The sequence below is a fragment of the Cyprinus carpio genome, chromosome B21 (assembly GCF_018340385.1).
Source record: "Cyprinus carpio isolate SPL01 chromosome B21, ASM1834038v1, whole genome shotgun sequence".
In the NCBI taxonomy this organism is placed as follows: domain Eukaryota; kingdom Metazoa; phylum Chordata; class Actinopteri; order Cypriniformes; family Cyprinidae; genus Cyprinus; species Cyprinus carpio.
In genome coordinates this window covers 203,172-347,350 of record NC_056617.1, presented here as the reverse complement: position 1 = coordinate 347,350, position 144,179 = coordinate 203,172, and the positions used below count along the sequence as shown (strand labels likewise).

The 144,179-nt window shown below is 35.8% G+C and overlaps 3 protein-coding genes and 1 pseudogene across 3 annotated transcripts; 2 read left to right on the top strand and 2 right to left on the bottom strand.

Annotated features, from left to right (window-relative positions):
* Positions 1 to 24,016: 24,016 nt before the first annotated feature.
* Positions 24,017 to 25,832, bottom strand: LOC109067861 (annotated as a pseudogene).
* An 18,492-nt stretch (positions 25,833 to 44,324) lies between these two features.
* LOC109045605 (angiogenic factor with G patch and FHA domains 1-like) lies at positions 44,325 to 54,037 on the top strand. Its single transcript, XM_042747806.1, is given in 17 exon segments — positions 44,325 to 44,536; positions 45,103 to 45,326; positions 45,458 to 45,557; positions 45,648 to 45,814; positions 46,898 to 46,907; positions 46,974 to 47,083; positions 48,721 to 48,921; positions 49,826 to 50,330; positions 50,475 to 50,574; positions 50,652 to 50,703; positions 51,516 to 51,530; positions 51,532 to 51,618; positions 51,719 to 51,884; positions 52,007 to 52,086; positions 53,243 to 53,370; positions 53,510 to 53,609; positions 53,705 to 54,037. Coding segments are annotated over 16 exon segments (2,214 nt in total). The 5' UTR covers positions 44,325 to 44,536; positions 45,103 to 45,119; the 3' UTR covers positions 53,891 to 54,037.
* A 5,359-nt stretch (positions 54,038 to 59,396) lies between these two features.
* Positions 59,397 to 110,605, top strand: LOC109045606 (high affinity cAMP-specific and IBMX-insensitive 3',5'-cyclic phosphodiesterase 8B-like). The gene is given in 22 exon segments (XM_042747819.1): positions 59,397 to 60,178; positions 81,558 to 81,614; positions 84,569 to 84,739; positions 85,982 to 86,085; positions 86,172 to 86,229; positions 86,683 to 86,771; positions 86,857 to 86,935; positions 88,610 to 88,750; positions 88,887 to 88,975; positions 89,279 to 89,333; positions 92,570 to 92,621; positions 94,095 to 94,172; positions 94,476 to 94,552; positions 96,924 to 97,088; positions 101,986 to 102,043; positions 104,123 to 104,252; positions 104,436 to 104,634; positions 105,584 to 105,801; positions 105,883 to 106,021; positions 106,096 to 106,263; positions 106,878 to 107,007; positions 108,917 to 110,605. Coding segments are annotated over 22 exon segments (2,649 nt in total). The 5' UTR covers positions 59,397 to 59,896; the 3' UTR covers positions 109,027 to 110,605.
* A 3,719-nt stretch (positions 110,606 to 114,324) lies between these two features.
* LOC109045343 (WD repeat-containing protein 41-like) lies at positions 114,325 to 123,037 on the bottom strand. The gene is made up of 13 exons (XM_042747869.1): positions 122,807 to 123,037; positions 122,199 to 122,312; positions 121,489 to 121,537; positions 120,046 to 120,174; positions 119,904 to 119,966; positions 119,693 to 119,804; positions 119,057 to 119,119; positions 118,738 to 118,839; positions 118,462 to 118,637; positions 117,575 to 117,696; positions 117,405 to 117,490; positions 116,915 to 117,051; positions 114,325 to 115,381 (listed from the first exon to the last, which is right to left on the bottom strand). Exons 1-13 carry the CDS (start codon positions 122,824 to 122,826, stop codon positions 115,241 to 115,243), a joined length of 1,314 nt encoding a protein of 437 aa, XP_042603803.1. The 5' UTR covers positions 122,827 to 123,037; the 3' UTR covers positions 114,325 to 115,240.
* Positions 123,038 to 144,179: the final 21,142 nt, after the last annotated feature.

Sequence of the window (144,179 nt, the reverse complement as noted above, 5' to 3'; positions counted from 1 at the left end):
AGATTGTCTTTGTAGATGAACAGACTTTATGTACTTGATAATGGTTTGTTTCTTGAGCAGCAAATCAGCACATTTCTGAAAGATCATTGTGGACACTGGAGTAATGATGCTGAAAATTCAGCTTGCATCACAGGAATAAATTACATTTAAAAATACATTTTAAATTGTAATAATATCGTTCCGTACAGTATTACTGTTTGTACTGTACGTATTTGATCAAATAAAGCAGCCTTTAGTGAGGCATAAGAGACTTCTTTTAAAAACATATTTTTTTAAATCTCATGGCCACAAACTTTGAATGGTACAGTGTCAGTTGTTTTCAATTCAAAATTTGAATACAAATTTCCAGAGTGTATCAAGGATACTGAAGTATCATGGTATTACCAAAGCTGAGCCACTAGAGGTCAGAAACACATTGCCATTAAACAGCAGATTGCAAGGAGACTGCCTGTTGTCTCAAGATGTGATGACACTACCATGCTGTTACTTTAATGGTGTTTAGACAGCTGCAGTAGTATGAATACTGAGATATTATATGAACAAATTACAGATTTGTGTGTGACTATAAGGGTCATTGGCCTCCAAGCACAGTAAATTCAATAGGTTTCTCTCACTCTAATACACACAGTAGCCTACTTAGAAAGGGAAAACGTTTCCAATCATCTAATGAACGGAAAAAACACTTTTTGCTTGCAGGGTTGGGGTGAAACACACTGCAGCCTCGTCCTGACACACCCTGCTCTCCCGTGAGATCAGGAGTTAAAATAGACTTAACTTCATCCTTGGAGAGAAAGAGAGATCTCGAAAACACTATTATCATTTACGGGGGTTTAAAAAACTGTCTTGAAACGCAATATTAAATAATTAAATATTGATTTTAACAAATTAATAGTCTTAGGTTTGAAGTTCTTTTAGACCTAAGAGTAACTCTGTGGGATTAATAGTGTAGTTTTAGGAAAACAAGAACACTGCGTACGTCATCAAGTCCTGTTCCTTCGAGCAATAATAGTCATGACGTAAACCCCTTTGCTTGGAGGATGTTACTGGATTTTCCAATCGAAGCACTGAAGCTTTCTGAACAAGCTGAACCAGACAATTCATTGCAGAAAGAACAGAACAAAAACAGTCCGTTCCACACTGACTGTGAATAACAACCCTGTTCACACTATGATAACTAGCTAGGCCTTTAAAATTTACCAAGAGGGAAGCCCCAATCGTAATAACGGTATAGCCACCCCTTACAAAAAATAACCGTATTTTACTACAATAAAGCATTGGTTACCATGGTAGTTAAACAATGGCAATCACAACTTAACCATGTTTTTGCTACACTATAGCCATGTTTAACCATGGTAAAAATGTGGTTATACAAATGGTGATCAATATGCCAAAAAAACATGGGTACTACACTTTTCTTATAGGCCTAATAAAACCATGGTTAATTTTCGTAAGGGACAGTCGGAATAATTTTTAGAATGATTTTCCGGCCTGATTAATAATAAATACACTCCGGTATCCAAACACAGTCACTTTAAAGAGCTCAAGCATCTCAAGGTAATTTTTTACAGTTTCAGAATAGTACAGTAAATCTATGGCGAATGGCTTTTATTTCTTTCCAGCGTTCTCCCCAAACAATTGTTTTAGACAAAATGTTGAGCAGGTACGGAATTCCAGAAAAGTGCAGGTTGCTTTAGAGCCACAACAAAGCACGTGTACAGCTATCCACTGTGATAATTTACGACAGTGAATTCCACTCGCTTAACTGCTAGGGGCTTCAAAGTCACAAAAATACACTTTTAAAGTGGCAGACATCGAACTGAGTCGCAAACTTATACTAAACCACAATGCTATCATAGTTGAAGTTAATATCGTAATGATTTTAGCAATTGTTCTTTGTGTGAACGGGCCTTAAGAATTAAGTCACATATACCCAACCATATAGGGAGAATTCAGGTAAATTGGGATGTTTTTGCCCATGAGGTGACTGAGGGGGGAAATGGCACAGTTCTCCTTAATTAACCATATATATATCACAACTGAAAGTACAACCATAAAAGCATAATCCTTCTCTCTGCATCAGATATGTGTACTGGTCTTCTAGGTACTATGAATTCAATAATTATCACATGATTAAATAATGAGCTCCAGTCAGTGATAAGCAAGTACAGAATTTTAATAATTAGTCTCTTATCCCTCTCTTGCTCACTCTTCATTTCCCCAGGCCAGAGGTAATAGGCCTTGTTATTTGATCAGTTGCAATGACTAATGACCAGAATTAGAGCTCTTTTATCACATCTACAGCAGAGATGCTTATTAAATGCTTTTAGAGGGAACTTAGGATAAGGAAAGGCTTCCTCAAATTATATTTAATTAAACCTGTACATTTGTGCTGTGGGCATGAAGAAACTCAAATTCATGTGAGATGTCAGATTCCACGACTCCATAAAGTATTGACACATAGGGGTGGGCCTTTGACTCATTTTGAGGCCCCATGTGGGGTCCCAGAGATGGCCTGGGGCCCTCTGCCATTCCGAATTGCCAAAATGTCAGGCCATCTCCATCAACATAATCACAAAGGGCATTTCCTATAAATAAGTTCTGTTTAAAAATTACATTGTCTGTTCCTTCTCTTTAATGCTTTGACATTTTTCTAGCTTCTGTTCTAATTTAGTCAGTCTTCAAACGCATGAATTTCTTGGTTTGTTTGCTATAGTTAGTTTGGTGCTGTCAACCAGCGTGATATTTCTGATGAAGCAGATTTGACCAAGAATATCTTGCTGGTTAAGCTAGAAATCCAGCCTAGTAAATGTTTGGGGTCGGTACATCTTTTATGGTTTTTGACCTGAGTGTGCATTTGAACACCAATGCGGCATTAAGTTGATCAGAAATGCTGTACCAAAAACAGTAAAATTGTGAAATATATATTATTTAAAATACTATTTCCTATTTGAATATATTGTAAAATGTAATTTATTCTTATGATGCAAATCTCATATTTTCAGCATCATTACTCCAGTCTTTAGTTATGTCACATTGATCCTTCAGAAATCATTGTAATGTGCTCATTTGCTGTGCAAAGAAACATTTCTTATTATTATCAATGTTGTAAACAGTGTGCTGCTTCATATTGTTCTGTGGAGGCAGTGTGATACATGTATTTCAGGAAAAGAGCAGTTCAAAAAGACAGCAGTTCATTTATTTTACACTAAACGTTTTGTTTTAACATTTCTAAAAGTTTCTGTTAATGTCAATTATTCTTTAAATAAGACCCCAAACTTCTGAATGATAGTGATATATATGTCATACCTTATATAATAGATTTATGGGTCATTTATTCTAAGGGTAAATGGCACCTTTGGTATCTGTTTCACAATTCCAAAATGTTGAATGAAGAACAAGTGAGAGCAGAGAAAGGTTTGTGTTTTGTGACGCACAGACGAGCAGTTCGACTCCACCCCAAAAATTTCACCTTAACCCCATGTTCGTTCCAGCGAGAACATTATAAGCTGCGTGGCGTCTTGGAAGAAAAAATTACAAAGATATTTTGGATGAAAAAAGGGAGGCTGTGACTGGTCCATAGACATGCCAAATAAATAACAGTTGTCAAGGTCAGAAATAAGTGATGAAAGGACATCATCCAGAATTGGTCCATCTGCCATCAGTGCTCAAACCGTAAACGGTTATGAACGCCACCAGGACTACTTTTGTATATGCGCCGCAAAACACAAATAATGACTTTATTCAACAAATTTAGTCATCTCCTATGTGTCTGGTCCTGCATCCCCGTAGCACCCATTTGGAGATATTCTGCTAAACGGCAAACTGTGTATTGTTTATATGTGTATTGACGCTTTGATTTGAACGAAAAAAGCAGCGCATACGTTACGGGTTTGGAAACAACATCGGGCAGTAAAGTGTTTACTGGACAAAATTTTCATTTTGGGGTGGCGTATCCCGTTAATGGATCATGGTTCAGTTAATGCGATGACACACTGTACATCTGAATCAATCGCATCTACCCTTAAAACAAACCCATCTAAATCACCCCCCAAAAACAACAGTAGGTTTAAAAGACCTCATAAAAAAGGCTCATAAGTAAAAGTCTGCATATGCTTTGTGTGTGTGTGTGGGTGTAGGTGTGATGTGGAGGGGCTGACTTGGGAAGGCCGCTTGCTCTTTTATTTGGAATGTGTTTTCAGTGAAGGTGTATGTAAGGGTGCGGACTGGAGATCCCGGGGGTACTAGTGGTTGCAACACATCTGAGATAGTCATTACATTCGTTCACGAAAACAGAGGAGGGTTCCCTACCATGCACAGGTTACTCAAACAAACAATTTCATTCCACTCCTAAAAAAACAGTTGTTCACCAACCCACAGAACTTCAGCTTCTCAGCTCTCCCGATGGAGGTTATAGACCCATTTTTTCTCTTTGCCGGCAAAACTTTAGACCTCTTTAGGATGATTTGGAACACTGAAAACTTGGTCACTGGGCTGTGGGAGTACCATTGGAGAGTGATTGCACTTGTGATTTACTGACTGATTATTTATTAGTGTGGCCCTGAGTCTAGGACATGCGTCTATGTCCAGAACAAAAATACTTGTGATAATTTTGACGAGTTTGTTTGTAAATTTTGTAAGATGGCCACGAAATAATTTATGCATTGACCTGCCAGCACGGTCAGTCTGAACGGGACATGCTCCTGTCTGCCTCCACAGAGTGCTCTGCGCTAGGACATGCCCAGTAAATTGGAGGGAGCCAGGGATGCACTCATCACCGTCTTGGCACAAACTACTCAGGGAGTGCGAGAGCCAAGGACAAACTCAGTAAAGGAGAGCTGAAGGGGACTTCTAAACATGTGAACTCACCGACTTCCTCACAGTTAGTGATCAGACTTTCACAACATATTTCAAAGCTTAAATAGAATTGAGCTTTTATCAGGTCATTGGTTATGGGAGGGCCTGTATTGTAAGATGGGGGGGGAAATTACTAATATTAATCCAAACTGGAAAAGCAAAGGAGAGTTACCAAAAACAACATTTTTATGTTGGTGTCAGTTATAAGGAATGTACAATACATTGAATGAATATAGCATTATTATTATTTATCGAATATTTAAAATTATTTTGTGTATATATATCTCTATATTATATATATCTATATATATATATTGTTTTTCACTTATTTCAGATAAATAGAATATAACATATAAAATAATTCCCCTATGATCTTTCTTATTTTAAAAACATATATCCTAGTTTTTTTAATTAACACCGACTATTTTTCCACCGATTAATTTGTAGATTTACCCTTCATAAACCCACGTAAGTCACACTATATATATCCCATAAAAATTACTACAAAAAAATAAAAGATACTATGTAGACCTGACATTTACAACGACTTTAGTAATCAAAATATCTTAATTAAAAATAAGTACTCCAGTAAGTTGAGGACAAGAAACCAAATATTTTCATTATTAAGATCTATTGTTGGATTTCTGCCAGCCTTGTGTCTAGAAATTCACAATGTATTACACTATGGGGGTGTTTTTAGAAATGGCGTTTGCAATCTGTTGGTTGCAAGCCATTTACTGGGAAATTGAGGTTTTGGTTTTGGTTTTTTTCTTATCAGGAAAATAAAGTTAACTCATGTGTAGTCTTTGGACTTCATATAAACCTGAGAGTTGTTATACCGAACACACACAAGCCAGCAAGAGGGAAATCTCTGCGTGGCGTGGGAGAGTTCAAAAGAGCTCTCTTTCCTTAAAGAAAACAGCCCATAACATCATCATTAACTGACTGCATAGTCAAACCATACCATAAATGCTTTAATGCCATCCTATTTAAGATTTGAGATATAATCTTGAAATTGCACGCAAACACCCTTCTATTACTGCAAGGCATTAATATGTGCGCGTATGTGAGTGGGTTTTTTGGCTAGTGATTAAATGATTTGGGTAATTTCGCCAATATAAACGTTTCCTGTTTGTTTACTGTGTTTGCGTTAAATTACATTTCCTGTGTGCATCGGCGTTTAATTCCAGCTCGCACACTGGGACCAGGCCACGTGGTTGAGCTGGCCAAAAAAATTCTGCGGAAATGCATTCACTGAATTATTCCTTTCCCATCAGATACAATATCGTTCTCATAAAACTGACCCATTCATCGAGTAGGAAAAATTACTATGAATCTCAATGAGACAAAGAATTCAAGAAATACAGCGTTGGGTTAACACAGTGTCCTGGTGTGTCCTCTGTGCCGTATCCATGCAGAATCTGTGGGGATGTGAGCTCTGTGTAGTGTGTGAGTCTCACGGCGGGACAATACGTTGCCTCTCCGTCCCTCTTAGAGTGGAATGTTTATACAACACCTGTGAAAGAACAAAACCTCGATCATATCATACCAAAGAATGCTAAAATCCATGTAATTGTTTTATGTTATTGTTTGATTCTGCTTATTTAAAAAAAAAAAAACAAACTATTTTTAGGACTATAAGGACTTTTGCATTCTATCTTCCTTATTGCTGATGTAAAAAATTCCACCATTCTCACTATTTTAATGCAGACATAACTAAATATTCTTTTATATATTATCGTTTTTTCGTACACACTTATTTATCCAATTTAATATAATTAATAATTTATAGCCACTTTATGCACACTACATCACCTTCTATCTAAACGTGCCTAGACTCCAGACAGGACCACCGAGTAGGATTAGAGTACGTACAAATTGTGCATACAATCCAATGTTTGTGTGTGTGGTATTTTGTCCTTCGCTAGAACCCTCATTTTTGACAGGTTTCGGCTTCATTGAACCCCGGTGTTTAACTTACAAGTTTTAAATAAAAATCTCTTATCGCTACACTTATAGAAATGATACAAGTTACATGCAAACTGGAAAAAAAAATGAAGGAAAAAGGGGAAAAACTGCAAAGTAAAATGTTTTGATTTGCATAGCATGATTTGAGCGAACCAATGTGCTTAATTGTCCTTGCCAATAAACCGGTCTATATGCCAAATAACTCTGTTTATGTTTTTTCAAAAAAACAGGCTTCTTTTTTTTCCGGTACGTAACAAAATTTCTTCAATTCTTCATTTAATTTTTGGGATGAAATAGGAGCTGGCTGTGTTTTCGTGAGATGTGTGGTCTCAGCTGGTGTACGCATCATCAGAAAGGAGGCTGTTGCGTACGCATCATCACTTACTGGCGACTGGAAACACATGAAAAATATAGACTTGCACATCTCCCTCGCCACAAACACACACACACCTCCAGGGAGTGTGTACTGTAACGTTAGGAGGTAGAAAGCAAGAGTAATGATGTGAGATGTAAACTGTGTCGGTGGCTTCACGTGTTAAAACACACACACACAAACACAACTCAGATACACACATACAGTTTGTTGCACAGGCTGGATGGACTATTCATGGGGTCATCGGTTACAGTGTCACTACTGGGACGACAACAGCCATGGGTTTTTGCCCATAGTCCTCAAGGCGTCAGGATGATGGATGGACATCCATGAGATGATCTGATGATCTTTTTGAATGGTCTGGAAAACCGGGACTGTTACAAACAGTATCCATGGACATAGCACTAGTGGCCGTAATAAAAACAACACATATACCCAAAACATTCAGCAATTATAGTAAGAATCAGTGTATTTGAATATGTTCCACAGAGATTTTATCAGAGTGGGATCGTTATTCTATGAAAAGGCTGAATTAACCAATAATTCAGACTGGAGAAACTATTATTATAAACATTGTTACAAATATAATAATTAAACTAAAATATTTTATTAAACAAAAGGATACTTTTTATAAAAGGTAAGAATTATAATAAAAATATATATTATAATTTATAAATATTAAGATAAGTTAAAAAGCATTTAGAACTAACCAAATCAGATATGTGCAACAAGGGATGATCTTAATCATTTCTGGAAGTAATGGGTCATAAAAATATGCAGTTATATATAGTATATCATTATATATATATCTGATTAGGAGCTGTGCAAATGAATTAATCAGCGATTAAATCACCATCCAAAATAAAAGTTTTGGTGTACAGATACTGAGTATGTGGTGTATACTGTGTATTATTTATTATAGTATATATAATACACGGACCGACATGCATGTATATATTTAAGAAAGAATATGTTATGTATCTATAATATTAAATATGTTGTATATATAATATAAAATATAAGAGATATAAACATGTAAATGTATATAAATGAAATATTCTAAATATATAATTTATGAGTGTGTATGTATTATACATAATAAACACCTGGACACCTACATATATTATGTAAAAAAACTTTTGGGTGGATGTGATTAAGTCGTGTGATTACATCATTTTACAGCCCCAATATAGGGTAATATGATATAGCAATAAAGCAATAAGGCCCACTAAGCTGTGTTCGTTTACAGTGAATGGGGTGAGGTACCAGTGGTAAGGTGGGAAAAGCAGAGACAACTAAAGCAATAATATATATATATAGTATATAGGATATATCATATATATATAGTACATGACATAACTACGTTATAAAAGTCAACAGGCGTATAGTGAATAAAAATAAAAAAATATATATAAATATGTCAATATATATCCTATTTCAGGACATTTTGTCCAATCATCATCCAGTACCAGAAATCATTTGTGTGTAAATGCCCATAGAGCCTTCCTATGTTCATGCTGTTCTGGTGATTGTATTTGATTTTTTCTGGCCGTGTTTAGTCTGGAGAAGGACCCGGCACAGCGTAGTGTAAAAGATCATTGGAGCGATCTGGATGCGCCCGCAAGGAGGTACCGCTCGACTTTAAGTGGTTTGATGTGGTGCTAGGTGAGGAACAGCGCTGACGGTTGCATCAATTACGGTTCTTCATGAGGGGGGAGGAAAGGAATCAACAGAAGATCGAAAGGGCAAAGATGAAAGGAAAGGCAAATGAAAAACGGACATGCATGAAAGACCTGCACTGTATGCTTATGGGGCGTTACACCTGTTAAATGTTGGATGAACGGGGCAGCCACGATGTCAAAATCGGCATTGGTTTGTATCAAAAGCAACTGACCAATAATAACAAAATATGTAATTAGCTTTGTTTTAAAATATGGTTTTTCTGAGATTATAGGATGTACGTATAGAACTGAAAGCTGGACTTTATTATCATATATCTGTAGAATACAGTGGATCTGATAGTGTGTATGTCTTCTGCTTCTATGTTCCATTTATGTTTTTTTCATTCATTAAATCATAAAACCTAAGCTGAATCATGTGGTTTCTTTACATTATGTACATTATGCACTGAATACTGCTTTTTAAAAAAATGCATATATATGAGATGAATAACTTAAACAAAATAGATTGAACTATTTCCTTGGCAACTAACTGAAAAAATGTTGAATGCTGAAGCTCTAAATTACTAAATGAAAATTATTAAAATCTGAACTAAAGCCAAAACTACCATTATTAGCATTTAAACCTGTGTGTGTGTGTGTGTGTGTGTGTGTGTGAGTCAATTAATGAACAAATTTTATTCATCACACTGTAAATAGAATGTTAATTTAAGAGCATTGCATTGTGGGATACATGACTTATGTGTTGATGTGCTGTTCTTCATTTTGACCAAATGTATCTTTTGTTGTCCACAGAAGAAAGTCATACAGCTTTTGAATGACGTGAGTGTGCGTAAATGATGGCATAATTTTCAGTTTTGGATAAATGATCACTTTTATGGTTATGGGGTTTGACAGGAATTTAGTCCATTTAAATGATGTTGATCCAGGAACACATAATACTTTATCGCTCCTCTATCAGCACTATAAAGTGAACCCATGCACTGGATGACCACGTGTTTTTGTGCTTTATAGTCCATCTTATAGGTTTGAAGTGTCTGTGTTGGGAAATACATCAGACAAAAGGCAGGTTATTTACCAGATGTCTTGTTTTCCCTCCAAACACTGCTGTGCTTCAGTAACGACTTCAGAAACATTTCATTTCTGTTGTCTGTCCCTCAGCAGTGCGCTTCATCTTCTCTCTGTAGAGCACTTGATATTCTCTCCAGAGCTAGGCTCATTGTATGACGCATTTTCTCCTGAGCGTCTACCGTATCTGTCCCATGCACTATCAGTGATAAGTGTAGTGTGCTAATAACGAAGTTCACTGTGTAAAAATGTCATTTTAATTAACAGGCACATACTGTAATTGCATTTTGTCATTACCGGATAAGTGAGTTTGATTTTTATGAGTGCACATTTCCGACTGAGGTGCGTATACTCAGTTTTTCAGCTCAATGACCAGTTCAGACTGGATGCAATTTGATTAAAATAAAACTTTTATGGCTTTTAGTCCATGTCTGGTCATTTTGAAGCATAATCAATAAGATAGTGTGGTCCTAAAATTTTTAGAAAAAAAATATATATTTTTTTTTTTTACTATTACAGTTCAAAAATATATGTCCACTATATTTGAATAATGATATTAAAATATATATTATTTATTTATTTATATATAAATGTATTCATTTATTTAATAATGCATATGTGTGTGTGTGTGTGTGTGTGTGTGTGTGTGTGTGTACACATATGTATGTGTCCATTCTATAACCTTTGAATACTAAAATAATAAATATTTGTCATGTATTATTATGCTCCATGTTAAATATCTGAAATCATGCCCAGATTATAGCCTTAAAAGTAATAAACTAGAATAATAAAATAGAATAATAAAATAATATTTATAGAATCATAACATAATAAATATTTTCCTTTATTTTTTACATTTTGTATAATAATAAATAATTCAATTATTCTTGTTTTTTTTATTTACATTTATTATTTATATTTATAATAATACATATTTTGTATTCATTATATATAAATGTATTCATTGATTTAGTAGTTTTTATTTGTATTTATTATTCATGAAAAATAGATATTATTACTGTTGATTGGATTAGCAATTTTTTTAATATTTATGTTAAATACTTAAATGTATGACCACTTTATAGCCTTACAAACGATAAAATATTCATAGAATAATACAATTACAAACAAAATGTAGTTTTATTAATTAATAATACATAATTGAGTGATTATAATTTATTGTAACCATATTTGAACTGAAGGTTTATGTTGTTGTTAGAAAAGATCTGATCAGTGTTTTTTTTGGTTTTTAGTTTTTTTTTTTTTGGCTACGATTTAATTAAATTGAAGTCGCTATGCTCTGGGGCAGTTGTGTTGCGGCAATAGATGACAACCTGGGGGCTGTAACAAGAGGCTTGTTGTGGATCTCACCTCGGTCAAATAAAGGCTATGAGTGAGGGGTAGTAAAGTGTCCTGCGGTTTGATGTGTGGGCGTGGGTTGTCCTCGCGTCCTCGGGTTTGACTGGGAGTGTACCTTCACTTTTCCTTCTTCTAAAGGGACAAGTTGCTTGGTTCACACTCGGGAGTAGCTTATCTTTGGTTTGACGTGATTGTCGGCAATGCATGCTATTTTGATGTTCAGAATGACATACAGAAAGAACGCCCAGCGGGGAAATCGAGTTTTCCAAGGGCATGTCTATCAGCCCGGTTTGGTTTATAGGAGGAGCAAATGAAGTCCGGGCAAGGCGGATCGTGACTGGCCTCACCTGAATCGTGCGCGTGAGACCTACCCGTAATATCGCGGTGGGGTCATTGGGGTGAACTGCGTCTGGCTATTTATGAAGGGGCGTGCAGGCCTTCATGAGCCGACGATCGGGGGCTAATGACCTGAAGACGGTTTCAGACCGATAAACAGAAAAACGAGGTAAACAAATAATAAAATGCTCCACGGTCCCCCTTCGCTCTCTCGTCTCTCGAGTGCTCGTCATCTCGATCTCTCGGGCTTCTGGTGTTCTTTTTCTGTGGAGGTGAGATCCCCATGATTGACAGTGATGGGCAGAGGATGTGATAATTAAATATGTTGTTCTCTTAATGGCCTCTAGATATCATCGTGTCTGTTTGTTCTTATTGAGTTGGCGATTCATCATTTGCAAATAATCTAGGGTCGTGTAATTTTCTTCGAATCCCCGCTGTACCATTTGTATCCCCTCTTCCATTACACCCGAGTGAAACGTATCTCGCGTGGAGGTAAATGGCACCGTTAATTACACTTAATGTTACCCAGTGTTAGGATAGTAATAACACATTCTCGTATTCTGCATCAAGTTCATGTATCACGCAGGGATCTTGCGAGAGGTTTGTTTATTTAATGTTCTGGATTCAAACATGTACAGACGGTAAGCTTTAAAATCCAAACCGACCCGAAAGCAACATAATTGAGTTTTAGCGAAAACCTATTTGACATTTCTCAAACCACAGGCCTGTTTGGTTCATTGGAAAGCAGAGATGAAATAAGGTAAAGACGAAAGAAGAAACAGGGGTAAGACAACGCAAGTTTGCATTTTTAATGTGATGCACTCTTCAACAACCGCCTGATGATTGTCATGGTAGAAACGCAATTAAAAGAACATTGAAATAAAGCCTAAATACATGCCATTTCATCCCCCCCTGGGACTGCCACAGAAGAATCATTAAGTTCCATATGATTATCCCAGTAAGACACCTATTAACAAACCTTTATAAATACTTTATGCATCTCATGGATAATAAGAATTTTTTTATGAGCAAAGAACCATTTTGTTTGAAATTAGTTAGTCGCATGAGAGGACACCCTTGGTCATTCAGGGCTCATAAAGAACTTTTCTGTATGATTGCCGAATACAACTATAATGGCGTTCTTGTTATTATCAATTAAGAAGGGGACCCTTTAAATATAAGAGGCATATTTAAAGAATATTTTCATAGTGGTGTAATATATGGTGGTGTAATATAAATGTTCTTTTGTGGATCTTCTCATTTTTTATATGCCATAAAAAAACATTACCTTTTTGACATGATCTATAGATGGCACAGTATGTCATAAATATGCTCTTTGTGGTGGAACTGGTCCCTTTCATGCCACAAAAGAACCTTTTCCATTTCCCCCTGACAACATAACATTTTTAGAGGCTCCATGTGAAAAACACTTTTGTAGGTCATTTTTGCTTCTATATAATGCAATAAAAATAACCATATATGTGTATATTATGGGTTCCATATGATGCAAGAAAATAATTTTATCCAGTTTTTAAATTCGATATTCCTTATATGAACCACATAAGAACCTTTAAAAAATCATGTCATAGAACATGTAATTCCATGTGATGTTTATAGAAGGAAACATAAAAAATCATTTTAGTTTAGAAGAGCCCTTGTTTGTTCCTATCATGTAATATAAGAACATTTCAGTTTCGCACAAGAAGCGTATTTCTTCCACCGCGCTCTGGTGGTAATCCCGCTGGTTTTGTTTGCTGTGTTTCAGTCAGCTATCAGCGAATGAGTTCTGGGAGGATGGTGTCTGAGATTAGGCCTCTGCTCCGCTGCATCAGTCTCCAGCCGTCTGCAGAAGTAAGGATAGATGCTTGCGTCAACAGCAGCCTTCACACAGACAAATCCAGCCCAGTAAGCTCCGTCTGTTTACCAGTGACAACGATAAGAGAAAAACTAGACTAACAAGGACGAGCAGCGGGTAAGCGATTACGCCCCCCTCTCGGGGTCGCTCTCCTTCCCGCCGAACCTTCTGCATTTATCACGGTTCTCAACAGACACAAGGGTCAAAGAAGAGGAGGAGGAGAATTTGCAGTGTGCTTGAACGGAGGAAAAAAGAGAGGTGCATGAAAAAGGGTGTGGCACGGCCCTATTAAAACTCCACTCTGAGATCCATTTCCGGCGTGTTCCCGTGGGGATAATCACAATCACCACCCCTCATTCGGCCCTTATCTAGAAGACTTTCAGACACCTCACTACCTCCTTATCTCTCCGACGCACACTCTCTATACACCTCCACTCCTCCGTCAGGCAGTTGCGATCAACTCCCATCATCCACCGACTCTTCATTAGAAGTGAGTGATATGTCGGAGAGCTGGGCGGTTTCATCCATCTTGCCCACGCCCATCCTTCCGGACATCTGTAATCTGTTTTAGACCTGAGTTACGGCCCGCTGCTCTATCTACAGAAGAGCAGGTTTCTGGTACAACTCATTCTGCGTCCTGTCGCGCACACTAGACTGCACAGATGGGTCATTACGCTGTGAGAGAAATTGGTATTTTTATAGCCGAAAATAATGAGGATTATTCACTTACATGCTATTTGAAGAGCAGACGAGCCTCCGTAGCTCACTACAGGAAACGTCATCACAATGCACACGCACAATGCACCTGAGACAGAACTCGGCTGAGATTGACTGCGCATGATTATAATTATGGAGTATGGAATGAAGGGAATGACGTGTAAAATAGAATCAGACTTTTTTAACCCTTCAGACCACATTGTGAAAGTACATTCAGCTGATGTCATTTAACTATATTCCTACATCAATTTGTGTATGACCTTTGACCTTGAAACCATCATTTATGCATGACTAAAACTGTATGGGCTAAAAATATAAAAAATCAGTATCTGAAGAAAATCAGTTCTTTTGAGTGTGTAGTTAGAATGTTTACTGTAAAATTGGCAATAACATGTTTTTTTAAAGGAAATGAATCCTTTTCAGCAAGTATGGATTAAATTTATCAAAAGTGACTAAAAGATTTTACCATGTTATAAATAGATTTCTATTTCAAATAAATGTTTGTGGGTCTTGGGAATTTTGATTTATTAAATATCCTTTTTTTGTCAATTGTTCCACAAAAAAAACAAGTTGAGTTCATATCAACGTATGTAATATTCTATAAATCAGTGTGAATTATTGTGGTGTTTTGTTGTTTGTTGTCTATTATATATATATATATATATATTATATAATTATATATGCATATAATATATATATATATATATATATAATATATATATAAAGACTGTCCTGTTTATCATATATATAAATAATATTGGGTCCAGGTAGTATGTTAACAGCAGATGAATCTGATTCTCAGCATTTGAGCTGAAATCTGACCCAAATCCGTTGATTTGCTTCACCAATTAAATCAGATGATCTATGTCCATTTTCTATTGATTATCTATCTCCTCAACCACTGATATTTTCCCCCACAGAACATTTCTATGCAGACACGCTATAATTTGACAACTTTCAACGTCCTCTAAGAAAAACTTGTCAAAAGTTTCGACGTGAGGAGATTGATTGAGTGTGACGAAGAGGATGACTCTCGTCTCTGTGGGGTTTTGCCCCCCCCCCCCTCCAGTGGCATGAGATGAAAGCGCTTATCAGCGCCAACAACGTCACGTCACCCTGAGTTAGTACCAGTGTCTTTCACCCATTTATAGACTTTCACAGCAGTGGACTGCAGAAGGAGTGTATGGTGTGTGTGTGTGGTAGTTTGTCATGCTGAAGCTAAACGACTCAGAAAGGCTATTGCATCACTCATGCTTTCATACAATTGACTGAGTGTCCAATGTTATGCTCAGAATCCTCATTCTGGGACATGAGCGGACGTCACACTAATTTCCTTGAACACACCACACACACGCCAACACACACACACCTAAGGGCTTATGTGTCGGCTGCCATCTCAGGCAGGATTGTTGAGAAGGGACTTGCTCAACACGCTCCACTGCAGTGATTTCTGAGGAACAGATTGTTTGATTCATTTAGCGAAACCTTTATGGCTGCTCTCATTCAGCTACAGGAAAAAAAAAAAATCTCTTTAAAATTTTTAAATTATTTCTGAAAATGTTGACGTTTGCTTCCCAGATTTTTTTCCCCTGTTAATCTCCTTTGAGTTTCAGGAGATGTGTCGATGTCCAAACTGTGCCAAGATTTGCCAGGAAGTCTGCAAACAAAAGTCAAACATCTCAATATGGAAATATTTCTCAATATCAAGCATTTCACATTTTTTACAAAATTATCTACACTCACGGTTCAAAAGTTTGGGGTGGGTTCTTTTTTTAAGAAACTCTATACTTTATTCAGCAAGGAAGGTGCATTAAAGAGGACACTTTTATTAAAAAATAAATGCTGATATATTTAAAATAAAATATTAAAATAAATGCTGAATTATTTTTTTATTTTTTGAATCTTGTTGGAAAAAAAAATTCCACAAAAATATGAAGCATCACCATTGTAATTTTAGTAACAAAGAGTACTACTTTTTCTGTTTTCATTTTAAATTTAAATCAAGTTATAGTTTTTTATAGTTATTATGGGGAAATAAGTTTTATTTTTGTATTTATTTTATTATTTTGGCAAAAAAGTTTATTTTATTTCAAGTAAATATATATATATATATATATGGTTTTAGTATTACTTAGTTAACTAAAATAACCCTGATCAGCACAACTGTTTTTCAGCATTGATAATAATAGAAATGTTTCCTGAAACCAGCCCAATCAGCATATTAGAATGATTTCTGAAGGATCATGGTGGACCCTGAAGACTGAAGTATGATGTTGAAAAATCAGCTTTGCAATCAAATGAATAAATTACATATTAAAATGCCATTCAAAAAAGAAAACAATTCTTAATAATATTTCACAATATTATTGTTTTTTACTGAATTTTTGATGCAAATAAATGGGGTATTTGTGAGCATAAGAATCTCATAATGAGAGAGACTTCTTTCAAAAAACATTGAAAAATATTATCTTACCAACACCAAACTTTTGAAACTGTAGTGCATGCTAGCCATATTAGTGCTACTGTGTGAATATAGTGTTACTATATGTGAAAAAGTGTCTCGTTTGTTTTATTTTTATTTCTTCTAAGGAAATAAAAACAGTCGTGGGGGAAGTCGTGGCCTAGTGGTTAGAGAGTTTTGACTCCTAACCCTAAGGGTTGGGTTTGAGTCTCGGGCCGGCAAATACCACGACTGAGGTGCCCTTGAGCAAGGCTCTGAACCCCCAACTGCTCCCCGGGCACCGCAGCATAAATGGCTGCCCACTGCTCCGGGTGTGTGTTCACGGTGTGTGTGTGTGTGTTCACTGCTGTGTGTGTGCTTTGGATGGGTTAAATGCAAAGCAGGAATTCTGAGTATGGGTCACCATACTTGGCTGTATGTCACGTCACTTTAGGAGACACATATGAGATAAAGTGGATATTTAAGTTGGCCCTATGAGTATATGTGTTGGATTTGTGTGTGTTTCATTGCAGTTTAGACGAACTTTATTCCCTCAGTGCCTGAGATAGGAAGATGCAGTTTACCGCACCGATAAGAGCTCACAATGAATGCTGCTTCATTCAGCCGGCAGGAAATAGTTTTGGTGTTTACTGTTTGTTATATATATACATGTTGTGTGTGTGTGTGTGGTTGTGTGTGTGTGTGTGGTTGTGTGTGTGTGTGTGTTTGTGAAGTGGAAGTGGAGTGGAGATACGAACACAAACAGGAATATAAACAGAGAAAGGTTTACCGACCAAGATTGATAACCACAGATAGTGTGGAAACAAGCTCTGGCATCCCAGAAAAAACCTGCAGCGGTGAATTTATCCAATTGATCAGACACAGACTTCAATAAAGGATATAAATAGATCCTCACAAAATTAGGCTCTAAATGATCTAACTAACTTGAGTATCTGGTTGTCTCAGATACCAAATTTATTTAGGTGAATCTCACAAAAAACATGTTTCACACTCCAATAAAAAAAAAAAAAATTGCAACATGCAAATGCAAACATATTTTTATAGAATGCAGACATTTTTGTTGGTTATGTTAGTCCCCCAGCATGGACTGGCTCGAGAGAGTAAGTGTTTTGAAATTAAATGTTTATGTTTTATAAGCAGGATTGATGAGACTTGTTAGTGGATTAATATTTAACTATTTAAGAGAGTTACTCTCTGTGATCATTCCATTCTCTGTATGCAAAGTGATTTTTAGTATTTTTATATAGTATTATAGTATTTATTAGTATTTTGAAATATATTTTTTTGTTGTTTTTTTTTTATTTTTCCTGTCATTTCTTATTTTAAATTTATTTTAATTTTATTTTTAGTTGTTATGTGCTATTTGGTGTTTTGCGCATTTTTATAAGTTTTGGTTTTTAAGTATTATATTAACATTTTTTCAGTTTTAGTGAGCACTTTAACTATTTCATTTAGTTGCCAACATTTCTTTTCAACATTTCATAATAAAAAGACAGTAAATGTGTTAGCACAATATAATTTTGGGGGGTTGAAATATAACCATATTCTTGACAGGCCCTGTGAGATCCACTGCATCCCTCTGCTTTATCTCCACTGAAAGATTTGAACAAAAAAGTGATCCAATGATGGATTAGACAGCACTAATGGTGAGTTTCACGCTTAAAGAAAAGTGGCCTCTCATTATGCCGAAGCGTGAATATCTTCTTTGCAAGCGTGCGAGCGGCTTCTACGTCAAGAACAACGACGTTCTGATTGCCCTTTTTCAATCTGCCATCTCAGTGTTTTGAATCCATTAAGTAGAGACCCGCTACCCACAATACCTTACGAGGAACTGTAATTGCGGTGTGGTACGTGACATCATTAACCCTGCATCATAGCGTCATAGTGTTAACATTAGCATCGATTGTTCCAGTCTGATAAACAGCATGGGGGTCATTAACCTAATCATACACAAATAAGTCCTCTTTTCATCTTTCTTCTTTCTCTCTCTTTGTCTGTGCAGAATATCTCCCGGCCCCTGTTTTGCGGTATTAGCCGGCTGAGAGTGCATGCTGAATTTCAGCCATTTTATAAAAATTGCCCTTTAGTTTCAAGATTTCTTTGAAATGAAGTCTTTCATAGGCAACCCTAGGACAAAATAAGCTCAAACTATGTTTGGTACATGTGTATAAGTACTGCTGTATCAGACGGCTCTCTGATCTCAGGGCTTGAGGTATTATAAAGACCATGTGATGAATTCACAGAAGCTTGTGAGATGCGGTCGGGTGGTGACAAGGGTTTCATCTAATTGTTATTGTGGGCCGTGCATATGTCCTGCTGACGTAGTTTAAAATGACATAATCAGATTTCTGTAGCCTGCTAATCAGATTTTGCAATGTTCATTTGATTTCCATGTAAGATGTGTCCTGTTGTTGCTTAAACAGAGCAGTTTGAAGCTTGAATGGAGGGAATCAGATACAGTATTGAACAGATCAGTGTCTTTCATTGCCATGTGTACAACTGCACAAATGAGCAGTTTCTACTTACACAGCTCTTTGAAATACTTGATTCTGATTGGTCTGTTGCAACATTTCCAAGGTCAGTTATAGAGTACATTAGTGCCTGCTCACTTTTTCTGGGGTAAAGTATTTTTCCATTCATTTTACCAATAGGGATTTTTAAAAAAGTCTTTGTTAAAGTGCTATGAACCAAGCCAACCTACGGTGGCCCATTAGTGCATAACACAACACAAAATCTCCACAACACAATGGAAAAACAACAAAATTAGCAAAAAAAAATCAAAACAATCAAAAAAATCTTAAACAAACCACAACAGACTTAAACAACAATGAAATTAGCACAAAAACAATGGAAACAAATATTAAACATGTTTGATATTTATGACTTTTGCTTGGGCTGCCTCTGATGTGATCCCTGCGATAGCCAATGAGAACATGCAAGCATCAACTACCAGATGTTGCTTGCTTCTATAGCTGAAACTTGGCGTGAAATAGGACTGAAATATTATCCACATTCTTTTTTTTATACTTTGTTTTTTTACTGTGAAACGAAAACGCACACCTGGAGAGCCAGCTGACAAAGTTGATTGTTCTCCATTTGTTTTTTCATCTCTAGTCACGTTTGATCTCACGAGTGTCCAAGAATTCTTGTGTAACTGTGAAATCGTTCCTACAATCATCAAGTGTGTGGTCTCGCAGTCTGGTTGAATTGTCTAGTGTGCACATTCAGTGGATTATAAGGCAAAAAATCGGTTAAAACTGTCTTCATGTCTGTGGTCTCCCATGGTTTTAAAACCGGTTTAGATTTGAAAATTGTCTAGTGTGTGGCCAGCTCTAACCGATCTCATGAAAGTGTGTATAAATAGTATGCCAAATAAAAACGAAAACTCTTGATATTGATATGCAAAAATGGACTTTGGCGTGCATACTACGCGATGGGTAGGTTTAGGGTTTTGGCGTAGATGCATAGCATATGCATGCCAACAAATTTCATATATCATATGCACGCGGAAAAAACAGCGTATTATATGCACGCCAAACACACATGCGTATAATATGCATGCCAAAGTTTATATTTGTGTATTAATACTACAAGTTTTCGTCTTTATTTGGCGTACTATTTATACGGCTTTTCGTGAGCTCGGCCAGCCTAAGCAGGACACATCCACAGACGTCCTTCCATTTGAGAAGCATCCTTTATTTCTCATAAGCTGCTCATGTTTCAGTGCATTTTGGGTATTTTCTCTCACCTTCTGTCAGGAGTGTAGCACCAACATGTACAGACAAATCCTTTACAGTAAGACCTTTAACATACATTAACAAAGTAGATAGAATAAATATAATGTTGATTTTAAAATATATATAAGTTGTGTGTGTTATTTTTAAGGTTCTTTTTTTTTTATTTTTTAAAGCTGAAAACCTTCCATCATAGTTCATTGTAGTTGCATGTAAAAAGTAGCAAGCCTACCTTTTGTGTTTCACAGAAAAAAAAAAGTTAGATCTGGAAATAATTTAAGAGGCTACTCTCTTAAAAATAAAGGTGCTTCACGATGCCAGAAGAACCTTTTTGTCTAAATGGTTCCATAAAGAGCCTTTAACATCTGAAGAACCTTTCTGTTTCATAAAAGGTTCTTTGTAGCGAAAGAAGGTTCTTCAGATTATAAAGAAAGAAATGGTTCTTTAACAAACCTTTGATTGAATGGTTCTTTGTGGAACCAAAAATGGTTCTTCTATGGAATCGCTGTGAAGAACCTTTTAAGAGTGTAGGCCTATTATAATTTGCACATGTTAGCAAATTAGTGATTATTAATAATTAAATCTCATTACTGTAATTCTATTGGTTGGCTTGACATCTGTTTAGTAAAGCTCTCAGATTCTGTGTGTTTATTTTACAGCTTGATTTGATCACTTGACATGTTTTTGCAACACTTTGTTGTCAAACCCAGCTATATTTTCGCCCTTGCTCAAGTATCTCATGATGCAACTCTCTCCCTCAACCTCAATTTGGCTCTCCTTCTCTCCCTCTTTTTTCATCTTTCTCTTTTGCTCATTCTCCCTAACAGTCCCACGTGTGGCAGTGGTGGTGTAATTTCCACCATTTGCTGATTTCTGCGTTGATGTGCGCAGTAGGGGAGTAGCGCAGCTGTGCTTACCTCTTTGCATGTCCTGCTGGGATTCTCAGTTCGTTATCAATTATTCTGCTAAACTCTCTCTGGAGCACGTGGTTCCGACCGGGATAATGTGAGCGCCAACCTTTAATCAAGTGTGAGGAGACCCGTCTCATCAAATCCCACAGAGACGCAATACGAGTCGTTTAAATAACACACACACACACACACACACACACACACACACACACACTTCATTCATAAAATATCCTGTCCAAATGTTTTACACAACATACACTAAATAAACCTACAGCTGTTTTTGTTGTGAAATGAGATTCTTGGTTTGATTTTTATCTAGATAGGCCTAATGTCTTTACTTTCTTCATGCAGATGTTCTTTGTCTTATGAGTGCACATTATTTCAAAATAACATTTTGCCCTCGAAAAATTTGGCAACAATAGTAAATGTGACCACGAAATCGCCTTTTCACACTTCAACTAGCTAACCCTGGGTCATTCTAAACAACAGGTTTTAAAAAAAAAAAAAAAAATCTGGGGGGTTATTTTGCTTCACATTTCACACTTCTCATAATTTACTCAGGTTTGACAATTAAAGGGTTAATTCACCCAAAAATGAAATTAGCTCACCTTCAAGCCAGCAGGTGTATATGATTTTCTTCTTTCAGACAAATCCAATCGGAGTTATATTAAAAATTGTCCTGGCACTTCTAAGCTCTATCATTTCAGTGGGTGGGTGTTTCTGTTCAACAGTCCAAAACACTTTTTTTTGCGCAAAGAAAACAAAAATAACATAATTTAGTCAACCATTCTTCTCCCCCGAGTTACGTCTTCCGCCATTTTAGAGAGTAGGCCTATTACAATGCTTACGCACACTTTACCCTAAGCATAAACAACGTTTATTACGCAGATTACAACGCGAGACAACCCGCTTCTAAATTGCAAGTGTGGGTTAAAAGTGGGAAATAGAACAAGGATAACCTGGGTTATATGGGAAAAGTCCTCGGAGTAGTTACTTATTTTGAAAAAAAATAGCTATTCGCGACTGTTACATAAAAATGTTTTTTCTTGTTGAATTGTGTAGCATCACAATCTACATGCTGCTACTTATTAGCTGTTCATGTTTGCAGTGCTTTATGTGTAGTTGTATTTATCAAAAGTGTAGGACCATTTTTTAGCCATCTTTGTGATCTGTACTTTAATTATCTGGAACAAAAAAAAAGAATATTTATGGTGAATGCTTAATATATTACCACACATACATTTACACTTAACTACTACCAAAACATATTGTTAAAAAGCAGTATGAGGTATTTAATGATGATTTTGAGTGAACTATTCCTTTAAGCACAATCACTTCTTTTAGTTCCTACGTCATGTTGAGGGACGGTCAAGACATCGAGGGGACCTTGGTGATGCGTGGTGCATGCAAAAGAAAGACGTGTCTGAACATCGTCCTCCATCATAGGACAGATTTGACAGGATAAGGCAAAGCCCAACTCCTCTGCAGTCATGGTGTGAGCAGGTTTGTCAGCGATGATGATGAACATCTGCAGTACGAGAGTGTGGTGATAAAACATGAATCAATCTGTTGATTTAAAAGTAGTGATTAAGCAGTCTATTGGATTCAGGTCAGCAGGTTTCATGAAGAGGTCCAACTGACTAGAGCTTATTAAATTGATAGTCGTGTATCTTGTCTTGTCATGTAGAATTTGGAAGTTATTCAAAACATTGGAGTTTTTAAATTATGATTTTTTTTTTTTTTTTTTTACTTGAGGGCTCAATAACAGAGACAATCTCAGAAAAGTTGCTAATACTAGTAGCCTTTCCTAGAGTGCTAATTCAAGTTGATGTTCTCAGGCAATCATTGCATTTTTAGCACGATGACTGACATTGTGTAAAAAAATACATATTGTGAGATAATTACATGCTAATATAATTCACACTTTTAACTGTTTTAATGATTCAACTAAACAGTTAGCATTACAGTTCCATTATATATAAAGCAATGTGTTCATATTAACATTTTGCAGAAGTTCTTCTGTCTTAAAGAAATATTTCACCCAAAAAATTCTCATAATTTTTTGCCAAAAGCAATGGTTTAAAGTTAAAAATGTCTTAATGAATAGATTTGATTTTTATAAACACTGAACTTTTTCAGTTCACGAGATGTTAAATTCTTGACTAGATACTTGTGGATTACTTGTGGATTATTGTCATATTTTTATCAGCTGTTTGGACTCTCATTCTGACGGCACCCATTCACTGCAGATGATCCACTTGTAAGTGAGAGATGTGATGCTAAATTTCTTCAGATCTGTTTTGGCGAAGAAACAAACTCATCTACATCTTGGATGACATGAAGGTGAGTTAATTTGCGTTGATTTTTAATTTTTATGTGACCTGTTCCTTTAATGGCAGTTCACCAAGTAATTTGTGACAGAACTAATTGCTTCACCTTACAAAAATGCGTAGATTAGAACAAATCTCAGTGTTTTCTTGTGTAAAATTAGAAATTATCGTAACCAGAGTTCTCTTTGCTCATGGTTTACTGATTTTATTACAAAAGTTCTTTAATACAGATAAATAAATAAAGACAATTACATTTGTTTGTACATACGGGATTGTAATACTTGTGCAGTACCGCTCTTTAGACTCCAGTTTTTTATTTGGGTGCTTCAAAATGAAACATACTGAACAAAACAGTGATGTGCACAAACACAAGTACATATTTTATTTAACATCAGCCACAGATTTTACAAGTTTATGATAATAAAAAGAACCGAAGTGTCAAATGAAAAGATGAGGCAAAAAATAAATAATTTTTTAATAAGGAAAATATACATAGGCTCAAACTCAACTAAGTTTGGCATCCCCCTGGACAAGCGCAGGGAACAGAGAGGGTTTTATGCTCTTAAACACACGTCTTCAACGCTGTTGCCCTTCATCTGCTGAAGCTCTTGGTGGCCCAGTAGCCGATATGGAAAACTAACTCGGTTTACAAACTTCCCGCTCGACACCATTCTGACCACAGTGTTATCACAGCCAACCTTCATTTGAGCTGATGGGAAGAAGAGATATGGAGAGCTTTGTGAGTTTCTTTGCACACTAAATTGCTCAGCACCAATTGCTGCTGGAACCAATGATGATGCACAACAGATAAAGTAGGAAGTGCTCACCTGGTCCATTAAAGGAGTAACAGAGATCTGCCATAGGGAACATCTTTGACGTGTCCATGCCGTTTCCACCCAGAAGCTCGACAAAGTCTCCAGAACCGGCACAGCCGAGAATGGACCGCTATATGGATAAACCAGAAGTCTTAAAGTCATTATAATTTATCAGTGTCTTTATATCAACTATATATTTTGAATGATATCAAATTAGCTTTACTCAATTTAAAGATTCTTAATTAAACAACCACTCTATTTTACTCTATTCTATCTCTATTTGTTGTTCTAGACACCCAGCTTCAAGTTAACCACAGAAAGACTTATAATGAAAATGGTGACTAATATTTATTTAATTTTACATTCCTCATCTCTTGACCAGAAATCAGATTTTTGCTCAACGTTTTTAAGATGAGAATTTTGCAAAAACTCAGCTGTACTTTAACCTTATAAACAATATGTTGCTTGACCAGAAATCAGATTTGTGTCCCCTTGAGATCATTTTATAAACTTATTTTTTTTAATTATTATTTTTGGAAGGTTGGTTTGTGTAAATACTGTTGCTTGACCAGAAATCAGATTTGTGTCCCCTTGAGATCATTTTATAAACATATAAACACTTTGAAATAGTGAAATTTGTAAATAAAATGTATTGAGTCATATTTATGATTTTATTTATTATTATTTATTGGGAAGGCTGGTTTGTGTAAATGCTACATTTCTTGACTGAAAATGCTCACCTTGAGATCATTGTGTTGGCCGAGACTGAGCTCTCCAATCTGGATCTCCACTGGATAGATGATGGAAAAACTGCAGTTCCTGTGTGCTGTGGAAATGATTCATGGTGAAAATGATCATGGTGAAACTGCCCTCTGGGGTCTGAGATACAACATTACAGGCTACAAAAAGATCGAGAAAGAGAGAGAGACAGATGGTTAACCATCACATCTTGCATGTAAGCTTCAAGCGTGGCTTCTGCATGAGCCATATGTCATTCCTCTAACAGTGTACGTGCTCTGAACCTTCTGGACATTAGTGACATTAGTTTTCAAGATCATCAGTACTACTGAAAGGCAAAATTTGAAACGATTAATGCATCATTTCCAGTGTCATTTTTGTATTCCTGTACACTTACGGAACGGATTGATGAGTTTGCGGAATGTTACTGTGAAGCTGCTCCCGGATTGGTGGAGTCTGAAGAACAGCTCATGGCGACATTCTGAGAGGACCGTACGATTGGTCGAGTCACTCCAGTCTCGCAGTAATCAGAGTAACGCCTCGTCAGAGGAAGAGGATGGTCCTGTGTGCTGGGAAACTTCTCACCCTTCATCACCCAGCCATCAAATACCTTAAAGACAAAAAGTGGTTGCATTAAGACACCATTATACTGTAAAAATGATGTTTTACAAGAAATACTATTCAAGTCCCTCTACTTCGAAATTTCATGTTAAATTTCAGTTCAAGGTGTTTCTTGTACCATTTCTTAGCAATTTCTAAGTGAAAATTCTTTCAAAGTACATCTTACACCTTTTTTTTTTTTTTTTTTAAGCGTACTTCAAGTTAACTGTGTTGAAGTCATTTAGTTCGGTTAGATTCAGTTTGCATATTTCCCTTCAGTTCACTCTGCCTGATTCAGGTCAGTAAAGTTCACGCCAGTTTTGTTTCAGTGCCAATAAATGATCTTAAATTTCTTCATTAATTCAGCAGCCTACATTAACTTCCACAATATCCCATGTGGGGTTTATCAGACCTATATAAACATACATGTAATCTTGCATGGACTATGAAAAGCCACACTACACTCTTATAAAATCGCCTCTGCGTTAAATACAACCCAACACCCCAGGATAAACGTTATGTAGACAAATAATACTTTAGCGACTGGCCGTTCGTTTGCAATCCGAACGTTTGAGCAGTTGGGTTAAACACTGCAGCCAGAGAGGTTGAGGTTTTAAGCATTTAGGCTAAACACCCAACTGTTTTTGTATTTAACCCAAACCATTTTAGAGTATAGTTTCCTTAGCTGTGTTGCAGACATATATGATGGAAATAAGTCTGGAATTACTTTTGCTTAACCTGAGATTTTTGATTCAATTTGTTTATAGATTGAATATGATAGATAATTGTAAACATGCTTGTTTTGTTGGATGCCCTGTCCTTAAAATGACTCGACACGTGATCTTTTGTTAGCCCCTGACTTAACCTGGCTTAGTGTACATTCACAGCTTGAACAGGTATATATTTACACAAACACACCAGCTGTTTTTGTCCATATTTAGAACAAAATAAGTTACTTGTAATAACTATTAAAATGACTTTTGTAAACAGGAAAAGATGTAAGAACATTTCACCTTATGAAATCCCCCTCACTCTGCAGTCGATGTTGACGTCGAATTGTACTCGATTCTATGATGTCACTAGGCTCGCCGATGAAAAAACACAGCGCAGTTTAACTGTGGACGTTCTGCTGTGAATGTTAAATGACCCTTACGGCCACCATGTCCCAGACATCCTGAAAGAAACCGAGGGAAGATCGAGACATGAAAAGGTGGAAACCCAGAAAAATAACAATAGTAGCTATAAGTGATGAAAACCACACTTTAAAATAGTGCCATATTGTGCTAATATAGCGATTTTGTAAACAGTAAAAATACTTATTAAAAACATATGAAGTCAACATCAGTAATCAAATCATTTATTTATTATTCATGACGCGTGTCTTTGGCAAATAAAATCCCAGAATCCAGAAAGTTTCTGTCATCACTCACTGAGTGCTCGGCGGTACACAAACTCCTCTGGTAACTCTCGCTTTAGTTCAGAGCTGAGCAGAGATAATAATCCTTCCGGGCTGATCTCGTTATCCTGATAAAACAAAAACAAAACAGGACATGGGAATGGCTGGAATTAGAAAAAAGACGTCAAAATAAAAAAATATAAATACATTTTAATTGCATTTTCAACCAGCAAGTACGCAAGGAAATGATGATTTAGGTCTCCTTGGATTCAAAAGAGGTTCAAAAAAGAGAGCTTAAAATGCTCTTAAAGACTGTCATTAAAAAGTTGCACCATTATATAGCCTAAGAAATAAAACATTATATTAAATTGCATACAAAACAGTAGGCTTAGCCTATTTAATCACACATATTAAATGCTAAAAGCATGTGCCACTAAAAAATTGCACTTGCAGGTAGATCTATTTCTGCTTTTTTTCTAAAATGTCTTTTCGTTAACATGTTTTGTTTCCTTACAAACACATTTTGCAGTGCATATGCTCACAAGCGATACAATAAAGTTGCATGGTATCATCATTACATTGTTATAACATACCAACATTAGGATATATATTGTGACTGATGATTGCGTTAAAGCCACAGATAAAGCTATCGAAGTACTCTAATGATTGTGTGTGTGGTGTGAGGTGAGCCGTTCTTCTCGCGTGAATACGTCTCACCTGTATATGCCAGAAAAGCGCGCGTGTCCCCGGAGAGCCGTGACGCTCAACAGGAGGAAACACAGCTGTACGCGCGAACGTAGTGCCCGACATCTCCGTGGGTCTGTCCGCGAAGATTTGCGCAATAAGACGAAGAATTCCGCGAGCTCCACGAACAGAATGCTGCTTTTATACACCCTCACATAAATAGAGGAGGGGGGGCTTGCCTGTATGGAATCAATTGATGTGACGTCCGAAAGAGAGGAGAGAGTGAGGAGCGAGAAGAGGGGGGCAGGACAGATACCTAGTGTTTATTTACTTTTTCTAGTAACTGAAATAGACTGGTAAAAAATAGATGATTTTTTTAATTGTACCCTACCAATAAAATGGGTAAAATCCAGGAGTCCATTTACACTAAAAGAGCAATTGTAGCAGGCTAAGACGTGTTACTGAGATTCATGTGTAATTTCTTATGAATATGCTGAATATTTTCTAGTTACTATTAGAATACATACAAGTATTAAATTCAATATATATATATATATATATATATAAACAATAGAAGTCTAATATATATATATAGATATCTATATATAATCTATATATATTATTCTATTCTAACAATGCATTAGATTTGTTTTAAAATTATTGTACACCACACACACACACACACACACACACACACACAGGCTATATATAAAATAGTGTAGTGTAGTAAATGGTTACAGGTAACCTGGATTACACAAAAAGAGTGCCAAAATGTAATATTTGTAATTAGTTTTTTAAAACTAAGTTGATTGTAAAATGTGTTAAAATGATGCTAATCAGCTTACCGTTACTTTTTATGGATGACATGATTGCAAATTATACACACAATGGCAGCCATTTTTTCAGAATTTATTGATCCCCCTGAAGTAGGCAGAATCCATTGGTCATCTTGAGTAATTCTTGAATACATTACTGACTACAAATTTGCATCATGTAATTTGTAATCGGCCATAAGCAGTCGTCCTCTCTCTCTATCTACTCTCTCCTCTCTCTCTCGCTCTATCTCTATCGCTCTCTCCACCAAAAACACACCACACACATGTTTGTTTTTGTGAATAGTGGGGGACATCCAATAGGCGTAATGGGTTGTATACTGTACGACGGTATATTCATATCGCAACTACACCAACCCTACACCTAAACCCGACCCCTGACAGGAAACTTTTGGCAGTTTTACTTTTCAAAAAAAACTATATTACTTTATGGTGTTTAGCAGAGTGTTTAAAACTGGGGACATGGGTTTATGTCCTCATAAGTCACCCTCTCCTTGTAAGACCTGTTGTCAGACCCATGTCATTAGATAAAGTGGTGTCCTGATATGTCACCAAAAAACAAAACACCACACACACACACACACACATACACAACACACACACCACACAAACACACATACACCACCCATACATATATCTATATAGATATATATATATATATCTATATATATATATAGATATATATATATTCCCCGAAGGATTTAATATTAAACCACCCTCGCAGCTGCTCACATCTAGGCATCTAGGACCCTGTAAACAAACAAATATATGTAGTCTTATTTCTTAATTCTTTTGTTTTAGTGAAGATGTAGTACTCCTTTTCTCCAGCGCAGAAAAATATCGAGGAATTTCACGGCATTGGGAGGAAGGTGTAGGTTGGTCTGGATTGAAGTAGTGAATGTCAACATACAGTGGGTCAGTGAGGTTATGATTGGGGTTTTACAAAGAAATAGGTTCCGATAAAAAGGAAAATTGCTGTCCTTTACTCACCATTTACTCACCGTCATGTCATTTCAAAGGTATGCATTACTTCCTTCGGGGTCCAATTAAAAGGGCCGCTTTTTGTGCTATATAGAAAACAAGAATGTAACACCAGTATGGAACAGCATGAAAGGTGGAAGTACATAATCCTCCATATGTTTTTTCCGTTTGAGTAAACTAACCGTGTTATAAAATTGATTCATTATACATATCAAATGAAGGACAGCTGCACTTTTCCTTTGCATATTAATATGGCATGTCCACTAAGAGGTCGCAGACTGGTGTTATTTTTATCCCAACCTACAGTGAACCAACTGTGTCAGGTGAAGCCGAGTAACAGCGTTTCACCCTCACGAAACAGATATCTGCACTGCTCTTAACCTATTTGCTCTCAGCTTCTAAGGGTCTTTGAGAATTAGGGTCACTGAAGTCACCTCAGGTCACAAACAATCCGAATGAGCAGGGACGTTTGGGTGTATGCATGAGGGTTTCTGAAAAAATCCTCATGAGGGAATTAATTAATGTCTCCAAAAGCCAAAAGTTTCCTGTGTAAACGTGTTTTACAGTTGGATTAATAAAATTAGCTCAATTTTAGGAACAACAGAGTTATGGAAGGACAAAGCCACGATACAAAGATGCAGTAAATATCTGGGATTTGTATGTTTTTTTTTCTTTTCTGTGTTTTCGTGACCCCTTTTTCACCCTCTCTCTGGCAGTCTAAGAAACGCTCCACTGTTTGCATGAAATGAGTCCAGCACGGGTGCAATAGGCTAGAGTTCATGGCTTCATACAGCAACGTTCATTTATCTGTGTGACGTCATTAAATTGTGGAAAAGTTTAGATTGAGTCCATTTTTGCCGTTAGTTCATAAATGCTCTTGTGGAACAGAGGAGGAAAGTTTTGAGTTCTAAGAGAGTTGCAGTGTGCTTTTTGTGCTTTTTAGGGCATCAAGACTCAATGATCTCATGATCTGACCCTTAAAAATGGCATTAAGTCACTATATTTTAGAATGCTGATACAAAACTACTGGTTATGTAATGCTTAAGTTTTTTTGAAAAGGATGCTTTGCTCACACATGGCAAGAACAACTAATGTCATACTGTTTAGGTTCTCCTTCGCAGTGTGTTGCCATCATCTTCAGGGAGCTGCAGACGGTTCCATCAAAACAACCCCGTTCTGGCATTTGAACCACAACTCTTGTGCCGTTTCCCGGTTCTATCAGAGGCCTTACCGGTGCCCCGGGTGAAATGAAAGGTAAGCTGTCTTTCTCACACTCACTCTCTGGACTCAGGGGACACTTGGCCTCGTGAACTAGAGATGGTCAGTACAGTTTTCCCGACTTCTGGCAGAATATTAATGGAGTTTATCAGGACCTACACAGTGTGCTCTTTTATACAGTATCCATATGTATGTGCACTGTATTTTGTTTGGTGGTGGATGATCAAATTTTTTTCTCACAAATATAGTATAGAAACCCTGAGATTTCTTGCTTGAAAAACTGTATCCCCAATGCCACTTGACCTTCCTTTTTTTTTGTGAAGAAATATCCCTGTTTTTGATCAAACTCACAATTTGTTCAGGACTGACAAAAGTTGCATCACAGAAAATTCGATAAAACTGTAGTAAATTTTACTTCTTTTGGACCCCAAACAGGTTTCTTCTTGATCACTCCTCACTTCTGCCATTTGGTCAGACAAAACGTAAGTTCCGCCCCCAATTAATTCCATTGGTTCAGCCCGTGTGTGGCTGATGTCAGCTGGTTGAGGTGGTGTGCAAAGTAAAAAACTGATCCCACAACAAAAAAATGTTCGTAACGCGAAACTGTTAAACTCGCCTGTTAGCCATTTTGGTTAACCCACTAATTTAATAAAACAAAAAAAATTAATCTGATGAAATAATTTTTAGAATTGTATTTGTCATAACATTTTTAATTTAAATCAATGTGCTACATATTACTTACCACATATTTACGATACTATAATATCTATTTATTTAATATCCATTTTTTTTTTTTACAAAACAAAACATAAAATCACTCAAAATCTGAGTACAAAAAAAGTGTGCAAATCGTCATCAAAATTTTTATAGAAAAATATGTGTATATATATCTATCTATATATACTAGATATATAGATCTATATCTATCACTTCTGTGCGTATGTCATCATATAGACCCGTGTATATATATATATCTATATATCTATATATATCTATAGATATATCTATATCTATATATATAGTTGTTGTTTTATATCCTCATTTAAAATATGAAGAAAATATGCCTATCATCTAGCCCAATTTGCATAAAAATGACGGTTAAATGTTCTAAAATTCTGAAGGTACAGTTTTTTTTTTTCCTGTTAATGGCCCGTTACCTGTCTAAGCATTGGACCATTTCCAGTGCTCACGCTGTTATCAAGCCAATTCTATTAAAAAAAGGCCCAAGAATCAACACAACGCAACCAACAGCTAAATTACATTCGTTTAATGAAAAACAACCGCTCCATCAGTGGCAACCTGTGCTGTGTGCCTGTTTCCATACTTGAGCTCAAACTTGCAGATCTCATTAAAACCTAATATAACAGTCACCATTTGTTTTGCGACGTTTCTTTTACGACCTACTATAACCCATGGGATAGGTGTTTATTGGAATCCCAACCCAAGATTTCTGACTGATCCCCGGGCTAACTGTGCGGCTTCACCCCCCGCTTCGTTTATTTCATTCATGCATCCATAGCAGTGTAGAGTACAAGCGGGAGAGAAGAAGAATGACGCAATTTGGCATATAGCGAGGCCAACTGTTCATTAGCGTTAAATCTTCCATTGTCCTCGGAGGATTCGTGACTCACACCCACACTTAATGCAAAGATTGAACAACCTTCAAACCGCTTCAAGAAAAGACGTATATGAAACTTGTCTAAATAGGACTGGTTGTTCCTTTGGCCCTAAGTTTGGCGCAGGATCGACATGTCGAAATTGCTACGGTTATTCATGACATGGAAAGGTCTCTTGAGTGTGTTTCCCTTGGCTTCAAGATGACTGATTGAAATTTCATAGAGATTGAAGGAATGTTTGGGATGCAGGCACAAGTTATGCTCTATTGACGCCTTTTCCGATGCCTCACGAGGAAAATGGAAATTTCGACTCAGCTTACAAAAAATACAATAAGAATTGTGTTTATAGGCAGTGTGATGTGCAATGGATAGTAGGCCAAGGACGGTTCGTCAAAAGAAGAGTTTTCAAAAGCAGAAATGGTGTTTTAAAGTCAGCATGTAATTTCTGCTAATGAAAATGTACGATTAGGTTGTCAAAACATCCTTTAACATTGGGAGATTCTATTTTAGGGTGGATAAAATTGTACACTGTATTTTATGAACAATGCACAATATGTACTATATATGATGTCATTATTCAGATCACACCTTAAAGTATCTGGAGTTGACATTATGAAACAACATGAAAGCTGAGTGAAATAGTGGCAAAGAATTGGTGTATTTGAATGTGCAAATAAGTGATTAATTGCCCGATCGACCTTCAGTGTAAAATCAATAACCGTAAACACAATTTTGTTTCATTTTTACAAACTGAAGAAATCACAGTCCAAGTTCATACGTCCTGTAATCAACTACAATAATGCACAAGATATGTTGATGTGGAGGATTCGAGCTTAACAGAACACCATCTTTTCAAAGTTAAGTGCTGGGATTACACAGCATCATGTTTTGCTTAAATAAACAAAAAACCAAAGAAACCAGACCCATTCAAACAGGCAATCAGTTCAGCTGTTGTGAGGGAGACAAACGTTGCAACACACACACACGTTGTTAAAACGTTGGAGCCGTTGGGCTCCAGCGTCGTCTTTGTTTTAGGATTAAATATGAGCGGATGTGTGTTATGAGAGGTTTCTTGAACGGACAATGAATGATGGGCCAGAAACGCATCATCACACCATTTAGTTCGAAGTTTGGACACCAGCAGCATGATAACTTACACATGGAAAAGCTAAGCTATAAATACTGATTAGACATTTAGACAAATACCTAAAGTGGAGGCTATACAATAGGGGTTGCTAAAAGGTTTAAGTGCTTTATTAAAGCAGGTATCTAACCTTAAATGCTCTAGATTTTCAGAAGTGTGGGCTTCTTCTGTACCAGTTTCAATGTTTTTTGCGTGAGGGTTGCATTATTTGATCATTCCTATTTGAAAGATTTTTTTTAAAAATGGGATTTATGCTCGGTGGTGGTTAAAGCTGAAATTTACGGGCAATCAGTATTACTCCGTTCGTCAGTGTCCACAGGATTCCTGCGTCCTTAAGTGCCATTTTCTACTCCACGAAACATTTCTTATTTATATTACCACTTGTGCCTGCTGCTTCTTATTGTGCATTGTATTGTTTGAAACAGATAACGTCTTATATAACAGAATACAATTCTTAGTCCTAGCACCAAAATATAAACTGACCCAATATGTAGAATCTGAGACGTAGTGTACGTTTTTACGTCATTAAAAAATGACACAGCAAAGCAACAATGTGTCCAAATTTCCTGATGTAAAAAAAAAACTTGACTGTGACTTCAGTAACACGACAATGCATGGTGCCAGCGCATTGTAAATCATTAATTTCATTTATTTACATGCACTGCCTGTGTTGTTGTGAGTTTTTGAGTTGCTTGTGAGGACCAAAAGGAAAATATGCAAATAACTAATTGGTACAAAAATGCCTGCAAAATTAGTTTGGCACTCATTTTCGCATGCGAATGCAATAGTCACTTAGATTCTCTTTCCAGATTCTGTTCTGTTATGATCATAAATATAAAGTATACCAAAAAATGTTTAACCATCTACACATTTAAAGAAATAAATATTCCAAAGGAGGTTTTTTTTTTTTTTTTTCGAGGCCATGAGCATCTACTTTTGATTCCCGAAACGAACCCTGTCAGTGAACAACATTTCCATTTATTCCTTAGTTTGAAACACATTTTTAATAATCTAAAGGAACCTAGGTTTCCATTTTTAGAAGAACCATTTTTCGTATATTAAGAGATTCCGATGCGATGTTTAAAGGGGTAGCCATCGGATGTGAAAATGCACTTTTAACAGTTTTGTTTTTGTTTTTAGCGATAATGATTTGTGTGTAGTACACAACCACCCTATTAATGTGTAAAATCCACCCACGTCAAGCGTTCTCAGATTCCTGTCAAGTGTGGATTGGTTCCGGTACACAAGGACCTCCCACGATAGTGTTGATTGAACGACTGGTGTCTTACCTTAGAATCCACCACACAGCCTGATGTGACTAGGATGGTATCCAGTCCGCCATTGTATTCACCACCAAAGCAGATGTACGACACAATAATGTCTCCTAAAGCGACTTATTGCAACTGTTCTGTCTCAGTTGGATGTAATAACAGTAGAAAGTCGTCATTTACTCCCGAAATCTTTGAGCTGCTGAAGAATATAGCAGGGGGACATTACCGCTGTGATATTTCTGAGAGGGAATGTGCCCTCGACTCTACCTATTAATAGTTTCTATCTTCGCTAGCCCAAATCATTTGTGATCGAGCTTCACCGACAGAAGAAATGTTGTATAGCATTTATTTTTATGAATCTTTTTGCAAATCGCACCTTTCCTAAAAACGGTGTGCTAGTTAGAGCAAGTTCCATGACGACTGCGCTAAAGTTACAGTCTCTCAGAGAACTGCTGCATTCATCCACGGGAAGGGAGATAGCAGTAGCCGTCATTAGAAGTTAAAGGGAAATGGCACTGAAATGGTGCTTGCTGACAAAAAGAGCTGTTTTAGACATGGTTAAAAACTGTTTTTTTATCACTACCATTGAGAAATTTTATACGAAACCTTATGTCATAAAAGTTTTCATTAAGACCCTACTGATCATATCAACTTCAAGGTTCTCATTAGACTATAGATGGCGATAAGAACCTTCATTTTTAAGAGTGTTATTGTAGTGGAATAAATAAACTATTGCATAAAATTGTGAATTCGCCTACTGAATACTCGCCTGCAGAAGTGATGATTTTCCAGCAAATACTGACTTAGATTTCCATCTTTAAGTGGTAAAAATGGTTTTCAATTCCAAAAACATTTCAATCACAATACTGCGGGAACCGTTAGTAAAAAGGCCTCAGATCTCTTCCAGGGGACAGGTTCCTGTGGGTTCAATTCTCTTTGTGAAATGCTCATCTGACGCATAAAAGTGGAGCGTTGTGATGAGGGACTGCTGGACGAGGTCACACAACGACTCTTCATGCAATAATGATGAACATGAGTGGATTCTCTCTATGAGAGGCCCTACACACACTTATAATGACATGTGTATTGTGTATTACACTGTGTTTCTGTGTGCAGCGTGAGACACGAAAGACTGAGGGTTCATAAAAGAGGCTCTTACAAACACTTCAAAACCAGAAGAGAGAGATGTGACCGAAAGAGAGGAAAAAAGCTGTATAAACAGAGGCCATTATCCTGCGTCGCAGCAAAGTAAATAAAGCAAGTGCCTCCTATTCTGGTGTGAGGGGTGAGATGGCGTTTCATAACTGCCAGAACATGGAATTACAACTGTTTAATGAGTATCACGTAGTTTCAGAGGCGACGAGGATGGGGACACACAGAACCACTCTGCTCGTTATTGCCAGGCTGTCCATATTGCAGTACGTCGATAAACATGCATCACATTCAGTGTTCTGAAAGTACTCCACGGGGTCACTGATATTACACCAGAAACACTCAGATGTATGGCATAATACGATAGGAACACAAAAAGATAGAACACAAACAGGCCGATCTAAACTGATAAACGATCTGTTAGAATACCCAATTAAATAGAGAGACAGAGAAGAGACAGAAAGAAAGAGAAAGAGAGAAGAAAGAAGAGAAGTAGCAAGAGTACGAGAAGAAGCAAGAGAAGAGAATAGGAAGGAGAAGAAGAAGAGAATAGAATAGGAGAGAAAGCGAAGTCAAGAGGTAAAAAACACAAAGGAGACCATAAATGTAGCCAAAATAAAGGATCAGAGAGAGACTACATTGAGATGTAGAAACATTATCATTTTATATCTTAACATCGTACCTTTTTAGATCATACTAGTGTATAACAGTGCTATTATAAATATATACTAAATACTATATAATTTTATATAGATACACTTTTTTTTGTAGATTTGGGGTCAGTAATGATTTATTATTTTTTTTAAAAGAATTCTCATTGCATCCATCAAAGCCTCGGCATTTATTTCTATGTAATTGCTATCAGCAACCAATTGTGTAACTATCCAACAATTTTTTTAAAGAACTGACATATTTCTATGGAATGACATCTCTTAAAATGTAAATTTTCTTCCTCTGTGATTTGCAAAACTGACTTTTCCAGCTAATCATTCTCTTCCAGTCTTACAGTGTCACAATAGATTCTTTTCAGAAATCATTCTAATATGGCCGAGTTTGGAGGCTCATTAAAACATTTATGTTTTGCATTGATTTTTCAGTGTTCTGAAAATGGTACACTTTTTTTGTGTTGGTTGTTCCGTTTTGTTTAATCAAATCAACTGTTAGTTAATTTGAAATAAGGAATCTTATCACTACGTAGATTATAATTCTTTACTGTCACTTTTGATCCAGGTGACGCATTTCAAAATCTTTAAAATAAATCTTACTTTGAGTGGTACCTTATATGGAGATTTCATTTCAATAAGTAATATATATATATATTGTCTTCTTAGTTGGTTGGTCAATAAAACAGAACATGTCTCCCTTTAAGCACACAATTTTCTTTAAAAATTTTCGAACCATCACATTGCCTGTGTTTTTCCTGATTCCCTGATTTCTGTAACTCTACCTTGTTTTTGGCCCAATACCTAATTCACTTTACACCAAAATGTTGGCTTGAAACTTCATGTGTTGATTTTCAATCTCCGATAAAAGAAGAGATAGATACGATAAATAAAATAAAGATGAGCGCAGCAGAGACACGTAATAGCTATAATGCGTTTAATGGAGCGGCGCTCATTTGAGGAAGTGGACTCCCACACGGCCTGCTCAGATAGAATCAGCCCCTTAGGAAGCGTATGATAAGGATTCTGTAAACACACCAAGATGAACCGACACACACTATGCATCGCGCTCCTAATTATTGATGACATCGGTCAGGCTCTCTGCTCAAAGCAGCTATGTTTTCATGGTCTCAGATGTCAAAACATATTGGAGCAGCCAGATTGAAATCACACACAACCGTCGATCTAGGATAAAAACATGACATCTAGCTTATTCAATCTGTTTGAGAGAGAAGCTCCTGTGCGCATGCTGTTACAATGCGAGGAACAAATTCAGCTGACACTCTTCAGTGATCACTCGCTCTGACGCCTGGTGAGTGTTAGCAAGCATGCATCCTGCTCTTCAGCAGAACAATGATTGATGAGAAAAAATCAATGCACGCATGAACACATCCTCACATACAGTTTACCGCTTTCTGACTGTTGGTGTCCATCTCATCTCAGAGGAGATTTGATCAATGCTGCTGAATCTATAAGCATTAGTGTCACACATGTGTTTTCCTCATCAATCAGAGCACAAACTAAGAAAAAAAATCAAGTTTGCATGAAACATCGACTTTTGCCCGAAGCTGATGTGCATCTGAGAGTCATTCAGAGCTACTGAAGTCTTCAAAGATAAAACACAGTCTTCACCTGAAGGCACTGTACAGATGTTGCAAATAGACTTCAGCTCTCAAATTCTCTTCAAGTTGATTTCTGGTGACGATTTATTTTGACATGAATTGAGGTACAATTTATCATCACTAAATTCTCAGAACAACCATCAAATAAATCTGTTATTGTTAACTACACCTAGAAAAAAAGTAGGTGTAAGATATTTTATTTGAAAGAACTCCTGTTAAAACTCACTAAGGCTGCATTTTTTGATTAAAAAATACAGCAAAAACAGTCATACTATGAAATACTATCCTGTTTAAAATACTGGTTATCGGTTTTGTAGCTGGTTTGAATATATTTAAAAAAAATCATTTATTCTTGTGACACAAATAAGAATTTTTAGTTCTCGATTTCTCTTTAGGTGATTCTGGGTTAGAATTTTAGAAATTAGAAATATTGACTTGTCATGAATGAAGTAACATAAATTCGTCACAAGTTCTTAAACAATATCAATAGTTCTGGCTAATGATTATTAACTACAAAAAAAAAAAAAAAAGAGCAACAATGAGTGCTGGGAAGCTACTTTGTAAATGCCATTTGCCAAGATAAAAGCTAAAGTAGTTAATCTACTGTCAAACAAAGTAAAAACAGATATTAACAAAAAATAAAAATAGTAACTTTAAAGCGCTATATAATGTGGAATTATCTTGTTAAATATGCAACTATTAAATTATATTATTTTATTTTTTTGACAGAATCAAATCTTGATTAATTTATGATAAATATAAATAATAAGCACTTTATTGTGATGAACAGTAAATTAACTAAAAATTTTCTTATATATAAGGAAAGATATACTGTATATTGAGTTGCCCATGAAGAGCAATAATCTACTCACTTAGAAATAACAATGAAATCAGTTTCCACATCTGTTTTAAACATTAATGATAATAAAAATAATGTTATTGAGCAGCAAATCAGCATATTAGAATGATTTCAGAATAATCATGTGACATTGAAGACTGGAATAAATAAACTAAAAATTCAGCTTTTTATCACAGGGATAATTACATTTTAAAATATATTCAAATAAAAAACAGTTCACTGTTTTTACTATATTTGTAATCACATAAATGCAGCCATGGTTTCAAAAACACCCCAAAATGACCCAGTGAGTGGACAGATGCATCTGTAGGATTTTCACGGCCCTCCAGGTAGTCCACAGACCTCAGGGTGAAAGAGAGGAAAACACCTCGGTGATTGGCTTGAATCTGGCATTTATGATAGTAACACAACAGTGCATTCATCAAACGGGCCGTGAGCTTCCCTACAGCGAGACGCTTCTCATTCAGTCTGACACAGGTTTATTACACCTTACCAACAGAAAAACCAGACAGCATAAACAGCCAAAGGGAAAAAGTCATGAAACGCTGACAAAAAAAAATGAGGCCAGATAGGAAATAAGCCAAAGGAAATGGACAACGCATTGTATGAACAATATCTCTTCAGAAACACACACTCACAGAGAAGTCATAGGTTTTTTGACGTGTGTGTGTTTGGGGCATGTCTTCTCCATGTGTCTAAAAAATGCTCTAAATGGGATCTCTAAATATAGATCCTTCATGATATTCAGGTCTGATTCTGGCTGTAGCCTCTTCTCCCTCTGGCACTTCATCTGCCTGAGCATTTCTCTGTCTGATGAAGCAGTACACTTATGAATGACCGGACGTTCCTAAGATCCAGGATCCTTTTCTCCAGTCAGTTGTCGTCACTCAACTTTGGCAAACGTGAGCTTAAAAACTTCACAGTAACATGTATTTCAGAATTTGTTATGTTTCTTCCTTAGGTTAACACAGTAGTTGTTTAAAAGAACGTCTAAACTTTTCAAAGCACTGAATATGCTGTAATTCTGATGGATTTTTATTAAAGAGAAGCTCATACGTAATATCACACCTCTCATCAAAAATCTATAGTTTACTTACATAGTTAAAGAAATCTTTGTAATCAATAAGTTTAAAACAAGAGCTTTTTTTAGCGGTTTTCATAGTGGTTCCTGGCCTCCACGTCGTGCACTTAAATCCTTTAATGTACGGAAAGCCGTTGATTATCCCTTACATATACCAGTTTAAAAAAATTTTTTTACAGTGAATACATGTGAATATATGCATGTATGTGTATATCTCAAGTAAATTTGTCTTGTTTCGATATATTTACTAAAAACAAGGCAAAAATACTACTTAAGAAAATGTTTTTTTTTTTTTATTAGAAACATCTAAAACTGGGCAGGAAATAAATGTGATCGTACTATTAAATGCACAGTAATATTTAGTTTTATCTATATACTGTATTGCTGACATTTAAGCCAAGAAGAGTCCTGCCTTCTGATAATGTCTCTATAGTTTTCTCACATATATTACAGGGGGACTGGAAAAACTGATGTGTGAACTTCTGATTGTGGGGGATATGAAGCTGCTTTGGAGTTGATTTTATCTCTGCACTTTGTATTTTTTGGAGAGCTGTTCCTCGCCAGGATGACGTTGTTGTTACGCACAACTCCATGTCATCATAATGCAAGTCCTGTGGGGCCTTCACTTGTGTGTATGACACTTCACACACACACACACACACACACACACACACACACACACACACACACACACACACACACACACACACACACACACACACACACACACACACACACACATATCCAGAAGCATGATATGCTTGGCTCCAGGACAGAGCAGAATAAACATTCTCTCACACATACTAACATCTTACACCAGCAAAACCATTCACACTCTTCCTCGCAAACACACACACACACACACACACACACACACACACACACACACACACACACACACACACACAGGCTAATCCACAGTAAAACGGTACAACAGCCCTGACGCGCTGAGCTCATCAGAAAGGGCATTTGCATTTTGAATCCGAGAGCACAACGGGAATCTTTGTTCGTTTAGGACACTACAATAAGCAGCAATTCCATGCACAAACAAACGCTGATTGAATTCTTGGTGCGCGGAATAAAAGAACGAGGCGGATCCTATCAGATCAGAAGAACAATCTCTGGGGCTGTGTTTATCCCCTGCGGCTTCCGATTTATGATTCCTTTTTATAATTGTTTACTTGATAGCACAATCTGACATTGAGGTTTTTTAAGAAAAATACATAAAAATTATTATCCATTGCAGAGATTTATAGAGAAACAAACAGATGGGTGATAGTTGAGCTAGTATTTAGAAATCAGAAGCCACACAAACACTTAAGGTTTCATCCCCGGATGCAAGCATTGACCTTTTGACCTTTCACTCACACAAATCTTTACATTCTCTAGTTTTTAAAATAGTTTCCTGTAGCCATAGCAACCGGCATTCTATTGTGTCAATTTCTTTCTCATTTTCATGGGTGATCGCTGATCAGAAATAAGAAATTTTGCATGGAGGTTCAAGAAGTTGCTTAACTTGAATATCATAATAGAGAAGAGAAGACAATCACAATTTCTGTTTCATGCCAACTTTAAACTTGTAAAGCTGACCTATGAAATTGTTTTTTATTTTTTTTATTGTTTTTTTTTTTTGTTTGTTTTTTTACAATAAAACATTGAACTTTATCAAATATAAAAGTGTGTTATTGTTGAGAATCATATTTGATAATTCAGGATTTTATGGCTCATATAGTATTATATAGTAATAATATGGAGGACAAAACACCTCAGTTTTATTTTAGAGGCCCAAACTGAACCAAAATATGATATTTATATGCACAAAAAGAAAGATGAAATTTCAAATAGCTTGTAATGTAAATGTATCAGTGAGATATTTATAATAGAATACTTATATAAAATCATGTGAATATCAGTTGTCACTCTATCTCCCAATAACATTTCTAATATAAAGATGAGTTTTAAATGCTTAGTTTTATGATCAAAGCTCTGTAGTTTTTATTGTTGGGGGCAAACATATAATGCAATGCAATACAATGATGATGAAGAGATAACAATGTTCCTCAAAAAGCCTGATGCTAATATTTGATACTCACATTTTAACATGATTTTTCTAAAAACGGATTAATAGATTTTCAAAGTTGCCAATCTTTAAATATTAAAAGGATTCACATCCAAAAGAAATGTACAGTACTACTATCTGAAGGTGGATTTCAAAGTCTTTCAATTGCTGAAAAAGTATAATTTGCCTCAATATGACGAATCACTTGTTGTATTCCTCAAATGTAAGTTACTTTGGATAAAAGTGTCTGCTAAATGAATACATTTAAATGAAAATGTAGCAATCATGCAACAGAAGGCATGTAGTATGTGTACTACTGATAATTTAGAGGCTTTAAAAATGTGCATACCAATCAAGATACAGTAGCCTTTACAGGGTTAAATCAGTAGCCTAACCCTAAGTATAAGCAGTTGTTATGATGCTTGATTTAACAAATACTGCTAATTACATTTATATGCTCATAGCTAATGCTGCGCTCCAAGCAATGTTAATCAGCATGGAAATATTGCATAACTCAAGCAAGACGAATGGTTTACTATAATACACTGTTTTACGGGAAGGGTTTACTCGAGGGTCATGACACTCACACGTCGGGTTATTAACGTCAGCTGTTAGTGTGTGCACTGAATGAGTGTGTGTGTGCCACTCAGATGACAAGTTCTCAACTGTAGTGTAGTAATTAAATAAAAACTTCACTCCTGTGATGAGCATCCCACTCACATAAATTATTAGGTTTCTTGTGTTTGCATAAAGTTCACAGTTTTGTTTAACAGTTAAGAAAGCACATCAATGTGTTTCAGGCCTTCCGTTAAAACTTCTTATGCAAATGTCAATTAGCACACGCTTGAGGCAGCATAACCATGCAAGCGGTGTGAAGGAAAGCAAGGTGGCGTAAATCACTTGATTTCCTATTTCCTGTCTATGACGGCCCTCTAAGCTTCTGTCATATTAAATGCACCTGTGGTCTCATCTTATTATTCACCTTGCAGCCTGACACAGGTGTTAGAATAAACACGGTTTTAATTTGATTCAGTCTCATATCCTGAATGAGGGACATCACAGACAGTTTGGCCTCCAAACTCAGAACTTTTTAGACTGGAAGGTTAAAACATGTAACACAAAGAAATCCATGATTTTTTTAAACATCTCTTGAAACGATGGATGGAGTGTAAGTTCACTTGGCTGTACTGCCCTCTGCTGCCCAAAATCAAATGGTCATAAAGGAGATGCTTTATTAAAAACCGAATAAGTGTCGGTTTAAAGTGGTTACACTAAAAATTAGAACACTTACGTATATTTTATTTTTGAGGATGTCAGACCTCCATTATTTAGTTTTCACGTTAATATTCTTTGATGCACTTTGCAACACTGATAAAATGTGAAAAGGATCTTTATTTCATTATTTTAATGTGTGTGTGTTTATATACATATGTGTGTGTGTGTGTGTGTGTGTGTATATATATATATATATATATATATATATATATATATATATATATATATATACAATACCTTCAAATATACATTAGCCCATATTTGTCCATGCTTTCTAAGCATTGTTATGAAACAAATTACATTAATATTGTGTATGCTTCCTGGTTCCTGTTTTTTTTTTTGGGGGGGGGGGGGGGGGTGTCAAACAATCAAAACTTTCGTGTGTGTGTGTGTGTGTGTGTGTGTGTGTGTGTGTGTGTGTGTGTGTGTGTGTGTGTGTGTAATTCCTGGGCAACTACTGGTGTTGCCAGTTTGTAAATGTTTTCTAAAAAAAAAAAAAGTTTATAGCCAAACCAATTTTAGTACACTCACACACACACACACACAAATAAATAAATCTAGAATATTTTGGAGCAACTGAGTAAAAAAAATCCTATACAGCCAATTAACCTACACCGGGGGCGCTGTGGCGCCATGGAAAAGCCGGAAGTGATGCGGAAGTAAGCAAGCCATGACATCACAAAGTGAAAGTATGGCAGCGTCTCTTGAAGTGGAATTAATGTTCATCACGTTTGCTCTCTGTAACGCACTTTACGATCACACAAACTTCTACACGAATATGCGTCCAGTGCACGGTGGTCATATGATGTTTATCTTTGATTTGCAGATTGACACGCGCGCAGGGATTCTGGGAACGCGCAGGGACAATACGTGATTTAAACACGGGTGAGAATAATGTGGCAAAAAACTCTAAACACAGCTTATGTATTGTTTAATGTTTTATTTATTTATTTATTATATCCTATATTATATCAAATTAGTTAAGACCTTTAGATGATTGTTATTCTCAGATTATAGTCTTTTTTTTTTAAAATGCAACGTTTCCAGTTCTGCATACTTATTTGCATTTTATGTATATTAACCAATCCTTATATTGGTTGATCTAGTTAATAGTTTTCAAGTAATTTGATGCCAGGAACTCCCAAAATAAAATTATGAGCGCATCTTACTCACTCCTTAAAATATATTCACAGCTGTTTTTTATGTATTATAAATGATTATTTTTTTCTTAGATAAATAAAAGTGACACAAACAAGATAATTGTTGACATAAAAAGTGAAACTGATTTATTTAGTTACTTTTTTTCATATCATTTTATAATTTCTGTATTTTAAAATGTATTGATGTATCTTTAACTCTTTTAGTTCTTCAGATTTGAGTCAAAATTATGTGCACTTTTACCTTTTTTTAATGCAGAAAACTATGCTTTCTCATTCTAATCTACATTTTAGGTAGAACATCCTCAGCAATGGCTGCAGAAGGAAACCCAGACCCTGAATCCAGTGATCAGGGTTTGGAAGCAGAGCTTGTGTCTTTGAGATCACAAGCAGAGGCGCTGCGACAGGAGCTGAAGACATGTAAAGATTCTGAACTTCAGAAGTTACAGAAGCAGCTCAGCCAGAGCAAACGACTCCAGAAGACCACAGAAAGCTACAATGAAGATCTCAGACAGCAGGTGAGCCAGGTGCGTGTGGAGAACAGGGACAGTTGATGGTTTAAGGAGCATTTTGAGGCTCTCAGAACATGACCAAATAAAAGTCAACACAAGAAGATAGTTGATTATATTGTGTCTGTGTTGCTGTTTAGGTTGATAAACTGAGTGCAGAAATCCATGAGCGAAAGAAGAGAGAGAGGGAGAAAATGGATGCTGAGACTCAGACGGAGGAATATACATGGACGGAGACAGGTTGTTTTTTTTCTTTTATTTTCTTTGTTAATATTCCTTTCATCTGCAGCATTGATGTGTTAATTGAATGTTATTTTCTTCCTGAAACAGATTATTATAATTATTACTATGGCAGGTACTACCAGTCAGGAACAGAGACTGTTGTCATGGAAACTCAAGGATATTGTGAACCCACCGAGGAGCATCACGTAACAGCTGAGACGGCGCCAGCCAATCCTGAGCCACCAAATGAATCAAGTGATTTTCCACAGACAGAGGTATGAGAAGTGTTACTTAAGTGTGATTTTATTCTAAGAATAGATCTGGGCATTTATTAATGTCAGTATTAACGTAGTTAGCATGTGTTTTGAGATGAAAAATCACCAAAAGTCTAAAATATGGCCAATATAATCTAACATCAAGTCTAAATTATCTGTATGATGGCTAAAATAATATAACAAATCACAATAAAATACAATAATTCTAAAGTGTAGCCAAAATAATCTGACATATTTCTAAAAAATATATATAATAAAAGTAAACTAATTTAACATATTGCCAAAAACCTGAATTACTTCCAAAACAACCCAATTTACAGACATAACTATCTATATTATGGCAAAATGATAAAAACACATCACAAAGAAATTAAAAATGTCCAAAAAGTAGCCAAAACTATTAAAACGTATAGTCAGAACAATCTAATGTATAGTCAAAACAATGTGTATTATGGCTAAAAATGATAAAACATATCACAAAGAAATTGGAATATGGCCAAAAAATAGACAAAACTAATAAAGCATAGTCGAAACAATCCAATGTATAGTCAAAACAATGCAAATTATGACAAATGATAAAACATGTCACAAAAAATTTGAATAATACCAAAAAAAAAAGAAAAAAAAAATCAAAAAAAACACAAAAAGAACAATCCAATGTTTAGTCAAAACAAATGGTATTATGGCTAAATGTTAAAACCAATCACAAAGAAATTTAAATATGGACCGAAACTTGACAAAACAGCCTGAAATATGGCCAAAATAATCCAGCACAGTGAAAATTACAACTCAAGCACTTTAAATTAAGGCCAAATTACTACTCAAATGTATAAAATATGGACAACATAATCCTATTTTGGATTTTGGCACAAATGTAGCAAAGAAAGAAAAAAGATAAAATAATAATAATAATAAAAAACCTAAATAATTTAGTCAAATCAATTTTATATCTAACATGGCCACAATAACCCAGCAGATACCGAAAATAGTCTAAAATGTGATTTGAACAATACAACGGGGTCACTAAAACAATATAAAATACAACCAAAATGATCAAATATTCAGCTGAAACAAATATAGTAGTATGCAGCCAGTAATTATCATTTAAAGTAATAATTATTAGCCAGTTTTCTTGACTGTGCAAACATGTTCTCTATAGCAGACATGCTGAGAGCAACAGCAGAGCAAGCATTGAACCAGACCAACTTTGTGTTTGATGAAAGTTCTGGCATGTACTACGACCACAGCACTGGATTCTACTACGACTCTGTAAGATGTTCTGCTCTTGGAATGCTTGACTGCTCTTTGTGTAATCTTAAAGGGATAGTTCACCCAAAAATGAAAATTATGTCATTAATGACTCACCCTCATGTCGTTCCAAACCCGTGAGACCTCCGTTCATCTTCGGAACACAGTATAAGATATTTTAGATTTAGTCCGAGAGCTTTCTGTCCCTCCATTGAGAATGTATGTTACGGTATACTGTCCACATCCAGAAAGGTAATAAAAACATCTTCAAAGTAGTCCATGTGACATCAGAGGGTCCGTTAGAATTTTTGAAGCATCGAAAATACATTTTGGTCCAAAAATATCAAAAACTACGACTTTATTCAGCATTGACTTCTCTCCCGGGTCTGTTATGAGCGCGCCATTCACAGCACATCCGGTTCGCGAACGAATCACTCGATGTAACCGGATCTTCTTGAAACAGTTCACCAAATCGAACTGAATCGTTTGAAACGGTTCGCGTCAACAATAAGCATTAATCCACAAATGTCTTAAGCTGTTAACTTTTTTAACATGGCTGACACTCCCTCTGAGTTCAAATAAACCAATATCCCGGAGTAATTCATTTACTCAAACAGTACACTGACTGAACCGAGCCAGATAACGAACGAAACATTGACTCGTTCTCGAGTCAAGAAACCGTTTTCTGTCGGACGCGTGCGATTCGAGAACCGAGGAGCTGATGATACTGCGCATGCGTGATTCAGACTGACACACAGCGCGTCTGAACTGAACTGGTTCTTTTGGTGATTGATTCTGAACTGATTCTGTGCTAATGTTATGAGCGCGGGTAAACCGAAGGCTTGAATCAAGGCCAATCATCGCCAATGAAGTCATTACGTCGAGTGCAAAATAACTGGTGAACCGTTTTCGGCAACCGGTTTATTGAATCAAACTGTCCGAAAGAACCGGTTCGCGGAGAAGAACAGAACTTCCCATCACTACCGGTGATCCGAAAACCGATGCAACCGGTTCTTGACTCGAGAACGAGTCAATGCTTCGTTCGTTATCTGGCTCGGTTCAGTCAGTGTACTGTTTGAGTAAATGAATTACTCCGGGATATTGGTTTATTTGAACTCAGAGGGAGTGTCAGCCATGTTTAAAAAAGTTAACAGCTTAAGTCATTTGGGATTAATGCTTATTGTTGACGCGAACCGTTTCAAACGATTCAGTTCGATTTGGTGAACTGGTTCAAGAAGATCCGGTTACATCGAGTGATTCGTTCACGAACCGGATGTGCTGTGAACGGCGCGCTCATAACAGACCCGGGAGAGAAGTCAATGCTGAATAAAGTCTTAGTTTTTGATATTTTTTGGACCAAAATTTATTTTCGATGCTTCAAAAAATTCTAACGGACCCTCTGATGTCACATGGACTACTTTGAAGATGTTTTTATTACCTTTCTGGACATGGACAGTATACCGTACATACATTCTCAATGGAGGGACAGAAAGCTCTCGGACTAAATCTAAAATATCTTATACTGTGTTCCGAAGATGAACGGAGGTCTCACGGGTTTGGAACGACATGAGGGTGAGTCATTAATGACATAATTTTCATTTTTGGGTGAACTATCCCTTTAATGGCCTGTGTTAATGTGTTTTTTCCTCTTCCCTCAGTCCAGTCAGCTGTACTATGATGCTAACACAGGCATGTACTACTACTACGACCCAGAAAGCGGAAAATACCAATTCCACTCTAGGATAGAGGTGTCTACAGCACACCCCGAAGTGGAGCAGACGCCACAGAGGAAGACCAAAGATTGGAAAAACAGGAAGTCGGTGAAGAACACAGATAAAGCTTCCTGTCCTGATGGAGGGGTGAGATGCACACGGACACACATTGTCACTGCATACTTTTTTGGTCTAAGAGATTTGTGTTTGTTGGTTCACACTCAGTCTTCCTCAACATGAAGTTTAGTTTGTCAATCACAGCATCTTGAGTCTCAGTTTTTAGTCTCAGTCTCAGTTTTTATTCACTACTAAATGCACTACTGTTCGGGATTAGCACATTATTTTTTTTTTATTTTTTTTTTTAGAAATAATTATTCAGTATGGAAACATTAAATAGATTAAAAGTGACAGTAAAGACATTTTATAATAAAATTCTATATGAAATAAGTGCTTTTGAACTTCAGTTTCACCAAAAATTCAGAAACATGTATTAAAGTTTCCACAAAAATATTAAGCAGTGCACCTTTTTGCAACATTGGTAATAATAGCATATTAAAACCAGCTAATCAGCATATTAGAATGATTTCCGAAAGATCATGTGACACTAAAGTTCAGTTTCGCATCACAGAAATTCTAAAATATATTCAAATCAAAAACAGTTATTTAAAATTGTAAAAAATATTACACTATATATATATATATATATATATATATATATATATAATATATATTTTGTGTTTTTCATCAAATAAAGCAGCTTTGTTGAGCATAAATTATATGAAACAAAAAAAATTTACATTTTTAGAATTTTCTTCCTTTAGTTTTTATCTTTAACCTGGTTTATTGTATTTGATTTAACATTTATTGATGCTGTTTTGATTGGGGCATCATACAGTGTCAGCTTGTTTTGCATCACATTTTCTTAAACTAACTCAAAACTGAGACTCAAGTGGACCTTGAAAGCAAATCCAAATCTTACATTTTCACCTCAAACCAATGTGAAGACACTTTTGGCAACGTCCTGATTGGCTGAGTTTTTGCTCACTGACAGGACCATAAAGAGGCGGGGCCTGAGATTGTCAGACAGTCTGAAAACCACCACCGAGGGAAGAAGGATGATTCATCTTCACTTAAAAAAGGACGAAAGTCTCGGTCCCGAAGCCCACAATCCAGGCACACCAAGAGCCGAAACAGAAGCAGAGATCGCTCCACGAACAGAAAGAAAACCCGGAGGCGGAGCGAATCACATTCTGAAGACTCACACAGCAAGAGTTGGAGAGAAGACGGGTCGAATTCTGATGACACCCACAGCAGAAAGAGAAAGAAGAAGAGGAAAGAAAGGAAGAGATCGTGTACTGAGACCCACAGAGAAAGGAAGTCACGCTCTGATAATGTGAGCGGTGAGAGCGAACAGGAGGAGGGTGAGATCACAGAATCAGATGGAGAGAAAGAACTTTCTTCTGCAGCATCATCATCATCATCCTCCTCGTCTGCATCTCCTGTCCAACCAGAACATGACAGTCCTGAGAGCGAAATGGAAACGCAGATGCAGGAAGGTGAGGAGGGAAGCAAACATAGCGCCCCCTGGTGGCTGTTTCGTAGAAGCACAGTTATTTTGAATGTGCATCATGCCATATTTTGCACTACTGAAATATTTTACTTTTGTCTATTCGTAATGTGTATGATGTCTATATTTCAAGCCTGGCCGCCGTGTGTCCGGGTAACTGTGGTTCACTCTCCTGTGCTACAGACAGGAACCCTCTTCATCCTCACAGCAGATACAGTCGCCACCATCGGCCGGTCAGTACAGTTGTGTGTGTAGTTCTGTTCATCATTTGCATTGACAAGTTAACATGTTTGTGTGTATCTATTTGCAGAGAGAAAGACATGAATCATGCCATCAGAATCCCCGAGATGGGAGTCAGCAAGGTAAAACAAACTATACACATATTCTTGACCAAAAGCACTTTTACAGTGACATTAAACAATCTAAAGTGCTGAGATTGATGCATTTTTATGGTCAGATGTCTTGTGATAATGATCATAGCCTGAAACTACTTTCTAAATCCCTTGTTTATTTTAAAGAATTATCTTAAAACATCATTAAAAATGCATTTTACTCCTTTAAAGTTGGGGGGTCGCTTATATATATATATTTTTTTCTCTCTTTTATTGCCAAGGCTGCAGTTTTAAATACAGTAAAAAACAGCAATATTGTGAAATATTACAATTTAAAATAACCATTTCATATTTTTCATTTTTTTTTTAAATGTGATTTATTTCTGTGATTTGAATGCTGATCATTACTGCAGTGCTGTCACATGATCCTTCAGAAATCATTCTAATATACTGATTAACTGCTCAAGAAACATTGTTGTCAATGTAGTATTTTGTGGGAAACCATGATTCACTTTTTTCCATTTTTAAAAAAAAATCCAGGCTCATTTTTAGGATTCTTTTAATAGAACGTTAAACACAATTTAGTTGAAATAGAAACATTATAAATGTCTTCACTGTCACTTTTAATCAATACAGTGCATCCTTGCTGAATAAAAGTATTAATATCTTTAAAAAAAAAAAGACAGACCCCTAACATTTGAACTGAAGTTCATTTCTAAAGAAAATAGTATAATAATAACACCAGGAACATGTTTTAAATCAGTAAACAGGATTTATATGATTGCATTTTGACAGTGTTTTCACTCCTTGTTGATGGTTTTTCTCTCTATCTCTGTTTGTAGTCCCATGCAGAAGTTGTATTTTGACCAGGAGCAGCAGTGCTATATGCTGACAGATCAGGGTAGTCAGAACGGCACCGTCCTCAACGGGAACAGAATACTGTAGGTAACACAAACACAGCTGTTCTCCTCCCAATATTCTTTCACACACATCGCAATATGAGGACGTTTATCAGAATGTAAATATGTTTTCTGTGTCCCTGCAGCCCAAAGTTCGCTGTGACCCCTGCCCTCTGACCCACGGAGATGAAGTAAAGATGGGAGAAACGGTTTTGTCTTTCCACATCCACATGGGAACGGACACATGTGACGGCTGTGAACCAGGACAGATCATTGCACACCTGAGCCGCCATAAGAAAGACGACGCCTCTGGTATGTATATGCACGCACATATTGAAGACATCAAATTAGCATCTTTGCATGCTTCTGCTCACAATAATTAAAGGCTGATGCTTTACTATTAATCAGTTGCAGCTCACATTTTTTTGTTTCAGGGACTGTTCTCAGTAAAGAGGACAGGAGCTTCAACGACGAGAAAGAACTGAAGATGATGAAGGTTAAATATGGTCTTAAAGTAAGTTTTTTATGTCCTGTACTAGCTCTTTTGTTGCTGGTAAAACATGTTTTAAAGCATGTAAAGTCAGGTGTGTTTGTGTTGGTTTTGTAATGGTATGTGGTCAGTGCTGCCCTCCTATGGTCAGCATGTAGACAGTCACTCTATTCCTAGGTGATGGAAGCTACAACAGGTATAATATTTGACCACTAAAACAATGCTAAGACAAGCATCACTGTTATTATGTGTATGCATTTTATGCTAAGGTTTGTTACCTAGTCTTAAGCTTACAGTGACTACACAGTGGTTCTCATCCTTTGAAGTCAACCAGTGTTATTTTAGTATCATCGATACTATTATGGTTTTTGTTAGTATTTTGAATAAGATTTTATTGTGTTTAATTTTAAAGTTTTAATAATTTTGTTGTGTTTTTATAAGTTTGATTTTCTCTCTCTCTCTCTCTCTCTCTCTCTCTCTCTCTCTCTCTCTCTATATATATATATATATATATATATATTATATATATATATATATTAGGGCTGTCAAATGATTAAAATGAACTAAAACTAAATACACTAAAACTTAACCATTTAGAGATGACAAAGGATTACTAGAACTTTAACTGTAAAGTAAATTAAAATAAAATCATATTTATATATGTTTAGAATGTGTGTGTGTGTATATATATATATGTGTGTGTGTGTGTTTATGTGAACATCTAAAAAACAGTTGAAGTATAGAAAGATATATAATATTCTAATTCAAAATATTACCAAAACTCTGTAATAGTATAACTATAATGATAATTTAATCATTTAAATGCTTACAAAACTCCTTCCAAGGGGGGGTCATCTGTGACTTCTTTAGAAAGACTCTTCCTGACAAGGAACAGGAATCAACTGCCTTAAAAACCACCCAGTAAACCATCTAGTAATGCCAAGCTATCTCCCTGAACACCCTTGCCTTGTAGCCAGTTCTTAAGTGTTTTTGTTGTGTTGTGGCATTGCTATTAAGTTGTTGTTGATGTATTATTTATTTTGTAGCATAATTCAGAAAATCTACTTGATTTTGTTGTGTTTAAAGACATTTGTATTTTCAGCACTACTAGTTGTGTCTTGAAACTGTTTACTATACTTGCCTTAACAAAGACTTGTGTGTACATGTGTTTGTGTTTCAGAGCAGTGATTATGAGGAGCAGAAGGCCCTGAAGAACAGCAGATATAAAGATAGAGCAGAAAACCGCCGGCAGACAGTCGGGAGCGAGGGAACATTTCAGCGAAATGATGCTCCAGCTTCTGTTCATGTGTACGTAACCTATTCAGTCAAACATTTACCCCTGTAAAGCAGACCTGCACTACAGTAGACATCTTGCGCAAAAAAACAATATGAAGTCTTATCTAGGTTAAAGCATGCTTGTGCTTTTTCTCCTTGTGTGTGTGTGTAGTGAAATCGGAGATGAAAATAAGGGTAGAAAGATGCTGGAGAAGATGGGCTGGAAACGAGGAGAAGGGCTCGGCAAGGACGGCGCTGGAATGAAGGATCCGGTAATACTGATTTCTTCTCGTTTTGTTTACACAGTGTCATGTGTCATGCTAGTGCATGAGATTTACACTCACTTATCTTTGTGTATGTGCCGTAGATTCAGCTGCATGTGCGCAAGACTCAATCCGGTCTTGGTTCTGGAGCTGCCGTGTCGGTAGAGGATGCTTCACTCACAAAAACCAAAAACCAGCGGAACTGGCAACGTGCGCGGGAACGCTTCTCTGACGCCTGCCAGGGTGACCCCGCCCATCCTGAAACCGGCCTATCAACTAAAGCCTGGTGAAAAGTCAGGACACAGAGTGACTACTTTGAATCTGATGCCAGACATGGCCATTATTTGGCCAACTTTTCTAGTAATTTCAGTGGAAGACCTTATTCTTATGAGGTTTGTAAATAGACGCAAGTTTGTTTTAAAGATTGCTGGTCTGAGAGAGTGTGGTTTTTGTTTACAGTGAAATTCAAAAACAGAATGTCTTGGACAAATAAACAATAAAAAGCAGTACATGCATTCCTGTTTTTACATTTATAATAGATTTGCATCATAAAATTAAATAGTTAAGTCCATACTGCGTAAGAATGTGTACAAAAAGTTCCATCCAACAATACAGTATCTATAAATACATATGTTTTTACAGTCTATGGTCACAACAACAATGTTTATCAGGCATCTACATTGTCAGCTGAGGAGATTACAAAGATAAAACAAGTGGTTTTTTTGGAACTGAAACTTGAAATGTGGAGTTATCTGCTTATGTCAAAAAACGACTGTTGGAGTTAAACTTTCTATATATATATATATATATATATATATATATATATATATATATATATATATATATTTATAAAGTTACCTGTATTTTTTAAGTTACTATTACTTAATCAAAACAACCCAATTGCAGTTTGATTGAAATTACCTGGAATGCACAATTAAAAATAAAAATTCTAAAAAAATAAAAATAAAAAAATAATATACTTTTTTAATATAATAAACTCTTCATATATACACACAAAATATATATATAAGATTATGGTAATTGTTATTTTTAGTGGTGTATCTCATCAAATGTTCCTGTTCAGACACTAATAATAATATTTTTTTTATTATTATTAGCATTCCCATTACTTTAGTGTAAAAATAGGCCCTATGGATTAGGTTTTTTAAATGTCTGTAATAGATTATAATTTCCGTCTGGACTCGTATTATAATAGTCAGTATTTTGTCAAACTTAAGTAATCTTTATGCCAAATGTGTTTTTTTTTTTTTTATTTTGAGGTGAGATATGACCCTGACACGAGTTTCGCATTCCCCTGATTGCCGCCCGCGCAGCAGCGCGCGCGGATCCGGCGGCGCTAGGACCGCGCAACTTGTCCGCTCTGTTTCGAGTGGGTGAAAAAAAATTCAGCGAAACGTCGCCTACCTAAAACCTCAAAAAACTTCCCCCAGACAGCCTTTGTCTGTCGGTGTGCTCTGGTGGAGAGAATGCTGACAAAATGTGCTTTCCGCGAGGTCTTAACTCTAAATAGGTGGGATTTCATTTGTAACGTTGCCGAACCTCTGAGGGCAGTTTTCGTTTGGACCGGGGGACGAAAGACGACAGAGATGAGCGCGAGCACACAGCTGCTGTCCAACACGGACCGCGGAGAGAGGTGAGATTCACTCCGAACGATTCTAAAGCTTCGGTTCCCACGGTCAAAAGTTTTTTTTGTGAATGACTGATTTACTTGTCTGAAGGACCACGGGTGTGTGTTTTATCGAGACATCGAAGGTCGTTTTATTAACTCAGAGTTTGACGTTATACGTTTTAACTAGATTGTTTTTACCCAGTGCGACAGTTTTTTTTTTGAAACTGTAACAAGGAATAACGCGACCTGTGTTCTGTTAATTCCGTTCTAGTAGTGAAAAGAATCTGTTTATACGAAGTTTAAAATGGTTAAATAATATAGATTTTACCTGAAAAAACGTAGGTCCTCAGTTAGTCAGCGCGCTCTTCATGACAGCGTAACTTGTATAGTCCGTTCACATTAGTATGGGGACAGTGGGTTAAGTTGTGGCACTTTAAGTTGTCCCATTAGGCAAAAAAGAAAAAAGAAATAAGTAATAATACACAACCAAATGTAGCCTATTTAACCATGTGTTACTGAAATAAACAATAAAAATGACGACTTGAGAAGGGTGCATCTGTATCTAGGGCCCAAGAAAAGATATACCTTCAGTGAACTTGTCCACTGTTTTGTTAGGGTAAGTTGAGTCATTGGGGAATACGCGAGAAATTTGCTTTTTTGAAATGTAAAAAAGAAAACATCATATGAATATCTGAACTGTTTACACATTGACAGATCACCAGCATAACATATGTGCTGTATATTTAGATCTGAATAGATTTTGTTTAGACATAAAAGTCATTGGGAAATACTTGTGCTTTAAATAAAAATCTGATTATCTGTTTATGACTATAAACTCATTTACCTGCCATGTAGAAAATGTTTAAAAAAGCATAAAAGGTATGTTACTTAAACACTGATATTATTTTATATGATTGGCCCTTTCCATAATTTGTTGTACACAGTTTCCTCGATTAAGGGGTGACACATCCTACCCCACTATCCCCTGTAAGTGTAAGTGCAAATTAATAATGGTTTATGATGAGCGCCAATCTTTTTTCACCATTTGTTCTTTAAAGAAGTTGGTTTTGTTCTGTGCTTCCATAGGGTTTCCTTTGAGTAACTGCTGCCATGATTGGTAATTGAGGCTATTTTTTTTCTGGTCTACACAAATGTTACACTGTAAGAATTTTCTGCTTTCTTCTGTCACATTGTACATGTCATGTTAGATTTTCTGTCATTTCACCTGGACAGTATTGCAGTCCTCCAGCAGAGGCGGTCATGGGTGGGCTTGTGTATTGAGAGCAGAAGGTCAGGTCAACAATCAGTGTAAACATGCTGGACAGATTAAATCATCTGCAAGAAGAACAAGAGGAAGTTTTATTTCTTTGATGAAGAGGGGATGTTGTAATCTAGAATACGCGCTGTGTTGAACTCAACTGGATATTTGGAGATTAGGTGTTTAGTTTAAAGCAAAGATTATAACAAAATACCTCAGTCTTCCAAGCTTCCAGCTGAGTCCCTAAATTAAAATGCTCTCAGCTACAAGCCTAAAATCTTATAAGATATTCCAAAGCATAATTTTTCACATTAGCTAATTCACATTTTGTAATTTTGTGGTACTTTGTAATTTCCATTAAGAGTGGCTGATTAAAGAATACTTAACAATCGCATTGACAGTTCATGCATAATGAATCTGCTACGAGCTCTTGTGATTCTCTAACACTGAAGAGGTGTAAAAGTGTAACACTGCATTCTGGAAAAAAAGTCATTTTTAATTGCTCTCAGTCTGTAGTGCCGGCTATGATCTTGACAGCCTGAAGATTTTCCCACTGCTTATATAAATGTTTAACCACTGTCTGTTTTCTTTACTACCTTTTGTATCTTTGATTTATACCAGGGATGATTGCCATATTTATATAACATGGCATTCACATGGGTGTGAGGTTAACATTATTGAATACTGTAGTATGTATTCTGAAGACATAGTAGTACCATGATACTGACAGGGCTTCAGTTGCACTTTAACAGCTGGTACTTTTGTTATATAAGAGGGTAGGGAAGCTTATTTCTGCCACAGAATAAAAAAAAAAAAAAAAAAAAAAAAAAAAAAAGATCATTGTGACTTTTTCATCTCACAATTCAGTTTTTTTTTTTTCTCACAATTCAGACTTTTTTTTTCTTATAATTGCAAAAAAGATATAAACTCACAATTGTAACTGTGAGATAAAAAAGCTAAAATTAAGCCGAGAAACAAGCATCCATAAAGGGCAGACATAGAGTGCAATGAAGATAACATATAGTGTTTTAATAGACAGCAAAATTACAACACTGATTAGCATAAGTTTTCATTATATGGTAAACAGCAGCTTTGACATTTTTAATAATAACTCAGTTTATGTTTCATTGGAAAACTCTTGAGAGACCTGAGGGTGGGTAGATTTTTCACTTTAAGTAAATGACCTGTGGAAGGTGTGACTCCATTAGACTGACCAAAAATTATTATTGATCTATAATAATTGTACTACTTAATTTTTCACAGTTGCATTTTCTTCTGGACTCAAAATTCTGCATATGCACCACATGTGATTTGGTTGTGATAAATGTATAGCAATATTTATTTTAAACCATAGTAAAGCACATTCCCCATGAATAAGATTTCCCACTGATTATGTAAATGTTTAACTACTGTGTATTTCGTTTATCAGAATAGTGCATCTGAGATATTATTGGCATTTCCAGGATATACAATGTCAAAACAGACCCACAATGCATTATGACTATTGAACATTTTGCCTTCGCATGTACTGTATGGCACGTGTGCAGAATGACTTGCAATAGTGACGAAGTTGGGCCCTGAAACATTTTTTCCCACCCATGCAAGAATCTGTTAAGTAAACTCCAGCATAATAAAAGGTCACTGTGGTCCTATATTATCATATCTGGGCTTATCAGTCATTTACAGATGTTTGGAACACTTTACAGCTTGGACCTGTAATATGCAAACATTTGGAAACCCAGATGTACTATCACTGATCCTGAAGTCTTGCACTGTACATTTTTATGCATTTGGCAGATGCTTTAAACATGACTTATTGCATTCATATTTTATTGGTTTCATGCACTCCCTGGAATTCAACTCTAGGCTCTACTGTTTAGCCTGCAGAAACACTGTTTATGAACGTTCTAATGTTCAAAGCATTTTTGATGCATCAAGGCGAAGGTCAATTGCATCGCCTTGTTTCGTTTTATCAGTTCATAAACATGCCCACTTGGTTCACTGACAGACAGAAGTTCCTCTATCACTGACAGCTGTAAGAATGTATAACACATATTGTCTGTTTATTTTTGAATTTTATAAGTAAACATTGTGTGAAGTACGTGTTCAGGAAGCAATGTTGTATGCTTCATTTGCTTCAAATTACAGGTGTTCGCAAAAAAGGCCTAATATTTTCTCATTTGATTATGCTGAATTTAAAAACAAATAAAGAATTTTTTTATGTACTTATCAAAATAAAGCGGTCAAAATGACTGCTTTTAATGACAAAAAATAGTATTTAAAATGCATTTAACTTACAATCTGCAAAGAAGTGAAGAAAACTATTCAAATACTCTATTTAATGTCAAATAACTTTTCAGAAAATCTGTATTTTTTCTGTCACTGTTTGCATGTGAAACACACAGATGTAGCAGAAAACATCTAGGTCATGTTTTTCTTGTCACTGGCCAAAATTCTAACCTTAAAAACAGGATTATGGACAGAATAATGTCTTCAGAATCATTCATACATGTGAAAGTGGGCTGAGAATTGAACAAAAAGTTGTAACTCAGAGAAAGATAGGCAGCGTGTCTTTGTGGCAGTTTTTCAGGTAACTTTAGAGATAATACAAGACTTCTTTACCTTACAAATAATCATAATGCATCATATTTTGTAAAGAAAGTGTGACATGCTAGAGCAAAACAGTGCTATTTTTGGAATCAGCTCTAAAAACTTTGTGAGAAACAAGCATTGGATGCAGGATGGTGTTAGCTACATTTATGGGTCACCCTGTTGTCCAGATATTAGCATCGGTAATAGTTGTTGAGTCAATCACTAGTCTTGTTTATGCATTTTTGCACGCTATGAATACAGTCATGGATACGTGTGTGTGTGTGTGTGTGTGTGTGTGTGTGTGTGTGTGTGTGTGTGTGTGTTTTCATGGGAAGAGGGAGTCACTGATGTGTCTGTCACTGATGACGCTCCATGAGTGTAAGTTTGAGGCATATTCTCAGTCTGATGCTTTGCGTCTGTAATTTAAGAGCTCCGCCGTCGTGATGAACATACAGATGATCAATACCGCGAGAAAATGGATCGCATCGTGCAGCTTGAACCTTTAGTATCATACGCCGAGGTGAAATGAGGTTGTAATTCGTCCAAAATGTGACATGGCACAAACTCAGCGGGCTCACGGTTGGACAGCCGAGGTGTCATCGATCTGATCTGATATGATCACTGATAAATAAAGCGGCGAGATGGATCTCCTCTCCGTTTCTCCTTGACGCGCGCTGGAGAGAGGCAGGCGGAACTAAGCAGCGCGACCACCGGCCAATGTACCGGGGGAACGGCGGCGTGACAGCGGCCCGGGAGCGGCGGCGGTGGTCTTGAGATCCGTTCCTTCGGGTTTTACGCAGCGAGGCGCGGGGAACAATGGGCTGCGCTCCCAGCATCCACGTCTCGCAGAGCGGGGTGATCTACTGCCGCGACTCGGATGAGTCCAACTCGCCCCACCAGACCACAACCATCTCGCAGGGCACGGCGACCACTCTGCACGGCCTCTTCATTAAGACCGACGCGGCGGACACCATCCCCTCCGTGATCGCGTACCAGAGCAGGCACACACGGACCAACTCCCACCGAGAGCGGAGAGAGAACAGCGGCGGACACATGTGCACGGAGGCCGAGACTCAGACCAGCAGCACCAGCGTCAAGGTATGAGGAATGAATGAATGGCAAGATGGTTGGGGATCGTTTTTTTTGTTCTTTATCTCTCATTATTTCCACCGTCTAGTCATTCATTCAGTGTTTCAGTGTCATTCCTGCATGTGTGTTGTTGTGAATCATCAGCTGGATGCTTATTGCTGCCATATGCTTATTGTTTACTATTACTGATGTCTAGTTTGACATCTTTAATATGTTATTTTGTCATTCACATGCTAGGTTAAGTGAATGAGTTTTGTTCATTCAAAAATTTCAAACAGGTGGGGAGCCCAGTAAAGGACCATGTTTATTATTTACATTTAAAAAGATGTGTTTTTAACAGTATATAAACCCACAGCATTTACATTAACTGTTTTAATGGAATCAGCATCGAATAGGTGTGCAAAATATTGCAATTCCTGTAGCTCAAATAGGAACGCATGGCGCTAACAACATGAGTTCAATTCTCAGGAAATGTGAGAACTGCTTAAATGTATACATTGAATGCGATGCAAGTTTCTTTGGCAAATGTAAATAAAATGTTCTGCTTGGTTTTTAAGTAGTTAGCTAGTCTCTCAACCACTGTCAGAGCAATTTTTGATGTTTTAGATTAATAATAGCATCTCTAGGATGCACGTAGAGGCACTAAACCCTTCATTGGACAGGTACTGCATATTATGAAATAAATCAAATGTTAAATAACAGATTAAAAAATTAGAAAAAAAAATATGTGGGGCAAAAATTACCCTAGTTAGTTTCTGGGAGGTGATGTATGGGAACATAGTTTGTATGGTCTATGTAGTGCTCAACTGGTGGGTCAGGACCCAAAAATGGGCCTCAGGTTTGTTTTGATATGTTGTATATATATATATATATTTACACATTGGTGCATTTGGGAGATGCTTTATTCCAAGCTTAGCAACTTAAATACATTTAAGGTACGTTTGATCAACTCATGTATTTTCTGGGAATTGAACCCATGATGTTGGAGTTTCTATATGCACCATACTCTACTGTTTAAGACAAAGAAATGCATAGGCTCATGGCTAGCAGAGAACCAACAATGTCATTATTGTAAGGAGAAAACCCATCCCAGATAATTTTGATTTTTGACCTCAAGGCTGTGCATCCAATCAAACAGTGCATGCAGCACAAACAAACTGTGGATCAAATAGCCAAGGCTATTTTTTAAATGTCAAATAATGTTCATTTTTTATATTATTTTATTCAACCATTTTATTCATGCAACGTTATACACCTTTCAGATTTATAAATTAACTTTTATTATAATGCATGTAATTTCCTCACTGCAAAAACTCCCTCTCTGATCAGTGTTTGTATGTAGTAGATGTATTTTAATGCAGGTGGGGAATCAAGTAGGAATTAAATTAGTACTGCTGTCAAATAGCAGGTTGGGTTCACCAAACAGGGCTCATGCTGTCTAATGCTAATACTTTAGCATAATGTTTTGTCTATTTCAAGTTTCACGTATGATTTTAAGAAGATTCTTGTTGACATTTTACACAATACAATGTTTTTTTGTTACAGATTTGGGTTCGCCATTGCGTAATTAAAGTTAAATCTAGGTTATGATGCAAAAACCCAATTGAATACTACTGCCTTAAACATAAAAGCGGGCCCAAAAGGCATTTTGGACACTTGGACTGCTCATAAAAAAATCTCTGAATGTCATTGTGTTTTGAGCCACTGTATCTGTTTTGGTGTCTTTTATTAAGTTGTGTAAATTTACAGTGTTTGTTAAAGGTCAAATCTCGAAACTCTGCTACAGTATGTGGAACTGAAAGTGGCATAATAAATATTTCTAATACATTTCATTTTCACTTCAGTGACTGTTTAAGTTTACCCTAACAAAAAAAATGAAATAGAAAAATGCTTTTGGGACATCGCTGTAGTGTTCTTCCTGAACCATGATGACTTTTTGTAAGGGCTGGACGTTTCAGACTGCTTTAGACTGGTTGAATATAGCATTGAGATTTATTGTTGAAAATGTTATCTTTTTTTGTCTCTTTCTGGGGACTATATCTTTCTGTTACAGTTTGTTTACATTCTGCAGATGATATTGGAAGGCTGTTGACCTGAACGCCATAATTCCTGCCATGTTTAGAATGGATATCGGCCTTATCTGAGTTAAAGTGTTTACAGTCAGATCGCGTGTAGAATTCAGATTAGAAATTTTCTCACACCGCAGGTGAGCACACTCTCTTAGACCTGTAATAATCACACACTTTTTTGTTAGTTTTGTCTAAGAATGAGTTTCTTCTGATTTGGCCTAATAAAACCAATATCCCTCATTTGGACTGCTTTGGCCAAATTAAACTGATGGGCCACCATACACAATGGAATTTGTGTTACGCAACACACATCAAATACTAATGGTGTTTTAAAATCCTACAAGGACCATTTATAGATCTGTGTATGGATTTATATAATGGGTTTTAATAGGCACTTTTGTGTGTATGTTGGCCGTCTATCAGTTTGAAAGGAAGACGTAGTGATTTTGGTACAATCTGCCCAAGTGTGTGTGTGGTATATTCAGAAGCTTGTGCCCTCCGAGACTGGCGAGGAAACTCATTTATGCCATCGAAGAGCGCGTAACTCCACACAGCTCTCTATCCACTCACACACTCTTAACTGTATTCACAGCAATGGAGCAGATGTCCATTTTGAATTGAATGTGCATCCAATTTTCTTGTGTGTGTTTGTGCATCTCTGTGTCTTTGCGCGAGATAGAGGTCTTGTTTTGAAGAAAGACCGATTTTGTGTGTCTTTGTATGCATTTTTGTGTGTTCAGGCCACAGAGTTTGTTTACGCCTCCTGCTATCACCTCAGCATGTTAACTATAACAATCAAAAACAAAAATGAATATCAATCCAAATACACACACACACACACACACACACACACATGGTTAGAGCAAGGCACTGTGGAAAGAGGTGCCCTGAGACATGTAACGGGGCATCAGCTGTCTGGACTGTTATGGAGACACATCACTGTCACAATGTAGCCTAACGCACAGTACAATCTGATTGGGCACAGCTTCCCTCGGGAGATCAGGAACATTTAGATAACAGCATGAAATCGCACCTCACTGATTAGTGCCGTCCTGCAGCGTCCTGCAGCATTTTTTATTTTTGCTACTTCAACTTCACTACGTTTGAAAGACAAATATCATACTTTTTATTCCGCTACATTTATATCAAGGTCCCCAAGTAGAAAGTCATTATATGTAGCAGTTTTTCCAGTGTGTGCATTTTCAGATTCACTGAACCCTTTTTTTCTGTGAAAGTCCAGCCTGTGAACTCTCAGGACCTTCCAGTGTTGCCGAGTCTTCCAGTAGTTTTCCAGTAGGTTTGAATGGATGTTAGGCTGATTTGTTTAAGCAAATCTGGCAACCTCCGGACCTTCTGTGTGAACTCGCATGTGTTTGTGTTAAGTCATTAAAGCTCTTTGGAAAATTAACCATGTTTTTACTATAGTAACTAGTTTAACTATGGTATTTGCGGTAAAATCACAGTTTTCACAAATTCACTATTCTCTCACTATAGTAATCATAATTATGCTATTTGTATTAAAACTACAGTAACCACAAATTTAACATAGTTTCATTATAGTAACTATAGTTTACTATTTGTAGTTAAACTATGGCAATACTAGTCTCAGCCTCAGACGTCACACCCACGGACCGTTGGCTATACGGCTGATGCATATGGGATACAAAAGTGGAAACACTTCAGGAATGTCAAAGTCATCATCGGATTGGTTGAATTCTAAAGGATTTCTACGAGACGTGTGTGTCGCGTTCTTTAACGCTCCACCTGGAAACAAAGATGCCGTTGCACAAAACCCCCTTCAGTCTGAATGTCTGGCTATGCAAGACTATGGAAATACAAATGGTAGGCTAATATATCTGTCAAAAATGGCTGCTGTTAACATATATAAAAAACCTTACTAGTCAGGCCTACTGGTAAATTGATGCTATTATTTTATTGTCAAAACACTGCACATAAATACATTTATTTTTTGTATCAATAAGTCAATAAGTAGGTTAAATGATCACACAGGTCAAAATGTTTTACTTCAGTTTTTTACAACTTTGGATTCTAAACTGGGTATTGAAAAAATTAAAATCAGTAAGCAGAATCGGAATGGATAAAATTCAAACAATACCCAACCCTAGCCACATGATGTGAAGTTCACTGATTTATGAGCATTTTATGAACACTGATCAGTTGATGGCAAAATTAAAAAAGACGGTTCTTTGGCACAACGTGCATACCCATGGCCATACTGAGAGAGTATGTCCCAGTTTTCTGAAAAGACTAAAGATTTGTTTTCTTTTCAATGTTTGCTTTGTTTGCCTAAAATGAACCATATCATGTCCTTCAATATCTCTTTGAAAAATAACTTTGTAACTTTTAAACAAGTATTAAAATGAGTTCAATGTAGCTGTAGGAGTGTTAAATAAAAAATAAAGATGGTTATCTTCATTCAGTTGTTCCATTTCTATAGGTTTGGTAACATAAAAGCTCTTAATGCCACAGATAATACAAGCTAATCAATGTATTCAGTAGGTTGCATCAGTGGCATAAGGTATTGTAAGTATACAACAATGTGACAATAAAACAATGCATTTACTTTTGATACTTAAATAGTTTTAAAAGCATGTACTTTCATACTTTTACTTAAGTAAAAACCTGTCTTTACAACTTTCACTTGTAGTGGAGTAGTATTTGACCAGTAGTATCTGTACTTTCTCTCAAGTAATGAAGTTGTGTACTTTGTCCGCCTCTGGCATCATCTAGTTAGCAGATTTCTTTGCGTTTGCTTTCAGGGGACACATTTGTACCAAAAGAACAAGAAGATATGAAAGTGAAAAAAAAAGTGAAAGTGAAGTGACATACAGCCAAGTATGGTGACCCATACTCAGAATTCGTGCTCTGCATTTAACCCATCCAAAGCACACACACGGCAAAGTGAACACACACACACACACACCGTGAACACACACCTGGAGCAGTGGGGGCCATTTATGCTGCACCCGGGGAGCAGTTGGGGGTTCGGTGCCTTGCTCAAGGGCACCTCAGTCGTGGTATTGTCTGTCCGAGACTTGAACCCACAACCTAAGGTTAGGAGTCAAACTCTCTAACCACTAGGCCATGACTTTCCCAAAGTATAAGTTTTTGGTGGGGTGTTTCATTCTTTAGAAAAAAGACAAAAGCTGTTAATGAGGAGGCACCTTTTCAAAAGGTATGTAAAGGGTTCATATTGGTACCTTAAAGATACATATAAGTACCTAAACTGTGCATATTAGTACTTAAAAATGCACATTTGAAATGCTTTTAAAAATGTACTACCCCAGTGACAGCTATTGAACCTTTCTTTCTGAGAGTGCTTAGTATGTGAGCAATTCAAAAACTAAGGGTTTTAAAAGTTTTTTTTAAATTCTTTAGCCTTAACCTTAAATATATACAGTAAAGAATGCCTTTTTTTTTTTTTAAAGAAATTCATATTTATTTAGCAGGGATGCATTAAAGTGACAGTTAATACCTTTACGTAATGTTCTGTTTAAAAAAAAGTTAAATGTATAACAGTATCCAGTTTTAATAACATTTTAATAATAGAAAAATTAATAATAATGAGAAATGTTTCTTAAGCAGCACATCAGCATATTAGAATGATTTCTGATGGATCATGTGAAACTCAAGATTGGAGTATAATGATGCTGAAAATTCAGCTTTGCATCACAGAAATAATTAATATTGTAAAATATATTCATATAGAAAACTATAAAATATTTCACAATAGTAGGCTACTGTTTTACTGTATTTTTTATCAAATAAATCCAGCCTTGGTGAGCATAAAATGCTTTTTTTTAAAAAAAAACACATAAAAACTTCTTACCAACCCCAACATTTTCAAAGGTAATGCACATATAAATATTTGTATAGTTCACTAAAAAGGTTTGGGGAATTTTTATTTTTTTTATTATATACTGATAAAATAAGGCTGTCAGTAATTAGAATGGATACATTGGAAATGGACAAGAAAATCACAAAGAGCCTAATATATTTTGTTGGCCTGGCCGATAGGTTCGCCACTGTTAAAGCTGTTTTATTATACATAAGAGTAGAGAAGAGTAAGAAATTGCTTCATAATGGAGTTCATTGTCAGAACCAATCAAAAGGAATGATAAACAAGGTTAACATGATACACAGGATAATTTTCCTGACATGGTAGATTGCAACTTCAGATTCCCTCTATCATGACTGATTTGTAGATGTGATCCAAGCATTGACCAGCTTGATTATGGTTTATCTGCTACATATGTATGGGATATTACTTGAATGTGGTCTCGGTTCTAGTATGAAAATTACTAACTGTTGCCAAATAGTGAGTTTTTCAGGTTTGACAGGAAAATGAAATTAGATTTTTTTTTCTCTGTTTGTTCATGTGTGAGTGCTTTCCTTTCATTTCTCTGTGTTTGTGTGTGTTAAGGTTGTGTTATAGGCTGTGTTCTCGCAGTCAGCAAGAGCAACAGAACTCCAAAGTAGTCCATGATGGTGGCATTAGTAACGTTGTTTATCATCTGGGAGGTTTTTGTAAACACTTGAAAGCATCGTGGGAGTATGTAGGATCTTACAGGATGGAAACAGATTGTTTGAAATATGTTTAAATGTGAAACATTCCAGTTTACAAGCTGGAAACACCAAGAGCTGCTCTGCTAACAGGCAGCAAGAGCTAGAATCCTGAGTTTATACACTGATGCAAGATTTGGGGAGATACACTGAAACTTTAATCAAACTAGAGTCAGGATATATGTGTGTTTGTGTGTGTGTTCCATATTTTTTAAGATAAAATACAGTATACTATATACAACCAATAAAAATAGAAAACACCTTAATTTAGGTTTTTAACTAAGTTGAGAATTGTACATGTCAGTGTTTTTTAAATAGTGCTATTAAAAATGAAGACCTAAAATGCAGACTAGAGAATAAGTGAATCATTTTTTGAATAAGTTAATTTACATTAACCATCTAAATAAAGTATAAATTCACTAAAATGAATCAGACTTCCCAATGATATAAATGACAGATCACTTCACCATTAACAAGTTAAATAATGTATTCAAAACTTGGTGTTTTAAAGTATAAAGTATTATGCAAGTAGCTGAACTACTGTCATGTGCCGCAAAAACATACTTACTTGTGTCACAGTTGTTGGTTAGTTGTTCCAAAAAAGTGTTTTAGTACTATTTATATACTTTTTATTAATTATTATGTAATTATTAATAATTAATAGAATAGTGTTTTCAGTAATATTTTGAATTAGCTTATATTTGTATATATTTTCATTCTAGTTTTGTTGTAGTAATTTTACTTTTATCCTTTTTATTAGATTTTACTTTTAAAGAATATTTTTATTTAGCTATAATTTATTTTTATTTTCGTTTTTTTCGTAATTTTAGTACTTCAACAAACTTATTTCATTTATTCGACAAGGCAAATACGTTTTTCATCTAATATTTATACTTTATTTCAATATTATTTTAGTTACCAAAATGATTTTACTACTTTCAGTTTAATTTTGTAATGATGTATTTGTGAGTGTTGATGCGTGGCTGAGGTGAGCCTGTTGTTTTTTCTCTGTATTTGTTGAGTGGGATATTGCTTTTGCTTTAGGGTTGATGTTGTTTAAGTCATAAGTGCTACACACAGAATCACAATCCTCTCATTTTTATCAAATATTCCCGCTCCTAATTTATTACTCTGTCTGTGTCATCATACATCTTATTGTCCCTGTTTATCTACTAATGGCCATCTGTTTCCCCCTCAACCAGCATCTCTCTCTCTCTCTCTCTCTCTCTCTCTCTCTCTCCTGTCTCTCTCACATTCTCACTGGTTGTTATTAATATCCATTGAACAGAGACTCCATCACTGAAACCTGTGTGCAGTTTCACCCTTAATGAACCAAATATAGAGAAAGTGAATATAAGAAAGTGAAAAGGGTAAAAAAAAAAGAAAAGAAAGGAAACCCAGACAGAGAAAAGGAAGGGTCTTTAGGTGAAACTACTGTTTTTATTGTATTTACAATTTAATGTTAGTACCTTTATTAAGATTTGAACTCATTGATGGAATAATAATCATGATTTCGTTAACTTAGAGGAATGTATTATTTGGAAAATGTGTGGTGCAATGGGTAAAATTTAAACTGTAATTTTTCCAGGCTGAGAAAAATGATTTTAAGTACTCAAAAGATTTTCTATTAATGCATTATATTTTTATCTAGACATACATCTATAGATGCATGTGGTGTCATTGGCTGGATTAAAAATTGCTGTATTCAAGTACAATATTTATAAAATGATTTTAAAAATTGTGTTTAGGCAATTACAAACAACTAAAGTCATGAAAATGTCACTAAAGAGGCATGAACTTGATCTAATTTGTATGATTTATAGATAGATAGATATTCTGACACAGAGAGATTCTGTAGACATATTTTTAGATACCACTTTGAAGATTTATAGATTTTTGTTGTTTACTTTCGGTTTATATGGCTTGGAGTGAATTTGTGTGCATTTTGACCTTTCTGTGTTGTGTTCTGGTTGCCTAGCTGTGCATGTTGAGTTACTGCTTCAGGAAGATGAACTTGATTATTCTCTAGATAAGATGGCATTCAGCTGGTAAGCTATATATTGATAGATAACACTCTGTTTCGTGAGGTTATTTATAGCCCAGTTTAGAGGAACTCTTGAGAAAACGTCATCTCGTTTTACACCAATATTGACACTTTGAATTATACAAGATCTTTCTCGGAAAGCTCTTATCAGTGATTAATATATTCAGTTCATAAACTGCTTTGTTTGTGGTAACATTTAGTAAACACAGACTAACATTTAAAATGTTTCAGAAAATTGTGCTAATAACCTTGATAACTTTCAGATAATGAACGTTCTGTTAACGTTACTGGAAGAACATTTGTTCTTAACTTTTAGAGAACCTTGCAAAAAACACTTTTCCTAACTATTAAATGTACAATTTTGCAGTCTTCAGCTTGTCCAACGCCTACTGTCTTTACTGCTGAAAAATGTTTCAGACTTGCCAGTTTTTAAAAACATTTCCTGTCTTTTACCCTGTTTCTACAACGGTGTGACACAAAGGTTTTAGCAAACCATAAAATATAAAGGCATTACATATACAGAAATGTTCTTGTTATGTAATCTTACTCAGGGCTCAACAATATGGGTTTATGTGCAAGTCTGGTCAGACGGAAGTTAAGATTATTTATTGCCCTGCCAGCATTTTTTACTAGCCCCACAGCAAAAATGTACAATGTTTGTTTTTTTTCAGTACTGTTTTATTTGTTTGGACATGAGCAAAAGTGGTTATGAGCTTGTTGAGTTGTTTACTCTGTAATTAGTCCATCCATTTCCAGTTTGACCCATTGAAGCTGGTGGAACATGATAGATGGGCAGTTTCACATTTGACAGTAATTTGCCAGTCACAGTGACTTGGAGGCACTGCTGGCTCTCGCTTGAGTTTTCATCTTAATTTGTAAACTGTGCAGTATACTATTCTTCATTAAAAATAATATTCATAAAGCACAGATACTACCTCCTGGACATTAGCAGGATTTCTAAACTGCCTAAAATGTCTAGGCTTGGCTTTGTTTTTCTATTGCTTTAATACTTGTGAAAAGCAGTTTGACCTATAGCATGCAGGCATTGTACATAATCGACCAATCATGGTTTGTGAGATGTGGAGAGAACGGTCAAAGCAATGCATATACACATGCATATAATGTATGAGGACAGAGTATGTCAATAGGAAAACAAAGCCAAAACCTGGACATTTTAGGCACAAAAAAAAATACACTTTAGAAATGCCAGGCCAGGGCATGTCCTGAAAAAAGAGCACATAAGGCCACCCTAACATTGATTTAACCTAAGTATCCATGGCATTTCTTGTTTAATAGTTAAACTGTGGTCACCATGTTAGAGCTATGGTAACTGTTTATTAGAGAAGTGCTTGTTGTGTTGGCCACACACAAATAAACTTGACCCCTTTGTCGGTGTCAGTGAGTGACTTTAAAGGGATCTTTGAATGATTACTTAATGACTCTGTACTGATGGAGAGCACAGATAGTGGTAGCACACTTCATAACACACGGGCTTAAGATCACAGTCATACATCTGTGTGCATGCATCATGCGTAACCGTCAGTGTGTGTGTGTTTACTTACACAAACACACACACACACAATATATATATATATATATGTATATATATTGTGTGTGTGTGTGTGTGTGTATATATATATATATATATTATATATATATATATATATATATATATATATATATATATATATATATATATATATATTGTATATATATATGTTAGTGCTGGGCAACGATTAAAATTTTTAATTGTGATTAATTGCATGATTTTCTGCGATTAATCGCATTGACAATAACCCAGCCCTAATATACAGTATATACATGAGTTCGTTTGCAAGAACTATTAAGTGCCACTTTAAAAAAAATGAGTGACAAGTGCTCTTGATGTTTGTGAACAGAAGCCGGTAAGTCCATTTTAGTGAATCAGCATGCTGTATGCAGGTCATGTGACAAGGCTGCCAGTCACAAAACTGACCAAAAGTAATCGGAAATGAATGATTTTGAAACTTGATGAACCCGTGTTGTCTTCTTTGGGGCGTAAAATGAAAATAAAAGATGAAACTTTTTCACAGAACCTTGCAAAAACAGCATGTTACTATAATGAGGGAAAAGCTCCCTGTATTGCATGTAATCACAACATACAGTCTATGATCACAATAACAACGTTTGTCAGGTGTCTACATTGTCAGCTGAGATTGCAAGGTTAAACGTAAAACGTTGTTGGTTTTATGCCAGATATAACGGGACACACACACCTTCCAAAAAGTTCAACTTTTGTTGCATCTGTCCACAGAATATTTGGTCCAAAGTCTTGGGGATAATCAAGATATTTTTTAGCAAATGTGAGATAATGCAAGTAAATACAAAATGCAGTTTTAAATGATGATTTCATTTATTAAGGGAAAAGCTGTCCAAACTGACCTGGCCTTGCGTGAAAAATTAATTGCTTTTGTTAAATCATGAAAGAACTGTGATAAACTACATTATTTTAGAAAGTCGAGTTAAATTTCACTAGCCACACCCACACCTGATTACTGCCAGACCTGCTGAATCAAGAAATCACTTAAACAGAACCTGTCTGACAAAGTGAAGCATGCTTAAAGAGCAACACATCATGCCATGATCTAAAAAAATTCAAGAACAGATGAGAAACAAAATAATTGACATGGATCAGTCTGGAAAGGGTTATAAAGCCATTTCTAAGGCTTTGGGACTCCAGCGAACCACAGACAGAGCCATTATCCACTTTGTGTTCTTTTTGGTCAGCAGTGGCTTTTGCCTTGGAACTCTCTCATGGATGCTGTTTTTGCCCAGTCTCTTTCTTATTGTTGAATCATGAAAACTGACCTTAATTGAGGCGAGTGAAGCCTGCAGTTCTTTCAATGTTGTTCTGGGTTCTTTTAAGACCTCCTGGATGAGTCGTCGTTGTGCTCTTGGAGTAATTTTGGTTGGCCAGCCACTCCTGGGAAGGTTCACCACTGTACCAAATTTTCTCCATTTGTGGATAATGGCTCTGACCGTGGTTCACTGGAGTCCCAAAGCCTTAGAAATGGCTTTATAACCCTTTCCAGACTGATCCATGTCAATTATTTTGTTTCTCATCTGCTCTTGAATTTCTTTAGATCGCAGCATGAAGTGTTGCTCTTTAAGCATGCTTCACTTTGTCAGACAGGTTCTGTTTAAGTGATTTCTTGATTCAACAGGTATATATTATATATATATATATATATATATATATATATATATATATATATATATATATATATATATATATATATTAGGGCTGTAACGGTACGCGTATTCACACCAAAACTTTTCTTAATTATTTAATGTGTATGTTTAAGTAAATATTTTATGAAACAAGTTATGACTCATTAAAATATTACAACAAAACAATAGAAATTGTATAATTTAAAATCCATTTACATGTTTGCATGCAATTTGTTCATTTGAGTGTTGATTATTATAGTTAAAAATAATAATTGAATTTAAGTTTGGGCTCTGTTGTAAATTGTAACTTTATAGAAGGGCTCCCTATATTTTAGAGCAGAAGCTGAGGTAGATTTTTATCCCTAAGAAAATTTTAATTCTAATTGAATTTAACTAAAGAAAGAGCAATTTGTTCAGTAAACCATTGTTAAATGAAAATAAATAAATATATATATATATATTATATATATATATATATATATATATTATATATATATATATATATAACACAAACTACAACGACTGACAACACAAAAAAATTATTTAGAACATCTATTTATAGCTTGATATAAAACGCATCAACTGACGTATTTTTATGGCTCTTTTGACTACAATGTAAGAAAATATTTTTAAAGTTGTAAATAAAACAAAGATTATTGATGTATGACATGTTTATCAAGAAAATTATATTTCAGTTTTTCTACTTTACAATTTTTGGTTTAATTCAGTTTGTTACTTGCTGTTTCTGTTTTATTGTTTGTGAAATTTACAAATAATTTACAAAAAATCTTGTGAAAGATAAAAAATTAAATATAAAGTGTATAAATACACAAAATATATAATATATATGAAACATGATTGTATTATTTATTTTTTAGGAAAAGATTAGTACGGGTGTAAAAAAAAGTAACAGTACAGACGTTTATAAAGTATAAAAAAAAGTTGTATTTCAAATAAATTCTGTTCTCTTGAACTTTATATTCATCAAAGAATCCTGAGATAAAATATATCACTGTTTCCATAAAAGTATTAAACAAATTACATTGAATATTTCAGAAAAAGTCAACCTTGTTGGCACTCGAGAATGTGCTTTGATTCTAGCATCTCGGTGTGGTTCCTCTGAGTTCACTGGACAGAAACACTATCTAGGTGATATCTTATGTAACATGTGATAAGTAAATCTGAATCAATAAAGCCGCAGTGCTGCCGCTTGCCTACTGTCATCTGGGGGTTCTAAATATAGCGGGGATCATATTTTTATCGTGACCCCGTACTCTGTGAAGGAATTCCTTCTTCATGCATTTATATTTATGTCTGTCTGTGTGTGTGTGTGTGTGTGTGTGTGTGTGTGTGTGTTTTTTTTAGTGTGTGTGTGTGTGTGTGTGTGTGTGTGTGTGTGTGTGTGTGTGTTCGTTGTCCTCAATAAAAGCACATGACTGAGTCAAAACACACACAATATGCTGGGAAGAGGAACACACCACGAGAGAAAGAGAGAGACTCGGCATGCTTGAAAATACAGGAGGTGAAAGAGTTTAAGATAAGATTAAAATAACAAAAGTAACTTAATCATATCTTTAAATGCAGCGATGTAATTTCATATTCGTAAGGGCATCTGTCCATATTCTCAGACAAGCATTACTCTTTTCGAATGTAAATCTGTAAAGGACCTGTTTGTTTGGATTGCATTTTTAAATGCTATTTTATGACCGTTATACAAAAAATATGATCAAATGTTGGAAATTGTTTTCAGATATATTTTGTAAGTTTTGTGTGAATAAAATAGTATTATTATTATTATTGTTATTATTTTATATTTATTTGATACCCTACACTAAATTTTGGGGTCAGTCAATTTTTTTTTTAAAAGAAATTAATACTTTTATATAGCAAGGGTGCGATGGTAACACTTTAAAGTCTTAAAGCCTTTGTTTAATGCATTATAAAAGTAGTTTTAATGCATTAATTTAGCTATGCAATGCACTGTAGCTATGCAATACTGTATATATATATAGATATATATATATATACACACACACACACACACACACACACACACACACACTGCCGTTCAAAAGTTTGGAATCAGTATATATTTTAATGTTTTTTTAAATACATTTCCTTATTTGATCAAAAATACAGAAAAAGAAGTAATTTAGTGAAATATTATTGCAATTTAAAATAACAGTTTTATATTTTAATATACTTTAAAATATAATTTATTCCTGTGAAACAAAACTGAATTTTCAGCATTATTACCCCAGTCTTCCTTCAGAATTAAATCTAATATGCTGATTTATAATCAATGTTGGAAACATTTTTGCTGCTTCATATTGTTTGGGACCTGTGATACTTTTTTCAGGATTCATTGGTAAATAAAAAGTTAAAAGGAACAGTGTTTATTCAATATAGAATTTTGTGTTACAATATACTACTATTCAAAAGTTTGGGATCAGTAAATTGTTTCTTTCTTCTTCTTCTTCTACTTCTGTCTTCTTTTTTAAGAAATTAATACTTTTATCCAGCAAGGATGTGTTAAATGGAATAGTAAAAAATAAATATGAGATATATTGTTAGAAAAAAATTACTATTTTTGAAATAAATGCTATACTTTTTATCCTTTTATTCATCAAATAATAATAAAAAAGTATCACAGGTTCCAGAAAAAAAAAAAAAAATGTTTGTGACACTGAAGACTGGAGTAGCCTACTGATGCTGAAAATTCAGTGCTGCATCACAGAAATAAATTACATTTTAAACTATATTAAAATAGGAAAACCGATATTTAATATTTCACGTACTAATCCCAAATTTTTTGAATGGCCGTGTACGCTGCTGAGAACCTAGAGCCAGTGTGAAAACTGTGATTTTAAGAGTAATTAAAAATCTAACTGATTTTTAATGCATACACACACACACACACACACACACATGACTCGCGCACAAATCAGAGCAGAGAAACTTGTTGTGTATGGCCCGCTGCCCCGCAAATTTTATTAATAAAATAGCTTTGATACTGGATCACTCTTTTTTTTTTGCAGTCTATGGAATCTCAAGAATAATTGTAACCATAGTTAATACATTATAACACTTATCAATTCATTGTTACACTATGCATTTTAAATTTTGTTTATAATTATTTACAACAAGATATAATGTATTACAAGGCATATTATGAGAGCATTATACCCTTTAATAACCCTTTATAATGCATTTTTCATAAAGGCTTTAAGTAAATGTTACTGGTCCATTCATTAAAAAAAAAGTGAAAGTAAAGGCATTTATAATGTTGCAAAAAATATTTTGAAAAATTTCTGATTGAAAAAGCAGCACAACTGTTTTCAACACTGATGGTTATAATAATGTTGTAATAATTAAGTGTTAATAAAGTCTTTGTAATGCGACTGTATGTCAATTTGTGCTTTATTCCATGTTGCATTGCTCTTTTGACCCACTATGTCTCTGCCAGTGTTGATCTCCAGCCTTGGACAAACAGCAAGATGAAACATGCATTTGAGTGTGTGTGTGTGTGTGTGTTGTTTGTGTGTGTTTGTGTGTGTGTGTGTGTGTGTGTGTGTGTGTGTGTGTGTGTGTGTGTGTGTGTGTGTGTGTGTGTGTGTGTGTGTGTGTGTGTGTGTGTGTGTGTGTGTGTGTGTGTGTGTGTGTGTGTTTGAGAGCTAGGAGAACAGCACAGGTCTTTATCCTGGAGAGATCTGCAGCATGATACAGCGTCAGAAGAGCTTCCACCATCTCTCTTTGAAGAGGGACTGAAATGAACCATGTGGAGTCATTTAAAGATAATTAAGTGACATTTAAAGTAGTAAAATGCTTGGTTTGTTTATTGACACAGCCATCAAAAGCTGTATGTTCTCTGTATCACAACTGACCATCACATTATTTTGCTGCATTTGTCATTTCCTAAAGGTGAAGTGTATCATGTATGTATATATTCTACCTTGGTTTAATGTGTAGAGACAGCTAAAAGTAAACTATTTGGTAGGTTAATATTCAAAAAGTGCAAACAGTGTTGCTCTGTGCAGTTTTTTGACTGTGGTCAACGTCTGGTTCAACCATGATGTAAGTTTTGGGACAGAATGACCTAAAAGGAGTGTTTTTTAGACTTTTATTTTTTCCTTTGCGGTTTTGCTACAAACATGAACTCCATAGTAAATGTGTGATATATTACTTGATCAAATTGCTTTAAAAGATAAGATAAGATATGCTCTCGATGGCGCCGCAGACGGCTGCTTCAGTGCTTGGCTCTCCAGTGTTTGTACTGTTTTGTTTCGTTTTTCCTGTTTTTTGTTTAACAAACACGATCAGTTCACCAGGAAGAACTGCTGAACATTCGGCAGAACACACCACAAGATCTTTTACCCGGATTTCAATTATTCAGACGTTTTACTGAACGTTGTTTGTCGGCGGAGCAGCGGCGCTGATCAAACGCTCAGGACGCGCAAACGGGGGAAGCGAGCTGGTGCGCTCGTTAGACTCAGGAAGCGCGGATTTCGAACGCCATTGCCTAGCATCCATCTGGCAAATCTCCGCTCTCTACCCAACAAAACGGACGAAATCCTTCTGCTCTCTCGGACAAATAAGGAATTTCTCACACTCTGCTGCTCTGTGTTTCACGGAAACCTGGCTCAATGACGCCATACCGGACAGTGCGCTCCATCTGCCGGGCTTTCAGCTGTTCAGAGCGGATCGCGACGCAGAATCAACGGGGAAAATCGCGCGGCGGCGGGACATGCTTTTACATCAATGAACGGTGGTGTACAGATGTAACTTGTTAAAGAAGATGTGCTGCTCAGATCTCGAAACACTCTTCATTAACTGCAAGCCGTTTCTATTCGCCGCGGGAGTTTCACTCGTTCATTCTGGTGAGTGTTTATATCCCTCCGCAAGCGCACGTAAGTCTGGCTTTACAGAAACTCGCTGACCAGATTACAGAGACAGAACAACAACACCCGGACTCTGTTTTAATCATTCTTGGGGACTTTAAATAAAGCCAATCTCTCCCGTGAACTGCCAAAATACAGACAGCATGTTACATGTTCCCACCAGAGACAGTAATATATTGGATCACTGTTAAACCACAATAAAGGATGCATATCACTCTGTTCCACGAGCAGCTTTGGGACTGTCTGATCACTGTCTGGTTAATCTTATACCAACCTACAGGCAGAAACTTAAATCTGCTAAACCTGTAGTAAAGACTGTAAAGAGATGGACCAACGAAACAGAGCAGGATTTACAAGCCTGGTTTTGACCTCACTGATTGGAGTGTTTTTTGAAGCTGCTACCACCAATCTGGACGAACTCACAGAGACCGTAACATCATATATTAGTTTTTGTGAGGATATATGCATTCCTACCAGGACTTATTTAACATTCAACAATGATAAGCCATGGTTTACAGCAAAACTCAGACATCTTCGTCAGTCCAAAGAGGATGCCTACAGAAATGTGGGAACAGAGTCTTGTACAATCAGGCCAGGAACACACTGAACAAAGAGATTAGAGCGGCTAAAAAGACCTACGCTAAAAAGTTGGAAGACCAGTTTACTTCCACGACTCAACTTCAGTGTGGAGTGGACTGAGAGCCATCACTAATTACAAGACACCATCCTCCTGCACTGAGGCTAATCAACCACTTGTTAACGACCTGAATGAGTTTTATTGTAGATTTCGAAACCCCCAACACCCATTCTGACCATCTCTCTACACAACCGTTAACACCTCTGCCCGCCTGCAATCCCCCTCTCCACACCTCCTGCTCTTCAAATCTGTGAAGATGATGTGCGCCAGGTCTTTCAGGAAGAACAAAAGAAGAAAAGCACCAGGCCCAGATGGCGTTACACCACCTGTTTGAAAACCTGTGCTGACCAGCTGGCCCCCCCATCTTTTCACAGATCTTCAACAGATCTCTGGAGTTGTGTGAAGTGCCTTCCTGCTTCAAACGCTCCACCATCATCCCCATTCCAAAAGAAACACAGATTACAGGACTTAACGACTACAGACCTGTGGCTCTAACATCTGTCGTCAATGAAGTCGTTTGAAAAACTGGTTCTGGCTTATCTGAAGGACATCACTGGACCCTTACTGGACCCCCTGCAGTTTGCTTACCGAGCAAACAGGTCTGTGGATAATGCAATCAACATGGGATTGCACTGCAATCCTGCAACATCTGGACAAAAAAAGGGACTTATGTGAGGATCCTGTTTGTGGACTTCAGTTCGGCTTTCAACACCATCATCCCAACAGTCCTCCAGACCAAACTGACCCAGCTCTCTGTTCCTAGTTCTATCTGTCAGTGGATCACCAGCTTTCTGACAGATAGGCAACAGCTAGTGAGACTGGGGAAAATTCATGTCCAACAGCTGCTCCACAACACTGGTGCCCCTCAGGGATGTGTTCTCTCCCCCCTGCTCTTTCTCGCTGTACACCAACGACTGCACCTCAAAAGACCCCTTTGTCAAGCTCCTGAAGTTTGCAGACGACACCACACTCATCGGTCTCATCCAGGACGGTGACGAGTCTGCTTACAGACAAGAGGTTGAGCAGCTGGCTGTCTGGTGCAGTCTTAACAACCTGGAGCTGAACACGCTCAAACAGTGGAGATGATCGTGGACTTCAGAAGAAACCCCCCTGCACTCCCCCCCTCACCATCATGAACAGCCACTGTGGCTGCAGTGGAGTCATTCAGATTTCCTGGGAACCCACCATCTCTCAGGACCTGAAGTGGGACAATCACATTGACTCCATTGTTAAAAAGGCCCAACAAAGCCTGTACTTCCTTCGCCAGCTGAGGAAGTTTAACCTGCCACAGAGCTGCTGAAACATTCTACTCAGCCGTCATTGAGTCTGTCCTGTGCACTTCAATAACTGTGTGGTTTGGTTCAGCTACAAAAATCAGAGACATCAGAAGACTACAGAGAACGGTTCGGACTGCTGAAAGGATTATTGGTACTCCCCTGCCCACCCTTCAAGAACTGTATACATCCAGATTGAGGAAAAGGACTCAGAAAAATCACTCTGGATCCCTCACACCCAAGTTACCCCATCTTTGAACTCTTGCCATCTGGCCGGCGCTTCAGAGCTGCAATACCAGGACAGTCAGGCACAAGAACCAGTTTCTTCCCCCAGGCAATCTACCTCATGAACAGTTAATGTTTCCCCACTTATACAATAAAAAAAAATGTGCAATATCCTTATAGCTTTGGATAAACGTGCATAAACCTACAACATCACTTAAACCAAAACAATCCAATTCCATTATCATTTATAGCACAATTGTTTATACACCTATTTATCTGCAAAGGGTTTTTATTTATTTTTTATTTTTTTTTGACTGTGTGTTGTTGTCTTTTGTGTACTGGAAGCTTATGTCACTAAAACAATTCCTTGTATGCGCAAGCATACTTGGCAATAAGAGTAAATGAATATTCAACAAAACAATAATTCAAACAGCAGAAACGGGCAGAAAAACTTATGCAAATCACCTAAAATATTTTATCTGATGGCAACTGATAGATATTATGTGAAGAGTCACGGTAAATTGTGCATGGTAGATTTTGTAATTTTGTGGATTTAAAACGGGTTTATGTGGTTCATGAGGACACAAATCTGTATAATAACATAGGTATGATGACTTAAACATGGTTTACGAGGACACTTCCTGTGATAGAAAATATAGTTTATTCTGTATAAAAAACATTACGCCTATTGAGAATACCCATAATCCACATATACCAACACGTGTGTGTGCGTGTGTGTGTGTGTGTGTGTGTGTGTGTGTGTGTGTGTGTGTGTGAGTGTTGTATTCTAGGAAATGAGATGTAACGTCAGTGCCAGGAAGAGAAAAACCAAAAACATGGTCGTGAGTTAGAGAAGAAGAGCAAAGAATGCGGAAAAGATTTGTTTGGGAAAATATATGAAAATGTAACAGAAAACTTTTAATAAAATTTTGAAAATCATCATTTACAGAGTTGCAGAGAATGCATGGAGTTTTCAATTTCAAAATTTTAATTCAGTGTATTTGGAAACAGGATTTTCCAGTGGACTTTTTTTGTGTGTCTTGTGTAACAGTGGTTTTGGTAATGTTCTGCAATGCCATGTTTTTTTAAACACTCTGTACTATGGCAGTATCATGGCTTTTTGGACATGGTGCCATGGAAATTATACCATTTTTTTGAGGACATTACCATTGTAATACAATGTTGTTGTTGTTGTTTGGATCATGAAAATACATATTTTTGTAAATGGTAGCACCATGGCATTCTTTTAAGTATCTCAGTAATTTTACTCTGGTAATACCTCAATTCCTTTTTGTTAAATGTTTGTCACAGCAATTTCACATTTATCTCAATAAATTTCAAGCAACTAGTTAAGAGTTGAATATATGTGTAAAATAAAACAAGCACATTTTTGTTCATTTAAAAAAAAATATGTTTTTGTCAGGGTCTGTGAAGGAATTCTGGATTGCTACTTAACTAAAGGACATGCAGAGATTAAGTGTGTGTTACCATATGTGACAGTTGTAAAGTAATTGTTAATTGCATTTTGTTGAAACTGCAAATAGTTTGTCTCTACAGCTGAGAACTACTGTGTTTGTGGTTTTATGAAGTCTGTTGAACTGTTCAATTAAACAGATCTGAGTGTGTGTGGGTCCCAGGAATTTAGAAGCTCTTGACTCTAGATGGCCCCTCAAACACTTAAAATGGACATAAAAACAGGCAGATGACCAAGCAATTCATGCTGTCCCTGGACGGAGAGCGACATAAGAGAAAATGCAGTAGATTTAATGTTTATATCTTTTTGCTGGAAAACAAAACATTGCAGTGCATCCGAATGTCTTTTTACTCATCTCTTTTTACTTCGCAAAATTAAATGTGCATTACATATGCAGCTTTTATAGTGATTACGATCCGTATTTAGCCTGAAGGCTTTGTGTGTGTGTGTGTGTGTGTTGTGTGGTGTGTGTGTGTGTGTGTGAGTGTTGGTATTCCCGCTGAGAGGCTTATGTGTAGTGTTAAAGTGGATGACGCAGGAAGCTTTGAGCCACCTGCTCTCTGTCATTGCAACAATGTCGCCAAACCATTTGGACAACGCCACAAAAACAGCCTTTTTGACAAAGCGTTAGAACTGTTTGACAGTAGGAATATGGATAATCGTGTTCAAATCTGCTGAATAACACACTTGGATTGGAGTTCGTGCTGATCAGGATGGCTACATCTACCATCATTAATTCACCTGTGAAGCATAATTTTTTCAGTGGACCCGATTTTGTCTTGTCTAGTTTGCGCAAATGGTTGTATTCATGGACATTCAAACACATGTCAAAATGTGATTAAAAATGGGACAGGCATGTCAGAATGTTGCTCCAGGGCTCTGAGATGGTAAAACCAGATGCATTCTTGCTTTTGTCTCGTTTTTTAACCTCACTTCAATGAAACACACCTGTTTCTCTCTCAATCTCTATCAGGTGTCTGCAGCAGAAGAGCGTTTGGGGCCAATGCGACTGACCCAGGAGCCCATTCAGGTAGAGTCCTGTTTAGGTCATTTTTGTGTATGTTAGAATTTGTAGCTTCAAAAGTTTGGAGTTGGTAACATTTTTATGTTTTTTTGTAAAGAATTATCTTATCTCACCAAGACTGCATTATTTGATCAAAAATACAGTAAAAACAGTGAAACATTATTACAATTTTTAAAATGGCTGTTTTCTATATGAGAATCGCTATCATAAAATGTAATTTATTCCTGTGATGCAAGCTGAATTTACTCCAATCTGCAGTATCACATGATCTTTCAGAAATCATTCTGATATGCTGATGTATTGTTATTATCAGTGTTGAAAACTGTTCTGCTTAATTTTTAGGGTGAAACCATGATACATGTGTATTTAAAATAGAAATATTTTATTTCAATAGCTATTATAAATGTCTTTACTGTCTCTTTGATCAGTTTAATGTGTACTTGCTTAATAGAAGTATTTATTTCTTTTGAAAAATCCAAACCTTTGAATGATAGTGTATTTATTGGCTTTTTAAGTGTTTGTCTGGTTAACTTTGATTTGGTTAATGATCTGGGCTGGGTAAACAAAAGGTGCATGTTTAATTGCTTAATTACCGAGATTGTGTCCATGTTATCATTGTGAAATGCAGTTAAACCTCAGACTGCTTTATGTGAATGAATAGAGTAATTAGTGTGCTATATGTTGCTTTAAATAAAATAAAAAAAGTTATGTAGCAATTTTTTAGCATTAAAGGGTTTAATTCACCCAAAAAATTAATTTTGAAGTTGCTTTCAAAATGTCTGTAAAAAAACACCAACAAATTTTGCAACCACTATAAAATACCCAGTTTCAAGCAATTTATTTAATTATTTAAGAATTGCATAGCTTTGGTCAGTGAGGTTTGGATTATTTTAACGCACAATCTCTTGAGTTTAGGGGATTTAAGTATAATTGCAGGTGATTATGAAACCCATGTAGTGATGCATTATGGACCCTCTCAAGTCCCTGCATTAATTCACTTGTGACATCATAGTGGACCACTACAGGACTCTTTTTAGTGATGTTTTAATCTTGCATAGGCAGTGCAGTGATAGAATATACTGTGACATCATAATGCATTACTGTCACTGCTGCATTGACCTGTTTTCTACAGTATGGCAAATGATTGAGGGCACCCAAAGACCTCTTAACATGGAACTCATGACCTCAGGGATAATCTTGAGATGTCTCAAGGGATTGACACAATTAGTCCTGAGTGCTTGTGTGTGTGTTGTGTGTGTGTGCGCAAGCACGTTTGCATGTGGTGTGTATGAGTGTGTGGCATTAGTGGGGAATTATGTTTTCACTAAAAGTGGAATTGTGAAACAGAAAGTGTGCGTAATGTTAACCTAATGACTGAAATGCTGTTTGTCAGCCACTGTAAATTGAGGCTGTTTGTGTAATTTCTGACTCATCTCTGATGTCAGATTTAGCTGATGTAACTGAGGAAATCAATCAAGATTGATTTTACAGATTAATCACCTTTCATTTCTAGGGTCTATTTGACTTTAAAAAAAAAGTCCACCCACACTGTCCCAGTTTCAAGGTTATTTTAGTATCATTGATACAGTGTCATTGATAATAGTTATTTACATCCATTTTTTAGTGTTTTAATGTCTATACGTTTTTTCCTAAATTTGTATTTATTAGTTTTAGTTTTTGTTATTTTAGTTTTACTAAACAAAAATGTGAAAGTTTTTTTTTTTTTTTTTTTTTTACAGAAATATTTTTTTTTTAGTTTTATTTAATGATAATAACCCTGAAAAGTTATATTGCTATACAGCAGGGTCACCAATTCTGACCAGGCAATATAAGAGGTTACCAAAATAATTTACCTCCTTCTATTTCACACACAATAGTTTTAATGCTACCCAAATGCTGCTCCTCTCTTTCATACGCTAGAAAGCATTTTCATTTGAAATGAACAGTTGCACATACATTAGGGTCACCCAAATCTGACAACACACTGTTACGGGTTAGCAAATCTGTTACACCCCTTTATTTAACACAGAATTGCATTAAATTTACTTTGTCTGTTGTCTAATCTCCTCTGTCTGCTCTATATTATATGCTAGAAAGCATTATTGCTCTGATGTGAAAACAGCTGCAAAACATACACCAGAGTCACCAAATCTGACAAGGCAGTGTGACAGGTTATTTCGCACAGAATGATTTTTAAAATTTACCCTACTTTTGTATTTCATACTATAGAAAGCATTTTGATTTGAATGTGAACACTTATACAGCAGGGTCACCAAAAAGTGGACGACACACTGTTACAGTTACCAAAATCTGTTACCCCTCCCTCTCTTTTACACAGAATTGTTTTATTGTTACCCAGATTCACTTTTATGATGTCTAATCTCCTTTGTTTTCTAAATATAGAAAGCATGTAAACATCTACAAACACAGTCACCAAATCCCGACAGCACAGCCTTACAGATTACAGAAATTGGTTACTTAGATCATTGACCCTGCTGTATCTCTGTCTGTCCAAATCAGAGCAATATGTTTTCAAAGAAATAAAATAGAGGAGGATACACATAACCAGAACGTGAATTTATGTAACATTAAAATCATTCTGTGTGAAATAGAGGAGAGTTATGTTGGATTTGGTGACCCTGGTATATACCTGCAGTTTTTTCACATTTCTGATACTTGTGAAAAAGGCCTGTTCTGTCAATCAGAAATGTGTTAGCGTGTGAGCGGGTGAGGGTCGCTCTGCCCCCTGTAGGTGGACGTTTGTAGCGCTGCACAGTGGGCCTCCTGAGCCGAGGCGGTAGCGGTTGACAGAGGCGTCCTGAAACGACCTGGGCCATGTGTGAATTTCACATCGCAGCTCCTTGGTTACACAACATTGAAGAGGCCTGAAAGACTGTTGACCTTTCACACACGCACCCAACAACAGCACCTCTCTCTCTCTCCGTCTCTGTCTCGCTCAGGTGTTACTGGTCTTCGCTAAAGAGGACAGTCAGAGCGATGCGTTCTGGTGGGCGTGTTGAGAGGGGCGGGGTTCAGGTGTGTAACATCGCACGAAAACACCTGAGTCTGCGGTGGAGTGTTTCTTGGATAAACACCACGAGATCGTCATCATTGATGGCCGGCACTCAACGGTACTTTGAGGCTGATTGCCGTCTGCCGGTGGGTACAAGCAAACCATCCATCATCTGTCGCTCACTTGTTTCTGTTTAGGCAGGATGGGGAATTAACTTTTTTTCATTTTCAGTTACAATAATTCGCCATTTATATGAAATTAGTAAAATGCTCAATGTTTTTACTAAGACTAGATGTACCGAATTCCAGATTAAATTCAGTTTGATTTTAAATCAAAAGGTCTTATTTTGATTGCATTTGGGTATGTTTCAGTTATAATGTACATTTTTCTTACACTACCGTTCAAAAGTTTGGAATCATTTAGAAAATACTTTAGAAATGAATACTTTAATTCAGCAAGCATGTATTAAAAAATGGTCAAAAGTGATAGTAAATAGATATATAATTTTTACAAAAGGATTCTTTTGAACTGTCTATTCATCAAATAATCCTAAAAAATGTTTTTTTTTTAAAATATTAAGGGGGCCCAACATTAATAATGTTTACTTCAGAAAAGAATTCAGATTAGAATTAGAATGAGGATTGCGAGTCTGAAAATCATGTGACACTGAAGACTGGCATAATGATGCTAAACATTCATATTTGGATCACGGGAATCAATTACATGTTAAAACATTAAAACAGAAAGCAGTTATTTTAAACTTTAAAAAAAAAAAAAATCACAATATTACTATTTTACTGTATTTTTGATCAAATAAATGCAGTATTGTTGACTTTTTCAAAATGTTCTTACTTTTTCAAAAAATCTTACAAAACCCAAACTTTTGAATGGTAGTTTATGAAAGAATGCACATTATATATATGTTAATTATAAAGGGCAGTGTTTCAGACTGATTCAAACCAGTAACTCATCATTCATTTATTTCAGGAATCATGCAACACTGGTGGAGCAGTATGTTTTTGATTCACTAAATAGAATCAGTTCATAAGAATCATTTGTATGTGAATCTTTAAGTCCAGGTTGCCCACCACAGTCGCTGAGGGGTAAATAAGGCAAAATACTCTCTACTGTGGAGGAAGTAGCCCACATTTGGCTGGTTTGTGGGTGTTAATTTCCCATCCTGCACAGAAGCTTAAATCCATGTGCGCGCACACCTACCCAAAGCTGGCAACTCTCGGCCAATTCTAGTTGCTGCCAAATCACTTATTTCCCAGTAGATGTCTATGCGTATAAGGAAGAGAGAGTCATTTGGAGAGAAATGTGTAGAAGATACTTGATTTCACTGCCATGATGAAAACAGAAAATGTAAAAAACAACTTTTTGTTATTGTATGTTTTTAAACAGGATGATTCGAGTGACCAAGCCTTCTGAACACACTGTTATTTTAGCAGTGATGCCACAAACGTAAGGCCTCAGAGAACACTTTTATCTATTATTCATGTGTTACAGATGTCCGTCATGTTTCTCCAACTGATCTTTCTCTCTTGCAGTCCCTCAGATCAGGAGGAACCATCTGTCCTTCCTCTTCTCTCTGCTGGCTTCTCCAGAGTGAGTATTTTAGACTAAAACAGGAATATTTGCTCCACTACATGACATGAGTGTGGGTGTGTCCAATTCACATTAAGATGTACCAAACAATTCTTACAATTTTTATCACTGTCGGATTTTATTGGTGGGTTGATTACCACAGAAAATCATTTAGAAAACCAAAACTTAAAAGCAATGCACACACACACACACACACACATACACTGTCAGATACAGATCTTGTTGGATATTATTTTGATCAGACAAGTTATTGATGCATGGTAGTCCCACAAGTAACATTTTATATTTTAATATTTATGCTGTGTCCCATAGTCCTCCCAAATGATTTTTAATATAAATATCCATAGCAGATCATTTTGTTTACTGTATTCCCTGCAGAAAAATCTGGATTCAGCTTACAAACTAGGACAGCTTGCGTACTGTGTTATATGTGTCTTTCTTTTTCTCTCTCAGAGGTACCTGGAGAACAGCAGTGTGTCAGCCTGCTATAATGAGTTAATCCAGTTAGAACACGGAGAGGTTCGAGCTCAGTTTAAACTGAGGTAAGTCTAATGCCAAAGCTAGCAGGAAGTTCAACGAAGACCATGCTGAAGGCTTCAATATTTGTTTGTGTTTCTGTTGTTGCAGGGCTTGTAACTCTGTGTTTACCGCATTAGAACAGTGTCAGGAAGCCGTGGAGATCAGCAGTGAAGATCATGTCATACAAGTGAGTTTTGGGATCCAAATGGATTGCCCCACTGGAATTTGATTACATATAAGAAGGCTTTTTATATTCAAAACAACACCCTTACAAGGACTACTTCCTGGATATAATGCATTAAAGTTAAGGTGGTCGCACACCGGATTAGAAGCACAGTAGGACAACTCACGGGTATAACACACCAGACACTTTGCATTCAGTTCAAGATGCTGTCCAAAACTGTTTATTTAACCAACAAACAGGCAAAATTTCCCTTAAAAATCCTTTGTCTTTGAAGTGTTACAAGCTGTTTGTGCTTTTATAAGATCCGTAAAGTTGCAAAGACTAAAGTCTCAAACCCAAAGAGATATTTTTTTTATAAAAGTTAAAGGCACAATATGTAATTTTTTCGCCACTAGAGGGCGTGTATTCAAAATAAACAAAGACCAGGTAGCGTAGTTTGATGACAACACGTGACTGAGTGTGGAACCACAACACAACACACGCTAACATATTAAAGCGTTTCCATATGTTTTCTACAAAACAAAACTAAAAAATCGAGGGGTTATGATGTCATTGGGAAGCAACACAATGACACTATGGACAAGGTCTGTGTAACTAGTTAAAATTGCTTATTTCTCTTCTTTGAAACATTTGGGATAATGTAAGTACACAAGTCAGCAAAATATATAACACTGTTCTAGTGGTTTTTGGATATTTTCATAAAAAAATCTTACATATTGTGCCTTTAAGACTCGTCCACGCCCTCCTAAAACGCCTCATTTAAACATGCCCCCACATTTCTGTCACTGTGTTGGAAGATTTGCATAACACCGGCCAAATATTTATGCAAAGAAAGAAGACTTAACTTTTATTCTCGCTGTAGTATTGTTCCCGCTGCCTCTATGTCGTGGAGATGCCGTGTGTTTCCAAATATGGTAAGGGGCGTAACATTTCCGTCAAACGCTTGAGGTATTCGGCCAATCACAATCCACTGGATAGCTGGCCAATCAGAGCACACCTCGCTTTTCAGAACGATGAGATTTGTAAAAATCAACATGTTTCAGAAAGGCAGGGCAGAGAGGAGCAACAATAATGTACGGTTAACATCATTAATGTATTTTTAACATCGTCATATGACCCCTTTAAAATTTATATCTTTGTAAGTAAATATTAACAGAGTCAAAATAAATTTATAGTAATATTCAAAATATTTTGTCTTTTTAAAATATTTTTCTTTTTGGTTAATGTTTTTGTTATTATTAGTAGTAGTATATGCAAGAATATTATTATGCAATATTAATATATATTTCTACTCTAATTTCCTCACATTTATGCATTTTAAGGGAGCCCTTTTAAACTGTTGAGTGTTCATTTTACATGAAGGAATATATTTAAGTTTCTCCAATATCTATTATGGAGATTATTATATTTTGAGAATATTATATTTGAAGGTATAATTGAAATGCAAAATAATAAGGATACTTGACATGTGTTTACTGCAATAATATTATGACAAGAAAATCATGATATAAGAATACAAAATAGGAAAAAATTTGTGTAGAAATAATTTTCATTCAGAAATTGCAAGTAAATTTCACAATTAATTATAAAGAAATGACAATTAACACATTGAATTAAACTGAGGTAGTATTTTCTTGTAAAACATACTCCAGTAATCTTTTTTCTTTGTGTTTTTAGTATGTAAATCCAGCATTTGAAAAGATGATGGGCTATCATAGAGGCGAACTGATCGGTAAAGAGTTGACCGAACTGCCCAAGAGTGACAAGAACAGCGCCGACCTGCTGGACACCATCAACACTTGCATCAAGAAAGGAAAGGTTAGTTGGCCATAACACTACTAGGTCATATTGACTTCACCTGTGCCACTTTTTACAAGCCTAACAATACATATACTTGTCATTGATTCGATTATTAACCGATTTTTTTCCGATATGTGTGTGCTTGTTTGCTTAGGAATGGCAGGGGATCTATTTCTCACGGAGGAAGTCAGGGGACAGTATTCAGCAATATGTCAGAATCACTCCTGTGATTGGCCAGGGAGGGTGAGTCACATGATTATAAAAAATTTAAATATAATTATTTTAGAAAATCATATTTTATTATTTAATTTTAAATTAACATTTAGTCATAATTTATTTTGTATAACTATTTTAATATTAAAAATATAATAAATATATTTAATATATATTATCTGTAAATATCATATATTTTTTTATGTTCTAAATAAATTATGGGTGCCAGAAATAAAAGTAATTTCATTTATATTGCTGCTGCCATTGGTGGTTGTATTATAGATACAAATCAGCTAGAATAAAACAGTCAAATCAGACAATTGTTTCTTTTAGAAAAATCCGCCATTTCGTGTCCATCAAGAGGCCTTACACTGACAACCACAGACAGGTACTTTTCTTTTTCTTTTTTGCTTCCAAGCTTTATGTGTGACTTTAATTTTAATCAGAGAGTATCCAATAAATGTTGGCCACGTTTGATGTTCACCTATTAATAGAGCTCCCAAATTAGCACCAAAACTGAAAGTGTGCAAGGCTCATGGGGGACAGCAGTGGGCAGAACTGTTAGCTACATTAAAGCATCCATCCTGACAGGCCAGTGTCAGAGAGCCAGGCGGGCGTCAGGGTTATTAATAACCCTCCACAGGCTCAGGTCTAAACCCTGCTGTTAGTTCTAGCATTAGCTGGAGCTGCTGATCAGAAAGGCCTGTGAGAAACAGACACACTGACGCGTGTGTGAAATAGCTGTTGCTTTACTCACTGGTGTTAGTCTTACCGTTCACACACTCGCTGGCTGTTACAAGCCTTACCAAAATGTGCCATGCTTACTAACCATAGTTTGTGTCAAAATGCAATGGTTGCTACGATTAGTGATACTAGATTACATTAAAATGAAATTTTTATTACTGTCCAGCATCTTTACAGACATGCAATATCCAACAAAGTCATATATGAGGTAATGTGTGACTTGATCAGTGTTTTTGTCTGCTTATTTAACAAAAATGTAACATCCTTACTACAGGATATATTATTTCAGAAGCAAAAATAATTTGGCTTGTTTTCTGAGATCAAAATTTGAATATTTGTTCTTACCTTGAATTTTTTTATTACTTTATTAGCTGTTTTTTTTTTCTTATTCTTAGTATAAACTAGTGCTGTCAAATGGTTAATCACGATTAATTGCATCCAAAATAAAAAAATTGTTTACATAATATATGTATGTGTGCTGTGTATATTTATTATGTGTATATGTATAAATGTATATGTATGCATGTAAATATTTCCAAAATATATACTGTATGTGTGCATATTTATATATACACATATATTATGTAAATAAAACTTTTAATTTGAATGCGATTAATCATTTGACAGCACTAGTATAAACACCCACAGAATTTTGTTTTATATTTTATATTTATTCAAAGCAAGGAAAAACAGTATATACACCATTCAAAAGAAATTTAAAATAAGAAATATACAAAATTATATAATATACAAAAAATATAATTATTAAAATGATTAAATACAATTATTTTTTTAAATATAAAAAATAATAAATTTTATTCTGCAAGGGTGGTTTAAATTGAAAGCTGGTAATAAAGACATTTATAATGTTACAAAAGATCTCTGTTCAGATAAATGCTGTTTTTTATTTCTGTTCATTAAAGAAGTTTCCACAAAAATATTAATCAGCAGCAAACTGTTTTCAAAGTTGACAATGATAATAAATGTTTCAGCAAATCAGCATATTAGAATGATTTCTGAAGGATCATGTGACACTGAAGACTGGAGTAATGATGCTGAAAATTCAGCTTTACATCACAGAAATAAATTACATTTGAAAATATATTCAAAGGCAGAAGAGTTATTTTAAAATGTGATAATATTTCACAATATTACTGTTTTTACTGCCTTGGTGAATCAATTCATATCAATTGAAATCAATCTTTTCTGTTATGTTAGAAATACTGATTAAGAAATGAATAAATTTAAATGCACTTTACAAATTCTGCTGGATTAAACAAGATAAAAAATAACAGTAATTATCAGTGGGCTTGTAGTAAATCTTCTTCTTAATCAGATTTCCTGACCTAATCCTTCAGGATAGTGTAGCTAAGCTCTTTTATACTTCTACTTACATGTCATCATATGTATGAGTGTGAAAATGTATACAAAATAACCATATTTTCTTTTTCTGTCTGTACCATGTAACTTTTACTAAAAAGCAAACCTCACACTGCGTAGTTTCCTTTTTGGCAGCTCTCTTTAATCTCTAACCTAAGACCGAAAATCCTGTTTCATTCATTCAAAACGTGATCATGTTAAAAGGATTAAATGGATTGCGGCGGGCAGGATTTCCACTCAGGAGAATTCAGCAAATGCTTAAACCGTGTTCTGATCAGGAAAAGAGCTGACAGAGCAACAAATGATAAATCCTGTCTATTCAATGTTAATCTAAGGCTCTATCCTAACCAGCCACAGCAAGCAACAAGACATTTTGTAAGTTGCTTAGTTTTCAGTCATATTGTGTGATTAAACAGCAAGAATCGAATTGGTTGATTCCCCAAGGCTGCATTTATTTGATCAAAAATACAGTTAAAACAGTAATATTGTGAAATATTATTACAATTTAAAATAACAGATTTCCATTTAAAAAAAAAAAAAAAAACTTTTAAATGTAATTTATTCTTGTGATGCAGCGCTGAATTTTCAGCATCATTACTCCAGTCTTCAGTTTCACATGATCCTTAAAAAATCATTCTAATACGCTAATTTGCTAATAATTTTTGCTTAATATTTTTGTTGAAACCATTTTTTTCAGGATTCTTTGATGGATGGAATGTTCAGAAGAACAGCATTTGAATAAAAAGATCTTTGTAATATTATAAATGTTGATATATTGAATGTGTCCTTGCTGAAAAGTACATGTACAAGAAATACATGTACAGTAGTTAATTAATATTACTCGGTACTTAAATGTACAATTACACCGTAACAAGGACACCTTAAAAATAAAATGTAACTGTATCAAGTATTGACTTTAATTAGAATGCATATTATATTTTATAACATGTAATAATTACTGTATTTAACTAAATAATAAATGTAATATGTATAATATTTAATGTACTGATATTAATATTTTCACTTTTCTCCCTTTTCACAAGGATTTTGTTCAATAGCATTTTTATTTTTGGGGTGTATTGACGTTAGGATCAAGTGTTGACGTTTGTTTAAAATGTTGGTATTGTGATAAATTCATGGCATATTGTAGTTTATTGTGTCCAAAAACCACCCACTTAGACAAGAAAGGGACATCTGACTGATATTTCAGCAACCAAGCATACCAGGACCTGGGACTAGTTAACTCTGTAAACTTACCCGCTGTATTCCTCACAAAACATAATCAACCTTTAATTCATCTGACACCCTGATATCATTTTGCACATTTGTTTCAGTTATGTTGTTGCCAGAAAGTTTACAGTGAGATCAGTGAGAGGTTTAAATGCTTAGCAATCAGTGTGTGTGTGTGTGTGTGTGTGTGTGTGTGAGTGAGAGAGAGAGAGAGAGAGAGAGAGAGAGAGAGAGAGAGAGAGAGAGCTGATCAGAAATCTGTGTTTGCAGGTTCATAAGTTGAGCAAAGAAGAGAAATGCTGTGGTGAACACTCTCAATCAGGTACAACGTCAGACTCTCATTAATGGTTTGTTTGATTACTTTCTGTGTTGCACACTGTAACCCATAGTGGCTCTGTATAGATTTGGTTTTTGTAACATTCTGTGAAGCAAACAATAGCGTGAATGAAAATGCACAGCTCAGTGCTGCATTGAGAATTAGAGGGGAAAATAGAGAGATAGATCGTGGTGCAGAATAAACAGATGGCTGCAGTGCACCCTGGGACAGTTGAGTGTCAGACTGTTAAAATTAGCCATAATAATTTGCTTGCCAATATATTTGCGTGCGTGTGCATATGTGACATGACCCAGTAAGTAACCATGTTTAGCATTTCACATCAGTTGTGCTGCTTTCTAGGGAAAGAATCACTATTGCTATTCTTTATATGACATTAAAAATGGTATAAAATTAAAAACAGAAAATGTGTTAGAGAGTGCTCTGAAATAAAAATTAAATGTGTATAATTAATATAAATCAAATTGTAAATAAATAATTATTAAAAAGATTATAGTTTAGAATAAATTCAATTATGTTTTTTTTATTAATTGATATTTTAATTAAATATCCATCTTTCTATCTGTCTTTCAATAAAGACAGAAACCACAAATTTATTAAAGAGTGCTCCTAATACATTTGGGTTAATTTAAATAATATAATTTGTAATAAACTTTAAATGTATAAAATTAATATAACTAAATTTATAATTAAATAACTATATAAAACAATAACTACATAAAATAATTAAAAAAGGAAATGATTTTATTTAATGTTATATTTAATATTATAATATTTAATATATTGCTATAGTTTTAATATTTCACTTTTTAAATAAAATAATTTGTTGAAATTAGCATTAAATATTGACTTAAATTTGTAGAAATATTATATTTAATTACATGTAATAATTTAATTGCTGTATTTACGTTATATTTAATATTTAATAGTTAAAAATTAAATTAATGAAAATTCATTTAAAATGTTAATAAATTTAATAAAAATTAATTTAAGTGTAAATAATTTAATGTTTAATAACATAACATGAATATAAATCAATTTATAAAAAACAATAAGAGATTATAATTAATAATAAATTAAATTGTATTTATTTTAATTAACAAATTTGACCATCTAGTCTTTTATTATTGTGAAAAAGGAAAGGAAAGTGTATGACTTTTGTCTTGCTCACTTTTGTCTGCTACATGAAACCACTGATGTGCTTTTGATGATAATAATGATGATGATGATGATGATAATGATGCAGGTTAAAATAGTGGAGCTGGTTGGCTGTGTTCAGATAAGAGATGATGCATGCAGTTATGTCTTTGTGTGTGTGTGTGTGTGTGTGTGTGTGTGTGTGTGTGTGTGTGTGTGTGTGTGTGTGTGTGTGTGTGTGTGTGTGTGTGTGTGTGTGTGTGTGTGTGTGTGTGTGTGTGTGTGTGTGTGTGTTGCATTCATCCCTGTTTTGTCCTTATCCAGAATGCAATTCCTTGCGTCACAAGGACCGGAGGAAAGAGTCTGTGGACGTCAGATCCATCAGCTCTCACAGCAGTGATGGTAAGAGAAAGAGAGGATGTGTTTCATCACAACACACCAACAGAAACGAGCGAAAGACAATCCCTTTAACAGTCCAGAAGTAATTATCCAGAGAAACAGAGCAGTAAAGATATTTGTGTGCACTTGAGTGTGTGTTTATTATGTATTTGTGTTTTATGTGAATCACTGTGTTGGGGGGGTGGGGGGGCTTTTTGTGACGTGGCCAGTGTTGATGACATCAGCACACCCACAGTCTCAGTGCACTCTGACGCAGATGGAGCTATTTAAAGAGCCCTTCTCTCTCTCTCTCTCTCTCTCTCTCAGCTCCCAGTCTACAGAACCGCAGATATTCCTCTATGGCCAGAATCCACTCCATGACTATTGAAGCTCCAATCACTAAGGTACACCTGCATTATTATACACACCTGAAGACAAATAAAACATTAACCTGTATGAATAATTATAACCACCTGATTCAATACAGATCAATACAGAATCAGCTATTTAACTATCTGTCCATCTGTCTATCTGTCTGTCTGTCTCTATGTTGTTGTTCTATCTATCTATCTATCTATCTATCTATCTATCTATCTATCTATCTATCTATCTATCTATCTATCTATCTATCTATCTTATCTATCTTATCTATCTATCTATCTATCTATATGGCTGTCTGTCTGTCTATCTGTTTGTCTTATCTGTCTGTCTGTCTGTCTATCTATCTATCTATCTGTCTGCCTGAATTACTATAATTCTACTTCCCTAAAAATAAGTCTTCAAAAACCCTACAAAACACTTGAAGTACTAGAATTTGACTTTCTGAAAATTAAGTCTTGGAAAACCCTTGAAAACAGCCATATTTTTGAGAAGGTACTTGAAAAGTTCTTGAATTTTTAAAGGGCAGTATATATGAAGTAAGTGGGGTTTTTTTTTCCTCGATAAAATACTATTTTTATGCAAAATAATGATGCAGCGCGTCTGATATAAATACAGAGCCATTTCGACTGGCATTTACTCCTTTTGGTGAAAAGCAGTCTCGCGATATTCAATTCAATTCAATTCGAGTTTATTTGTATAGTGCTATTTACGATACAAATCATTGCAAAACTTTACAGAAAATTAAGTTTCTACAATATTTAGTAGTAGTTTATCAGTGATGACTGTTAGTTTATGTGCATATGGCAGAAATGTTCGGAAAAATCAATAAAAGATGTAAACAAACAGACGATTAACACTATTAACAGCAATTATGCAATCAAACTTATAGCAAAATGTGGTAGTTCTGTTTGTTGTGTCTGGGTTAGCATCATCTATAAACCTATGTCAACACAGGAGAATTCATCAACATATTTCTAAGTATGTGATTTGTTGTATATCGCTATTTCAAAATAAAAGTTCAAACCCTCGCTCTGAGTTTGGAAGTGGCTAAATATTAAAATTACATTTATTTAAACGTCCTTGGATCACGCTGTAAAGTGAAGCATCGCCAGGCCTTTGGCGCCGTCTGCAGGTGTTTATTATAATACATAGTAAACTTAAGTTGGTTATGTTCATATTTTGTTAGGCATATTACATTATGTAGGCCTATTTTATAAGGGTTGTTCAATAAAACAAAAAATTACTTGGTTTTGATACTTTATTTGAACCAATTATTATTGTCTCATCGTTAGTTTATATATAAATAGTCATACTAAAGCCTGTTTTTTACTTAGGTCTATTTGTATTACTAAAAAATATCAGATTACCCAGTTGTCAACAGCCCTAGATTAGTTACAATTTTTCAAAATACAACTGCATTGTTTTGATTTGTGTGATTAAAAGACAAATATTTTGTCATTTTAAAAAAAAATCTTAAAAATAGTATTAAAATATTGTCTCATTCTAGTGAACTAAGTATCTGTATATCTCGTGAGCTAGGTCTATTGTCACACACCCTAGTGTTGATAAGTGGTGATATAGCTCATAATTTTCCAAGTGTATGACACAGCTTTAATTCTTCAGGTCAATCATATTCATAAAAAAAAAAATTCTGTTTGAATAAAGAAAGCGATAACTTTGTCATAATATCCTTTCAAATGTTAAGGTTGCCACAGTTATTGCATGCTTTTGTGCTGCACTTTGTTCGTGCCATTTTTTTATTAGTTTATTAGAATTTGAAAGATAATAATAATATTGTTTGATAATTGAGATCTCTGATTTTAGTCCTTGAAAACCAAAAAAAGTAGTGCTTGAAAAGTCCTGGAAAGTCCTGGAATTTCATTTTGCAGTTTCTGTACGATCCCTGTGTCTGTCTGTCTGTCTGTTGTTCTATCTATCGTTCTCTCTGTTGTTCTGTCTACCCATCCATCTATCTATCTATCTATCTATCTTTATCTATCTATCTCGTTCTCTCTACATGACTTTTGTTTAAAGCGCTATATAAATAAAATAAAGGTGACTTGACTTGACTATTGTTCTGTCTGTCCATCTATCCATCCTTCTATCTGTCTATCCATCCATACATCCATCTATCATTCTATTAATCTATAGGTTTTCTCAATTCCGTTCTCAATGGCACACAACTCTGAGTCATGCTGAACACCTTTGTCTCGGTGTATTTATTATTACTCCGTCATAACTGATGATTTGTTTGTGACAATGGAAGCAAAACAGACGTCAGAGGGGAAAATTCTTTACTACAGAGATATTTATGGATGTAAAACCTTGAGTAGTGGTTTGTTGTTTGCTTTCACCTTCTGTTCTTGTTCTACATGTATTTCATTGTCTTTATAGGTGATAAATATAATTAACGCAGCGCAGGAGAGCAGTCCTGTGACAGTAGCGGAAGCTCTGGATCGTGTTCTGGAGATTCTGAGGACCACCGAACTCTACTCACCCCAACTGGCCTCAAAAGAGGACGATCCACACACCAATGACCTGGTGGGGGGGCTTATGAGTGTAAGTCGAGAATTCACCTTTTATTCTTAAAGGTGCTTATTTGATTTTATTTGATTTTATTATTATTTAATTTGATTTTATTCCTAACCATAATTGTATTAATTTTATTGTATTATTAACCATATATTTTATTTGATTGCTAACCCTAACCCTTTTCATTTTATTTTATTACTAACCCTTTATTTTATTATTTTTCATAATTTTATTTATTTCTAACCATAATTTTATTTGATTATTAACCCTATATTTTATTTGATTGGTAACCCTAACTCTATTCATGTTATTTTTTACTATATTAACCATTATTTTAATTTATTTTATTTTAACTATAATTTTATTAATTTGATTTTAGCTTTAACCCTATATTTGATTTGATTTGATTGTTAACCCTAACCCTATTCATTTTATTTTATTGCTTACCCTTTTTATTTTATTTTATTTCATATTTTAATTTAATTAATTTATTTATTTATTTATTTTAATTGCTAACCCTAATTCTTTTTTCCCTATTTATTTATTTGTTTAATTTCATTTTATACTTGTATTTAAAATAGCAAGAAAATCCATCATATGACTCCTGTTTGGATCCAAATGACACAAAAGCCTACAAGTCATCTTACACCCACATGATTCACAGAAATAGCCTTAAAATACTCTTCAAACACATGCAGTCAAAGACATCATAAACAGTACCGATCAATATTAAACAGCCGGGAAATTTCACAAACTGATTTCCTGTACACAAACAAACATAGACCAGATTTTTTCAGCAGAGAATCATCATTACGGGAGAAATTCAGACGTGCTCTGCCAGGAAACTGGTCTTATATACAGCGTGTGACTGCATGTCAGTGGTAGTCAGTAGATGTGAATGCTCTTGTTTTCATGGCACAGATACATTGAGCTCCATGCTGCCTGGCACAGGCTGTTTCACAGTTAGCCAGCAGTCTGTGACGACAGTGCTGCACTTGTTTACACAGCAGTCTCAATGTCTGACAGACATCTTCCCCTTTAAAAGCGGTCCACTTTTAAACCAGATTTAAAATGTTTAAGGCAAGAAAATAGTTGCTAGACTAAAAGAGGGTTCACACAGACAGAGATTTGCAGGGACACACAGAACAGAAGTCGTTCATTTGAGAGTTACAGAGACATTTGGTGATGCCACGAAGCAATTTGCCAATACGCAGTGATGCAATGGTTACTGAACAGTGAAGCTCAAATGATCTGCTTCCTGATATAGCTGGATACAAATACCAAGAAGTTTTAACAGGGTTTACTTCTTTAGAGATTGTTAGTTGGCAGGGTTCCCACTGTGCTGAAAAACTTGTTGAAAAAATGTTAACATCTAGTTATTCTCAGTCGCAAAGAACTTCTTTCTATAAATTATGTGAAATAGAGCCCTGATCACAAATTCTTTTATTAATATATAGGCATGTCAAGTCACCTTTATTTATATAGCGCTTTAAACAAATAATCAATAATTAATAATCCAAAATGACAGTTAAAGGCAGTTCATCATTGAATTCAGTGATGTCATCATGGAGATCAGTTCAGTTTAAATAGTATCTGTGCAATCATTTGCAACCAAGTCAACGATATCACTGTAAATTAAGTGTCCCCAACTAAGCAAGCCAGAGGCGACAGCGGCAAGGAACCAAAACTCCATCAGTGACAGAATGGAGAAAAAACCTTGGGAGAAACCAGGCTCAGTCGGGGGTCTAGTTCTTCTCTGGCCAGACGAAACCAGCAGTTCAATTCCAGGCTAAAGCAAAGTCAGATTGTGCAGAGGACTCAACTGGTTCCTGTGGTCTTGTCCCAGTGGTCGTCTGAGACAAGCAGCCATCAAGTCTTAGACAGCGTTCTAGGTTATTACATGCAGAGTTTTTAGGTCCTATAATTAACACCTCTGTTTTTTCAGAATTTAGAAGTAAGAAATTACTCATCATCCAGTTTTTTATATTGACTATGCATTCCGTTAGTTTTTCAAATTGGTATATTTCACCGGGCCGCAAAGAAATGTAAAGCTGAGAATCATCAGCATAACAGTGAACGCTAACACCATGTTTCCTGATGATATAACGGGATGTAACGGCCCTAGTACTGAGCCTTGAGGTACTCCATACTGCACTTGTGATCGATATGATACCTCTTCATTCACTGCTACGAATTGATGGCGGTCATATAAGTATGATTTAAACCATGCTAATGCACTTCCATTAATGCCAACAAAGTTTTCTAGTCTATGCAAAAGAATGTTGTGGTCAATAGTGTCGATCGCAGTGCTAAGATCCAGTAGCAGTAATAGAGAAATACAACCATGATCAGATGATAAGAGCAGGTCATTTGTAACTCTAAAGAGAGCAGTCTCAGTACTATGATAAGGTCTAAATCCTGACTGGAAATCCTCACAGATACCATTTTTCTCCAAGAAGGAATATAATTGTGAGGATACTACCTTTTCTAGTATCTTAGACAGAAAAGGGAGATTCGAGATCGGTCTGTATTTAACTAGTTCTTTGGGGACTAGTTGTGTTTTTTTAATGAGAGGCTTAATAACAGCCAGTTTGAAGGTTTTGGGGACCTCTTTTTTCCAGAAGAGGATCTATGACTTCTGGAAGCACCTCTTTTAGGAGCTTAAATGGAATAGGGTCTAACATAGATGTTGTTGGTTTAGATGATTTAACAAGTTTATACAATTCTTCCTCTCCTATAGTAGAGAATGAGTGGAACTGTTCCTCAGGGGATCTATAGTGCACTGTCTGATGCGATACTGTAGCTAATGGCTGCATAATTACAATTTTATCTCTAATAGTATCGATCTTAGAAGTAAAGTAGTTCATAAAGTCATTGATGCTGTGCTGTTGGGAAATGTCAACACTTGTTGATGCTTTATTTTTTGTTAATTTAGCCAATGTATTGAATAAATACCTGGGGTTATGTTTGTTTTCTTCTAAAAGAGACGAAAAGTAATCAGATCTAGCAGTTTTTAATGCTTTTCTGTAGGATAGGTTACCTTTACGCCAAGCAATACGAAATACCTCTAGTTTTGCTTTCCTCCAGCTGCGCTCCATTTTCCGGGCTGCTCTCTTTAGAGTGCGAATGTGCTCATTATACCAGGGTGTCAGACTGTTTTCCTTGATCTTCCTTAAGCGTAAAGGAGCAACTGTATTTAAAATGCTAGAAAAGAGAGAGTCCATAGTTTCTGTTACATCATCAAGTCGCTCTGAGATTTTGGATATGCTAAGTAATTGGGATACATCAGGAAGATTACTTACAAAGCAGTCTTTTGTGGTAGATCATTATCAACATGGATATTAAAATCACCAACAATTAAAACTTTATCTGCAGCCAGCACTAACTCTGATATAAAATCAGCAAATTCTTTAATAAAGTCTGTATGCTGCCCTGGTGGCCTGTATACAGTAGCCAGTACAAACATCACAGGGGATTTATCATTAACACTTGTTTCTCTGGACAATGTTTTTGAAGCACCATTACTTCAAACGAGTTATACTTAAAGCCTGCACTCTGAGAAATACAAAATGTTTTATGAAATATTAATTGGGAGGTGATATTGAATATTTGTACTTTGAATTTTTTAGCTAAGTTTTAAAAAAGTGTGATAGATAAATGTTAATGTATATATATATATATATATATATATATATATATATATATATATATATATATAGATATATATATATATATATATATATATATATATATATATAAAGGTTTTATTTATTTGTTTTCACTTTTGCTTTTACTTTGGCTATTTCTGTAAACACAATTATTTTTTTTATTTTTTTTAGACACTGAGGGATGATATTTAATGTTCATTGTAATCAACAACATTTGATTCAACAAGATAATGTACATAGAGCTTAAATTGTATTTAACCTGGAATAGTTATTTGATGCATTCAATTTTGAATATCAGTTATATACTACTGTTCAAAAGTTTAGGGTCAGCAAGTTTTTTTATAAGTGTAAATAATGTAATTTTTTTTTTTTTTTTTTTTTTTGCCAGAAAGGATGCATTTAAATTGATCAAACATGACAGTAAAGACATTTACAACAAATAATTTCTGTTTAAATTAAATGCTGTTCTTTTTTACTTTTGATTCACCAGCGAATCATAAAAAATGTATCAGAGTTTCCACAAAAATATGAAGCAGTACAACTGTTTCCAGCATTGATAATAATAAGAAATGTTTCATGAGCAGCAAATCAGCATATTCAAATGATTTCTGAAAGATCAAGTGACACTGCAGACTGAAGTAATGATGCTGAAATTTTTACAATATTTTTGATCAACCAACCCCAAACTTATGGACGAGTGGCGTAGTTCTGATTCATTAAAATGCGAAATAACTACAAAGCCAGATTCAGGGTGCTTCCTTTTATAATGTCATTTTTCTCTGTTACATAAAGGTCAAGAGGATGCGATACACAAATCTCAAGAGTTCAAATGACCTTTTTGGTTGGTGACCTTTTGAGGGAGAGGTCAGAGGTCAATCACACAGTGAAATATCCAAGTTGAGATAGTGCAGCTGTGGCCTGTGATCATTACAGACGGGATGTGTGTGTGTCATATTTATACATGTACAGTTCTATTATCCTACGCCTGCAACATCTCAGACGGAGTTTGTTTTAAGTACTGGATGAGTCTCTTTGAATCTGGATCTGTTTTCTGTGTGTTTAATATCCTGCAGACCTGATAAATGGTTTTTCTCATGAGAGCATGCAAGCACGAGTGAATTATGGGTAGCGTGGTATTGCTGTGCTTAAGTGTGTTGTTATGATTATGTTGGCTGGAAACGATATGTTGGCTTCCTCAAGTCTTTTTCTCTTTCATTTCAGTCAGATATATGGATGTATATTTTTCTTCATTTCAGGACGGACTCAGAAGGCTCTCTGGGAATGAGTATGTCTTCTCCAAAAGTGCATTACACAGTAAGTTCCATCCCTGAAAATTATTTTTGATATAATACAGATTGGATGAAATTTTGGATGTTTTAAACCAACTTTGAATAAACGATTTCAGCCTGTATACCATCTTGCATTATACCTAGTAAGTATTATTTAGTATTATAGGATGTAATTTAAAATATAAAAGGCATTTTATTAAATACTTGTAACTAAATTATGCACATTATGGCAAGAAAATGTGTAACAGAATGTAAATGAAAAGTTACAGTGAGGGATTAAACTGTAGGGGGTTAAAAGGTTTTCACTCAAAGCCGTTTAAAGCAGGGTAATTGTCTATAAATAAAACTAAAATTATTTTAAATAAAGATGAAATAAAATATAAATATTAGATGAAATAAAACTGAACTGAACCAGAATTAAAAATGTTGCCTTTGGTGTTTTAGTGCTTAAAGTTAAAGCACTGAAATAATTAACTGCAAATAAACTAAAACATAATAATATATATATATATATATATATATATATATATAGATATATATATATATATATATATATATAATATAAATAAATAAAAAGTATTTTAAAAACTGAATAAAGGACAAAAGTACAGACTAAAATGACTGAAAATTAAACTAAAATTTAAATGAAAATTTAACTAAAACTAAAACTGAAATAAAAATAAATGGAACCCAAATATAATATAAAAAATACATAATTCAAAATTACAATAAATTAAAATAAAATAAAAAAACTGAAAAAAAAAATATTTAAAAAATATATTGAAATTGAAATTAAACTGAACTAAAACTTAAACTAAAGCTGAAATACAATGAATGAAACCTAAATTATTAAAGGGGTCATATGGTGCGATTTCAAGTTTTCCTTTCTCTTTGGAGTGTTTGCAAGCTGTTTGTGAATAGAGAAGTTGCAAAGACCAAAGTCTCAAACCCAAAGAGATATTCTATTTAAAAGTTAAGACCTGACCACGCCCTCCTAAAACGGCTCATTTAAACATGCCTCCACATCTCTACGTCACTGTGTGGAAAGATTTGCATAACACCTCCCAAATGTTCACGCAAAGAAAGAAGGTGTAACTTTGATTCTCGCTGGAGTATTGTTGCTGCCACCGCTGCCATGTTGTGGAGATGCTGTGTTTCATTTTGAAAGCGAAACTACTTTGTTTGGCCTCCAATTAACAAGACATTTACAAGAACATTCCAAAACAAATAAACGAGTGTGATTCAACCTAACCCAGTGCATTTTATGGAGGACTGTTTCCTAAACCTGGGCGAGTAGCCTACAATGCAGTCTGTTCTGACTCACAGCCTGTAAGTATGTTTTCATATTTAAAGAATTTGCCACTGATGATTCAAACACAAGTTTTGAACAGTGTAGAGAAGCGCGTGTTTGTCGATTCTCTGATCACAAATGCAGACATGGTTTTATGTTTATGCTGCACAATGCAATGCAACACATAAAAAGACAGTATAAGTTATTATAATCAGTAATTATGTCCCCAGTAGATGCAACAAATGCCTTGTTTTTAATGGGTTTTATTGGTTTTGTCTCGTCGCACCGGGAGACGGCATCACAGTATAGTAAGGGGTGTAACATTTCCGTCACATGCTTGAGGCATTCAGCCAGTCACAATGCACTGGATAGCTGTTCATTCAGAGCACACCTCGCTTCTCAGAATGATGTGATTTGTAAAAATCAACACATTTTAGAAAGGCGGGGCATAGAGGAGCAACAATAATGTACAGTATGTGGAAAATAATGTTTTTTTACTTTAAAATTTCATTACACCAAATACACAAAAAAAAATATATTTCTTAGCAACGTCGTATGACCGCTTTAAACAAAAAAACTAATAAATGGCAAAAGTAATAACAAAATTACTAAAAATTTAACTTAAAAAAAACTGAAAATAGCAAAATTAAAAATGAAAACTGAAAATATAAAAAATAAAGCTAATTCAAAATATAAAAAAAATGACAATAGTATATAATTAGCACTAGTTTAAAGTATCTGAAATGTTTTGTGCCTTTTTGCCACGTTTTACCTTGACATTGAACATTTGGCCATCACCCATTTGACCTTCAGATATGAGTCAGAGTCAGCTGGCAGTGCCTGTCCCGTTAAATGACATCCCGTCCTCCATCGCAGAGCTGCTCAATGAGGAGGAATGCTGGGAATTCAATATCCTGGAGCTGGAGGCAGCTACTCACAAGAGGTACCAGAAAGAGAGACTTTTCTTTGTGTAAAACTTGTTTTTAATGGGAAAAGTTCTGATTGTTATAGTGTGTGTGTGTGTGTGTGTGTGTGTGTGTGTGTGTGTGTGTGTGTGTGTGTGTGTGTGTGTGTGTGTGTGTGTGTGTGTGTGTGTGTGTGTGTGTGTGTGTGTGTGTGTTTGCAGGCCGCTCTCATACCTGGGGCTGAAGATCTTCTCTGCTTTTGGCGTGTGTGAGTTCCTGAACTGCACAGAGGCCACGATGCGCTCGTGGCTGCAGGTGATCGAAGCTAATTACCACGCATCCAATTCCTACCACAACTCAACACACGCCGCAGACGTCCTGCACGCCACAGCCTACTTCCTGCGCAAGGACAGAGTCAAGGTAACCCTGACAACCAGTCAGAATACAGAAATAGAAATGTCTCAATTTATACTTTGATCAAAAATGAAAACATCGGCCAAAGGTAAGAGCTGCCTTTTTTAAGACTTATTTTGTTTACTTGTTTTGACCATTCAACAGGCCTGAGTTTCAATACTCAATCATTTATTCAAAAGTATGGTTAACATTTTTGTAAATTTCTAAATAAATGTTTTATTATATTATTAATTATTAATAGTGCTAATGTAAAAACTATTAAATTAATGTAAAATGTTATTTAAACTAAAAGCATAATTATTTTTAAAAAATTCCATTGTAAATAAATGTTTAGTTTATAAAGTAATTTTTATCAGTTAAATATAATAATAAAGTTGTGCCATACATTTACAGTTTACCTCAGCCAAATAAACTGGATTGAATCTGATTTTTATCAAAATGATCCAGAATAAATTACAAGATTGATCAACATATATGTTTCAATAACTAATTATACTTTTAATTTTAATATATTAATATTTATTTAATATTTTATGAACATGCATTTTTATAAATACTGTAAATGTAATATTTACATTACATTATTTCATATAAAATGAATTTATTATTAATAATTTCATATTAAATTCTAATTCAAAATACTTGTGTTAAAATTAAAATTTTAATTTTAAAATTTAACATATTTTAGATTTAATTTTTAAAAATATAACAAATTAATGTTAATGCAAACAAATTGTTTTGAAAAACAAAACTGAACTAAAAAAAAACACTCAAAAAGCATATTTTGTTCAAAATTCACTCAAAAATTGTGCATTATCTATTGATAAAGGCAGTTAAGTTGCCACAGTTATTAACTGATGCTGTTAATCTCGTAAAACAGTCAGTCACTAATATTGAGCTAACAATTTTGAGTTGCTTCTAAAACTTACCTACAGTATCTGTGCTGTGTTTGCAGGGCAGTCTTGACCAGTTGGATGAAGTAGCGGCACTGTTGGCAGCAACGGTCCATGACGTTGATCACCCGGGCCGCACCAACTCATTCCTGTGCAACGCAGGCAGTGAGCTGGCCATTCTGTACAATGACACGGCCGTCCTGGAAAGTCACCATGCTGCTCTAGCGTTCCAGCTTACTGTACGAGACAGCAAGTGCAACATCTTCAAAAACATGGAAAGGTATCAGTGTCAGCTAAATCATACTCTTCATAGGACTCGCGCTGATCCAGTACTAAACTCTCTTAACCTCCCCATATTCAGGAATCAGTTTCGAACCCTACGGCAGGCCATAATAGACATGGTGCTGGCGACAGAAATGACACGACACTTTGAACACGTCAACAAGTTCGTAAACAGCATCAACAAACCCATGAGTGCCATTGAGGAGAACAGCTCCAGTGTAAGACACACAATACTGTTTTTCCATACTGTATGAGAACAGTATTAACAAATGCAGATCTGCATGTGTTACAGAGTGAAGGCAGTGATTGTGAGGGTCAGGCCAGTATTCGCAACTCTCCTGAGAATCGTCTGTTAATTAAACGGATGCTGATTAAATGTGCCGATGTGGCCAATCCCTGCAGACCTCTGGAGCTCTGTATTGAATGGGCTGGTCGCATTTCAGAGGAGTACTTTGCTCAGGTAAAAACATTCAGTCACAATTGCACTCATATGCTTGCAATGTCTTTCAAATTTTTGTTGTCATTTAACGTTAATAAAATGTTGTGTTTCCAAATGAAATATAGTGTTTCTAAAGTATAGTATGTAGCACTTGATTATCCTGATTGGACCACAAGAAATTAGTTGAAATAATTTTATTTTCTAATTGTATTGGGTAATTGATGTAAAGATTGATGAAAAAATTGAATTATTATATGTGTATTTATTTATTTATTTATTACATTACATGTGACACAATATACAAAAATTAATATTCAATGACTATTTAAATTCAAAATGCATATGTTGAAATTAAAATTCAGATTTTTATATTTTTTAACATTAATTCTAATTTGTAATATCTTAATATCTTAATAGTACTATCTTAATAATTAATTCAAATTCACTCAAAAATGCTTAAAACTGTAATTATCTATTTCACTCATTATCTCTTGAAAAAGCCAGTTAAGATGCTGTTCATCTCAAAAAGTTGGTCAGTAACTAAACTGATATTAATAATATATATATATATATATATATATATATTACAATAATTTGTCTTTGCTTTCTGTATTTTGAATCTCCTTCTTTCATAGACTGACGAGGAGAAAAGACAAGGTTTGCCGGTTGTCATGCCAGTGTTTGACCGGAATACCTGCAGCATTCCTAAATCCCAGATCTCATTTATCGACTATTTCATCACGGACATGTTTGATGCCTGGGATGGTAAATATACACACACTCACACACGCACTACATAATAGTCAGGGCTGCGCCATTCAAAAATTTGATATCTCAGTATTTATGTTTTGACATTTGCTTTCAGCCTCATAGCAGTGTTATTTTAGTTAGATAATAGATATCTCTATAGATAATAGAGATACTCTTATGGTTTTAATTAATATTTTGAAGTAGTTTTTATTCTCATATTGTCTGCTTTCATTTTGTTTTTAAAAGTTTTAGTAATTTTGTTGTGTATGTTTTTTACTTTTTTTAAATATGTATATATAGTTTTTTTCAGTTTATATTATTTTTTCAGTATTTCAGTTATTTTAATACATCAAGTAAAACTAAATAAGAAATGTATCCTTGGCAACTAGCGGAAATCAATAAAATTGTGTTTTTTTTTTAATATTTCATTGCAATGTTTATTTTATTTCAAATAAAACAAGACTTCCTCACAGGAACACTGAGTAGAAAATGATCCTTCTAAAACAAAATAATGAGGAAGTGTTTTGTATGTGTGTTTGGGAGAGAGACAGAGAGAGAGAGAATACTTTCCCAGGCATCTTTTGACTCCTCTAGTTCTCCTAAAAGAGATGGTCCATTAGCAGCAGTAGATGCTGGACCGGAGGGGTTGAAAACGGGGGTTGTGTTGGATGGTTGCTGAGAGGTTGTGATAATGTTATCCAGAGGTTGAGCTGATTGTGGTGAGCTTTGGAAACTTTAGGTTCTGTGTTTCCCACTGAGCCGAACCCCAGAGAATAAACCTGATTACTGTCAACACACAACAGCCGTGATGTCACGGAAAATTTAAAAATGGTGGAGAGGGGAAGGGGTGAGTGTGTGTGAGTATGTAAGAGAGAGAAAGAATGTGCATCTGTGTGTGTGTGTGTGTGTGTGTGTGTGTGTGTGTGTGTTGTGTTCTATTCATACATTTTTCACCTTTACGAACTCATTTATAACGCATTCCTAAATCATGGTGCTAGCTGCTAGCAATTTGATTTCCGTAGTCTGGGGTCAGGATGCAGTGAAGCAGAATCTCTTGAGCTCTCTGCAGATTTAGTTCCCAAGGTCACAATCAGGTCAGTTTATCATAGAGGAGCTGCTTGTCTGCGTGTGTGTGTGTGTGTGTGTGTGTGTGTGTGTGTCTGTCTGTCTGTCTGTGTGTGTGTCTGTGTGTGTGATAGATTCAGCAGGGGGCACTGAAAACATCCTCAAGAGGATGTACCAGAAATCTGAGAGTGTATGCATGTGTGAACATTCAAGTTGCCATATTTACACTCATGCAAACAACACATACACTCACCCGTCTGCAGTCCGTCTGCCAAACCAGTGCAGCCGAACAGATGGTGAGATGAGAAAGAAAAACATTAGAATTACCAACACTTGCTTACTGTTACATAGATAGATAGATAGATAGATAGATAGATAGATAGATAGATAGATAGATAGATAGATAGATTTTTATTTAAAAAAAATTTAATAAACAGTAAATTTCTATAAAATGTTTATATAATTGTTTTATATTTTTATATTTTATTAGGAAAATATATTATTGTTTCCAAAAATATAAATATCATAAGATATAAATATAAATGGAATATACTCTAAAATAGATTAACTTAGATCAAAATCTAAAAAAAAAAAACACAAAAACCCATAAAATATATAAAAATTAATTTAAGATTTTAGTATTTTTATTAGTATAATTTTATTATCAGGCTATTGACTGTTGATCATGTCCTATAGCTAATTTCTTCTGTCTCTTTCTCTCCCTATTTTAGCCTAATTTTATTTTTTTATTATTATTTTTTTTTACGGTTATCTATTATAGTATTCTATCTAAATAACAATTGTTTATTTCCTAGAGCTAATTTCTCTCTCTCTCTCTTTCTCTCTTTCTCTCTCTCAGCCTTTGCCAGTTTGCCAGGTCTTATGGAGAATTTGGCGGAGAACTACAAATACTGGAAGAACTTGGATGAGATGAAATGTAAAAGCTTACGGCCTCCGCCTTCTCAGTGACTCTCATGACTATCTTACCGTCGAGGTCAAAGGTCAGAGGTTACGCCATGAATGTAGCATCTCTACCCGGCCTCCAAGTTTCCGTCCATTGAACATAGATCAGCAGCCCTGTTTCCCTGACGACGCTCCACCCCTAGCGACAATCGCCCGGTAACAAGGGTAAAACAGACAAACGACAAAACGAATGCACTTTATCAGCAAACAGTCCTCATCCAGCATCTTTTTACTTTCTTCTCTTCTCTTTTAAAATCCATCTGTTCTCCCAGCTGTTTTTAATGATTTCTGGACAGTGATTTTTTTGTAATGTCTGACACAAGAAGACAAAGACTTATCTTAGTCCAGTAGAGGACTGTATATACTATATGTGCTCAGATATGGAACTGAAACATGAATGATCAGAGAGGTCTGTGTCTGTACATGTACACAAATAACATTAACAGACATGTGGAACCACAGATCCAAATGCCAAAAGGGCTTTAATTGGAAGCAGAGTGTCAGTGAGACTGATCTACTTAGGAAACCAAAAAAGGACCCAGTACCGAGCCCTGAGGCATGCCACATTTTCCCCACTATTGATCTGTTAAAATTCAACACATATATTTTGACACAATATTGTTGACAGAAGCAAATGTCAAGTTGCCAAAATGGAAGAAATGAAGACATGTTTGTATTCGGATGATGAAACTGTATTGACCAGCACTGAACGCGATTCAGTGTACGAGAATGTAAAAACTGCGACGGATCAGCCCATTGTGGGCCGTCATTATTCCGGCACTTTCTGTATCAGAACGACTCAAGCCTTTCTCAGACTCCAAGGACTGGTGTGTAATAATCAATAATTTTGATATAAATAGCCAACAATAACAAAGAATATATTTCTCAGAAACACTGTATATCCAGACACATACTGTAATAACGTGAAACTTTATGATGCGTGTGTGAGTGAAAGTGTGTTTGTTACGATGTGCTTAGTGATGAATGTATTTGCATAATTCTTACATTTTACACATGACAGTTAACATTCCTATTTCACACAACAGTCCGTACGGATGCAACATTCCCTAATCTTCTACTGTGTGTAAACCTAAAGTCCAGCACAGCCTCATTATGAGACCACCGACACGGTGACGTTTGCTCATGCTGATAGGTGGGATCGCACATATTTTAAGTGTTACACTATTTTTAAGTATTATTTATTTACAAATGAGCTCGGCTGTATATCGCTGTTAGAATCTTTTACCATAGACACGCATCACCAACGAGCTTCAAACGCTCACCTTTTGTAGCCCAAAAACCAGCGCCAAAGGTGCGTTTATAATCAAACACGATGATGAGTTTTAAACAGATGTTTGGCTAAAGCCGTTTCGACTGGAAAAAAAAAGTAGTTTAGATTTTCTGGAAATCTGTCACACAAGACATTTTTTTAAAAAACCCAAATATTTTTATTAAATGTAACTATTGGTGTCATTTGTTATTTGCGCACCTAATTTTTACCGGGTTACATTTGGACACATAGTTGAATTGCATTGGCTCGCAGACAGGCTTAGTAGGAATTTATTAAATGTTTATATTCTGTCAACATTTGGCCTTTTACCCTTTATGCATTGTCGGAAAGGAGCTCTTGAGAACTTCATCTTCACAGCGAGTGTTCTAGAACACCAGCACGACAATACAGAGAGTTCTAGCATGTTCTGCACGGAGTGTTCTAAATGCGATGACATCATAATGACAAACCGTTCTGGCACGCATCACAAAGGCAGATAATTCCACAATGTCCTTGTAAGATGGCAGCAGTTGTTTTTGTTGTTCTTGGGTTGGCAGTGCATCACAGCGAGTGTTTTAGGTGCTCCAGACAGCATTGTGTGGTTAAAGGTATGCGGTGCACATTCAGCAGCTCGCAGGGTTTAGATTTTTCCTCTTTCCTGTTTTCTCATCATTCCTGATTCTATCTGTTTCCCTCCCTTTTTTCTTTTTTTCTTTTATGTGGTCACAAGGGTAGAACAGTGGTTTGGTAGCCTGTATATCTAATGTATTACATATACAGGCTTCAAAAGTATATGTAATGTATTATATAAAGCATTCTTAATGCATTATAAAATTAGGATCAGTGGGTATCATCTAATATAAAGATTTTAAAAATCATCAGTATTGGTCTAAATCAGACAATATTTGTAGCAAATAATATCATGGATTCTTTTCCTAAATTTAAAAAAAAAAAACATTTTTATATGATATAAATATTCCAGTGCAGGCTTTATGGTTTAACACATGAAACTGGTTTATTAAGGCATTATGCTATTTAAAGGTCTAATTAACTAATCTAATTAAATAAGCACTGTAATGTATTGCAAATATGGCTATGTTTATGCATAAGTACATAAAACTGATTTATTATATGAATGCATTAAGAATTCCTTTATAGTATACTATATATTCATGCTTAATAGAAGTTATACTGGTTCTTTGTGACCCATTTTTGCAATTTATTTGGAGCTCTACAGATATGAACGCTGCAGTACAAATTAGATGCTCTTGTCGCCCTCTAGTGATAAATTTAGAGATCCACACACATTATTGAACTCGATGCTGTCACATAGTTGTTTTACATAACTATGAAATAACAAGTATCAAAGAGCCTGTATTTGTTTGTTTCTTAGGAGATTTTTTTTTTTTTTTTTTTTTTTATAGCAGTATAATCATGTTACCTATTCAGTAATCAAGAAAAGTACAACACACAGCTTTCTGGACACACTTCACTGAATATATATATATATTTTGACCCTGAACCACAAAAACCAGTCTTAAGTTTCAATTTTTCTAAATTAAGATTTATACATTTTCTGAAAGCTGAATAACTAAGCTTTCAATTGATGTATGGTTTTTTTTTATGATTGGACAATATTATGGCTATTTGAAAGTCAGGAATCTGAGGGTGCAAAAAAATCAAAATACTGAGAAAATCGCCTTTAAAGTTGTCCAAATTAAGTTCTTAGCAATACATATTACTAATCAAAAATTAAGTTTTGATATATTTACTGTAGTAAATTTACAAAATATCTTCATGGAACATGATCTTTACTTAATATCCTAATGATTTTTGGCATAAAAGAAAAAGCAATCATTTTGATCCATACAATGTATTTTTGCCTATTGCTACAAATATACCCCAGCGACTTAAGACTGGTTTTGTGGTCCAGGTTCACATACATCAAGTGACATTGATGACTGAAGTAATTTATTTCACAATATTACTTTTTTTTTATTATATTTTTATCAAATAAATGCAGCCTTGCTGAGCATAAGACACTTTAAAAGTATTTGAAAAAATCATAAACGTACATTTTTTCTGAACCATTTAGAAATAGTGTAAACGGAACAGTTTTTAAATTGATTTGATTTATTTTTACGCATATATTGCGTTAAAAAGTTTTAATGACTACTATTATTATAAATATGAAAAATAGTCATAATAAAGAATAAGTAGGTGCGTCCAAACGGTTGACTGGGAGAAAACACAAATGTGCCCTTTGTGGAAAGGATGTGCTCTCATTTAGTTCTCATTTTAGTGGTTCGCTGTACATCACTGCCAGTTTTGACATCCTGTAGAGCAAAATGAAATGAATTTCCATTCTACATTCCAGTCCATCTCACGACTGTATTGACTGAACAAAGGCACAGTAACCTGTAACGATGAACAAACGCCGGTGGAGATTCAACTCCTCTCAGACGAGGCTGGATTTGGTCTGATTCTGGCTTTGGGGCCGACTGATAGAAAGCCATAGAACATTCTAGAACTAATCATGGAAGTGCAGGTCAGAAGATGATGTATCTATTCTCTCTTTTCCTGTCCTCCACCCTGCTCATCCTCTTTCTTCCTGTCTTTCAGTGTTGAAAAAGCTCCTGCATTATCCTGCTTCACAACCAAATATTATATACTGCATATTGCATTCTCACACACAGGGTTTCTATGTCATTTAAAGTACAAAATGTAATCGGGCAAAACCCTTTTTAAGCTCAGATGTTTTGATTATGAATTTATATGGACTTTTAGAGATATTAATATAAATATATAGAGAGAATATTCAGGTTCATGGCTTTATCTCTTATAAAATGCTCCTCGTTCACTTGTCAACACTGATGATGAGATTCATCATAAACCTGATTTGAAGTACAGAGTGACTGTACAATGCCACCATGTGATTGTTTCATTCCAAAGGTCCATTGTAATATTAATATGATGATTAGTAGTTGTTCTGATGCTTGTTGGTTTAGTATGTTGTTGGATGTTTAGTGATGAAGATGAAGATCTGGCTTTGATACGTTTCATCAACAGTATTTGTAGCATGATGTTGATTACCACAGAAAATCATTTTGACTCGTCCCTCTTTTATTTTATTTATTAATTATTTTAAAAAAGTTTTTATTTTAAATAGTTACAGTAGTTTCAGACTTGAAAATCGGAAATGTAAAGCTCATATTTATAATAATTTATAATTATAATATTAAAATAATAATAATATAATTTATAGTATTATTATAGCTGTAAAAATGTGTCACAATTTTTCAGCTGGAACTATTTTTCTAGGTGGATTTAAGCATTACTGATGTTATGCTTGCATTTGATTTCTGGTCTCATATTTTGCTTTCTATTTTTTTTTTAAACAGTAATAAAAAAAAGAGAGACGAATCAGAGTTATTTTTGATTTGAAGTCAATATTTTGCCATAAATGCTGTCGAAAGCCAGAACATTTCATTGGAGATGGTTAGTGTATCTTATAGTTTCACCCATTAGGTTTAATCTTAAATTTCAGCTGCATCTTATTTCAGATTTAAATTGACTTGCTTTTTCCAGTGTAAAGGTAGCAGAATCGCTCAGGCTCATGGGAAGCGCTCATGCTGTATATTATTTGTTATGAAACAACTTTTAAACTACCTAAAGTATTAAAAATCCTTTGTGTAATAATTCAATACTGATCAGCCCATAGTCAAATTTGAACATTTGTGAATCTTTTTGAAGTGTCATCCATCACGCGTCACCCTCATGATCAAAGGGCTCCCTATTAGCATACCATGATGACCTCACAATGACATCATAACCAGGGGCGGGGCTTGAGACACAGCCTGTTCAATTAGCGAGCGTGAACTGAACCGCTGAGTGTAGATTTTGTGCCAATTACTGTATTTTTGAAGTACGGGGAATGAACACTAGCATCATCCCTTGCGCAAATGTATATAAACTATTTTTTATTGAACAAATACATCACTGAAAGAAAAAATGGTCACATGCCATTTAACAGGTTTGTTTCGTCGAAGGATTTTATTTTATTGTATTGTCAGTCGTACAAAACAATAGATTCTATGTTGCATAAAATGTCTGTTTGCTTTGTTTACTTCTGTTTGAATCTGTCTCTGCATCTGCTGTCATTTGGAGACGCCACTCCAACTCTGAAACCATTGTGTTTGTGAGACACACACAAAAAAATAAAGGTTTGCAATAAAGTGGTTTTGATTGAATTTACAGACACATCAAGCTTTAATCAGTTCTGTCAGTTAAAAGAAATACACAAGAATCACACTGATAACACTTCACTATCTTGGTTTCATTTGTTAACATTACTTGAAACATCAACAAAAAGGGAACTATACTTAACATTAATTAAGCAGTTATTACTATATCACTATATGTTATTCATTTAAATTTTTTAAGTTTTAGTAATTTTAGTATATCCAGTTAAACTAAATTAAAATGAGAAATTTTAAATACTTAAATACTTTTTTAAATACATTTCAGTTAACGTTTAATTTTTACAATTATCACTATTTTTAAAGTTAGCGATAATAACCATATACTGTGATCTAACGAACAACTGTATTTATAACAAATGAGACTTTATTGTAAAGTGTTATCATTGCACTTTAAAAAAAATTAAAATAACATAAAAACACATTACAATATCACAATATGTACATCCTTACAGACACTTACTATAAGACACTGATTCCATAAAACCATTCAATTAAAATCACAACATCATAACCATTTTATCATATCGAAACAATATGAAGTTAAAACACTGATGTGACAAAGCTTTGCAGATGGTTAGTAAGGCAAAGAAAGGTGTTCATATTAAAAACACGGCCTGAACCCCGGGTCATGAGAGAGACTTCAAGCTTCAGAGATGATGATGATGGGCAAATCCATTTGAAGATCGGATCACAGTTTCTGGTTTTCCTCGAGTTTCTGGAAGACAGCGAGACTGCGGAGCTGAGACTGTAACTCTCCATCCTTCCAGATGATGAGCAGGTGATCGGTAGAGCAGGTGACCAGACCCTTCTCCTTAAAACTCAGAAACATCTGCAACACAAGACACACTTCTTTACTTACACTGTGTTGACTCAAACTTAAAAATAAAAAAAAAAATGAAAAAGCTGACGTCTGAATAACAAACCAATGCACTAAACCAGCATGTAAAATAAAATAATAATAATAAACTTACACTTCAAATACTGATTTAAAATCTAAACGAAACTAGCTAAACGTAGCTGAAGTGTCTGCATTCTTTTGCGGCCTCGGTAGATTCAAGGCAATGGTTTTATCAGTAGTCATGTGTGGCTCTCTGTGACCTTGGCATTACTGGAGCCAATCTCTAGCAGCGACAGGAACTACAGCATTCTTACACTTTATACACACAACTAATAATAGACGTGTAGGTCATTAGATGATGTCTCTTTCCCCCTCTTTTCCTGTCGCCACCCTCTCATCCCCTCTCTTCCTGTCTTATACAGTTAAAAAAGCTACTGTGGCTCCTGTTTGCAGCCACTGATTTGCCACAACAACAATTTTATTGTGAGAAAAGGGATTAATATAATATTCATTCTTTATATATATATATATATATATATATATATATATATATATATATATATATATAGTAGTCAACATTCTTAGACAAGAACGCATTTAGGCTTTAGGTTTTAGGACAACTTTGATGAAAAATTTTGATTCACTTCAAACGCTGACTACTATATATATATATATATATATATATATAAATACACACATACATACACACACACACACTGAAAGGAGATATTTTTGATGCTTTATAGGACATGAACAGTAAAATACACGCTTTTATGTGTCCTCATAAACGCAGAAGGCCTTAAGTGAAAGCAAACAGCTGAGAAAGAAAGCGTGTAACAGTATATTGGATCCGGGCAGCTCTTAAACTGACAGCAGTCTATTCCCGCTGTGTCATCCATGTTAATCAAACAACATAAGAGAGTTCTCTTAACTTAATCAACCTATTTTAAATATTATTTGAAACAAAAAATAGTGTGATATATATAATTACAGTGAAATAAAATGACTCATATTGTGATATTAGATTTTGGTCATATCCCCTATCCCTTGGTCATATGTATAATAAGTGTAGACACTGTATATGCTTTAAAATAGCAGTTCACCTAACACTAACATTTTGTTCATCATTTATTCACCTTTCTTTCTTTACAGGTTTAAAACTGAAGTAAATGATGACAGAAGTCACATGTCTAAATCACACTGAGATAAGCCATGATAAAACTCCCTGAAGATGACTGAAAAACATGCAATATGACTTAATAAGATAATGCTAATGTGATGGGTATGTGTAAGTTGAGTTGCATGTAGATCGTGGAGTTCTCTGCTTCATCCAGGATCAGTGTCTCTAACAGCACACTGTTCCTACACACTAAATCCAAAGCTTTCATCTAAAACCAGTTCATGAATCTAAGTTGAATCTAAAACATGATTTGATTTCTGAATCATTAATCTAAAAACACTTAATAGCACTAGTTGAAAACATCTGGATCAATGGGTTTATGTCATATGAACCTCATGCCGTACCTGCACAGCCCCAGAGTGACCAATCAGATCGCCGATCAGTTCCAGCGAGCGCAGACCAGGGATTTCTGGCATTTTCTTGGCAGGAGGGCCTGTCTGCTTACCGGACCTGCCAAAAGTGCCAAACATCCCAAAAAACCCTAAAAGAGAAAACAGACACAAAAATAATGCATTAAACTCATGATCATTTAAAATAGAATAATTATTTATTTACACTTTAAATTAAACCAAAATGCATCTGTCAAAATCAAAATGCACCCCCCACACACACACACACGCACACACACATATCCTCTACACAGGATGGCAAAGTAAATGATGATGTGGCAACATCTGGATCAGTTTCAGAAAGAGGACAAGAATGCGGGAAGGAAGGATGTGGGTTGTGATGGAAAGAGGAAAGGGGTGAGAAGAAGGTATTTCAGAGATAAAAGGGATGAATGGATGGATGGAAAGAACAGAGGCTGGAACGAGGTGTTTGTGTCCTGCTCACCTGAGGAGGCGGGTTCAGCGGGCAGGGGGAGGTCCTGTAACTCCCACAGCCTCACACTACCGTCCTCAGAGCACGACATCAGGCGCCTGCAACACAAACAGAGAACACCTGGCTTTACTCCAGAGCTTCACAGGGATGTTTTGGAGGAGTTCTTCTGATGCGTATCATACCCGTCCTCCTGCAGCATGGTGTGTAAGACATTGGAATCATGGGCCATCTTCCTGTACGCCACCACACTCTTCATTAGCACATTAAAAACATACAGACCACTGCCTACAGCCGCCACTATATACTGAGACAGAGATATAACCGTGTAAGGAAAACATGCAAGATAGAATTATCATAGATTATTTTTATGATATACACTAGCAGTCAAAAGTTTGGAACAATTACCATTTTTTCAAGTTTTTGAAAGAAGTCTCTTCTCCTCACCAAGCCTGCATAACAGCACTATTGTGAAATATTATTCAAATATGTTTTGTACTTGAATATATTTTCAAATGTAGTTTATTCCTGTGATGCAAAAGCTGAATTTTTGAGGATTAATTAATGAAGTGAAATTATTTGAAATAAACACGTTTTGTAATATTATACAGTAAATGGCTTTATCATCACTTTTGATCAATGAATGCATCCTTGTTAAATGATTATATTATTATGTATTTATTTATTTACTTACCCCAGACTTTTGAATGGTAGTGTTACGGTTTCTACAAAAATACGAAGGAGCAAAAATGGTTTTCAACATTTATAAAAATACATTTTTTAGCATATTAGAACGATTTCTGAAGGACTGGAGTAATGATGCTGAAAATTCAGCTTTGGATCACAGGAATAAATTACATTTAAAATATACTGAAATAGAAAGTTGTTGTTTCAAATTGTAATAATATTTCACAGTGTTACTCTTTTTACTGAATTTTTTGATTAAATAAAAATGTGGCCTTGGGTGAGCACAAGAGACTTTTTTCAAAAAACATAAAAACTCATAATTTTTGACCATTGTTGTATCATTTAAATAAAACTGATCATTTACAACGGAGGGTCAGTTTCTGACCTCTCCGTCTGAGCTCATGTGTTGAATGGATCTCTCGATCTGTTTCAGTTTGACCTCTGATTGGCTGTCTCCCGCCGGCTCCTCCCACAGAATGTGCTCATATGCCTGGATCGTCCAATCCACTGAATCCCAGATGATGAGCTCACCGATATGAGAGCCGCTCGCAAACAAGCCGTCTGAGATCAACAATAACCAACACTAAACACAACAATACTCAACACAAAACAAAATGATCTCAGGGTGTACGTGAGGACCGACTGTCGTCAAATGTCTCACCGTTGATGCTGATGAGAGAATGGATGGTGTCCTGATGGTCAGCTAGATGACGCATGGCCATAACCACAATGTCTGATCCAGACAGGCTCAGCTTAAATATCACTGAAACATTTCAAATCATTCATTTACCTACAAGCACTCTTATCAAAAAATAGCTTTTATAACATGAAAGGTAACTGAACAGAGCTTTGAAATGAAGATTTTACGAGAACCATGTCAGCTTTTGCTAGTCCAGTAAATGTAATCTTTTCATATTTGTTGAAAATACCATTCTTTTTTTTAAAACATACATTTTATGGGAAAATTATTTTTCAGTTACCGATCTCTTTATCCATGGCAGCTGCAATGAAGTTCTTCGGTAACTCCACCATGGCTGAGATGCCTCAAAATAAAGCAGATGATTTATTAAAATATATTTAAATACACTTCTGTTCAAAAGTATGGGGCCAATAAGCAGTTTTTAGCATAATAATAATAATAATAAATGTTTCTTGTGCAGCCAATCAGCATATTAGAATGTTTTTTGAATGATGTTAATGATGCTAAAAATGTATCTTTGATCACAGGAATATATTACATTTGAAAATATATTCCAATAGAAAACAGTTATTTTAAATTGTAAAAATATTTCACAATATTACTATTTTTACTGTATTTCTGATCAAACAAATGATGCGCAGAAGAGAAAAAAGTAGTTTGATGCTGCAAAAATGACACCCTGTCACACTATAAAACTATTAGCAGCATGTCGTAGAGATGTTCTCTTGTGTTTAGTAGTCTGTTTCTGGTCTTGGACAGATGTTTCTTTGTTGTATGTGCTCTGCATGAACATCATTCATATATTTATTTATCTGTGAGTGTGTGTGTGTGTGTGTGTGTGTGTGTGTGTGTGTGTGTGTGTGTGTGTGTGTGTGTGTGTGTGTGTGTGTGTGTGTGTGTGTTTTGGATCGTGTACCTGCATCGCTGTGATGAACTGTTTTACACTGCAGCTCAAAGTCTCTGTTCCAAACACACAGTTCATTTCCACCCGAGAGCCACACGTCCAAACGAACCAACACCAGCAAACACTGAAAAACAGACACCTCCATCAGCGTACACACACACAGTGAAAGAGGAACAGACCTGTCTACACACACAATCCAAAGCATCTGCAGCACATACTGTACCTTCACTGAGGACTGGAGATCAGATATATTCTGCACTCGGTTTCCTGAATCTGGATCCCATAACTGCTGTAGAATTAAGGACGAGCATTGACACTAAACACACACACACACAAACTTCAGCAGAAGCTTGTGTAAAGGATACACTGAGCGTGCGGTCTGATGATGCGGTAATGAGCGCGGCGTGTGCGTTTCTTCCTCTGATGAAGGAGTATGATGTCATTGCAGTGATCTGCTGTGTGTGACAACGCAGCTCCAACAAACAATCTCCCGTCTGAAACACACACACAAACACACACACACACACACACACATAAATGCTGCTTCTGCATTTATATTGAGTGTTGGGGTCAAACAGTGAATGTAATACAGTTTTATTTCAGGGGACAATTAAAGCAAAAAAAAATGTTTTTAATTTAATTAAGAACATAATACAGTCTGTTTCAAAATCTAAAATAAATGAAATCAAGCAGTATTTAACATTATGATTAATATTTTTTTGTATATATTTTGCGGCACTGCCCCTCCAAAATACCCAATTAAAAAACACACACAAACACAATAACATAAATCTTCACATGTGTATGCAATCAAATACATGTATAAATATATGTATGCATATATATATATATATATATATATATATATATATATATATATATATATACATATATATATATATATATACTTAAAAACAAATATTAGAACACCAAGAAAATGTTTTGAGCTCATATTTTACAAGACAACTGTATATACTTATTCTTATATATTTATAAAATAGCATGACTAAATACACAGAAAATTTGTGTAAATGAATCAAATGATACACAATTAAATCGTATATACATTATAAAACAGAAATGACCACATAAACTACATTTTTGTTTTTCCACATTTATAATTCAGTGTAAATAAAATTCTAAAACATATTGTGTAAATAAAAATGTTATTATATATTTTAATATTTGTCATAAAGAAAATATATATTATTAGTAGTGCTGGGCAAAGATTAATTGTGATTAATCACATCCAAAATAAATGTTTTGTGTACATAATATATCTGTGTACACTGTGCATATTTATTATGAGTATATAAATACACACACGTGCATGTATTTATTTAAGAAAAATGTTATGTTTATATATTTAATATATTTATATATAATATAAATTATATGAATATATACATGTAAATATATTCTAATTATATACCGCATGTGTGTGCATATATATATATATACTATATTAGTCTCATTTAAAAAACATATAAACATAAATAACTAAAAAACTTTTTTTTCTGGATGCAATTAATCGTGATCTTTGTCCAATACTAATTATTAAAAATATGATTATATGTTAATTTTATATATATAAATACCATAATATCACAATAATTACCATCACAGGAGGCTTTTGAGAACTGAGTCACAATGCAAAAACGTCCCTGAATTTATTTCATTTTATTAATAATAAATATAATATTAAAATTATAATGTTAATATTATTTATGCCAAAAGACTATCAACTAGACTATCAACTATATCATTAACATGTAATTAGCATATTCACAAAGTTCTGTTCTGCTCACCTCAACATTCCATATAAGCACCAGGCCGTCGTCACCTGCAGACGCAAACCTGCCAAACACAAAACACACAGATGCCATGATGCTTCACTTACATCAACTAGTTTAATGGTTAAATAAAGGAACCATAAAGCGCAAAATATAACATCGCCTGCACTATGACAGATCTTCTCCTCTGATTGGATTTGAAAAATCACCTTTGACCTCTCGAGCTCAGAAAGGAATGGTCCTCAGGAAGAACAGGAGAATGAAACTATGATAAAGGGATGAGGTACAGGAAGTATGGAAGGGATCGGAGACGAGAAACAGGACTCTGGACTCTAAAAGCAATCAGTGATGTTCTGCACACTGACCTCACCTCAAACTCTCCTCCTGCGCTGAGATCATCAGGAGCAGCCAGCCGTAACACACACACACACACACACTTCCAAAAGCTCTTCTCCATCACTTCTATAAAAACAAGCCCTGCACTGTGTTTGTATATACATGAGCTTTTTAAAGGCCTCCAGCGCAGATGTTTTCATGCAGACGTGGTTAATACAGACAGGCCCAGAGCTGATGGACACTATCAAGTGCACACACACACACACCAAACTCCCTCAAGCTGTGATGATCAAGCTCTTGTCACGCTCTGTAAGTTTGCTTTTGGAGAGGATCTGGCTCGGTCTTAGCTGTCAATCACTGGTCAGAGGCAGGAGAAGAGGATTGCTTACCTTAAGTCATCAATCTGCACCAGAAATCGAACAATGTCAAAGTGTCCTTTCAGCACCTGCATCTCCGTGAAACAGTTTTTGGGCTGTTCCTCCCCAATGAACAGCGCCGCGCTTCTGCCCACGGAGAGAATGTAATAGACAAACGAATCATTGCTTCAATCTAGCTCAGAATGTGCTGAAATGACTGCTGTTTGCTGGACTGCGTCGGCCCGTCTATCTGATACATGTACTGCAACTAGAAGAGAATCTTCTGTTTATTGGTAAATGATGCCAAAACATGGACATACAGGCCATGCCACAAAACTGAAGTTTTTGTGATTTTAAAATGCATGGCTATTACAGACGTTTTTTCTAAACACATCAACAAAAATCGAATTACTTTAAGTTTAAATACTGCAGTGGTTTCTCTTTTTCTTTTTGTCTTGTTTCTAACTCTAAAACCAGCCTAAACAAACTAAAATCATATATATATATATATATATATATATATATATATATATATATATATATATATATATATATATATATATACATGACACAGACAGCAGTTTTATAGAGGGCCCCATAAACACTTGCTTGTGTTTTTTTTTTTTTCGGCTTGTACTCACCTCCACTGTTCCCTGCGCATCCCGACCTCCCAAAATCCACCGCAGCATGTTGGTCTTTTAAAAAACACCTGACTTTACATGTAAACGAATGGATTTTGTGTGCAAATAAATCACGAGACAAATCAGTGTAGCTGCATGTTGCGAAACCGGCTGGCAGAGACGCGCGGTGCGTTCTGTTAATACTCCCGATGTTAAGAGTCTTTATTAAAACACAAAATCAGTCATCTGAATCTCTACAATAAAACATACACATCTGACACACACAAAAACATTATAAAAATATTACACACACACGACGCGTCATGCGTCGCGTCTGATACAATGTATCAGTTCCGCGCCGGTTCTGCTTTAGATCCAAAAACACTTCCGTTAGACCAAATAAACGAGTCAGTTGACCGTCGATGATCGGAAATATATTTATATAAAATAATTCTGAGAGAATTTCCGGCCAATTTCGTCTATGATCTATGACAGCCTCAAATCAGCTGCTCACTACAAACAAACTACGAACTCATGTGACCAGCTACGGAAGCTTCTAGGGGACACACGTGACCCACAGAGTTTCCGAAGTGAAAAATACCAAAGGTCTTCAGTTTATCTTTTATTGCAGGTTGGTCTTATGGAATCTAGATGTACCGTAACCAGCCCCAAATTTAAACAAAATAAGCGTCATATAAAACAAAACTTGATATATGTTTTTTTTTCTTTTCTGTAAGCAAATTTTTTGTTCAGTATTTTTATATTTTAACTGTATTGTTGTTATTGTGATTCATTATATATATAAAACAAAACATTATCTGTGATATTATGAAATATTGTAGATCATTTTTATATTTTTGTTTATATATATATATATATATATATATATATATATATATATATATATATATATATATATAGTTGTTCTCTTAATTATAATATATAACAAATATTTAAAAAAAATATTAATAATAATAATAATAATAAAAAAAAATACTAATAATAAAAAAAATAAAAATAAAAAAAATAAAAATAAACTTTTTTGTAATGCTGGTCATCATGCCACCGCTAGGTGTCAGTATACACCAACTCGAAAACCCTGTTGAGGTGAACATGACTGTAACACTGAAACACTAACGAGGTTATCCACAGCTTTAGGGATTCACTTCAGTATATTCAGTCACTAATGTCTGTGATCTCCTCCCAAATGTATTATTTACACGCATCAAGGCAACAGTATAGTATAAAGGTAACCGTATGTCATGGCATCTACTGAATAATCAAGTAACAGATTGAAGTAATACTTTAAAGCCTTTTCTCTGCATTCTCCCCCAGGTCTTCAAAAGAGTGCGAGTGATGGACTCTGTGTGTGAATGCTGAGTAATTATTTGAGGATTACCATCACCTCACCTTACAGAGATGTGGCCCCTCTCAGAATCCCACAGGGACCCTGTGACCCCCCACACACACACACGTGTTCTCAGATAGAGACGAGTGTGTGAGCTAGTGTGACCTTCATGCTGAGCTCTAGCGTTGATTTCTGATTTAGTGTCAATCCGCTGCGCTTGTCATGCCAGGCGAGGTGCTTTCCACAAGGTAATAGAAAAACTCAAGGGCAGAGAGAGAGAGAGGAGGCGAGCAGGAGATGGAGGGAGATGGAACTATCTGAACAACGTGCAAAGAAACAACAGAACAGTCAGAATGCAAGAGAAATTACAGTAAGGATGAAGAAAAATGTGACTATTAATAGTTCATTTACATTTCCTGAGGAAAATGCAAATGTTGCAAGGCTGCAAAAATCGTTACAGTTTTAAGAAATTGTCAATAATATTATTATTATCATTATCATTAAAACTCAGCAATATACTATGAAAATAGATATATACTGTAAATGAAAAAACGTAAAGACCAATCATAATTCAATATGCATAAAGAATAAAAAAGGAGATCATCTAAGGGCAATAACTATAACGAGAAAGATAGCTAAGTTTGAATTATTTCATAATTATAATTTATATGTTCACAACTATTAGGTTAGGACACATAGCAACAATATCCTTTAAATCACTTCTGAACTTAAAGACAACAAAAATAACGACTTTATTCAACAATTTCTTCTCCTCAGGAAAGCACCATGATGCATGCGTGTGCCGCTGCTGACGCAGGAGCCGCGTTCTGACATAGAACCCGGATGCGCTGCGCCTTGTTTTCAGTCAGAGGAATATGAAAGTGGTACTCTCCTAACTCTGGAAGAGAGGAATTGTTGAATAAAGTCGTTATTATTGCACAAAAAGTATTCTCGTAGCTTCATAACATTGTGGTTGAACCACAAGTCACATAAACTTTTAAGGCCTAGAATGGTCAAAATAGTCTAAGTTGCATCGCTGTCTATGGAGGGTCAGAAAAGACCCTCAGTTTTCATCAAAAATAACTTGTGTTTCCGATGATGAAACATGGTATTGCTGGTTTGAAACGACATAAGGGTGAGTAATTAATTACAGAATTTTCATTTTTGCGTGAACTATCCTATGCCTTGGTGTAGACATGAATATATTTATTCTTATAGTTAATGTTTTTGGTGTGAATGGGCCTTTAAGATGTCCTCAGTCACCAAAATTATAATGCACAGAGGAATGATATGGCTGCAGTCACTTTCAGGAATTTTTTTACATTTGATGAAAGATTAAAACGCTGACAGCCAATCAGAATCCACATGAATTTAAAGAGCCATAATTTAAAGGACAGACCATTAAAAATTTGAATAAATAAAAAGACATGGTGGGTTGGTGTGAACTGATGTAGCCACGCCCCCTTTCAGCAATGGGCAAATTGTCTTCTGTCTTCCTTTTTGTATTTCCATTGCATGAAGGTAAGATCTTAACGATTTATGAATGGCTCCTTTTACAATCTTCCAGGTTTTCAAACATTGTTATGATACCTGCTTCAAACATTACAATGCTCATGATAACTTTCCTTAACTCTACTGTCAGGTAGATTTTGAAGGGTGAACATTTTCACAAAGTCGTGACATTTTCCAATTTTATTATTAAAAAAATAGTATTTTTATATAGCCTACAAAACAAAAGTCTCAGTGCATTTGAATTGGCATTTCCTTATGGAAGTAACTTATGGAAAACTTATGGAAAGGAAAAATAAAAGAACACGGATTCCAATACAATGCTGCTATGAAAATTACATTTTATGTTCATAAATATATAAAACACACAGCATCTGGTCATTATAGTGGCATCATGTAATGTTAGACATGAAGAGTGAAATACCCTCTATTTTCTGACTCAACATATTCACTGTTCTCAGTTCAGAGAGAGAACACGACACAAGGAAGATCATCCTACTCTCTCTCTCTCATATCTTCTCTCCTCTCTGCTTCTGTCCATCCGGTGAGAGCAGAATAGATGGTTATTCTAAAAGGTGCTGATTTCAGCTATAAACTGTAGGGGGAATGCATGTGATGTTCAATAAGGCTCTCCCATACAGAGACGGAGTAGAGAAGACAAACTCGTTTATGAGCAACACACAACCCTGTCCTCCTGTATTACTCACACACTAAATTCTGCTTTACACACACACAAACTACAGCAACACTTCAGGGGATTTGTGTGTAGTGTGTGTTTTTCGCCTACCAAAGGAAATGCATGTGCAAATCTAGACTTTAAATAACTGTTACACGTGCATTTTTGAAAATAGCATGAGCTCAACATCTTAAACCAACAAGCAATTCTCTAGCAACCATGAACACAATAGCAACTGCATAGCAATACCTTGGAAACCACCTACAACAAACACCTTGGTGTGGACAAATATATTTTGCAACCATTAAAAAAGTATGCTCTATATGGTATGAATATGGGTAGTATGAATGAAATTCGAACATAGAACATCCACCATGTTGTTATTCTCACGTGATCTACCAGCATCAACTGCATCACTGCATTGCCATTCATAAATCCTCTATGTTCTCAAGGGATAATTAAAGTGTCAATCGAATGCATACTTCAGAATTTGGGCGGAAGAACCATGACATCTTTTTGTCCAATGTTTTTTGAATACTATGAATTTGGACATACATACTTGACTCTTTTTCACATACTATATACAAACCCGATTCCAAAAAAGTTGGGACACTGTAGAAATTGTGAATAAAAACAGAATGCAATGATGTGGAAGTTTCAAATTTCAATATTTTATTCAGAATACAACATAGATGACATATCAAATGTTTAAACTGAGAAAATGTATCAATTTAAGGGAAAAAAGTTAATTTAAAATTTCATCAAATCAGCACATCTCAGAAAAGTTGGGACAAGGCCATGTTTACCACTGTGTGGCATCCCCTCTTCTTTTTATAACAGTCTGCAAACGTCTGGGGACTGAGGAGACAAGTTGCTCAAGTTTAGGAATAGGAATGTTGACCCATTCTTGTCTAATACAGGCTTCTAGTTGCTCAACTGTCTTAGGTCTTCTTTGTCGCATCTTCCTCTTTATGATGCACCAAATGTTTTCTATGGGTGAAAGATCTGGACTGGAGGCTGGCCATTTCAGTACCTGGATCCTTCTTCTACGCAGCCATGATGTTGTAATTGATGCAGTATGTGGTCTGGCATTGTCTTGTTGGAAAATGCAAGGTCTTCCCTGAAAGAGACGACGTCTGGATGGGAGCATATGTTGTTCTAGAACTTGGATATACCTTTCAGCATTGATGGTGCCTTTCCAGATGTGTAAGCTGCCCATGCCACACGCACTCATGCAACCCCATACCATCAGAGATGCAGGCTTCTGAACTGAGCGCTGATAAATACTTGGGTTGTCCTTGTCCTCTTTAGTCCGGATGACATGGCGTCCCAGTTTTCCAAAAAGAATTTCAAATTTTGATTCGTCTGACCACAGAACAGTTTTCCACTTTGGCCCAGAGAAAATGCCTGCGCTTCTGGATCATGTTTAGATATGGCTTCTTTTTTGACCTATAGAGTTTTAGCCGGCAACGGCGAAAGGCACGGTGGATTGTGTTTACTGGAAGTATTCCTGAGCCCATGTTGTGATTTCCATTACAGTAGCATTCCTGTATGTGATGCAGTGCCGTGCCGTCTAAGGGCCCGAAGATCACGGGCATCCAGTATGGTTTTCCGGCCTTGACCCTTACGCACAGAAATTGTTCCAGATTCTCTGAATCTTTGGATGATATTATGCACTGTAGATGATGATAACTTTAAACTCTTTGCAATTTTTCTCTGAGAAACTCCTTTCTGATATTGCTCCACTATTTTTCACCGCAGCATTGGGGGAATTGGTGATCCTCTGCCCAGCTTGACTTTTGAGAGACACTGCCACTCTGAGAGGCTCTTTTTATACCTAATCATGTTGCTAATTGACCTAATAAGTTGCGTCTTATTGCTACCTGTCCCAACTTTTTGGGAATGTGTAGCTCTCATGAAATCCAAAAATGAGCCAAATATTTGGCATGACATTTCAAAATGTCTCACTTTCAACATTTGATATGTTATCTATATTCTATTGTGAATAAAATATAAGTTTATGAGATTTGTAAATTATTCCATTGTTTTATTACTCTCAATTTGTACAGTGTCCCAACTTTTTTGGAATCTGGTTTAGAGTAGGGAAGCATTCAATTTTGCATTCAGCAAAAGTATTCAAAAAAACAGTAGGCAAAAAAGTACCCCGGATGACCTACTACTTTGGCTGATATTCCGGAGTGTGCATTCGATGGACACTTTACAGAGTTATGCAATTTGGTGGAAGGATGTCTGAATTATAGTGATATTGCCTATATTCATAAGGGGCATCACAAATCATGTGCTAATTACTATTCTAGATGTTTTGTAGTATAAATAGTGGGAGCAGTGTTCACAATAAAAAATCTACTTTAAATACCTGGATGCTGCACTTAACCAAAAAAAAACTAAGTGTGGAATGTTAAACACTTCATGCACTCAACTGTCGCAGCTTTAATTGCATTGGGAAGGGGAAGGGGCTATCAGTCTCTCTGATTATTAATGACAAAAGGGGAAATCGTGGCCTAATGGTTAGAGAGTTTGACTCCTAACCCTTAGGTTGTGGGTTTGAGTCTCGGGCCGGCAATACCACGACTGAGGTGCCCTCGAGCAAGGCACCGAACCCCCAACTGCTCCCCGGGCGCCGCAGCATAAATGGCTGCTCACTGCTCCGGGTGTGTGTTCACGGTGTGTGTGTGTTCACTGGTGTGTGCACTTTGGATTGGTTATATGCAGAGCATGAATTCTGAGTATGGGTTACCATACTTGGCTGTATGTCACGTCACACACTTACTTTTAAAAAAAAAAAACCTTATAAAATTCATACACTACATGGTTGTGTACTCAGGACCGTTCTTTGGGTGGGCTGCAACTGGTGCCGCCCACATCACACCCGGGGCCCCACACTCTGATGGGGCCCTGGGGCGGACAGAACACCAATCCCCAACAGACCGACGGGGACTCCCCCGTGGGGGCCACGCTCCCTAGATCACACCTTGGGACGGCCCTGGTACACAGTGCATAGTATATAGTGTGTCATTTGGGATGCAGTTAAATTACATAGAATGTACATAATATTTTAATGGATGCGATGTTTCAAACTAAATGTAGTACCTACTACACAGTATGTGATTTTGGATGCAGTGTGTTATTGTGTCCAGCTGTGACAAAACAACTGTATTTTTGTTGCTTCTCATTTCTATGTAACCAAAAAAACTAATATATATATATATATATAATATATATATATATATAATATATATATATATATATATATTATGTATTATATCTGTGTGTGTGTGTGTGTGAGTGTGTGTGTGTTTGTGTGTTTGTGTGTGTTGAAAAAACACCCTTAAACAAATATATACACAACAAATATTACATTTGATATTGATATTCCGTCTATTTCATGCACTGTAAATGGAAATTCAAGATAAGCACATTGCATTTTGGGATACATTACCCAATCCATTTTTATGTTTGCATAGTGAACACACACCCGGAGCAGTGGGCAATAACACACAGCCCCCGGAGCAACTACTGGTTCATCACCTCCTCTCTCTATACACATGTATATAGAGTGTAAAAGAGAGCTCTTCACACACACCCCCCCACACACAACAACTCCCACCACCAAAAAAACTCGAACCTGCAACCTTCTGGTTACAAGTCCAATTCTCTAACCATTAGGCCACAGCTGCCCCTTAAAAAAAAACACTTTGAAAGAAGACTTAGCCTACAAGTCTGCATATACAATCAAATGTTTTATCTGTTATAGAGAATATTTGCTGACTTGCACGCGCATATATTTTCCAAGCTATGCTACATGTTTTTAATTATGTGCTTAATGTTTCAATTTCTAGCATGTAACCCTTACCCTCAGCTGTATATTCTCTCTCTTAACTGCGCGTGCCTGAGTTTCTCTCTCACACCGCGCACGCGCCCATTTTTAGGCCTGGAAATTAATGAGTTCTCATTCATTTCTAACCTAGACAGAGAGAGCTATATTCACCCTCCGATGCTTTTATTGACTGATTTCATTTATTTGCAGGGATGGATTGGAGGTAAAAGCAGGGGGCGGCCTCCGCGCCACATTCTCCGCTCGGCTCTGTCGCGCAATGCATGCATGTGGAGGGTTCAGCGTTCGCCTCTCTCGGTCAGCGTGTGACAATTAGCTAACGAGGAACGGCCCTTCGGATTTCCACAAACTACTTAACCCCGGCAGGTACTGAGACAAATTAATTTTGTAATATTTATGTAATAATCATCTCGCATCTGTTTGCAAGGAGCCCATCCGTACGTATCACCTGATCTCTCTTTTAGACGTGCGCGCTCACAAATACAACCTGCCTCCTTACTTATAACACGTTCAAACAAGCAGTAGAACAATTTCTGTTTTCTAAATATGGTTCTTGATGTTCTTTCTTGATTTTTAAACCCCAATGACAGGATGATTGCATAGCTCGGGCAGTGTTGATAATAGTCCATAAATATAACAAATGCCCTCATGTCTTCGCTTTTAACCCTAACACAAGGTAACAACCGAATATTTGATTTTCATAGCTATAAACACGTATATAGCAACGCTACTGAATTATGATTTAATAAAAACCAAATGTAATTAAATTTCATTCAGATAATTTCAAAATATACATCAGCATAAAATATGCGTCTGGGAATTAAATCGATCCCTTTCGATATCCAATATTCTATTAATTATTTGTTATAAGCTAAAAATAGATTTAAGTTTACATATATGCCTAAAGTAAAGAATGGCTCAAGAAAATAAATCTTAATTTTTATTATGGATCATTTATGGGATTATTTAATCCAAGCAGTTATTGCACACATATATTAGCGCACTGAAGATGTGTACTTAGTATACGCAGTGGTCTTGGAAGAACGAACAGTGATGGCCGCGCTCTTTGATATTGTATTTGGCTGAGCCCTGATTTCTCATCTACCGCCAAGAGCCCCGAGAGCCAATCAGGGGATAGAGCGAAGTTAATGTCAAAAACCCCTGCACACATCTCCCAAAACGAGAAAAAAAAAAGGTGAGTTGTTGGGAGAGAATAATGACTCGATTTGATAACAACTTATAATTTTTCAATAATAAGTCATAAGCAGGACATTCTAATGCAGAATCAGCCTAGTAACCTCGTATTACATTCCAAAAAAATGATTCTAAATATATAAAAAAATAGAAGTTTTTTGCTTAGTTTTCCAACTAAGTTGAATGTAAAAATAGGCCTGTTTAAACATTACGAATATATATATAAAGTAAAATATATGTTACAAATAAAGTGTAACCCTATTTATCATTCATCAAACTTCACCCCAAATAATAATAAAGTTCTTGTTTCCCCCACAGAATACCCAAGAACAACAACCCAAGATGCGAGGTTTCAATAATGACATATTGAAAAATGATTTTTATTCGTTAATTTTTACATTCAAATCGTTTATAAACATGTTCAGGAAACAAAACAAGACAGCCGTTAAGAATAATATCAGACATTTAAGAAATTTTATATTGGTATACAGCACATACATGAACTTAGAACATATCAACAAAACTGACCGAAATGATAAACAAGTTTAAGAATGCCTTTATCTACACAAAAAAACATCCTATATAACAGCATATAACAAAAAGTCATACTGTTCTTTTTCTAAATGGACATTTCCCCCTGTTGGTTGTGTTGTTGTTGGTTACCTTGGTCTGGCCCACATGCAGTCAAAGTTTCCTTAAATTCTTTATGAGATATTTTCCGCCTTCTTTCTTTCCACCGATTTCATAAAACACAGTTCCCTAAAAAAATTGAACGATTTCTTCCATAATAATAATGATTAATGGATAATAATAAAAAAAGCGAGAGCACCGCCTCTCGCCCTTGTTTCTCAAATGCCAAAATGTGCAGATTGTTTTGTGGTCCAGGTTTGTTGAACATTTTTGAATTTGCAAAAAGAAAGTGCTAATAAAATAAAAATTAAATTATTAAATAAATAGGACATATAAATAAATAATAAATCTCGGGTTTTTGTATTTGTTTTTTTGAGCCTAAAATGATGCTTGGGGTTTTACAGTTCCATCAGGGTGCGCACCAGGATTACAGTTTTACTTTACTAACAGGACAGTCGTAGGCCTAATCCTTAGACTTCCTTGGTGCGTCACTGGGCCAAAATGATGGGTGTGACGAGAAACAACGTCAGAGTATTAGGTGAAACTTCATGGACACTGGGGTGCTCCACGCTTTGCGCGCGTCATGGAGCGGCGATGCTCGTCCCTTCCCTTCAGGGTCCGGGGGGAAACACAGACTGAGGCGCTCTGTCCCCTCTGACGACGGGGGACGTTCAAGTGCCGGGTGAAGGCGAGCTTGTAACAGTTGGACTGAGGGGCGAGGGCCGTTGGACGCCATGTGGACAGTCTCATGGAGTAACGGCGCCGGGCGCGCAGGGCTGCCGTGGGCTGGAGACTGGGCCCATGGGTTTGTTTGTGGGCCTAGAGGTGGGACTGGAGTGCAGCTGGAGACGGAGGGCACCGTTGGCGGCCGAACCATGTTGGAGTCATTAGGGGGCCTTTCACATGGGTCGTTTTGGCTGCGGCTTGACCGCGGCGGAGCCGAACTGTGCTATGGGGCAGTATGAGTGGGCATTAAGTGTGGGGAGCGCCGAAACACTGGTGCCCATCTTTGTTGTCGGCTTCTTCCATTTGGCGGGTCGGTTAACCAACACTGCAGCTGGGGGGAGGGTAGACTTCCCGGCATCCGTACGCCGCGCTAAATAGGCGGGTTTCCCATGTAATTAGCGTGTCGAAAACAGAGCCACATCGCTGTTCCGGGGCCCCATGGCTGGCCGCACGGCCGCCGCGTGCGGGAGGGGCCGAAAACGCTGTGTCTAGGGCCGGTGAGGGCTGAGGGGTGAGGCCAGCCAAAGTTGCCGGGGAGACGGCGGGGGAAAACACGTTCGGTGGGGGTCTTTTTGCGCCTTCTTTCCCATTTTGGCCCGGGTCGGGTTTTCTGAAACCCATGAAACTGCGAAGCCAAAAAATGTGCGAAGGCAAAAAAGGCCAGCTGGGTCAGGGAATGCGGTAACACGTTTGCGCTAGAATAGGGGAGTAAAAATGTGGGGCATTGTAAAAGGGGAAGTTTACATAAAACACCAGCAGTTGTAGACACGGGAAAAATTGGCTTCATTGGGGGGGGACATTAGGTTGTTAGAGTGGTTGCTGTCTCGCGATGTATTGTGTGTTATGTGGTAATTTCTTTCTTGAGTTACGTTTCAACTAAACAGTCCCTGTTAAGAATCTGTCCCAAACATCGGTACCCCAAACCTTTAAAATACAAGCATAGAGCTCCCAATTTCTAGGAGGACATACAAGATAACCCAAGATCTCACTGACACTTGTTGTAGTTGCTTTTTTCAAAACCAGACAACCTAAAGTTCTTGATAGTGTTCAGCGCGACGTTGAATAGGGATTCGTTATTAGAATCAATCAAATGGTTTTCGGGTTTTCCTTGGTTTTCTACAAAACGGATCAGTTGTTAGTAAAGGGAATGCTTAAACAGACGACAAATCCTATGCGCTTAATGTAGTGCACTCAACCTAGGGAATAAGTGTAGAAAAAAATTTGGGCCACACCGATGAAGGAAAAATTTAACGGGGATGACAACAATTAGAGGCAGGAATTAGGGGCCCACACTTGACCACACTATTTTAGACAAACATAATTATTTGGATGCATTGTTATTTTAGACTTTGTTTTTTGGGCATGCTATCAGTGGAAAATTAAAATTAATATATATATTTTTATAGTATATTTATAATAAAATACTTTATATATATTACTTAATACTAATTATATAATATATACATTATAGTAATTAGATTATATAAAGGGGGACTTTTAAAATTGGTTCACCATCTCAATTTTAAAATAAAGGGATTTATTTCAGAAAAAGTAAAGAATGATATTTAATATCACTTGGAAATCAAAAACCTAAAGGCATCAATTTTACACTGTAGGGGTTTTAGAACAGAGATATTGGGTAAGCAAAATGAAAAATGCTTATTTTAGTTTTTTTCTATTTTTAAAAAATGGTCATGGGATTAATTTCAATGTGTTTATTTCACAGTTTCTTGTTGTTAACATTTAAATTGGTGGGTGTACAATAAATCAAACTTTTTTTTTTTTTTTTTACAACACAATAAATTTTTATGGGATAACTTTTAATTGGGCAGGTTGCCCATTTCAGGGAATGTATAGCCAAACAGTTGTTTTTTTTTCTTTACTATTTGGGTTTTGTTTTTGCATTTTGCTTCTTTTTCTTGATAAAAAAAGTTCGGGACATCAGGACAAATTGGCCCCCGCGATTAATGGCGCACTTCATAGTAAATGAAATCGTAAGGGGGGAATGGCCTATAAATATTTTAGGGGTGGACTCCCAGACGCTTCCTTCAACTTTATGTCTAGTGCCGCAGAATTTTTACAAGTCGTCCACACCATGGGCGTTAAAAATGGGGGGGCCCACCCTGGGGCCCGTAGATCAACAAAACGGGGACCGGGGCCCGTTGGTGATGGTTTAGTTGACCCCGAGGGTCCTTCAGGCGTCTGATAGCAGAAATCTCAGAGGGAGCCGCCCGCCGCTCCACAATTGATGATTAACCGAGCCCAAGATTTTTGGGGACCCCAGAACGAAAAAGGAGAAAAAAAAATGTGGCAGGGGTTCATATTAGGGATCCCGGAAAAAAGTTCCCAACCTCACGGCAGCCAGCCGTGGTACAATTTTTGATTCCTGCCTTTCAAAAATGGGCATGTACCACTCAAGAGGGATAAAAGGGGAAAAATTTGCGAAATTTTTCTCATAAACCATTAACAAAAAAAAAAAGGGGGACCAGTACAGCCCCCACCCATCTCGCCGCGCATCGCCCATGTTAAGTGGGGACGTGCACGCTGGGAACGAGAAGGGGCTATTTCCCACGGACGAAGCGCGCGAAACATTCGTGGCCCACAAGTTTTTTCAGAAAGGATCAACCGCGCGGTACAGCCCATGCCACTAATTTTATTTTTTATTTGAAAAAAAAAAAAAATAAAAGGACAAGGTTGGGGCAGGAGTTTCTCAGGGCCTTGCTTAATTATGATGTTTATTATTTGTAACGCAGGAACTTAAGTGTCTTGTACAGGGCATTGACGCTTAAATAAAAGCCTGTTAGAGTGTATAAAATAATTTTCTGAAATTGGTTAATAAATAAATGGGGTCTTGGTTTTACTTTACTGGCACTGTTCAAACTCGGGGAAAAGGGCTTTACATATTATAATGAAACAGGCCCTCTTTATAGAAGCGGCTGGGAATTTGCACAAAGTTGGTTTCTTCGCGGGTCCATTTAAACCGTGGCAGGTTTCGGCAGCTGGGACCCCACCAATCACCAGACGGCGCAGCACGATTGCCATTTGAAGTCTTTAGGACGTGATTTAAAGACAATCGGCCCCGTGCTTTTCAGCCAGGGATGGCTGGAAAGGATCACCAATTAATGGGTATTGTAAAAGTGAAGATGGGACACTGAAAACAATTTAAAAATAAATAAGAAGAAAGGCGCCGCGTTTAATGGGCGCACTTCAAGAGGCCAGATATTTTGCTATTATATAAACAAAAGCCTGAATCAAAATAGGCCTATATTAACAGCAATACTTATATAATTATTATATTATTATAATAACTAAAAACAAAATACATAAAACAATTATGATGGTAGTGCGTTAAAGCTTTGGCGGAAGGCGTTGGAATAAACACGATGTTTAGAATCAAGGAGCAAAATTCCTCCCAGATGGGATTAAAAATAAGATTTATAGAGATCCACAAAAATTTTTTTTTTTTTTTTTTTTTTTTTTTTTAAGCAGGAAGGTTTTTTTTTTTTTTTTTTTTTTTTTTTTTAAACACCATGGAGGTTTTTCACTTAATATTAATATGAATTTAACAGTTGTTTGTTTAGTCTTATTGTTATAATTTATTTATTTTCTTTTATATGGAGCGATAGAGCTCGTTCGGAGATGTTTTCCCTATTTAAAAGCGTTTTAATAATCAGTTTTAGTTTATGCAGTTATTTTTGTGCTGCATGTGTACTATCGACAAGTTTACATTTCGCTCATCATGTAAGCAAACAAAATTGCACTTTCTCATTGCGTTATAATACAAATAGGCTGTCTTCTTTAAAATTAAAATTATAAAACGCGTTGTTAATTTCGTTATCTCTTTAAATTCGTAGTTTTAGTTTTCCCCCCCCCCCCCCCCCCCCCGGTGCAAAAAACCTTTGTAACAAATATCTAGCCCCCAAAATATCTATTCCTTTGGCATGCCATTTATAAGAAAAAAACTGATTTGAATAATAATAATAATAATATATTGGTTTAAATGTAATCGATTCGACCTTTTTAAATTTAAACAGAATTGCAGCCTATATATAATAAACGCTTGCTATTTAATGAAAAATCCCCATATTATTGCACGAGGATTAATACAATGTTAACGTCGATTTAACAATACTAATGTGAATAAAACAATTCGACACCTTTGCTGATGATCCGGTCACCACCGGACTCACGCTGCACGCGTGATTCCGTCATGCCGATCCGGATGCGCGAGCTCCTTCGCGCATGAAGATGTCCGGATAGTGGGTTTTGGCCGAAGGCTTGCGTTCCAGCTCGTAAGGCTGAGACGGAGTAAAGCGAGTCCGGTTGCCGTTTTCTGTTTTGGACTCTGCTGGCTGCCGGACTGGTGGGGGTTTCTGTTGCTTCTGCTAGCTGTTTGCTTTTCGCTCCTGTTCCTTACTGTTCCCCCGCTACACCCGACGGATTGGACTCCAGCACTGTTGGTATCGTCTCCGGGGAGAAGGGTGGCCCCTTTCCACTGATCGGCGACCGGGGCGAGTTCTCCGGGGTGGCCCTTGTCCCGTTCCGTCCGCCGCCCATCCTGCATGTCAAGGGTCTCCCTTTGCCCCAGAAGAACTCGCCCGGCGATCCTTCATCACCTGAAGCAGGAGAAAACATGGTCTAAACTGAGTGTGCTCATAATCAACACCGCGCACTGGGCTGGAAAAAGAGTGTGTTTTAGTGTTAGTGCCAAAAAAATCACATTTCTAGGCAGTCACAGCAAGCACTGATCTCTATGATTCAAACTACCATTTGATATTTGTCATTACAGCCATAAAGTGTCAAATAAATGATTGAAAAAACGAGCTCCACAACAAGTCAATCTTTTAAAAAGATCTAATTTCCATTTGATTCCCCTAAATATCTTGGAAAACGGCCACCTAAATCAAATTACTGCGGAATATACTAATAATGATCACTTTTTCCAATGAATTAGTTTCGCTTAAATCGAATTAAGATTAAAATAATAGAACTAATTGTCCAATTTTCTCTGCTTTGATTAGGCATGAGAAGAGTCCTCCTAGCTTCAGTAGATTGCAGACCCGAAGTTTGGGCGTTGACAACTCACCGATGCTAAGGCATCCGAGCAGGGTCGGTCGTGCGAACAAGCGATCGCGACCCAACCGCTCCAGGGCGCGAAATGCTTTTCCAAAAAAATCTCTATGACTTTAAAACGATTTAAAAAATATATATGGCCTAAATGAAAAGCAAATTCGGTTTGTGGTTTTAAACAGGCGGTTCGCTTGCATTATAATGTCCTTTAGAGGAACGGGGAGGCGCTTACTAGTTGACAGAAACCCATGAGCTCCTTCAAATTAGAGCAATCAGCGTTGAAGCCTGGAGGTTTCATATGCGCGAGAGACTCTCTTGCTGCGCTCCCAAGTTCATTTCTTCCTCGTTTTTGATCCCGACTCCCAAATTATAACCTTTTAGGAATGACCCTCCTTTCAGAAATCTCTTCGAGAAACTCCCTCAGAATTGGTTTAATTGAGCGTGATGCCAGAACCGTTGATGGGGGCCCTGATAATTTGAGGAGAAACGATGAAACAGCGAATTAAAAGTATTGTTATATAAACGTGTCATCCTTATCAAAGCCAGTTATGGGTTAGTAATGGCTTCCCGAAGTTTATTACAGGACTGAACGATTAAAACCGCGCTCTGTCTTTATGATACGAACTCATTTGATTTGCTTGAGTTTTACGCGCGTCCATTAGATCCAAAATAATAATAATCGCCAGCGGGTTTCGCTGTTTAATTACAAAGCTCTCCCCGAGATTTTCCACTATTGTCACTAAATCTTTAGTGATAATTTCGCGTTTCCTCCTGAAAAAAGGCGGCCTTCGTGAAGTGCCATGTCCAACTCTCGCCTTTTGGAGACGAAGAGTTGAACCTCTTCTAATGTTTTCTAGTAGGCCCGGGGCAGCCAACAACAAAGTTTAGATTAGCCATATATCTCAAAACCAGGGTAATTTTCAACTCATTAGGCTTTTATGTAATTAGTGCCAAATCTATAAGTTTTTTTTATTACGATTATTAGCGAGATCAGTATAAATTAGGGCTGATTTAGTAGTGTTTAGGCCCGACTGTCACGGCGGGAGGAACTTGGAGTAAATGATATGTGAGCAAATTAGGTGCATAATTCGGTGGAAAGTCAGAGTCAGAAATGGGCTTCCAGGGCTGATGCACGCAGACACAGGGAAACCCCCACCAAAGCAAGGGGGAGTGCGAGGACTTTCGCACCAAAATAGATACATTTAGACTTTAAACACTCTACACTGACAAATTGTATTCGTTGCATTGATTTTTCATCCAATTTGCCCCCAAATTAACTTGATTTATTTCATGCAAAGAACACTCGAGTGCCAGTGCAGCCCGTCTAACCACCAATAAACGAACCTGCATTTACACCAATTAACACAATAGCTTTTGTCACACGCGAGCCGATGAAAAATATCAGACAACCAGCCCAAAAAAGACTCTAAGCAGATGTCAGTGGGCATGGTTTAAAGAACTCCTTTATTTGCAAGAGTGAATGGTGTCTTTTCAGCGCGCACAAAGGACGCGTCCGAGGCGAGAAACTTTCCACTCTTTTTGACAAGCCACCATCTGCTGGTAAGACACAAGAAAGCGCTCGCTTCTAGACGCCGGGTCAGATGCGACTCTTGACGCGCCGGGGAAATGTCTATGCCTCGCTGAAAATGAGGAAAGGAAGAGATGCGGATTCAATTTGGAAAACAATTGTTCTTGCGCTGCGTTTTGATATCCGAAATGTCAGAGAAGGCGAACGAACGGCACCGGAGCGTAATGGAAGATCTCGGGATTGTGTTCATCTCACACTTTGCTTTTGGCCAGGAAATAGACTGAGGCTTTTTTGAATTGGGATGAGGATGTGGCTTTTATACCAGAGACGTAAATATAAATCGAATGCGGTTGTGTTGTTTTATCTTGCTGGAGTTGTAATAATTTTATACCACACGCTTAAAAAAAAAAAAAAAAAAGGTTCTCCGGTTGTTCTATTCAAGGCAACATGACATGATGCTTCTTTGGAGACGTCAAAAACGAATTCTAGACTTTTTCGTTTACAGATTCTAAAAGACTACAAAATAAAAGTTCTTGTCTTCTTAAAGTTCTGGTTCTAAGTGGAACCTTTATTTATTTATTTAAATGTGTAGGCTACGATTGGATATTATTCACATGCATGAACTAGCCTAACGCTTTTATGTTATGTATTTGTATTTTGAACCGCGTATCGCAGCAAGAAAATCAACTGCATTACCTCAACAATAAAGATCATTAGAAATCATTACATTATTTCTTCTGAAACAATTGCCGCGTGATTGATAGCGCGCTTCATTTTACGACTTTTCAATAGCTCGAGCCTTTTATAGCTGCACGAACAGACGTGAATCACTCTTCTGGAGGCACACGGTCAAGTTTAACGGACTAAAAGTGCGACAGACGCCTAACGATGCTTTCAAGTGGACATGAATAAGGGGTGCCCTGCACTTCATAAAATATGAACAAATATAGTGTGCAAGCTGTGACCTACAATTAAAATTCTTATATCGTCTTGCTGCTTGTTTTGTCTTTATGCGGCTGGAAGAGGATTTTTTTGCGCCTCGGATCAAGTGTTTTTCCCATAATTAATAAGTTTTAGATTGTTGCACACAGACGGAGCAAGGGCTGAAAACTGGCTGGCTGGAAATACATTGGCTTACTCTAATGCAATTCATTCCGTCTGTTTACCTCGTACAAAATGTACAGATTGAATTTCTGTACACCAATACCCGGCCCTGCAGCCAGCAAGGGGATTTCAAGCTTTATTTGTGAAACGCGAAGCGGAAGCAAAACATTTTATTAAATGCATTTGAGGGGGATACACAACTGTTTCCTGACCTCACCAGTAATGAAAAAAGAAGAAAAAAATCTCTAGGGTCCTCTGAGCTGCAGCAAAAGGTGGTGATCACAACTAAAGTTCAGGAATCAACACAATAAAAAGCTATAAAACAAAACGCACAGTACGACCAGCACAGTACTTTAGTAACTTAGCAATTGGCAAAACGTGTAATAATGCAAATAATAATAATAATATTTATTATATATTTACACAATGGTCTATACAACATGCACACGAAAAACAGCTAATAACATAAATATATAATATATAACCACTAATAATATTTGTAAGTGTATCACCAAACAATTAGGCCAACAAACAGAATCAGAGAATTTTGCCAAAATAATTGAAAATAATTTTCCACCGTTTTCCTTCGAAAAACTGATTTAATGCACTAAAAACTATAAAATCAAATCATAAATTCAAAGACGAATTTTAGTGAAGTTAAAACAGTAATAATACTATTTTAATAACTTTAATATAGACATATATATATATATATATATATATATATATTATATATATATATATATATATATATATATATATATATATATATAGGCCTATATATATATATATAATATGAAATGTTATAATAATAACAAAAGCTTCTATGGATAAATTTGTGTGATGTTAAAACAAACATACTGCACTATCCTCGTAATATTTAACAGTAATAACACTATTTTCACATCACTTTAATATACATAATATGTAATAGCTATAAAAAAGTAATGCTAGTAGTAACACATTTATAATATTTACTCATTTTCTAAGATGAAAGGTATAAGTCCTTTGCGCGCTGGGATTACAGAAGTTATGCATCAGTGATAGTGTGTGTGTCACGAGAGAGAGAGAGAGAGAGAGAGAGAGAGAGAAAGGAGGGTAATTTGGGAGGTGATTCAGAAGCAAAGCTGAGTTGCATCTCTCTCTCCCACCCAGATAGCGATAACAAGCTCGCATCAATCTTACGCTGCATATAAAATAAAAATAGACAAACAAACAAACTCGCGCCCTGCAAGTTAATGCGGCGCATCTGAGTGGAAAGTAGACATTTTCACGCGCTTTGGAGATGAGGAGTGACTTTTATAAAATCACAAGAAAAAACAAATGTAATTCTGAACGCGGTCTGGTGCTGAGAGAATTGTGGAGGGATTTTCAGCGAGGCTTTTGTTTGACTGTCACCATCTCATGGCCTTCATATCCACCATCACATCTGTCCCACACGCGCACTGACATGCAGGACACATTTCCACACATACATGATTTTGCCTCTCCAACAGCACACAAACACGTTTCAATTCAATGCCAATTATAAATACAGACCAATAATCACTAACCCTAACCAATTGCGCAAAAGGAAGCATTTTATATTAGAAATATATATTTCATATTTTATGATTATACCTTATTATATCATGACCTATATAGATTACAACAAAATAAATTATTTGCTCTTCTAAATGAATCCCGATTACTATAAAATAAAACAATCATATAAAACTAAACAATAAAACCAACCTCGAAGTCATTCACATTAAAAGGTGATGCACGAAAAAAAAGGTTTTATGTGCACTTCTCTTCCCCTTCAGGGACGGTTATTTTATTTTGGTAAAATTATATGAAATATCTATCTCTATCTATCTATCTATTATATATATATATATATATATATAGATTTATATATATATATATATATATAATATATATATATATAGCATCAACTGACTCCAATTTCTCCCATTTTTATTAAATAATAATAAATAGCAATTATATTATAAAATATATTTTTTATTAATTTTTAGGGAACATATTTTAGCACTTTTCCGTCCACAAAAGAGGTTTTGTACAAATTAACCACTTTATGTGGTACATTTTACTCCTAATTACACGCAAATACACACGTTTACTGGCTCACTGACTTCTCTTGTTCTAGTTCACAAAAACCTTTCTGCATTTTCCGACTTTCATTAAAACAGTTATTAGTGATTTTAAGTCTTACTGTCCTTACGGGGGTCCACACAACATAGACAAACCTGCTCCACACCCCATACACGTGCAGCATAACACCCCATCTCCGCACATGCGGTTTCCACGGCGGAATGTGTTTCACGGGGCGTCTATATTCACTCATTTAGAGAATTCTAAAGAGAAAATCGATCGTCCATCTGCAGAAATGCCAGTTTAACAAATTAGATTCTTGTTTCGTGCAGGTGATGCGGTGACAGTCGGGGGGATTAAAGGTAATAAGTTGTTGTGTTTTAGCTGGAGGAGGAGGAGGGGGTGATGAAGAGTCCCCCTCCCCATCCATCAGGTGCTCGGTTCCTCCGGTAGCTGGAGCAGACTCAGGTAGCGCGCGCCCGCCGCCGCATCTCATGCACCAATTAGAGGCGCTGCCCTCCGAACGGACTCGATTAGACCGTGATTTATCCGAAAGAAATATAATTATGGCTCCAAATAAAATAATCAGCATTGAAGAGCGATTTCCTTAACGAGATGGAGCGGTTGGGTGTCACGGAGTGGCGGCGCCTCATTAGCGCTATAATGAGGCTTCGGGGTGAACCCGATAATTATCGAAATCTGTAGAATGAAGACCGAGCCAAATGGAACCCGAATTCATCTGCTCCTTCGGCTTTCAAAAAAAAAAAAAAAAAAAAAAAAAAAAACCTTTCAAAACACACCGAATTAGGCGGAACTATAAAGACTTGAGAGGAAACGCGATTGTGGGATGAACCTGACAGAAATCCGTTCATTATTTGTCAGTGAGGGAACACCCAACATTAAAACAACTCCTAATCACAACAGTGGAACGCTACTGAGAAATCCCTAGAGAAAAATATATTTGCGTTATACACCGCAAAAATATAGAAATGTATGGATATGTGATATAAAAATATCTTTCATTTCTATATATGGGCCTATGTGAAAAATGATTTAAATTCAACAACGCACACAAAAAAAGTCCAAATATAACACAACAAAAACAGTCATGTGCAATATAATATATAGCCCATGTATGTGCTGTCAAAGGATTAATCGCATCCAAAACAAAGTTTTGTTTACATAATATGTGTAGGCCTACTGCATATATTTATTATCTATATATAAATACACACACATGCACTTACATATTTAAGAAAAATGTTATATATTAAATATATTTATATTTCATATAAATTATATGAATATATAAATAAATACATATATTTTAATCAGAAGTTACTTCCATTATTACTGGGCCAAAGATGATTTTTAGTGGATTAATCATTTATCAATCACAGGTGGCCCATCACAGATGTTCCACTAAAATTAACCACAAAGTGTCTAAATAGTTCGGTCTTTTTTTCTTTTTTTAAAACAGCTTGAAAAACGGATTATGCCATCTCTTAAAAATAAATGGCACTTGGTTCGATTACCTTATAAATTATGTTTGCTTTTGTTATTGAATGCAACAATATACACTCACGTTTAAGTTTGATTGTCCAAATAGTTTTTGGGTCACTTTAAATAGAAAGCAATACATAAGCATAAAGACAACTG

What these genes read in the sequence shown, in the direction of transcription:
- LOC109045343 (XM_042747869.1), bottom strand. Translation starts at nt 122,826, where the DNA reads ATGCGCAGGGAACAGTGGAG. An exon ending in GTGCAGATTGATGACTTAAG is followed by an intron (nt 121,538 to 122,198) that starts GTAAGCAATCCT and finishes TGTGTTTGGCAG; the next exon opens with GTTTGCGTCTGCAGGTGACG. An exon ending in ACATGAGCTCAGACGGAGAG is followed by an intron (nt 117,697 to 118,461) that starts GTCAGAAACTGA and finishes TCTCTGTCTCAG; the next exon opens with TATATAGTGGCGGCTGTAGG.